Genomic DNA, 117,734 nt, shown 5'->3' on the forward strand with positions numbered 1-117,734 from the left:
AACACTGGGACCATACAGTCACTCTCACCTCCTTACTGCTGGCATTAACACTGGGACCATACAGTCACTCTCACCTCCTTACTGCTGGCATTAACACTGGGACCATACAGTCACTCTCACCTCCTTACTGCTGGCATTAACACTGGGACCAAACAGTCACTCTCCCTCTTTACTGCTGGCATTAACACTGGGACCATACAGTCACTCTCACCTCCTTACTGCTGGCATTAACACTGGGACCATACAGTCACTCTCACCTCCTTACTGCTGGCATTAACACTGGGACCATAGAGTCACTCTCCCTCCTTACTGCTGGCATTAACACTGGGAATATAGAGAGTCACTCTCCCTCTTTACTGCTGGCATTAACACTGGGACCATAGAGAGTCACTCTCCCTCCTTACTGCTGGCATTAACACTGGGACCATAGAGAGTCACTCTCCCTCCTTACTGCTGGCATTAACACTGGGACCATACAGTCACTCTCACCTCCTTACTGCTGGCATTAACACTGGGACCATACAGTCACTCTCACCTCCTTACTGCTGGCATTAACACTGGGACCATAGAGAGTCACTCTCCCTCCTTACTACTGGCATTAACACTGGGACCATACAGTCACTCTCCCTCCTTACTGCTGGCATTAACACTGGGACCATAGAGAGTCACTCTCCCTCCTTACTGCTGGCATTAACACTGGGACCATACAGTCACTCTCACCTCCTTACTGCTGGCATTAACACTGGGACCATACAGTCACTCTCACCTCCTTACTGCTGGCATTAACACTGGGACCATACAGTCACTCTCACCTCCTTACTGCTGGCATTAACACTGGGACCAAACAGTCACCCTCCCTCCTTACTGCTGGCATTAACACTGGGACCATAGAGAGTCACTCTCCCTCCTTACTGCTGGTATTAACACTGGGACCATACAGTCACTCTCCCTCCTTACTGCTGGCATTAACACTGGGACCATAGAGAGTCACTCTCCCTCCTTACTGCTTTCATTAACACTGGGACCATAGAGAGTACAGACAAAACTAGTATTGGCAGCCCAGAACCAAGTCTCACGTGAGAGCAGCCAGCTACTCAAGGTTTCGTCATCACAAGAGACTAATACAGACCATACAGGCCGATGCCAGACCCTCTCTCCTCTTTTCAAGCCTTGTCTCTCAGACCAAACAGGCCGAGGCCAGACCATTCTCTCCTCTTCCCAAGCCTCGTCCATCTCTGACATCAAAGCATCCGTAATCAGTCATGATAATTAATTCTCAGAAATTAATTTCCCAATGACACAAGCGGTTCTCGTCATGACATAGTGCCGTGACAACGAGAGCAGCCGTACGACTGATTTCTGCAGTCAATTTACCACTAATTAAGTAGGGGAGGATGTGTCATGGATCTCCTGTTAATATCAGGGTGTGTGTCTCTCTCTCTCTCTTCCCCTGCCAATCCTCTGCTGTTTTATTCTCCTACATTCACTGCGGTAACAAATTATCTAATTTCTTTTTAATTATGTCTGTCAATGTTCCTCAGTGTGATGTAGTTAGTTCATTTAATTGTCCTTCAAATTGTTCATACATTCATTCATGTACGTGAGTCGATGCTTCGTTTCTTATTCTGTCCTGAGCCATTGTTATGCTCTCTCTCTCTCTCCCCACCACTAGCCCACTCATCTTTCTCTCTACCACTGGCCCACTCATCTCTCTCTCTCGCTGTCTCACCTCCCCCATCCCTTCACTCTGTACGTAATCAGAAAGGAATTGCTCTGTGTAGAGCCCACTCAGAGATAGAGATAATTGGTGTCATTTAGTAAAGTTTAGGCAAGTACCAATGATTCAAGGTCTTTAATTGAATGCCAAGCTCTTTTACCTTGCCGGGGTTTATGTTAAAACGATGTACAAGTAAAAGTGCCACTCAAGCTTTGCCCACACAGAACACATTTTAGTGGTATTGTTATCAATGTGTGAGGCTCTCATTTCTTCTGGGCCAAAACCAAGGTCTCGATCCAATCAAGGAAAGTAGGGTTTTTATACATATCCAGAATAGTGTCTGGACAAAAATAATCTAAAGTACACAGAATCAAAATCGAATCTATGTCATGCAGTTTGACACAATCCTTCCTTGACTTTCACATGGTTTATTTCGCATGGAAGTGCTATTTATTTTTGCATTATGGACAATCTAGTGAAGTGAATTCTGCCCTGAATACTGCAGTTATCACAGCCTGTAGGAGAGAGAGGGGGAGGGGAGAGGGGAAGAAGATGAGACATGAAAATGACAAAATCAAGGAAGGGAGCTAGAGAAAGACAGAGATAGGGGTTTATACAGGCATGAACTATACAGCATTTTGGAGAGAGTTCTAGTGTGGGTTGTTGCTGTTCCAGGGAGTGAACTACACAGCAGTTCACACTATGTTCCACTGAATGTTTGATCGAACCACCTGTTCTCACTGTGACCAGTTCACACCTGTCATACAGTAAGTACACAGCACCTTTATCAGGTGCACCCTCTATTCATGTTTCCCTCCTCAGGCTGGTGGTTCCTGGTCCCCTGGCTGATTCCGTCTCCCACAACACCCCTCCACCTCCCTTGGACATCGAGGGGAGCCTATGCCGTCAGATCACTCCTGGACTCCCGACGGCGTGGGGGTCGGCTCCAGTACCTGGTGGACTGGGAAAGGTACGGTCCAGATGAGCGGTGTTGGGTTCCGGTGGACAACATTCTAGATCCCAACATCATCTGAGATTTCCACCTCATCAGAGATCTCACTTTCAGGGCCGTCTTCTTGGCCCGTATCGTCCTGCGGCTGGAGACGCGCGTCAGGACGTCGGGAGTCCAGTAGTGATCTAACGGTATAGGCGGGATGAGGTAGTATTCTGTAACGTAGATGCAGGGAGTCAGGAAGCAAGTGCAGCTAGTGAGTTTAATAATAACGAGCATGACGCAATACAAAACAAGAGAACCGTCTGACATGGAAACATAAACAATAGCACCCGATGACTGCTAACAAAAGAGTGCTATAGTGCTATGAAGGATAAGTAATCAAGGGAGTAATGAAATCTAGGTTTTACTGATGATGATGAGACGCAGGTGTGCGTAATGATGGTTGCCAGGTGTGCGTAAAGATGGGTTTCCAGGATTGGTGGTTAGTAGACCTGTGACGTCGAGCTCCCGGAGTGGGGGAGCTGATGTGGACGTGACAGTCACGTTCACTGTGCTATCAGAGTTATTGGAAATTCATAGTTCCAACTGCAAAGTTTCACTTGAACGACCCTCCAAGTTGGAATTACAAGTGGGAAAATTTGAGAAAATGTTGTTGCTCAAGTTGCCATGTGATGTTTCACCACTGACCTTTTAAAAGGTGACAACAAATCCATTTTAGACAACCTTATCAATATAGATAATGGGCCTCCCGAGTGGTGTAGTGGTCTAAGCCACTGTATCTCAGTACAAAAGGCATCACTGCAGTACCTAGTTTGAATCCAGGCTGCATCACATCTGGCTGGGTTTGGGAGTCCCATAGAGCAGTGCACCATTAGCCGTGGTAGGCTGTCATTGTAAATAACATTTTTTTCTTAATTCAGTTGCCTAGTTAAATAAAGTTGAACATATTGTCAATGTTAAGCAAGCTAGCTAACTTTGTTATTAGCAACGTCAGCTAGATTATCTAGCAAGCTAAATCTTATTGAAGAATTGTTGTTCTGACCAAAAAGCACATGAATGAAACAAAGTCATATAACCGACATCACAACTAGGAAATAGGAAGTTCTGGCGGGCATGTATATTTCATTAAATAACTAAAAACATATTTAGCTTTACTGCTTGCCTGTAGGGAAATAACACGTGTGGTGTCACGTTCCTGACCTTATTTCCTTGGTTTAGTCTTTGTTTAGTTGGTCAGGACGTGAGCTGGGTGGGTGTAGTCTATGTTTTGTGTTTCTATGTTGGGTTTGTTGTTAGGCCTAATATGGTTCTTAATCAGAGGCAAGTGTTTTGCATTGTCTCTGATTGGGAACCATATTAAGGTAGCCTGTTTGCACTGTTGGTTTGTGGGTGATTGTTTCCTGTCTTTGTGTTCTGCACCAGATAGGACTGTTTTCACATTTATTGTTTTGTAGCTTGTAGTGTTCACGTTATTATTCTTTATTAAACATGTTGAACACTAGCCGTGCTGCGTTTTGGTCCTCTCCTTCATCCCAGGAAGAAAACCGTTACATGTGGGAAGACCAAACCAGAGGTTAGCAATAGTAACCATAGACATACTGAACAGTACATACTACATACAGTATTGTTGGAAACCGTAGTGGGAGCAAGACAGGTTGTATAGGTTTAATTTCTCCTGACAGATTTGGGTACTGAGATGCAGTTTCTATAATATCCTACTGAATGCTAGCTAATATTTTCAGTTTGCTTTGGAAGAGGAGAATACTCTTAAGGATTCCACATATGTTATATATTGCTTTGACAACATCAAAATATAGTTTTTAAGCTGTTGATGGCTGTTGGATAGTAGCAGAGTGTCACAATGTTCGTCTGAGGAAGAAGGAGTAGACCAAAGCGCAGCGTGGTACGTGTTCATGATGTTTATTATCACCTGAACACTGAAATAAAAACAAGTGGAACAAAACGCAACAGTTCTGTCAGGCACTCCCACAAAACACAGGTGGGAAAAGGCTACCTAAGTATGGTTCTCAATCAGAGACAACGATAGACAGATGCCTCTGATTGAGAACCACACCCGGCCAAACACATAGAAATGGAAAACATAGAACAAAAACATAGAATGCCCATCCCAACAGCACGCCCTGACCAACCAAAATAGAGACATAAAAAAGATCTCTAAGGTCAGGGTGTGACACAGAGGAAAGATGTCAGGTAGGAGGAGGAGGAAATGTGAATATGGGTCACTGTAGCTGTCAGCCAATCAAGTCATTTCCACTGGGGAGAACCCTGTTGAGTGTCCTATTTATATTTTCTGCATAATCTCAGCACCAAATCTCACATGTGCTGATCTGATCCATCTTTTATTTTATTTTAACTAGGCAAGTCAGTTAAGAACAAATTCGTATTTACAATGACGGCCTACGTCAGACGACGCTGAGCCAATTGTGCGCCGCCCTATGAGACTCCCAATCACAGCTGGTTGTGATACAGCCTGGAGTCAAACCAGGATATCTGTAGTGACACCTCTAGCACAGAGATGCAGTTCCTTAGACTGCTGCACCACTCAGGAGGCATCATGGAGTACAGATGCAGTGCCTTAGACTGCTGCACCACTCAGGAGGCATCATGGAGTACAAATGCAGTGCCTTAGACTGCTGCACCACTCAGGAGGCATCATGGAGTACAGATGCAGTGCATTAGACTGCTGCACCACTCAGGAGCCATCATGGAGTACAGATGCAGTGCCTTAGACTGCTGCACCACTCAGGAGGCATCGTGGAGTACAAATGCAGTGCCTTAGACTGCTGCACCACTCAGGAGGCATCATGGAGTACAGATGCAGTGCATTAGACTGCTGCACCACTCAGGATCCATCATGGAGTACAGATGCAGTGCCTTAGACTGCTGCACCACTCAGGAGCCATCATCGAGTACATATGCAGTGCCTTAGACTGCTGCACCACTCAGGAGCCATCATGGAGTACAGATGCAGTGCCTTAGACTGCTGCACCACTCAGGAGCCATCATGGAGTACAGATGCAGTGCCTTAGACTGCTGCACCACTCAGGAGCCATCATGGAGTACAGATTAAATTAGCTGATGGAAATGAGCTATGTGGTATTGGTGTAATATTTATTGTGCGTTGCCCCTGGCAACCTAATTCATAAAATATTATGATATTGGTTGTCACTTCATATTCAGAAAATTATTTGTATGTGTGTATGTACATACGTGACACACTTGATAAAGATTAGCAATAATGCTGTATAAAACAAATAATTTAAATACTGAGCTGTATATTGTATGCAAAAGAAATGGTGTGATTATATTATTTTAAACTAATACAATTGCTTAGAGAAAGAGATCTTTTGTTTAACAAGTAATCTTTTTTTACGCAAAAAGGTAGAGGTCAAAATTATTGATGTCTCTAAAGATTCTTATGAATAAAGTAGTCAAAAGTTTAGTATTTGGTCTCATATTTCTAACACACAAATATCATCAAGCTTGTGACTCTACAAATTGTTGGATGCATGTGCAGTTTGATTTGGACGTGTTTTGTATTATGTTGTGCCCAATAGAAATGAATGGTAAGTAATGTATTGTGTCATTTTGGAGTCACTTTTATTGTAAATAAGAATAGAATATGTTTCTAAACACTTCTACCTTAAAGTTGATGCTACCATGGTTACGGGTAATCCTGAATGAATCGAGAGTAGTGATGAGTGAGAAAGTTACAGAGGGTCGAAGATCATACTGCCAAGACATGCTAACCTCCCCTGTTAAGGTAATGGTGAAAGGTTAGCATGTCTTAGCCTTGTTTAGACTCTTTCAGGAAGGGCAAATAGTCATGTGTCCACTTCCTCATTAATAAGAGTAATGGGAAAAGGAGAAGTTCTCCTGTCTGCCTGTGAGTCTGCCCATCCATCGATCTGTCTTTAGCCACTCAGCCTCTGTCTTTTATTGACAACTGCACAGCTACAGGTACATTTATCTCAGGTCAAGTCATGATTGGACTAACAAGATAGATAGATGGGTGTTGCAATCATAAATAAATAGCCTAATCAATACTCTTGATTAAGCCTATGTCATATTATACTTTCCATATTTACTGTAATAATTGACGGGCTAGAACACAAATGTGAAAAAACAACTGAATTGTTTAATAATTTGCCTTTATGGTCATAATTATTATAATTGTAATACATTATGATAAAAACAATCGGGGGAGGTGATTAACACTTGATACCCAGACTGCAGGGAAGGTCTCCCACCTTTTCGTCAAGAGAGGGACAACACATCACACAACGGCTCCTTTAAGAGAGAGAGAGAGAGAGAGAGAGAAGAGAGAGCAAAATAGAGAGAGGGCAGAGTGAGAAAGAGAAGAGAGAGAGAGAAGAGAGAGTTTGGTTTTCATTTTATTGGTAAGTGCGAGTCAGTTTGATAACGGTCTTTAAACTCAGAGGAGTGGTTGTGATTTTACTGTCTCATACTTCTGAATACCGGTTATGATGACAGCCGGTTTAACATATGACGCGCTGTCATGAGATTAACTAAAACGAGCACATCGGAGTCGGACCGAACCCAAAGAAGAGTCAACATCGTCTCGTGTGAATTCCAACTTGAATCATATTTTTTGCGGTTACATGTTACAGGTAGACACTTAAATTATATTTTCTGTTTTCATAATATATATATATATATTTTTTTACAAATTAGATACAACATGCTCATTATAAAACATTTCATAGGCTAATTGTCTCTCAGTTCAATTCATAGCCTCTGATCAAACTGGGCTCAAGTTCTTACTTATAGACTGATGTGATTGTACAATAACAAATGTTGTCGCTTTTTAAATAAGTACTTCTGAGATTTTTTTCAATTATTACTCAATTAGCCTATGCCAATTCATTTAGAGATTGAGCAACTCAAAACATTGAATGATTTAGTTTTCTACTAAATGTGTTTGTATTCCCCAGTAGCTCCAAACAGGTTATAAGATGAAAATTCAATTGTTGAATGAAATCAAGAAGAACATGTAGTGTAAATTGAGCCAATTACTTTTTCTAACAGAACATGTATTGATTCATATAGCATGTGTAGGTAAGATTAAATGGTAAATTGAATGTTGCCCAGCAGGAAGGTATCATTAATGGCTGTTTGTTCCACAGCAGGAAGGTATCATTAATGGCTGTTTGTTAGACAACAGGAAGATATCATTAATGACTGTTTGTTACACAGCAGGAAGGTATCATTAATGGCTGTTTGTTCCACAGCAGGAAGGTATCATTAATGGCTGTTTGTTAGACAGCAGGAAGGTACCATTAATGGCTGTTTGTTCCACAGCAGGAAGGTATCATTAATGGCTGTTTGTTCCACAGCAGGAAGGTATCATTAATGACTGTTTGTTACACAGCAGGAAGGTATCATTAATGGCTGTTTGTTCCACAGCAGGAAGGTATCATTAATGGCTGTTTGTTAGACAGCAGGAAGGTACCATTAATGGCTGTTTGTTCCACAGCAGGAAGGTATCATTAATGGCTGTTTGTTCCACAGCAGGAAGGTATCATTAATGACTGTTTGTTACACAGCAGGAAGGTACCATTAATGGCTGTTTGTTCCACAGCAGGAAGGTATCATTAATGGCTGTTTGTTCCACAGCAGGAAGGTATCATTAATGGCTGTTTGTTACACAGCAGGAAGGTATCATTAATGGCTGTTTGTTACACAGCAGGAAGGTATCATTAATGGCTGTTTGTTCCACAGCAGGAAGGTATCATTAATGGCTGTTTGTTCCACAGCAGGAAGGTATCATTAATGGATGTTTGTTCCACAGCAGGAAGGTATCATTAATGGCTGTTTGTTCCACAGCAGGAAGGTATCATTAATGGCTGTTTGTTCCACAGCAGGAAGGTATCATTAATGGCTGTTTGTTCCACAGCAGGAAGGTATCATTAATGGATGTTTGTTCCACAGCAGGAAGGTATCATTAATGGATGTTTGTTCCACAGCAGGAAGGTATCATTAATGGCTGTTTGTTGCCCAGCAGGAAGGTATCATTAATGGATGTTTGTTCCACAGCAGGAAGGTATCATTAATGGCTGTTTGTTCCACAGCAGGAAGATATCATTAATGGCTGTTTGTTCCACAGCAGGAAGGTATCATTAATGGCTGTTTGTTCCACAGCAGGAAGATATCATTAATGGCTGTTTGTTCCACAGCAGGAAGATATCATTAATGGATGTTTGTTCCACAGCAGGAAGGTATCATTAATGGATGTTTGTTCCACAGCAGGAAGGTATCATTAATGGCTGTTTGTTCCACAGCAGGAAGATATCATTAATGGCTGTTTGTTCCACAGCAGGAAGGTATCATTAATGGCTGTTTGTTCCACAGCAGGAAGATATCATTAATGGCTGTTTGTTCCACAGCAGGAAGATATCATTAATGGATGTTTGTTCCACAGCAGGAAGGTATCATTAATGGATGTTTGTTCCACAGCAGGAAGGTATCATTAATGGCTGTTTGTTCCACAGCAGGAAGGTATCATTAATGGCTGTTTGTTAGACAGCAGGAAAGTATCATTAATGGCTGTTTGTTCCACAGCAGGAAGGTATCATTAATGGCTGTTTGTTCCACAGCAGGAAGGTATCATTAATGGCTGTTTGTTCCACAGCAGGAAGGTATCATTAATGGCTGTTTGTTCCACAGCAGGAAGGTATCATTAATGGCTGTTTGTTAGACAGCGGGAAGGTATCATTAATGGCTGTTTGTTAGACAGCGGGAAGGTATCATTAATGGCTGTTTGTTCCACAGCGGGAAGGTATCATTAATAGCTGTTTGTTCCACAGCAGGAAGATATCATTAATGGCTGTTTGTTGCCCAGCAGGAAGGTATCATTAATGGCTGTTTGTTACACAGCAGGAAGGTATCATTAATAGCTGTTTGTTACACAGCAGGAACGTATCATTAATGGCTGTTTGTTACACAGCAGGAACGTATCATTAATGGCTGTTTGTTACACAGCAGGAAAATATCATTAATGGCTGTTTGTTACACAGCAGAACTGTGATTTGTGTCAGTCTCTCGTTTTTCTCCATTTACCTTTCTTTCTCTCTATCTCTCTATCTCTCTAAACTGCCCTGGGGAAATATATGTGATAAAAGCACTGGCTGGCCTGTCATCTCTCTCTCTCTCTGTCTTTCACACTCACTCTCTCTAAATGTTATTCCTGTGGAGTCCCCAAAATACAACAGTTGATTGTTTTCAAGTGTGTTTATTGGTGTGGTAGTTTCCTCTGGATTGCTGCTCTGTCTTCTAACTGTTATAATGGGTTTATATGGTAATAATGTACTGAAGCTCGTCTCTCTGTCTGTCAGGCAGATAGACAGACAGGCAGCACAGGAGACTCGCTCTGTGGACATTCTAGTGTGTGTGTGTGTGTGTGTGTGTGTGTGTGTGTGTGTGTGTGTGTGTGTGTGTGTGTGTGTGTGTGTGTGTGTGTGTGTGTGTGTGTGTCTAGCCACCGCTCAGATTGACAACAACCAGAACCGCAGGAGAGTAGTATTGTCAGTCACCTATGGAACCAGAATGTGGGTCAGTGTGGACTGTAAAATTGAAAACTTTCCCATATTTTCTGGTGGCCTGAAATGGGGGAAAATAGATAATTTTTCATGATTAGTATGATTTTGATTCTATAAATAATTTTATAAAGTGTATACTCTAATATCTCAAATATTTACTAAGAAATGCAATACAGCACATTTTAAACACATACTCAACTGAAATTTCAGCATTGATTCTTACCTTAACCAGATGACGAGAACTGTCACCATTTGGTAAGTAGGGCTTTATACTTTTCCTGGCTAAGGCACATACAGTATGTTGGTTCTTTCTTCGATAAACAGATGCTGTATTTTCTCCTCCTGTCAGAAGTTCGATTTTCCTTGTTGAGCCAGCAGATAGCCCCAACCCAGCTTGTAAACATCGCAGATATGATTTTTAAAATTTAACTATAAAAGTCAGTTAAGTACAAGTTCTTATTTACAATGACAGCCTAGTGGATTAACTGCCTGGTTCAGGGGCAGAACAACAGATGTTTACCATGTCAGCTCGGTGATTCAATCCACCAACCTTCCAGTTACTGGCCCAATGCTCTAACCACTAGGCTACCTGCCGCCCCTCATCATGGAAAATATTCCCCTGCAGTCGCTCATGTGATTCTGACTGAGGAGTCTTGCTATCATAGTTAATGCCTGAGCTAGCAGATATACAACCCAAGCTGTTTTCAATCATGAGCTTAACACACATATATATTTCTCCTGCAGTCATCCATCACATTCTGACTGAGGAGTCTAAGATAGTGTTGGTGTTTTACAGATAGTTTGTCTCCTTGCTGGACCAGCAGATTCTCACCAGGACTCATGGGTTTAATACATTATCTTATACTTTAACCCATCACATTCTTACTGAAGTTTCATTTTCCTTGCTGGGCCAGAACCAACTGAGGCCACGTCTCAACCATGGGATAAACAAACGAGGAATATTCTTCTGCAGTTATGAATCAGACGTTTCCTTGCTGGGCCAGTAGATACTTTACCCAGATTTTAACCAGGACTCGGACACGATTAATGTATACTTCTAGACAATCACCCACGTTTCAGAGGAGTCTAGCTACAGTATAGATTGCTTTCCTTGGCTGGGCAAGACAATACATGTACAGCCCAGACCAGGCTAGGCCTGATAATGGGATAACCACATTATACAGTCAGGTCCATCATTATTGATAAAGATAAGCAAAAAAAAGACTGTATAAAATAAATAATAAAAATCCTGAGATATATTGTATGCAACAATTCTTTTAAAAATTCTTTTATACTAATACATAAGGGTGAAACAATAATACAATAAGGGTGAAACTTATTGGCACCCCTGTTTTCAATAATTCAGGAGAAGAGGGATACCTTGTCAGGTCCGCTTTTAACACAACCCCTCTGAATCATTGAGGTGCAGGCGGCTGCCTTAATTGACGTCACCGGCACCCGGCACCCCTTGCTCAGTGGAAGAACAACATATTTACCTTGTCAGCACGGGGATTAAACGCAGCAACCTTTCGGTTACTGGCCCAACATTCCTACCCGCCAGGCTACCTGCTGCCCCTAACACCCTCCCCTTGTTCCCTTGTGAGGATAATGATTCTGAGCCTTTTTCAACAATGATTTTTGAGATTGGAGAACACATTGGGAGGGATCTTTCCAGATCCTTAATATCCTTTGTCTGCACGTATGCACTGCCCTTTTCAATTTAAACCAATTTAAAATGTTGATTTTGTGGTCAATAATTTTTGTTGTTGTTGTTGTGGATTTTGATTTGTGCTTGCCGTTATTGTCTTGCTAGAAGATCCACTTGTGGCCAGGTGTCAGCCTCCTGGCAGAGGCAACCAGGTTTTTGGATCAAATGTCCTGGTACTTCGTGAAGTTTATTATGATGCCTTTGACCTTAACAAGAGCCCCAGGACGAGTGGAAGCAGAGTAGCCCCATAAAATCACCACCATATTTTACCATAGGTATGAGGTACTTTTCTGGTATATGCTTCAACCACACACATGAAAATAGCTCTTTGGCCATGCACATCAGTGGTTGGTTTGAAACATAGTGATAGGCTATCTCCAATCCAGCTTAGTCCCCAGCTCAGTCCCCAGCTCAGTCCCCAGCTCAGTCCCCAGCTCAGTCCCCAGCTCAGTCCCCAGCTCAGTCCCCAGCCCAGGCCGTGCCTGTCTCTGTCCCTTCCAGCTGTGACAATAGATAGCTCCAACCCGACCTAACACATGTCATGGGGCTTCCGAGTGGCGCAGTGGTCTAAGGCACTGCATCTCAGTGCTATAGGCATTACTACAGACCCTGGTTTGATTTCAGGCTGTATCACAACCGGCTGTCACGCCCTGGCCTTTGTATTCTTTGTTTTCTTTATTATTTTAGTTAGGTCAGGGTGTGACATGGGGAATGTTTTGTGTTTTGTTGGTTTTGGGTGTTTCTATGGTAAAGGGGTTGTTGGGTGTAGTATATGGGTTTGTGTTGAGTACATGTGTCTAGCGTTGTCTATGTATGTTTAGTTGTCTAGGAGAGTCTATGGTTACCTGAATGAGTTCCCAATTAGAGACAGCTGATTTCGGTTGTCTCTGATTGGGAGCCTTATTTAGGGTAGCCATAGGCTTTCATTTGTTGTGAGTAGTTGTCTATGTGATACGTTTGTAGCCAGTGTGTGCACATCGTTGTTTAGCTTCACGATCGTTTTCTTGTTTTGTTTAGTGTTTAAGTGTTTTTGTTTCGTTTGCCTTCTTCGTTAAATAAAAAGGAGATGGCTTATTTTCCTAAAGCTGCGTTTTGGTCCGTCAATCCTCCACACGATCGTGACAGAACTACTCACCATTACAGGACCAAGCGGCATGGAAAGCGGCAACAGGACCTACCTACACAGGATTCGTGGACATGGGAGGAGATACTGGATGGTAAGGGGCCGTGGGCACAACCTGGAGAATATCGCCTTCCTCGTGAAGAGCTGGAGGCAGCTAAAGCCGAGAGGAGGCGATATGAGGAGGCAGCACGGAGACAAGGCTGGAAGCCCGTGAGTACAACCCAAAAATTTCTTGGGGGGGGCCTTAAAGGGAGTGTGGCGAAGTCAGGTAGGAAACCTGCGCCTACTCCCTGTACTTACCGTGGAGAGCGAGAGTACGGGCAGACACCGTGTTACGCAGTAGAGCGCACGGTGTCTCCTGTACACGTGCATAGCCCGGTTCGGTACATTTCAGCTCCACGTATCGGCCGGGCTAGACTGAGCGTTGAGCCGTATGTCATGAAGCCGGCCCAACGCATCTGGTCACCAGTGCGTCTCCTCGGGCCGGCGTACATGGCACCAGCCTTACGCATGGTGTCCCCGGTTCGCCTACATAGGCCGGTGCGGGTTATTCCACCTCCCCGCACTGGTCAGGCGACGGGGAGCATACAACCAGGTAAGGTTGGGCAGGCTCGGCGCTCAAGGGAGCCAGTACGCCTGCACGGTCCGGTATTTCCGGCGCCACCTCCCCGCCCCAACCCAGTACCACCAGTGCCTCCTCCACGCACTAGCTATATGGTGCGTGTCTCCAGCCCTTTACCACCAGTGCCTAAACCACGCACCAAGCCTCCTGTGTGTCCCCAGAGTCCTGTGCGTCCTGTTGCTGCTCCCCGCACTAGCCCTGAGATGCGTGTCCCCAGCCCGGTGCCACCAGTCCCGGCACCACGCACCAGGCCTACAGTGCGCCTCAGCCGGCAGGAGTCTGCCGTCTGCACAGCGATGCCTGAACTGCCCGTCTGCCAAGCGCCATCTGAGCCATCCGTCTCCCCAGCGCCATCTGAGCCATCCGTCTCCCCAGCGCCATCTGAGCCATCCGTCTCCCCAGCGCCGTCTGAGCCATCCGTCTGCCATGAGCCTGCAAAGCCGCCCGTCTGCCATGAGCCTGCAAAGCCGCCCGTCTGCCATGAGCCTACAGAGCCGTCCGCCAGACAGGAGCCGCTAGAGCCGTCCGCCAGACAGGAGCCGCTAGAGCCGCCCGCCAGACAGGATCTGCCAGAGCCGCCCGCCAGACAGGATCTGCCAGAGCCGCCCGCCAGACAGGATCTGCCAGAGCCGCCCGCCAGACAGGATCTGCCAGAGCCGCCCGCCAGACAGGATCTGCCAGAGCCGCCCGCCAGACAGGATCTGCCAGAGCCGCCAGCCAGACAGGATCTGCCAGAGCCGCCAACCAGACAGGATCTGCCAGAGCCGCCAGCCAGCCATGAGCAGCCAGATCAGTCAGCCAGCCATGAGCAGCCAGATCCGTCAGCCAGCCATGAGCAGCCAGATCCGTCAGCTAGCCATGAGCAGCCAGATCCGTCAGCTAGCCATGAGCAGCCAGATCCGTCAGCTAGCCATGAGCAGCCAGATCCGTCAGCTAGCCATGAGCAGCCAGATCCGTCAGCCAGCCATGAGCAGCCAGATCCGTCAGCCAGCCATGAGCAGCCAGATCCGTCAGCCAGCCATGAGCAGCCAGATCCGTCAGCCAGCCATGAGCAGCCAGATCCGTCAGCCAGCCATGAGCAGCCAGATCCGTCAGCCAGCCATGAGCAGCCAGATCCGTCAGCCAGCCATGAGCAGCCAGATCCGTCAGCCAGCCATGAGCAGCCAGATCCGTCAGCCAGCCATGAGCAGCCAGATCCGTCAGCCAGCCATGAGCAGCCAGATCCGTCAGCTAGCCATGAGCAGCCAGATCCGTCAGCTAGCCATGAGCAGCCAGATCCGTCAGCCAGCCATGAGCAGCCAGATCCGTCAGCCAGCCATGAGCAGCCAGATCCGTCAGCCAGCCATGAGCAGCCAGATCCGTCAGCTAGCCATGAGCAGCCAGATCCGTCAGCTAGCCATGAGCAGCCAGATCCGTCAGCTAGCCATGAGCAGCCAGATCCGTCAGCCAGCCATGAGCAGCCAGATCCGTCAGCCAGCCATGAGCAGCCAGATCCGTCAGCCAGCCATGAGCAGCCAGATCTGTCAGCCAGCCATGAGCAGCCAGATCCGTCAGCTAGCCATGAGCAGCCAGATCCGTCAGCCAGCCATGAGCAGCCAGATCCGTCAGCCAGCCATGGGCCGTCCCTCAGTCCGGAGCTGCAGTCCCTCAGCCTGGTGCTGCCCCTTATCCTGGTGCTGCCCCTTACCCTGGTACTGCCCCTTACCCTGGTACTGCCCCTTACCCTGGTACTGCCCCTTACCCTGGTACTGCCCCTTAGTCCGGAGCTGCCCCTTAGTCCGGAACTGGCCCTTAATGCAGTGGGGTTAATGTGGAGGGGGGTCATTTGGAGGAAGCTAAGGAGGCGGTTAGGGACTGTGGTGACGTGGGGACCACGACCAGAGCCGGAGCCGCCACCATGGATGGAAGCCCACCCAGACCCTCCCCTAGACTGTGTAATGGTGCGCCCGGAGTTCGCACCTTAAGGGGGGGTTATGTCACGCCCTGGCCTTTGTATTCTTTGTTTTCTTTATTATTTTAGTTAGGTCAGGGTGTGACATGGGGAATGTTTTGTGTTTTGTTGGTTTTGGGTGTTTCTATGGTAAAGGGGTTGTTGGGTGTAGTATATGGGTTTGTGTTGAGTACATGTGTCTAGCGTTGTCTATGTATGTTTAGTTGTCTAGGAGAGTCTATGGTTACCTGAATGAGTTCCCAATTAGAGACAGCTGATTTCGGTTGTCTCTGATTGGGAGCCTTATTTAGGGTAGCCATAGGCTTTCATTTGTTGTGAGTAGTTGTCTATGTGATACGTTTGTAGCCAGTGTGTGCACATCGTTTTTTAGCTTCACGATCGTTTTCTTGTTTTGTTTAGTGTTTAAGTGTTTTTGTTTCGTTTGCCTTCTTCGTTAAATAAAAAGGAGATGGCTTATTTTCCTAAAGCTGCGTTTTGGTCCGTCAATCCTCCACACGATCGTGACACCGGCTGTAATTGGGAGTCCCATAGGGCGACACAACCCATGCTCTGTGTCTCTTCCAGCTGTGTTCTTATTGACACGATGAGGGAGGATTGATGTGTTGGTCTGGTAAGGTGAATCAGCGGTGTTACTCAGACATCCATCCCATTGAGTCTCAAATGGCCCCCTATTTCCTGTATAGTGTACTAACCAGGGCCCTAGTCAACAGTAGTACACTACATAGGGAATATGGGGCCATTTGGGATGCAGACCTTAATGTCTCTGGCTACTATAAATACTGAGATGTATCCTCACTAACATGATTAAGGATGATCTGTGGGGAGATTGATAGAATAATAGATAAATGAGAGTAAATTACTGAAATGTCATTCTTGTCAGATGTGTGTGGGAGGGAGGGAGGTTGACTGGGCACAAACTGGTTAAATCAATGTTGTTTCAATGTAATATGTCAACGTATTGCAACATGGAATCTATTTGGAAAATAAAAGTCATACATTTGTACCGTTTTGACGGTAACATTTCATTCACAGGATTACGTCATCATAGTAACCCATTTTCATCATCTTGTATAAAAATCTTATATAAAATATGTTGAATTTGTACCTTTTGAAACAACGTCAGATCATCAATGTAATATCCACGATAAGAAAAAAACTATAGGCTGGGCAGCAACCTCCTACTGGATAGTTGTTCTATCTACAGGTATCTCTTCGGTCTCCCATCCTGGGTTTTAACCAAGCCCAGCCTAGCTATTTGTCCCTGACTACAACTTATGAGCTAGTGTGAGAATGATTGTTGAGAAATCTCCACTTAATAGATTCATTGTTGCTAAATAAGTCATTCCAAAGGGTAGGTTCAACAGATCAAATTAAAAGTAACCATACTTTATTTATTTAGGCCTACATAGCATTTTGGAAATCATCGACAGCTATTGTTTAAATTCAGCCCAGGATTCAACTACAAACAGAAGTTAGAATACACCTAGGGTTTGGTTGATTTCAAATGGAATCTACAAGTTAATAATAAATATTTGAGATTCACGTCTGTTGGATTCTGGATCCTCAAGAAATGCTGGCGGCCATAACAGAAGCCAAACTTGAGTTGGCTTGAGGGTGTGGTTTTATGTGGGTGTGTCCCTGCCACCACCAAGACACACCCATCTGTCAGAACCTTGCCCGCAGCTGTTTCCCCGTACTCAATCACAACAAACAATCCTCCTGCAGGTTGAGTTCAATAACTAGTCAAATGGCTACCCAGACTATTTGCACTGCCCCCCCCGCCCCCCCCCCCCACACCACTACCACTGTCTGTTGTTATCTATGCATAGTCACTTTAATTAACTCTACCTACATGTACATACTACCTCAACTAACCGGTGCCCCCGCACATTGACTCTGTACCAGCACCCCCCTGTATACAGTTGAAGTCGGAAGTTTACATACACTTAGGTTGGAATCATTAAAACTCGTTTTTCAACCACTCCACAAATTTCTTGTTAACAAACTATAGTTTTTGCAAGTCAGGTAGGACATTGTCACGCCCTGACCTTAGTTCCTTTTTTATGTCTCTATTTTGGTTTGGTCAGGGCGTGAGTTGGGGTGGGCATTCAATGTTTTGTGTTCTATGTTTTCTATTTCTGTGTGTTTGGCCGGGTGTGGTTCTCAATCAGAGGCAGCTGTCTATCGTTGTCTCTGAGAACCATACTTAGGTAGCCTTTTCCCACCTGTGTTTTGTGGGTAGTTGTTTTCTGTCTTTGTGTCTGTACCAGACAGGACTGTTTCGTTTCATTATCTTTGTTATTTTGTTTAGTGTTCTGTTTTTAATAAATTAACATGAACACTTACCACGCTGCGCTTTGGTCCGATGATTCCTCATCTTCAGACAAATAACGTTACAGACATATACTTTGTGCATGACAGTATAAGTAATTTTTCCAACAATTGTTTATAGACAGATTATTTTAATTCTAATTCACTGTATCACAATTCCAGAGGGTCAGAAGTTTACATACACTAGGTTGACTGTGCCTTTAAACAGCTTGGAAAATTCCAGAAAATGATGTCATGGCTTTAGAAGCTTCTGATAGGCTAATTGACATAATTTTAGTCAATTCGAGGTGTACCTGTGGATGTATTTCAAGGCCTACCTTCAAACCCAGTGCCTCTTTGCTTAACATCATGGGAAAATCAAAAGAAATCAGCCAAGACCTCTGAAAAAAAATTGTAGACCTCCACAAGTCTGGTTCATCCTTGGGAGCAATTTCCAAACGCCTGAAGGAACCACGTTCATCTGTACAAACAATAGTACGCAAGTCTAAACACCATGGGACCACGCAGCCGTCATACCGCTCAGGAAGTAGACGCGTTCTGTCTCCTAGAGATAAACGTACTTTGTGGCGAAAAGTGCAAATCAATCCCAGAACAACAGCAAAGAACCTTGTGAAGATGCTGAAGGAAACAGGTACAAAAGTATCTATAACCACAGTAAAACGAGTCCTATATCGACATAACCTGAAATGCCGCTTAGCAAGCAAAAAGCCACTGCTCCAAAACCACCATAAAAAAGCCAGACTACGGTTTGCAACTGCACATGGGGACAAAGATCGTACTTTTTGGAGAAATATCCTCTGGTCTGATGAAACAAAAATAGAACTGTTTGGCCAAAATGACCATCGTTATGTTTGGAGGAAAAAGGGGGAGGCTTGCAAGCCGTAGAACACCATCCCAACCGTGAAGCAGGGGGGTGGCAGCATCATGTTGTGGGGGTGCTTTGCTGCAAGAGGGACTGGTGCACTTCACAAAATAGATGGCATCATGAGGCAGGAAAATTATGTGGATATATTGAAGCAACATCTCAAGACATCAGTCAGGAAGTTAAAGCTTGGTCGCAAATGGGTCTTCCAAATGGACAATGACCCCAAGCATACTTCCAAAGTTGTGGCAAAATAGCGCAAAGACAACAAAGTTAAGGTATTGGAGTGGCCATCACAAAGCGCTGACCACAATCCTATAGAAAATTTGTGGGCAGAACTGAAAAAGCGTGTACGAGCAAGAAGGCCTACAAACCTGACTCAGTTACACCAGCTCTGCCAGGAGGAATGGGACAAAATTCACCCAACTTATTATGGGAAGCTTGTGGAAGGCTACCCGAAACATTTGACCCAAGTTAAACAATTTAAAGGCAATGCTACCAAATACTAATTGAGTGTATGTAAACTTTTGACCCACTAGGAATGTGATGAAAGAAATAAAAGCTGAAATAAATCATTCTCTCTACTATTATTCTGACATCTCACATTCTTAAAATAAAGTGGTGATCCTAACTGACCTACATTTTTTACTAGGATTAAATGTCAGGAACTGTCAAACTGAGTTTAAATGTATTTGGCTAAGGTGTATGAAAACTTCTGACTTCAACTGTATATTGTAATTTTTACTGCTGCTATTTAATTACTTGTTACTTTTATCTCTTATTCGTGTCTGTATTTTTAGAAACTGCATTGTTGGTTAGGGGCTCGTAAAGTAAGCATTTCACTGTAAGGTCGACACCTGTTGTATTCGGCGCATGTGACTAATAAAATGTGATTTAATTTGATGTATGGTGAGATGCTGGAGAAAGCCTTGAATAGGTCAGTAGCCTACAGAGCAATATGAAAAGAATGTAATTGATGAATTTATGTAGATGTTCTAAACTAAGTGTTTTGATCACTTTCAAATGTATTAACAGATCCATGTAGAATAAACAACCCTTTACATAATACCATAGAAGAAGTGTTCTGCTAATATAACAATGTTCAACTTTTCATTGTCGTTCCCAGACGATACAGAGACTGAGCCTGTCAGCATTTTGTCTGCTGGTAATGGGGGTACCTTATCAAACATGTCAGAGTGGTCATAACTTCCTGTGTGGTGGTAATGGGGCTACCTTATCAAACATGTCAGAGTGGTCATAACTTCCTGTGTGGTGGTAATGGGGCTACCTTATCAAACATGTCAGAGTGGTGTTACGGCTGTCGCTCTCCTCATCCTCGGATGAGGTGAGGAGAGAAGGATCTTCAGACCAAAACGCAGCATTTGGGAAATAAGCCATCTTTATTATAAATACGATGGCAACACGAAACGAAACAAAACACTTTCAAACTTACAAAATAAGAAAACGACGTAGACTGACCTAAACATGAGAACTTACATAAACACGAAGAACGCACGAATAGGAAACAGACTACATAAACCGAACAAACCGTATACAGCTCCGTATGGTGCAGACATAACACAAACACGGAAGACAATCACCCACAACGAACACTGTGACAACGCCTACCTAAATATGACTCTTAATTAGAGGAACGCCAAACACCTGCCTCTAATTAAGAGCCATACCAGGTAACCCAAAACCAACACAGAAACAGAAAACATAGAATGCCCACCCAACCTCACGTCCTGACCAACTAACACACATAACAACTAACATAAATAGGTCAGGAACGTGACATTACCCCCCCCACAAGGTGCGAACTCCGGACGCACCAGCACAAAGTCTAGGGGAGGGTCTGGGTGGGCATCTAACCACGGTGGTGGCTCAGGCTCCGGGCGCGTTTCCCACCCCACCATAATCCATCCTAGCTTCCTCCCTCCAAGAATGTCCACCCTCTTTTTTCCCCCACAAAATCCTCTTAATAACATACCTAATAAGGACAACACCGGGACAGAGAGATAAATCAAGACAGAGGGATAGATAAGAATATAGAGGTAGATCAAGATAGAGAGGGAGATCAGGATAGAGGGGCAACTCCGGACTGAAAGGCAGCTCCGGACAGAGAGACAGCTCTGGACTGATGGGCAGTTCTGGGTATCTAGCCTTTTCAGGCTGAAGGGCAGCTCATGGCTGACTGACGGCTCTCGACGCTCATGGCAGGCTGACGGCTCTCGACGCTCATGGCAGGCTGACGGCTCTCGACGCTCATGGCAGGCTGACGGCTCTCGACGCTCATGGCAGGCTGACGGCTCTCGACGCTCATGGCAGGCTGACGGCTCTCGACGCTCATGGCTCTCTGACGGCTCTCGACGCTCATGGCTCTCTGACGGCTCTGGCTGCTCATGGCTCTCTGACGGCTCTGGCTGCTCATGGCTCTCTGACGGCTCTGGCTGCTCATGGCTCGCTGGCGGCTCTGGCTGCTCATGGCTCGCTGGCGGCTCTGGCTGCTCATGGCTCGCTGGCGGCTCTGGCAGATCCTGTCTGGTTGGCGGCTCTGGCAGATCCTGTCTGGTTGGCGGCTCTGGCAGATCCTGTCTGGTTGGCGGCTCTGGCAGATCCTGTCTGGTTGGCGGCTCTGGCAGATCCTGTCTGGCTGACGGCTCTAGCGGCTCCTGTCTGGCTGACGGCTCTAGCGGCTCCTGTCTGGCGGATGGCTCTGTAGGCTCATGGCAGACGGGCGGCTTTGCAGGCTCATGGCAGACGGGCGGCTTTGCAGGCTCCTGGCAGACGGATGGCTCAGACGGCGCTGGGGAGACGGATGGCTCAGATGGCGCTGGGGAGACGGATGGCTCAGATGGCGCTGGGGAGACGGATGGCTCAGATGGCGCTGGGGAGACGGATGGCTCTGGCCGGATACGGTGCACTGTAGACCTGGTGCGTGGTGCCGGAACTGGAGGCACCGTGCTAATGATAAGCACCTTCCTACTAGTGCGGGGAGCAGGGACAGGGCACACTGTATTCTCAAAGCCCACTCTATAACTGATGCGTGGTACCGGCACTGGTGACGCCGGGCTGAGGACAAGCACATCAGGATTAGTAGGGGGAGAAGATACAGTTTGTACAGGGCTCTGGAGACGCACTGGTAGCTTAGTGCGTGGTGCCGGAACTGGAGGCACCGGGCTAGATACACGCACTACAGGGAGAGTGCGTGGAGGAGGAACAGGGCTCAGGATACGCACTGGTAGCCTAGTGCGTAGTGTAGACACTGTAGGTACTAGGCTGGGGCGGGGAGGTGGTGCCGGAAATACCGGACCGTGGAGGCGTACTGGCACTCTTGAGCATTGAGCCTGCCCAACCTTACCTGGTTGAATACTCCCGGTTGCCCGACCAGTGCGGGGAGGTGGAATAACCCGCACCGGGCTATGTAGGCGAACCGGAGAAACCATGCGTAAGGCAGGTGCCATGTATGCCGGCCCGAGGAGACGCACTGGAGACCAGACGCGTTGAGCCGGCCTCATGACACCTGGCTCAATACCCAATCTAGCCCTCCCAGTGCGGGGAGGTGGAATAACCCGCACTGGGCTATGCACTCGTACAGGAGACACCGTGCGCTCTACTGCGTAACACGGCGCCTGCCCGTACTCCCGCTCTCCACGGTAAGCCTGGGAAGTGGGCGCAGGTCTCCTACCTGCCCTTGGCCCACTACCTCCTAGCCCCCCCCCAAGAAATTTTTGGGAATTACTTACGGGCTTTTCGGGCTTCCGTGCCAGACGCGTTCCCTCATAGCTCCGGTTCCTCTCTCCGGTAGCCTCTGCACTCCCCAGTGCCTCCAGCTGCTCCCATGGCTTTTCGGGCTTCCAGCCACGTCTCCTTGCTGCCTCCTTAAACCACCGCTCCTGGGCTTTAGCTGCCTCCCTCTCTTCCTGAGAACGGCGATTTTCTCCTGCCTTAGCCCAGGGACCTTCTCCATTCATTATCTGCTCCCATGTCCAGAAATCCTTGTTTTTCTCCTGTCCCTTACTCCGTTTATTTTTCCCTTGCCGCTTGGTCTTAGCGTGGTGGGTGATTCTGTAACGGCTGGTGCTCTCCTCAACCTCGGATGAGGTGAGGAGAGAAGGATCTTCAGACCAAAACGCAGCATTTGGGAAATAAGCCATCTTTATTATAAATACGATGGCAACACGAAACGAAACAAAACACTTTCAAACTTACAAAATAAGAAAACGACGTAGACTGACCTAAACATGAGAACTTACATAAACACGAAGAACGCACGAATAGGAAACAGACTACATAAACCGAACAAACCGTATACAGCTCCGTATGGTGCAGACATAACACAAACACGGAAGACAATCACCCACAACGAACACTGTGACAACGCCTACCTAAATATGACTCTTAATTAGAGGAACGCCAAACACCTGCCTCTAATTAAGAGCCATACCAGGTAACCCAAAACCAACACAGAAACAGAAAACATAGAATGCCCACCCAACCTCACGTCCTGACCAACTAACACACATAACAACTAACATAAATAGGTCAGGAACGTGACAAGTGGTCATAACTTCCTGTCTGGTGGTAATGGGGCTACCTTGGTAACATGTCAGAGTGGTCATAACTTCCTGTGTGGTCGTAATGGGGCTACCTTGGTAACATGTCAGAGTGGTCATAACTTCCTGTCTGGTGGTAATGGGGCTACCTTGGTAACATGTCAGAGTGGTCATAACTTCCTGTCTGGTGGTAATGGGGCTACCTTATCAAACATGTCAGAGTGGTCATAACTTCCTGTGTGGTGGTAATGGGGCTACCTTATCAAACATGTCAGAGTGGTCATAACTTCCTGTGTGGTGGTAATGGGGCTACCTTATCAAACATGTCAGTGTGGTCATAACTTCCTGTGTGGTGGTAATGGGGCTACCTTATCAAACATGTCAGAGTGGTCATAACTTCCTGTGTGGTGGTAATGGGGCTACCTTATCAAACATGTCAGAGTGGTCATAACTTCCTGTGTGGTGGTAATGGGGCTACCTTATCAAACATGTCAGAGTGGTCATAACTTCCTGTCTGGTGGTAATGGGGCTACCTTGGTAACATGTCAGAGTTGTCATAACTTCCTGTCTGGTGGTAATGGGGCTACCTTGGTAACATGTCAGAGTGGTCATAACTTCCTGTCTGGTGGTAATGGGGCTACCTTGGTAACATGTCAGAGTGGTCATAACTTCCTGTGTGGTGGTAATGGGGCTACCTTATCAAACATGTCAGAGTGGTCATAACTTCCTGTCTGGTGGTAATGGGGCTACCTTATCAAACATGTCAGTGTGGTCATAACTTCCTGTGTGGTGGTAATGGGGCTACCTTATCAAACATGTCAGAGTGGTCATAACTTCCTGTGTGGTGGTAATGGGGCTACCTTATCAAACATGTCAGAGTGGTCATAACTTCCTGTCTGGTGGTAATGGGGCTACCTTATCAAACATGTCAGTGTGGTCATAACTTCCTGTGTGGTGGTAATGGGGCTACCTTATCAAACATGTCAGAGTGGTCATAACTTCCTGTCTGGTGGTAATGGGGCTACCTTATCAAACATGTCAGAGTGGTCATAACTTCCTGTCTGGTGGTAATGGGGCTACCTTGGTAACATGTCAGAGTGGTCATAACTTCCTGTCTGGTGGTAATGGGGCTACCATGGTAACATGTCAGAGTGGTCATAACTTCCTGTCTGCTGGTAATGGGGCTACCTTATCAAACATGTCAGAGTGGTCATAACTTCCTGTCTGGTGGTAATGGGGCTACCATGGTAACATGTCAGAGTGGTCATAACTTCCTGTCTGGTGGTAATGGGGCTACCATGGTAACATGTCAGAGTGGTCATAACTTCCTGTCTGGTGGTAATGGGGCTACCTTGGTAACATGTCAGAGTGGTCATAACTTCCTGTCTGCTGGTAATGGGGCTACCATGGTAACATGTCAGAGTGGTCATAACTTCCTGTCTGCTGGTAATGGGGCTACCATGGTAACATATCAGAGTGGTCATAACTTCCTGTGTGGTGGTAATGGGGCTACCTTATCAAACATGTCAGAGTGGTCATAACTTCCTGTCTGGTGGTAATGGGGCTACCATGGTAACATATCAGAGTGGTCATAACTTCCTGTGTGGTGGTAATGGGGCTACCATGGTAACATGTCAGAGTGGTCATAACTTCCTGTCTGCTGGTAATGATGGGCTACCATGGTAACATATCAGAGTGGTCATAACTTCCTGTGTGGTGGTAATGGGGGTACCTTATCAAACATGTCAGAGTGGTCATAACTTCCTGTGTGGTGGTAATGGGGCTACCTTATCAAACATGTCAGAGTGGTCATAACTTCCTGTCTGCTGGTAATGGGGCTACCTTATCAAACATGTCAGAGTGGTCATAACTTCCTGTGTGGTGTCCCGTATACAACAGGAGTTCCCTGATCCTGGTGCAGAATACACAGGGTTTCTCCCTCCCCCCCAAAAAGACAATACAAGTAAACGTTGTGTTGAGTAACATTTTAATGCAGAGTGCCAGGTCTCTCTCCATTCAGAGACATCAGTATCAAGCCAGTCTGTCAGAGTGCCAGGTCTCTCTCCATTCAGAGACATCAGTATCTGGCCTGTCTGTCAGAGTGCCAGGTCTCTCTCCATTCAGAGACATCAGTATCAGACCTGTCTATCAGAGTGACAGGTCACTCTTCATTCAGAGACATCAGTATCAAGCCTGTCTGTCAGTCTGGACTTCATCCCATCATCTTGCAAGTTTCCATGTTCTGGCTCCATACATGTTACACACAGTCACTGTTCTAAGACCAATGGCAGTTAGGATAGGTGATATCTGACAAACAAACATATACTATGTTGAAGTTTGAACAGGTCAAACTAAACCTACCTAATTCTGGTCTCCCCATCGACAACTGTTGGTGAGCAGGCAAGAGGTGAGGCTGGAGGTAAGGTCTTTGCCAACGTCTCATTGATGGGCATAGCAGCGTAGATCAGCTCCTGGCATTGTCATGCTGAAACAAGAAAGGGCCTTCCCAAAACTGTTGCTACAAAGTTGGAAGCACAGAATCGTCCAGAATGCCATTGTATGCTGTAGCGTTAAGATTTCCCTTCACTGGAACTAAGGGGTCTAGCCCGAACCATGAAAATCAGCCCCAGACCATTATTCCTCCTCCACCAAACTTTACAGTTGGCACTATGCATTGGGACAGGTAGCGTTCTCCTGGCATCCGCCAAACTCAGATTCGTCTGTCCGACTGCCAGATGGTGAAGCGTGATCTTAGGCTTGGATGTTTGGCAATGGAAAACCATTTCATGAAGCTCCCTACAAACTGTTCTTGTGCTGACGTTGCTTACAGAGGCAGTTTGGAACTTGGTAGTGAGTGTTGCAACCAAGCTCTACGAGCTTCAGCACTCGGCGGTCCTTTTCTGTGAGCTTGTGTGGCCTACCACTTCACGGATGAGCCATTGTTGCTCCTAGACGTTTTCCACTTCAAAACAGCACTTACAGTTGACCAGGGCAGCTCTAGCAGGGCATACATTTGATGAACTGACTTGTTGGAAAGGTGGCATCTCATGACGGTGCAATGCTTAAAGTCACTGATCATTTCAGTATGGGCCATCCTACTGCCAATGTTTGTTTTTGGAGATTACATGGCTGTGTGCTCAATTTTATACTACACCTCTCAGCAGGTAGCCTAGTGGTTAGAGCATTGGTCCAGTAACTGAAAAGTTGCTAGATCAAATCCCAGACCTAACAAGGTTAAATAAATATGTTGTTCTCCCCCTAAACAAAGCAGTTAACCCACTGTTTCTAGGCTGTCATTGTAAATAAGAATTTGTTCTTAACTGACTTGCCTAGTTAATTAAAGGTTAACTAAACACGGGTGTGGTTGAAATAGCCAAATCCACATACTTTTGGCCATGTAGTGTACTTCCTCATCTTATGAGGTGGTGTTAACTGGGAGGCCCTGTGACAGTGTGATACAATAGGCAGGCAAGTGTTAAATACATTTTTTTTTTATAAAGAAAGTGACAAAGATTTTTGATAATAACTCTTCTACTTGTATCTGCTTGGCTGGGTAATTAACCTAATAGTTTATCAAATTGGGTATTTTTTATACAACTTTTCACATAACACACATTACTGTTGTTGATGAAGCCGTCTGTGTTATCAGGACAGCAACTCGGGTCAAGCTAATTTTAGGTTGCCACTAGTTACCACAGCCTCAAAGTCATACACTCCATCTTTCTACAATTTCTCTTCTTAAAAAGTGATTTTAAACCTAACCCTAACTTTAACCACACTGCCTAACCCTAACCTTAAATTAAGACCAAAAAGTGAACAACAAAAATGCATGCATTTTTACAATATAGACAGATTGGATTAGTTCATTTTATTAGTCAGACTCAGACATGAGTTAGCTATAGCTGCATCCATTGTTTAGTTTTGCCCTAGAGTAGACAATACAGAATAACGTTATATGAGCTACAAACTAACTTGCAAATCTAACTTATAGGCTTCATTATTAGCTTCATTCATCAACTTCATTATTAGCTGTTCTGTAGCTAGCAAGCCTGGCTCTCTAGCATTTTGAAATGATAATGTTACATAACCAGCAGTATGTAGTCAATACACAATAAAGTTGTATGAGCTACAACGTTAGCTTTGCTAACGTTAGCTAAAACATTAGCCAGCCTGCCTGGCTATCTAACTTTAGCTATTCTGCCTCGCTTTATGAAAAGATAGCTTCCTAACTTTTACCACAGGTTATTATATTCCAAGGTAGCGTTACTGGTGCACACTTGGGGACCGACGAACTCCAACCACCTATTCCGCATACTAGGGTCCTTTGGCAGGGCATGGCTGTGGAGGCATGGTCAATCCGTATAGGGCAGGGGTGTCAAAGTCAAATGGACGGAGGGCCAAATAAAAAATTTAGCTACAAGCCGAGGGCCGGACTGTTCGAATGTTCATTGAAAATTTTTTAAATGACGCATATAGTCTAGTGAACCTAATTGAACCTACTGAAAACCTAACAAATATATTCCAATATGATCAGATAAATAAAGCAATATTTTCTTATGGCTCTGTCAGTAATCTTTAATTTTCAACAGACACAAAAGACAAATTTCCTTTATATAAAAATCCCCATAACATGAACATTAAATGAAAGAAACCGGTATTCAAGGCACCATCAGTAGCCTACATTTTCTATTTTAGCAAAAGTGGGCTAAATTTACTTCAAAGAAAAAAACAATACTAGCAATTTTCTATCATCCACTCAACTGAAATATTTTTAAAATATAATTGGATTGAAATACAATAAAATAAAGTGCAAAAATCTATTAATCAAAAACAACACTTTGTTTAAGGAGAAGTAACATGCAGTGAAAACAAATATTAAACTTTAACTTTTAAACTTGAACTGAGTAAAAACTCTAAATATGTGATTGCACAGTAATGTTCACTTGTTTGAGGTTGAGGGTGATACTTGGTGGTGTCCCATCTTTTCCACAAGTTCATCAATGTTCGGGGTAAGGCTCTGAGCTGAGGAAATCCTCAGAATTGAGTGGAGGTGTTCAGCAGTAAGTCGACTTCTGTGTGATGTTTTGTTCAGGTTCATCAAAGAAAACAGTTGTTCACACAGGTATGTGCTGCCAAACATAGACAACGTTTGAGCAGCCTGGATGCACAGCTGGGGCATTGTGTCGGGGAGGAAACGGGCGAACTCCGCAGCACCCACTGCCGCATATTTTGCCCTCAGTGCATCATTGCATTGGAGGTCAATCAACTCCATTTGGAGGTTTGGTGGTGAGCTTTCCACGTCAACAGCAAATGGGTTACCGAGCAGTTCCAACCTGCTTTTTTGTGCTTCAAAGTCAGCAAATCGGCGTCGAAAGTCAGCGGCAAGCATACCTATTTTATCAGCCAACTGTGCGCTCGGGAACGCACTGGTAGAGAGCTTCTCTTTCATGGTCTGGCAGCTGGGAAAGTGGCTCAAATTTTCTTTCCGCATCTGCGTCTCCCACAGAGTCAGTTTGGTTTTAAATGCCTTCACTGTACTGTACATATCAGAGATGACATGATCCCGACCCTGCAGCTGCAAGTTCATTGCATTCAGATGACTCGTAATGTCACACAGAAAAGACATTTCACACAGAAACATTTCGTCTCGGAGTTGTGTTGTGTCTTTCCCTTTGCTGTCCAAGAACAGACAAATCTCCTCACGAAGCTCGAAACATCTTTGAAGCACCTTTCCCTGGCTTAGCCATCGCACCTCTGTGTGATAAAGCAAATCACCATGCTCCGTTTCTAACTCCGTCAGAAATGCCTTGAACTGGCGGTGATTCAAACCTTTGGCTCTGATAAAGTTAACTGTGCGCGTGATGATGCTCATTACATGCTCCATTTTCAAGGCTTTACCGCACAACGCTTCCTGGTGTATGATACAATGATAAGCTGTCAGCTCACCTGTCGCGTTTTCCTCTTGCATCTTTTCCCGTATCTTCGCCACCAGTCCGCTCCTGTGTCCACACATCGCAGGTGCTCCGTCGGTTGTCAAACCCACAAGTTTTTCCCAAGGCAGCTCCATCTCATTTACACATCTTGACACCTCTTCATACAAATCATGCCCCGTAGTTGTGCCATGCATAGGACGTAAAGCCAAAAACTCCTCTGTCACGCTTAGGCTGGAGTCCACTCCGCGGATGAAAATTGACAACTGGGCAATGTCAGAAATGTCGGTGCTCTCATCCACAGCCAAGGAATATGCAATGAAATCTTTTCCCTTTTTCACAAGCTGCTCTTTTAGATTGATGGACAACTGGTCTACTCTCTCGGCAATGGTGTTTCTGCTCAGACTCACATTTAAAAAGAGTTGCCTTTTTTCTGGGCAAACTTCGTCACAAACTTTAATCATGCAGTTTTTGATGAAATCCCCCTCCGTAAATGGCCGGGCTGATTTAGCGATCTCTTCTGCCAAAATAAAACTGGCCTTGACAGCAGCCTGGCCTTGTGATTTGGCTTTTTTGAACAGAGCCTGTCGAGATTTGAGGCCTCGTTTTAATTCCTCTGCCTTTTGTAGCCTTTGTTCCATGTCCATATTCTTGTTTTTGTCCGCGTGTTTCGTTTCATAATGTCGTCTCAGATTATACTCTTTCAGTACCGCCACACTTTCTCCACACAGAAGACACACAGGTTTTCCAGCTACCTCCGTGAACATATACTCCGACTCCCACCTTGTTTGAAACCCCCGGTTCTCAGTGTCCACCTTCCGTTTTGCCATTTTTGATGGGTATCTGAAAGTTAATTTTACTGTGATGCTGACGACTGCTGTGCCAATAAATATTGAAATGAAGCAGCCTACTGCTCGGTGCGTCACCGTTGCATTGTGGGAAATGTAGTATTGGTGCGTGTAAAAGATCTGCGGGCTGCCGGCTTGCTGCGGTCTGCGGGCCGGTTCTAATAATAAATCAAGATCATCCCAGGGGCCGTAAAAAACCTTCTCGCGGGCCGGATGTGGCCCGCGGGCCTTGACTCTGACATATGTGGTATAGGGGTTTTCAGTCTACTGGTCTTTGTGGGTGTTGAAACAACGAAGCCCTATTCAACGAAGGGAAGCGAAGTCGGCGGAGGAACGATTTGCACGTGGAACTTGGTAAAAGGAGGCATGATTTGTGCTAGTGTATAATAGGTGGCTAGTTATTGAATAATATCTCCTTCATAACAATGAGGCACATCCAGTAATGTCCTGTCCTTCATCACACCCTCTCTATGTGCCTTTGGTAGCTAGTAGTGACTGTTTGTGACAAGGAGGATTTTTCAGATGAACGGGCTTAATCAGTTTTTTCGTTTTTCGTTTTTATTCCTCCCCGTTATTGTCCTGAACCTTAATCGCCTCTCTCTCGCTCTCTATCTCTTTCTTTCTTTTTCCTTCTTTCTTTCCTTTCTTTCCTTCTTTCTTTCTTTCTTTCTTTCGTTCTGGAATCTGCAGTAGTGGGAAACAGTGCCATTGAACGCCACACCTCCATTGTTATTGTTTTTGTTGCCGAGCTGAGGAGCATCGTGCAGCATGGTAAAAAAATACTGTACATATTGTGCTCTTCTATAAAACAGTGTTCATTGTTTGCAGTAACTTCTTTTGTTTTTCTAATATTTCAGATGTGGCTGTTTCACCATTTTGGAATCCAGCTTTAAATTGTTATGTTCTAAGTCCTAAGGTCTTAATTGACCTAAGGGTCGATATGTTATAACCATATAGCATGTTAGACCCTTGGGTCTTCATGCACCTAAGGTCTTAATAACCTGAGGGTTGAATCATTGCCATAACAAAGCCAATTGTTATTTCCCTGGACAGCAGTTACAGGACATTGATATCTAGCTCCTGTTTTTTCCTAGGGATGGTCTTTCAGTGTCATTTCCCTTCTCCAACCGTGGATGTGGGTGTACATGTACTGTGAGTCGTTTTCCTGTGGAGGTTCTTTCTGTGTGTTCCACTCACTGTGGCTGTGTTCTGTGTTGTTTCCCTTCTCCACACGTGGATATATTCTATAGTCTGTTCTCATCCCGTTTTCTGTTCTGTTCCATCAGGCTCAGCTGGCCCTGTCGTCTCCCTCTGCATCTGGGGTGGGTCTGAGGCTATGGTGCCCCAGCGGAAGGACTGGATGTCATGGTGGTGCACCGGGGAGAGGGATTGAGATTACTAGGAGAGAGGGTTCACAGGGGAAATGGATGGGGACAGGGGAGTGGAAAGAGAGAGGGCTGGAGCCGAGCCTTGGGAAAAGGCTGGGACCGAGCCTGGGTCGAGGCCTGCAGAGAGAGTTTGGAAGCTGGCTGTTCACCCTGCCTTTCCTGCTCCTTCTCCTCCTCCCCCCGGTGTTCCCCCAGTGCCCTGACAGCTGCCACTGTGTGTGGGAGAGCAGCATGGTGCTATGTACGGACGCTGGGCTCCGTGAGTTCCCCCAGGGCCTTCCTCCGGACACCGTCACACTACACCTGGAGAGAAACTACATCCGCTCGCTCCCCGAGGGAGCTTTCAGGCAAGGAAGATAACAGTTGTGTTTTAATAGGATTTTTTATCCACCCTGCTCCGTTATTGTCTTTTATTAATTCATTAATTCGTTCATTACAATTCAAATCTGGCTCCCAGTTCGTCTTTAGTTCTGGGTAATTATGATGTTTCTGACACTTCCTCATACTATATACCTTCAGGGAGCTGACCCACCTGAGGGAGCTGTATCTCTCCCACAACCACATCGACACCCTCTCCTCCGGGGCCCTGCGACACCTGAGCTCAGAGCTCCGTCTCCTGGACCTCTCCCACAACCTGTTACGCCAGGCCAGCCGGGACGAGTTTGGTTCCACGCGGGCCAAGACGCGCCTCTACAACAACCCGTGGCACTGCGACTGTACCCTGCAGGAGCTGATGGAGACGTTAAATCTAGAGCCGGAGACGGTCAACGGGATCGTGTGTGAGAGCTCTGTGAGGAGCGCCGGGGAGGGGAGTCGCTGGGAGGATCCAGGAGGGACAGCGGAGCACTCCGGTCAACCCCTGGTTAAGCTGCTTAACTCTGGGGTGAACTTCTGTAGTCTCCAGAGGAAGACAACGGATGTAGCCATGCTGGTGACCATGTTCGTGTGGTTCTTCATGGTCATTGTTTATGTGGTCTACTACGTGAGACAGAACCAGGCTGAGACCAGAAGACATCTGGAGTATCTGAAGAGTTTGCCCAGTCCGAGGAAAACACTCACGGAGACAGACACGATAAGCACTGGTCTCTGAACTATTTATTTATTGCCCTCATTTAACAAGGTAAGTTATTGAGAACACATTATTTTTAACAAAAACAACCCGACCAAGAGAAGGCCCAAGAGAAGGCCTAAGACGAGGCCCAAGAGAAGGCCTAAGACAAGGCCCAAGAGAAGGCCTAAGACGAGGCCCAAGAGAAGGCCTAAGACGAGGCCCAAGAGAAGGCCTAAGAGAAGGCCCAAGAGAAGGTCCAAGATAAGGCCTAAGAGACTGCCTAAGAGAAGGCCTAAGAGAAGTCCCAAGAGAAATCCCAAGAGAAGTCCCGACATAAGGCCTAAGAGACTGCCTAAGAGAAGGCCTAAGAGAAGTCCCAAGAGAAATCCCAAGAGAAGTCCCGACATAAGGCCTAAGAGAAGGCCCAAGAGAAGGTCCTAGATAAGGCCTAAGAGACTGCCTAAGAGAAGGCCCAACAGAAGGCCTAAGAGAAGGCCTAAGAGAAGGCATAAGAGAAGGCCTAAGAGAAGGCCTAAGAGAAGGCCAAAGAGAAGGCCTAAGAGACAGCCCAAGAGAAGGCTCAACATAAGGCCTATGAGAAGGCCTAAGAGACTGCCTAAGTGAAGGCCTAAGAGAAGTCCCAAGAGAAGGCCCAAGAGAAGGCCTAAGAGAAGGCTCAACAGAAGGCCCAAGAGACTGCCTAAGAGAAGGCCCAACACAAGGCCCAAGAGAAGGCCCAAGAGAAAGCCTACGGGAAGGCCCAACAGAAGGCCTAAGAGAAGGCCAAAGAGAAGGCCTAAGAGACAGCCCAAGAGAAGGCTCGACATAAGGCCTATGAGAAGGCCTAAGAGACTGCCTAAGAGAAGGCCCAAGAGAAGGCCCAACATAAGGCCTAAGAGAAGGCCCAAGAGAAGGCCTAAGAGAAGGCTCAACAGAAGGCCTAAAGAAAGCCCAACATAAGGCCTAAGAGAAGGCTCAACATAAGGCCTATGAGAAGTCATAAGAGACAGCTCAAGAGACGGCCCAAGAGAAGGCCCAAGAGAAGGCCCAAGAGAAGGCCCAAGAGAAGGCGCAAGAGAAGGCGCAAGAGAAAGCCCAAGAGAAAGCCCAAGAGAAGGCGTAAGAGAAAGCCCAAGAGAAGACGCAAGAGAAGGCCCAAGAGAAGGCCCAAGAGAAGGCCCAAGAGAAGGCGTAAGAGAAGGCGTAAGAGAAGGCGTAAGAGAAGGCCCAAGAGACTGCATTCGGTTGCAACAATTTAGGGCTTCTGTCGGTGGAGAAATTCTGCTTCTGTCTCTGTATTGGATTGGAGATGGTTGTACTTACAATTGTTAATATAAAATGGACTCTCTAGAACAACTCTGACTTGAATGAAATAATTACAACATCTTATTTCTGTAACTACTGTCTCACTGAACCCAAAAATATAAACGCAACATCCAACAATGTTTAACATTTCACAGTTCATAGAAGGAAATCAGTCAATTTCAAGAAATAAATTAGCCCCTAATCTATGGATTTCACATGACTGGTGGGGACAGATACCGTAAAAAAAAGTTAGGGGCATGGATCAGAAAACCTGTCAGTATCTGGTGCGACCACCATTTGCCTCATGCAGCATGACATATCTCCTTCCTATAGAGTTGATTAGGCTGATGATTGTGACCTGTAGATTGTCGTCCTACTCCTCTTCTATGTCTGTACGAAGTTGCTGGATATTGGCGGGAACTGGAACACGCTGTTGTACATGTTGATCCAGAGCATCCCAAACGTGATCAATGGGTGACATGTCAGCTGAGTATACAGGCCATGGAAGAACTGGGACATTTTCAGCTTCCAGGAATTGTGTACAGATCCTTGAGACATGGGGCCGTGCATTATCATGCTGAACCATGAGGTGATGGCGGCGGATGAATGGCACTACAATGTTATTATTATGCCTACCCATACCATACCGCCACCATGGGGCACTCTGTTCACAATGTTGTTATCAGCAAACTGCTCGCCCACAGGACGCCATACAAGTTGTCTGCCATCTACCCGGTACAGATGAAAGCAGGATTCATCCATGAAGAGAACACTTCTCCAGCGTGCCAGTGACCATCGAAGGTGAGCATTTTCCCACTGAAGTCGGTTACGACTCCAAAACTGCAGTCATGTCAAGACCCTGGTGAAAATGACAAGCGTGCGGATGAGCTTCCCTGAAACGGTTTATGACAGTTTGTGCAGAAATTCTTTAGTTGTCTTAGAAGATTTCCCAGGTGAAGAAGCTTTTTGTGCGTATGGAAATAAGCTTTTGTGCGAATGGAACATTTCTGGGATCTTTTATTTCACATCATGAAACATGGGACCAACACTTCACATGTCACGTTTCTATTTTTGTTCAGTATACTTTCCAATACTTGAAATATATTTTTCATTTATTTTTTACAAATTACAAAAAAACACAGCTTTAACAGTGTCCAAATGGAGAGAAAGACACAAAGAAGAAAGAAGGAGCGAAATAGCGAATCGATTAAAAAAATGTCAATATTTATTGGCATCTTTCATCGTCAAATACTGGTGGCATTCATATTCCGTTAGACTGTTAACAGGGAAAACAGACCTTGCCCTAATTAATTTTGAACGGCAGATAGCAGATCCTTACAAACCAGAAGCCTAATCAGAGGGTCTGTTGGTACTCTATCCATCAGGTTCGAAGGGTATGTGATGTTGATTCATATTCTGGATCATTAGAACTAGCTATTCTACTCCAGGCTTTGAAGGGCAGTGAAGGCCGTTTTAACCCTCAAGCTACAAGGTCACTGAGTCTCAACCAGCTAGTCATCTATATTCTCAATCCCCACAACATTGGTTACTTTGTGCTGTTCTAAATTTACCCTGGCTCTACGAAGTGGGTGGCAAATCAGTTTCTGGTCATCAAGTACGCAGCAAGCAATGATTTCTAAATTGGCCGAGTGGGAGAGAGTAGAGTATGACGGCAGGGTATCAGCTGGCTCGGAAGCAGAGAGTAGAGTATGACTGCAGGGTATCAGCTGTCTCGGAAGCAGAAAAATTAAATTAAGACCCGATTTAGAGTGGTTTAATAATTAACATGATCTTTGTCAAAAATTATCAGACGAATGAAACAAAAATGGTTTTTCAGAACATCTCGTTTTCTGTGGATCCTACATTGTAAAGGGACACTTTGTGATTTTGACTTTGTCTACTACCCCAAAGTCAGATGAACTCGTGGATACCATTATTATCTCTGTGTGAAGTTTGAAGGAAGTTGATTAACTAGTGCTAGTGTAAATGCTAACTAGCGTTAGCGCAATGACTGGAAGCCTATGGGTATCTGCTAGCATGCTAATAGATACCCATAGACTTCCAGTCATTGCTAGTAGATACCCATAGACTTCCAGTCATTGCGCTAACGTTAGCTAGCATTGGCTCACTAAACTACCTCTAACTTCCTTCATACTGGATGAAGAGACTGAAAAATGGTATCCACAAGTTCAATTGACTCTGTGGAAGTCAAGGGCCTCATTGCCAAATCCTGAAGTATCCTTTTAAAGTAATGGTCCCATATTTTTCTCCTGGAATTTCGAATTGTGACTGAAGTGAGTTTACGAGACAGTTGTCTTTGTGCACAGCGAGAGCAGGCCAATGTGACATGTGATGTAATAAGGCAAGTTTTTAGCCTCTCAAAGTTAGACATTCCTGTACCATATTGTTGTTATAGCGATCAGAATAGGATGTTAAGTGTGTCATGAACAAACTTAAGTACATGTTCACCAGCCCATCTGTAATGAGTTTCCTGTGAATATCAAAACATGATCGATATTTCTGTATTCCATTTGTCTCAGACACTGTGTTTGTCTCAGACAACATGTTTATTGCGAAACCCTATATTACTTTGTATTGCATGTGTGTATCGCTGTGGTGTTCAGAGTTCCATTCTAGTACAGGTTGTGGTGTTCATTGTTCCATTGTAGTACAGGTTCTGGTGTTCAGACTTCCATTCTAGTACATGTTGTGGTGTTCAGAGTTCCATTGTAGTACATGTTGTGGTGTTCTGAGTTCCATTCTAGTGCAGGTTGTGGTGTTCAGAGTTCCATTCTAGTACATGTTGTGGTGTTCAGAGTTCCATTCTAGTACAGGTTGTGGTGTTCTGAGTTCCATTCTAGTACATGTTGTGGTGTTCAGACTTCCATTCTAGTACATGTTGTGGTGTTCAGAGTTCCATTCTAGTACAGGTTGTTATGTTCATTGTTCCATTGTAGTACAGGTTGTGGTGTTCAGAGTTCCATTCTAGTACATGTTGTGGTGTTCAGAGTTCCATTCTAGTACAGGTTGTGGTGTTCATTGTTCCATTCTAGTACAGGTTGTGGTGTTCATTGTTACATTCTAGTACAGGTTGTGGTCTTCTGAGTTCCATTCTAGTACATGTTGTGGTGTTCAGAGTTCCATTGTAGTACATGTTATGGTGTTCAGAGTTCCATTCTAGTACAGGTTGTGGTGTTCAGAGTTCCATTCTAGTACAGGTTGTGGTGTTCAGAGTTCCATTCTAGTACAGGTTGTTATGTTCATTGTTCCATTGTAGTACAGGTTGTGGTGTTCAGAGTTCCATTGTAGTACAGGTTATGGTGTTCAGAGTTCCATTCTAGTACAGGTTGTGGTGTTCAGAGTTCCATTCTAGTACAGGTTGTGGTGTTCAGAGTTCCCTTCTAGTACAGGTTGTGGTGTTCAGAGTTCCCTTCTAGTACAGGTTGTGGTGTTCAGAGTTCCCTTCTAGTACAGGTTGTGGTGTTCAGAGTTCCCTTCTAGTACAGGTTGTGGTGTTCAGAGTTCCATTCTAGTACATGTTGTGGTGTTCAGAGTTCCATTCTAGTACAGGTTGTGGTGTTCATTGTTCCATTCCAGTACAGGTTGTGGTGTTCATTGTTACATTCTAGTACAGGTTGTGGTCTTCTGAGTTCCATTCTAGTACATGTTGTGGTGTTCAGAGTTCCATTGTAGTACATGTTATGGTGTTCAGAGTTCCATTCTAGTACAGGTTGTGGTGTTCAGAGTTCCCTTCTAGTACAGGTTGTGGTGTTCAGAGTTCCCTTCTAGTACAGGTTGTGGTGTTCAGAGTTCCATTGTAGTACAGGTTATGGTGTTCAGAGTTCCATTCTAGTACAGGTTGTGGTGTTCAGAGTTCCATTCTAGTACAGGTTGTGGTGTTCAGAGTTCCCTTCTAGTACAGGTTGTGGTGTTCAGAGTTCCCTTCTAGTACAGGTTGTGGTGTTCAGAGTTCCCTTCTAGTACAGGTTGTGGTGTTCAGAGTTCCCTTCTAGTACAGGTTGTGGTGTTCAGAGTTCCCTTCTAGTACAGGTTGTGGTGTTCAGAGTTCCCTTCTAGTACAGGTTGTGGTGTTCAGAGTTCCCTTCTAGTACAGGTTGTGGTGTTCAGAGTTCCCTTCTAGTACAGGTTGTGGTGTTCAGAGTTCCCTTCTAGTACAGGTTGTGGGGAAACTATGCATGGTCAAAACAAACTGTGAAAATTAACTAAGAAAATATATATTCATTTTGTGATAATTGAACAAATGACAAAACCTGTTCCTTTAAATGATAGCAGTGCTCGTTTAATTGACACCCCTTATCCTTTAACCGATAGCACTGTCCCTTTAAATCAGGGGTGGGAAACTTTTGGCTCAAGGGCCACACTGAGATTTCAAAATTCAACGGAGGGCCACATAGATTTTTTTTTAGCAATTTGTTTGTCAAAAAAAATGTGTGGCCCAGAAAAATGGCAGTTATTTTAAAATATATAGGCCCATTATAATTTGTATAAATACATAGGTCCATTGTAATTTATATAAATATAACGTTTCATTATAATTTATATAAATATATAGGTCCATTATAATTTATGTAACTATATATAGGTCCATTATAATTTATATAAATATATAGGTCCATTATAATTTATATAAATATATAGTTTCACTATAATTTATATAAATATATAGGTCCATTATAATTTATGTAACTATATATAAGTCCATTATAATTTATGTAACCATATATAGGTCCATTATAATTTATATAAATATATAGGTCCATTGTAATTTATGTAACTATATACAGTATATCACAAAAGTGAGTACACCCCTCACATTTTTGTAAATATTTGAGTATATCTTTTCATGTGACAACACTGAAGAAATGACACTTTGCTACAATGTAAAGTAGTGAGTGTACAGCTTGTATAACAGTGTAAATTTGCTGTCCCCTCAAAATAACTCAACACACAGCCATTAATGTCTAAACTGCTGGCAACAAAAGTGAGTACACCCCTAAGTGAAAATGTCCAAATTGGGCCCAATTAGCCATTTTCCCTCCCCGGTGTCATGTGACTCGTTAGTGTTACAAGGTCTCAGGTGTGAATGGGGAGCAGGTATGTTAAATTTGGTTTCATCGCTCTCACACTCCCTCATACTGACTGGTCACTGGAAGTTCAACATGGCACCTCATGGCAAAGAACTCTCTGAGGATCTGAAAAAAATAATTGTTGCTCTACATAAAGATGGCCTGGGCTATAAGAAGATTGCCAAGACCCTGAAACTGAGCTGCAGCACGGTGGCCAAGACCATACAGCGGTTTAACTGGACAGGTTCCACTCAGAACAGGCCTCGCCATGGTCGACCAAAGAAGTTGAGTGCACGTGCTCAGCGTCATATCCAGAGGTTGTCTTTGGGGAATAGACGTATGAGTGCTGCCAGCATTGCTGCAGAGGTTGAAGGGGTGGGGGGTCAGCCTGTCAGTGCTCAGACCATACGCCGTACACTGCATCAAATTGGTCTGCATGGCTGTCGTCCCAGAAGGAAGCCTCTTCTAAAGATGATGCAAAGAAATCCCGCAAACAGTTTGCTGAAGACAAACAGACAAAGGACATAGATTACTGGAACCATGTCCTGTGGTCTGATGAGACCAAGATAAACTTATTTGGTTCAGATGGTGTCAAGCGTGTGTGGCGGCAACCAGGTGAGGAGTACAAAGACAAGTGTGTCTTGCCTACAGTCAAGCATGGTGGTGGGAGTGTCATGGTCTGGGGCTGCATGAGTGCTGCCGGCACTGGGGAGCTACAGTTCATTGAGGGAACCATGAATGCCAACATGTACTGTGACATACTGAAGCAGAGCATGATCCCCTCCCTTCGGAGACTGGGCCGCAGGGCAGTATTCCAACATGATAACGACCCCAAACACACCTCCAAGACGACCACTGCCTTGCTAAAGAAGCTGAGGGTAAAGGTGAAGGACTGGCCAAGCATGTCTCCAGACCTAAACCCTATTGAGCATCTGTGAGGCATCCTCAAATGGAAGGTGGAGGAGTGCAAGGTCTCTAACATCCACCAGCTCCGTGATGTTGTCATGGAGGAGTGGAAGAGGACTCCAGTGGCAACCTGTGAAGCTCTGGTGAACTCCATGCCCAAGAGGGTTAAGGCAGTGCTGGAAAATGATGGTGGCCACACAAAATATTGACACTTTGGGCCCAATTTCGACATTTTCACTTAGGGGTGTACTCACTTTTGTTGCCAGCAGTTTAGACATTAATGGCTGTGTGTTGAGTTATTTTGAGGGGACAGCAAATTTACACTGTTATACAAGCTGTACACTCACTACTTTACATTGTAGCAAAGTGTCATTTCTTCAGTGTTGTCACATGAAAAGATATACTCAAATATTTACAAAAATGTGAGGGGTGTACTCACTTTTGTGATATACTGTATAGGTCCATTATAAATTTTATAAATATATAGTTCCATTATAATTTATATAAATATATAGTTCCATTATGATTTATTCAAATATATAGCTCCATTATAATTTATTTAAATATATAAGTCCATTATAATTTATATACATATATAAGTCCATTATAATTTATATAAATATATAGTTCCGTTATGATTTATTTAAATATACAGGCCCATTATAATGTATATAAATATACAGGCCCATTATAATTTATATAAATGTATAGGTCCATTATGATTTTTTTTAAATATACAGGCCCATTATAATTTGTATAAATACTTAGGTCCATTGTAATTTATATAAATATATAGTTTCATTATATTTTTTATATAAATATATAGGTCCATTGTAATGTATGTAACTATATATAAGTCCATTATAATTTATGTAACCATATATAGGTCCATTATAATTTATATAAATATATAGGTCCATTGTAATTTATGTAACTATATATAGGTCCATTATAAATTTTATAAATATATAGTTCCATTATAATTTATATAAATATATAGGTCCATTATAATTTATATAAATATATAGGTCCATTATAATTTATATAAATATATAGGTCCATTATAATTTATATAAATATATCGGTCCATTATGATTTATTTAAATATATAGTTCCATTATAATTTATATAAATGATGGAACTATATGTTCCATAATAATTTTTACATGCTTTCTGTCTGGTTTTTAGACGTTCAACTGTGGCCTGGAGTGTTTATTGTTTTACCCAAAAGAATAATTGACTCAAACCACCTGCGGGCTGTAGTTTTCTCACTCCTGCCTTTCACGATAACCCTGCTCCTTTAATTCATATCACTGTACTATCATTAACTGTTCTGTAACTGTTTTGTGTCACAGGCTACAATGCATGTAGACCACAACCTGAGTGACAAAACCGATTCTGTGGAAATGTCAATAACCCAAACACAAGAACCAAGCATGCCTACTTTTGTGTCATTTTTACAAAGATGTTTTATTTGTGATGTATTTTTGTTGATTTGTTTACCTGTTGTTCTTTATGTCAATAATGATTAAAACAAAGATTATATCATAGATTTGGAAACCAATACATTAAATATTAAATTAACTTTAAAACCAAGTTTAGGAAAGAAAATATATAAAAAATGAAACAAACGTGGCTCTGTGTTGTGAAGAGAAATGCTTCTACCTTTTATTGCTACGGTGAAAGGTGAAAGGTGAAAAGTCAGGAAAGAAAAGGAAATAAAAAGTACAGGATGACATAATAAACCCATACAGTTACTGATTATTGTGGTTGGCAATGTTTCCCATTCCTACTCTATCTACCATGCTTAAAAACGATCTGAAAATATTGCAAAACTATTTTACACATACAAAATAGTACATGATATGAACTTTCCACTTCCTCACAAATTTTTGCCTTTTCTCTCCAACAAATAAAACAAAAATAAAATGGCGGCTCACCATCATCCACCTCTCCACTGTCTCTCCTTGTGTGTTCTGACCGCATCCCACCCCTCGATATGCATTTAGCCCAAACACACAGACCAAGGCAGAGTGCATACAGGACACAGGATCAAGATTTGGTATTGCTTCTATATCTGGGAACATAATAGCAACAGAAAAGGTTTTAATCATACTTTCAGGGTACAGAAAAAAGACCTTCCCAGATGCACACTTTTCTCTGGAGCAATATGGGGATGAATAACAATCAAACCCCCCCCCCCAAAAATAAAATAAAAAAAGCGACTTCAGTCTGTTACTTGTTTTTTCTTTTATTTCCAATTTACATGAATCAAAACTGTAACAAAACAAAATCATGATCATCATATTTAATAATAATAATAATAGTAATGCTATCATTATTAACAATAGTACTATTATTATTATTAATAATACAAAATATACACACCCTCAAAAATAAAAGCACCCTCTGCCCTGGTCGTAGGTGGTTTTCCTCTGTGTGTAAAGGAGGTCTGGATTGTCTAGTAGTGATATCACTGTGAGAAAGAACTCACTCAAGTCTAACAGCCCTGCCCATTTCCTGTTCCTAGGGGGGCATGGCCTGTTCCTACGGGGCGTGGCCAGGGCCAAGGTACTTCCTGCCAGGGTAGAGGGTATTTCCTGTGTGAGGGGACAGTGGGGGCATATGGGACAAAGTGGAGTGGGATAGGTCAAGGGTTAAAGGCACCTTATGGTGGTCTTCTCACAACATGGGGTCTCATGCACCAAAGATATGATCACCCAAGCAGGATTTGTAAACTTGGATAACTTTGCTTAGTTGTTTCTTTCTTTTTTAGCGTGAGGTAGCTTATAATATAATTAAAACAAAACAAAAAAAGTTTAGATCTGAGATTGAAATCCCGAATTGAACATGTCTCTTACAAAAATGATAGACATGGTTTATTGGGCAGCCAATGAGGGGGGTTTAGGTCGGGGGGAAGGGGCAGCGACATTTACCACTCTGAAAACAAATCTCAGCGTGAAATGTACTCTCTGAAAACTGTAGATATATGTATACACACAGATATACATATATACACATTATAAACATGTCACTAATACATCAGTATCTGGTTGTTAAAGAATACAGACTGGTTTTACAGCAATAGCACCATTTCACTATATTATAATACACAGTAACTTCCTGATACACACTGGGGCAGAGGTTGGAACTAGGAACACCTGCACCTATCACACTGCTCCATTTTTGGTTTGGATTTGAAATAATGTTTGGGGTGAGAAGGTATGGAATAGGAGAAAGAAAAGAGGAGATTGGGGAGGTGAGGAACTGATAGATTATGTATGTTGTTGTGCGTGGGGCCTTTTTACAGGGTAACACACTCAGTCCTAACACACCTGGGACCTACACCTGAACAATAAATAAATAACACCAACTCGGCTTTCTTTCTGTCATGCTCTGACATGCTCCCCTTTTCTCTCCTTCTCCTCTTCCTTTGTTCCTTCTTGTTAGTGGGGAGGTGCTCCCAGGCTGGGGGGTGGAGTGGATGGGGGAATGGAGGGAGGGGTTGACGGAGGGAGACTGGAAGTCGATGAAATCACAGATGAATATTGCCGGTGCCATTCAGTGCAGATATCCTAGTTGGAAAAATCACTTTTAACTTAAAAAAAAAAAAGTGACTTGATCTTTCTCTTTTCTCTCTTTCATTCATTTTGCTAGAAGTGTGTGTTCCTCTCTCTCTCTGTCTCTCTCTCTCTCCCTCTCTCATCTTTTATGGGTTTTTTTCTCAGCTTTTCCTTTTTCATTCCTTTGTCTTTACAAGAAGCAGACTGCACCAACGTCGACTCCAAACTCTTGGTCCGCTCCTCCAATATCCATGGGAGCAATGTCCACGATGGGCAGCCGGCTGGTCTTCTGGGATCTGTAGTCAATCACTGTCTTGCCCCATGCTCCAGTGTGTTTCTGGGGACAGAGAGGCAGAGATGATATTGTTAGAGGACAGAGATGATATTGTTAGAGGACAGAGATGATATTGATAGAGGACAGAGATGATGTTGTTAGAGGACAGAGATGATATTGTTAGAGGACAGAGATGATATTGATAGAGGACAGAGATGATATTGTTAGAGGACAGAGATGATATTGTTAGAGGACAGAGATGATATTGATAGAGGACAGAGATGATATTGTTAGAGGACAGAGATGATATTGTTAGAGGACAGAGGTGATATTGTTAGAGGACAGAGATGATATTATTAGAGGACATGGCTGATATTGTTAGAGGACAGAGATGATATTGTTAGAGGACAGAGATGATATTGTTAGAGGACCGAGATGATATTGTTAGAGGACAGAGATGATATTGTTAGAGGACAGGGCTGATATTGTTAGAGGACAGGGCTGATATTGTTAGAGGACAGAGATGATATTGTTAGAGGACAGAGATGATATTGTTAGAGGACAGAGATGATATTGTTAGAGGACATGGCTGATATTGTTAGAGGACAGAGATGATATTGTTAGAGGACAGAGATGATATTGTTAGAGGACAGAGATGATATTGTTAGAGGACAGGGCTGATATTGTTAGAGGACAGAGATGATATTGATAGAGGACAGAGATGATATTGTTAGAGGACATGGCTGATATTGTTAGAGGACAGAGATGATATTGTTAGAGGACAGAGATGATATTGTTAGAGGACAGAGATGATATTGTTAGAGGACAGGGCTGATATTGTTAGAGGACAGGGCTGATATTGTTAGAGGACAGAGATGATATTGTTAGAGGACAGGGCTGATATTGTTAGAGGACAGAGATGATATTGTTAGAGGACAGAGATGATATTGTTAGAGGACAGAGATGATATTGTTAGAGGACAGAGATGATATTGTTAGAGGACAGGGCTGATATTGTTAGAGGACAGAGATGATATTGATAGAGGACAGAGATGATATTGTTAGAGGACAGAGATGATATTGTTAGAGGACAGAGATGATATTGTTAGAGGACAGAGATGATATTGTTAGAGGACAGAGATGATATTGTTAGAGGACAGAGATGATATTGTTAGAGGACAGAGGTGATATTGTTAGAGGACAGAGATGATATTGTTAGAGGACAGAGATGATATTGTTAGAGGACAGAAGTGATATTGTTAGAGGACAGAGATGATATTGTTAGAGGACAGAGATGATATTGTTAGAGGACAGAGGTGATATTGTTAGAGGACAGAGATGATATTGTTAGAGGACATGGCTGATATTGTTAGAGGACAGAGATGATATTGATAGAGGACAGAGATGATATTGTTAGAGGACAGAGATGATATTGTTAGAGGACAGAGATGATATTGATAGAGGACAGAGATGATATTGTTACAGGACAGCAGACACTGAATGGACGTGTTTGTGACTGTATGGGTCTGCCACACCAAATTTACAGCATTCACTGCCTCAAGAATTAACCCCACGAGACTGCAATGTTGAAGGAGTTTGTGTGTATGTGTGTGTGTATGTACGTGTGTGTGTGTGTATATGTATGTGTGTATGTACGTGTGTGTGTGTGTGTGTGTGTGTGTGTGTGTGTGTATCTATGTATGTGTGTATGGTGTGTGTGTGTGTGTGTGTTTTTGTCCTCTCACCGTGCAGCCGTCCTGCATGACGGTGTACGTGAAGCGGCTGTTTCCCTCGGCCCTGATCTCCACATCGTTGGAGCCTTGGAGCAGCACGGCCTTCTTCAGGTTGCCCGTGGCCCCGTCCATGTAAGCCACACTGTTCTTGCAGTGGTAGGTGAGGTTCTGGCTAGCCTCGGTGGATAGCAGCCGCAGGAAGGTCATCTGGATGCTGGCCGTGTTGGCAGCCAGGCTGTCATCGCCATAGCTGAACTGTAGAGGGCAGCGGAGAGAGAGGAGGGGAGACAGGAAGGTTAAATCCAGTACAATGATGTAGAATTATAACATGTCTATAGTTAAAACTAGTGAGAGAGGAGGGGGAGACAGGGAGGTTAGGATCAATGTGATAATTATATACTGTATGATGTCTGGTTAAAACTACAACCAAAAATGTAGCAAACTTCTTCTGACTGGTGGCATCAATTGAGAATTAAAAAAGGCAGATATGTGTAAGATTCAACCCTTTAAATTCACTGCCAGTTTTTTAAAAACTTGCCTAAGGGCAGAGATTGAATCTGAGACTAAAGAGGGAATTTGTATTTTGTATTCATTATGATCAAAATCATATAATGAGGATAGAAGAGGGATTGAATGGTGACTCACGTGGAATCCTCCGTTCATGGTCTCCCCGAACCAGACGTGTTTGGCAGCCTTGCTCTTGCTGGACCACCAGTTCTTCTTGGGGATGCTGGCGGGCTTGGGGTAGACGCAGGACTCTCCAGTCTCCATGTTACAGTAGACCTTGATGGCATCTATGGTGCAGCCCTGGTTAGGGTCGATCCAGTACTCTCCTGCAGACAGACGGAGGAGACAGGTCACATTCAATCCGTAATACTTCCTATGTAACTATAATATACCTGGTCATATTTATTTTGTCTTTTGAACACTATAGAACCTTCCAGATTTCCTCATGAGCACAGAGTTTTTCCCGATCTATTCAGTAAGGGTAGGAGTTTAACCCCACCACATCACCTGACCATACCAGGAGAAACTTTAGGACCCCAAGTTTTTCCTGGTCAAGTCATGTTGGTCTATAAAACTCTTGTCCCCTAACAAAGAGGCAATATTCGCTCCTATCCCGTCACTCACCACTCTTCCAGTCAGGGTGGCACAGCTTCAGGTCTCTGCAAGTACGTGCAGGGTTCTTCTTGGAGCCCTCGGGGGAGCGGATGTTTTCGATCTGGTTGTTGAGAGACTTGAGCGTGGCGTCCACCTCGGCGTCGTGCGTCCTCAGGTTTCCGGAGGCCTGGTCGGCCCTCATGTACCTCAGGGGATCGGGGGATTTCTCAGGCTGAGACAGGCCAGCGAAGGCAGACATGTCGATACCAGGGCCGGGAGGACCAGGCGGACCAGGGGGTCCGGAGTTTCCAGGGGGACCCTGCGATACACAGATAGAAAGATAGAATACTTAAATTGATTGAAGATATTGGAAAAAGAAGATGCTAGACTACGAGGTACAGGTGATGTATTGCTACCAGCGCAGTGACATAGGTATTACAGAGGAGGAAAAACACAGAGCAAAGAGGAGTTCAAGTACAGGTAACATCAAGTGTTCATTTGGCTGGCTGCCATCTCTAATGGCACCCTGCTCCCCAGGGCATTACTTTGACCAGAGCAAAGGGAGCACACTGTATTGGAAATAGGGTGTCATTTAAGATTGGCACCAAGTCACCCACTACTCTGTGAACTTTTGATGATCCTTAAGATATAGTAAATTGGGAGATGAGAACGATACTCACAGAGGGACCAGTCTCTCCAGAGCGACCACGGGGTCCGGGAGGTCCGATGGGGCCGGGCATACCGTTGGATCCATCCTTTCCAGAGGGACCAACTGGTCCGGGGGGTCCCTAAACAGAACACGCGCAAGGATTCAGATTTACTCTTACTGTACACTACAGCTCTGCCTGCCATGCTCTTTGGTTGACAATGAATAAGACAGGTACCTCTCAAAGCCCTGTGTTAAACGTTTTACTGCTTTTGTCTACACTCACTCTTGATCCACTTGGTCCGGCAGGTCCAGATGCACCCTGGTCTCCAGCTTGACCCTGTGGTGAGACACAGGTCAGACAATGTCTAGGATATACACAACTTCAGATAAAGGGTACAATGACATTTTTAGTGTATAGAGAGAATTTGAGGTACTGGAAGATTAGTTGTGCAGGAAGATTAGGGGGTAATGGAAGATTAGGGGTGCAGGAAGATTAGGGGGTACAGGGAGATTAGGGGGTAATGGAAGATTAGTGGTACATGCAGATTAGGGGGTACAGGAAGATTAGGGGTACAGGGAGATTAGGGGGTGCAGGAAGATTAGGGTACAGGAAGATTAGGGGGTAATGGAAGATTAGGGGTACAGTAAGATTAGGGGGTACAGGAAAATTAGGGTACAGGAAGATTAGGGGGTACAGGAAGATTAGGGGGTAATGGAAGATTAGGGGTACAGGAAAATTAGGGGTAATGGAAGATTAGGGGTACAGTAAGATTAGGGGGTACAGGAAGATTAGGGGGTACAGGAAGATTAGGGGTGCAGGAAGATTAGGGGGTACAGGAAGATTAGGGGTACAGGAAGATTAGGGGGTGCAGGAAGGTTAGGGGGTGCAGGAAGATTAGGGGTACTGGAAGATTAGGGGTACAGGAAGATTAGGGGTACAGGAAGATTAGGGGGTAATGGAAGATTAGGGGTGCAGGAAGATCAGGGGTACTGGAAGATTAGGGGTGCAGGAAGATCAGGGGTACTGGAAGATTAGGGGTGCAGGGAGATTAGGGGATAATGGAAGATTAGGGGTACAGGGAGATTAGGGGCTAATGAAAGATTAGGGGTACAGAAAGATTAGGGGTACAGGCAGATTAGGGGGTGCAGGAAGATTATGGGTACTGGAAGATTAGGTGTGCAGGAAGATTAGGGGTATAGGACGATTAGGGGGTACAGGAAGATTATGGGTACAGGTAGATTAGGGGGTAATGGAAGATTAGGGGTACAGGAAAATTAGGGGTACAGGCAGATTAGGGGGTAATGGAAGATTAGGGGTACAGTAAGATTAGGGGGTACAGGAAGATTAGGGTGCAGGAAGATTAGGGGGTACAGGAAGATTAGGGGTACAGGAAGATTAGGGGGTGCAGGAAGATTAGGGGTACTGGAAGATTAGGGGTGCAGGAAGATCAGGGGTACTGGAAGATTAGGGGTGCAGGGAGATTAGGGGGTAATGGAAGATTAGGGGTACAGGGAGATTAGGGTCTAATGGAAGATTAGGGGTAAAGGAAGATTAGGGGTACAGGCAGATTAGGGGGTGCAGGAAGATTAGGGGTACTGGAAGATTAGGGGTGCAGGAAGATTAGGGGTGCAGGAAGATTAGGTGGTGCAGGAAGATTAGGGGTACAGGGAGATTAGGGGGTAATGGAAGATTAGGGGTACAGGGAGATTAGGGGGTAATGGAAGATTAGGGGTACAGGAAGATTAGTGGTACAGGCAGATTAGGGGATACAGGAAGATTAGGGGTACAGGGAGATTAGGGGGTAATGGAAGATTAGGGGTACAGGAAGATTAGGGGGTGCAGGAAGATTAGGGGCGCAGGAAGATTAAGGGTGCAGGAAGATTAGGGGGTACAGGAAGAGTAGGCATACAGGGAGATTAGGGTGTACAGCAAGATTAGGGGTACAGGGAGATTTGGGGGGGGGGGGGGGTACTTACGGGAGGTCCGGGCAGACCCTGCAGACCAGTGAATCCTCTGTGTCCCTTCTGTCCTCTCTCACCACCCTCTCCAGCCTCACCCTTGTCTCCACGGGGTCCTTGGGGTCCAGCCATTCCTCTGGCTCCAGCAGGCCCGGCAGGTCCAGCTGGTCCTTGAGCTCCCTAGAGAACAGCCAAGAGACGGACACAGGGTTAGAACGGGTTGCCATACAGTAGTATCTGAGTGAACTCAATTACATGTCCGTTATATCAAAGAAAGTATACATACATTAATATGCAAGTGGACATATCCAGTATATCCTGGAAATAGAAATGGACTGAAAAACTCAACTTCATGTCCTGGTGTCCTGTATTATAGGGGTTCTACGGGGTGTAAACGGTGGTGCCATGGGGATGTTGAGGGGTGTTATAGGGGTTCTACGGGGTGTAAACAGGGGTTCCATGGGGATGTTGAGGGGTGTTATAGGGGTTCTACGGGGTGTAAACAGGGGTTCCATGGGGATGTTGAGGGGTGTTATAGGGGTTCTACGGGGTGTAAACGGTGGTGCCATGGGGATGTTGAGGGGTGTTATAGGGGTTCTACGGGGTGTAAACAGGGGTTCCATGGGGCTGTTGAGGGGTGTTATAGGGGTTCTACGGGGTGTAAACAGGGGTTCCATGGGGATGCCACCCGCCTCCCGGGTGGCGCAGTGGTCTAGGGCACTGCATCGCAGTGCTATCTGCGCCACCAGAGTCTCTGGGTTCGCGCCCAGGCTGGGCTGGTTTCGCGCCCAGGCTCTGTCGCAGCCGGCCGCAACCGGGAGGTCCGTGGGGCGACGCACAATTGGCATAGCGTCGTCCGGGTTAGGGAGGGTTTGGCCGGTAGGGATATCCTTGTCTCAGTATGTAAAAATGTAATAAAATGTATGCACTCTACTGTAAGTCGCTCTGGATAAGAGTGTCTGCTAAATGACTAAAATGTAAATGTAAAAATGATGTTGAGGTGTGTTATAGGGGTTCTACGGGGTGTAAACAGGGGTTCCATGGGGATGTTGAGGGGTGTTATAGGGTGTATACTCACAGCCTCTCCCCTGTCTCCCTGCTTGCCGGTGGGGCCGACAGGGCCGGGGGCACCATTAGCTCCTGAGGCGCCAGGAGCACCAGCAGGACCGGTGTTACCACGGTCACCCTTGATTCCAGTGGCTCCATCTCTACCAGGGGGTCCATCAGAACCAGCGTTGCCCTGAGAGACAATTACACATTGTTTAATATCAGAAGCGTCAAACGCATAATTAGTGATCCACTTAATCATGACAATGAGTTAACGTACTATATTGCAGGTATAGAGTTGACAATGAGAGGCCATATTGGGGACACTGTGCTGCACTGAATGGCACACTATTCCCTATATAGTGCACAACATTTGACCAGAGCCCTATGTGGACCCTGTTCCAAAGTAGTGCACTATAGAAGAAATAGGATGCCATTTCAGACACAACCCATGTTATGGGACAGACACTGACCTCTCTACCGGGCTCTCCAGCGGGTCCAGTCAGTCCAGGGGGCCCCACAGGGCCAGGGGGCCCACGGTCTCCGCTTCCACCAGGAGATCCTTGTTTACCAGGCTCACCCTGGGGAGATGGACACAGGCTAGTTGGAGGACCACCGGTAGGGGTTGACACTCATCTAATCAATAGTCATATTTTCACTGATCATTTTCTTTGAATATCCATCTATCCATTCTTATTTGAAATTGGGTGGGGTGGGTACAAGGCAATTGACTGTACAATATTATTTTGTCATGAATAAATAAATGGGTGTCAAGTCGCCGTTAGCAACCCATCATCTACTGTATAATAATTAATCAATCATTTATTAATTAATCAATGTGTAAATTGATTCTAACTAATCTAATAGAATGTGCATGTGACTTACAGAGGGTCCTGGCAGGCCAGGGAAACCTCTCTCTCCACGCTGTCCTGGAAGACCAACAATACCACGCTGTCCAGCCAGACCTGAAGGACCTGAAGGACCATCGGGACCCTGGGAGGAGGAAGAGAGGAGGAGAAGAGGAGAGGAGGAAAACAGGAGGAGAGGAGGAAGACAGGAGGAGAGGAGGAAGACATGAGGAGAGGAGGAGAAGAGGAGAGGAGGAAGACAGGAGGAGAGGAGGAAGACATGAGGAGAGGAGGAGAAGAGGAGAGGAGGAAGACAGGAGAGGAGGAAGACATGAGGAGAGGAGGAGAAGAGGAGAGGAGGCAGACAGGAGAGGAGGAAGACAGGAGGAGAGGAGGAAGACAGGAAGAGAGGAGGAGAAGACGAGAGGAGGAAGACAGGAAGAGAGGAGGAGAAGACGAGAGGAGGAAGACAGGAGGAGAGGAGGAAGACAGGAAGAGAGGAGGAGAGGAGGAAGACAGGAGGAGAGGAGGAGAGGATGAAGACAGGAGGAGAGGAGGAAGACAGGAGGAAGACAGGAGGAGAGGAGGAAGACAGGAAGAGAGGAGGAGAAGAGGAGAGGAGGAAGACAGGAGGAGAGGAGGAGAAGAGGAGAGGAGGAAGACAGGAGAGGAGGAAGACAGGAAGAGAGGAGGAGAAGAGGAGAGGAGGAAGACAGGAGGAGAGGATGAAGACAGGAAGAGAGGAGGAAGACATGAGGAGAGGAGGAAGACATGAAGAGAGGAGGAGAAGAGGAGAGGAGGAAGACAGGAGGAGAGGAGGAAGACATGAGGAGAGGAGGAAGACAGGAAGAGAGGAGGAGAAGAGGAGAGGAGGAAGACAGGAGGAGAGGAGGAGAGGAGGAAGACAGGAGAGGAGGAAGACATGAGGAGAGGAGGAGAAGAGGAGAGGAGGAAGACAGGAGGAGAGGAGGAAGACATGAGGAGAGGAGGAAGACAGGAGGAGAGGAGGAGAGGAGGAAGACAGGAGAGGAGGAAGACAGGAGAGGGGGAAGACATGAGAAGAGGAGAGGAGGAAGACAGGAGGAGAGGAGGAAGACATGAGAAGAGGAGGAAGACAGGAAGAGAGGAGGAGAAGAGGAGAGGAGGAAGACAGGAGGAGAGGAGAAAGACAGGAGGAGAGGAGGAAGACAGGAGGAGAGGAGGAAGACAGGAAGAGAGGAGGAGAAGAGGAGAGGAGGAAGACAGGAAGAGAGGAGGAAGACATGAGAGGAGGAAGACATGAGGAGAGGAGGAGGACAGGAGAGGAGGAGGAAGACAGGAGGAGAGGAGGAAGACAGGAAGAGAGGAGGAAGACAGGAGAGGAGGAAGACATGAGGAGAGGAGGAAGACAGGAGGAGAGGAGGAAGACAGGAGGAGAGGAGGAAGAGAAGGGGACAGTGTGTTATTATCAAGAATCTCAACAAAAAAAACGATAAAAATGTTTTTTTCCTGAAAAGCAAGAAAAAGTATTTTGTGTGCACTGCATCCTACTCTCCTCCACTTATGTGATTCAGACCAGAGAGGAACATCGTGTCTTATGTCTGTTCTCTCTGCTTGCCTATCTCACTTCAGTAACTCTCAGCTGTCAGTTCAGTGCTACTCAGGGGGAAATTGTAGGGTGTGTAAGTGCAAAATAAAAGCCTTGGCCTCTCTGCCATCATGTCTCTGTCCAGGGGAAGCCTAAAGGTGCTATTAAGGTCCCGGCTGACAGCAGTGTGGTTAGTCTGGTTATTGGGTCAGTGATGAACACACACTTACAGCTATGTGTTATGATGGGGATGAGGGAGTAGTGTTGTTGTCCGTTATAACGGGCCTTTCTTTCATTCCCTGGACTAATGTCCATGCCCGTGGGTTGGAAGTAAACAAGAGAGACTTTTTGGGAAATAAAGCCAGTCTGGTTTTATAACTGCAACACTTCAGATGTATTTCAGTGTTAACTTGGGTGATGAGGCTGTGCGGAGGCTTTGTCTGTAACATCACAATCTGTGGGAGTGCAGTGGACTAAATCACTTTTAAATGTTGAATAAAACATAACGCCTGCAGGACCTTTAATTGAGGATGGTTTTGATGAAAGGTGAACTTACTGGGGACAGATCATTCAGCTTGTATTACCCCCTTTTGCTTAGTGTGGTGCTGGGCTGAATGAGAGTTATCAAGCCGTCCACTACGCCCCGGCTTGGTGCTTGGAGGACGGTACTGTAGTGATAAACAGGTGAACTTACAGAGGGACCATCCTCTCCAGCATCTCCCTTCTCTCCAGGGGCTCCAGCGGCTCCACGCAGCCCAGCGTCTCCCTGCCTGCCTGGGGGTCCACCGTCTCCACGCACTCCCTTAGGACCATCTTTACCAGCAGGGCCAGAGGGACCAGCAGCACCAGGGTTACCCTACAGAGACACACATCAATCAATCAATCAATACATTCATCAACCAATCCATACGTCTGTAAATCAATCAACCAATCAACACTCAATCAATGAAACATCAATCAACCAGACAATAACCAATCAACCAATCATAAAAACACAAAATAAAAGACAGACAGACAGGCAGAGAGGAGACAGACAGAGACAGGAGCAGGTCAATACTCTGTAGAATAACAACCATTCAGACTGAAACTGCCCACAGACAGACAAGAGCAGGTCACAACCATTCAGACTGAAACTGCCCACAGACAGACAAGAGCAGGTCACAACCATTCAGACTGAAACTGCCCACAGACAGACAAGAGCAGGTCACAACCATTCAGACTGAAACTGCCCACAGACAGACAAGAGCAGGTCACAACCATTCAGACTGAAACTGCCCACAGACAGACAAGAGCAGGTCACAACCATTCAGACTGAAACTGCCCACAGACAGACAAGAGCAGGTCACAACCATTCAGACTGAAACTGCCCACAGACAGACAAGAGCAGGTCACAACCATTCAGACTGAAACTGCCCACAGACAGACAAGAGCAGGTCACAACCATTCAGACTGAAACTGCCCACAGACAGACAAGAGCAGGTAACAACCATTCAGACTGAAACTACCCACAGACAGACAAGAGCAGGTCACAACCATTCAGACTGAAACACACTATAGTGCTGATGAATGATTCTGTGCCCGTCTGGTTATAGATCAAAAGGTCAGTACTCATTTCACCTTCTGAATGACCATAAAAGTCAGAAATTTAAAAGCATTACACCTGCTTGTACTGAAATATATCAGGAAACAATTGGAAAAACCTGGAATTACGTAAAAGAGCTCATTCATTTTGGAAAATATTAACCGACACTGTTAGACCCACATTAAAACAATTCATTTTCTATTCCAGTCAAATCCAACACTTTTTACTAAATAAACAGTGTAACGAATCAGTATGATTTATTCTTCGATGCTCAGGTAGGGTGACAGAAGATGTGAGTGTTTGAATTGTATTGCTGACAGGTGGTTGTACTTACATTGGGACCAGGGGGCCCGACTCTGCCGGCAGCTCCAGGGAAACCAGTGGCACCCTGTTAGAGAGAGAGAGAGAGAGAGAGAGAGAGAGAGAGAGAGAGAGAGAGAGAGACAGAGAGAGAGAGAGAGAGAGAGAGAGAGAGAAAGACAGAGACAGAGAGAAAGACAGAGACAGAGAGAGATTGTTGATGAAAATGGAAACATTAGAAATAGAGCAGAAATTAAATATACAATGTGAGATGTGTATAAGATATGAGATGTGTATGAGATGTGAGATGTGTATGAGATGTGAGATGTGTATGAGATGTGAGATGTGTATGAGATGTGAGATGTGTATGAGATGTGAGATGTGTATGAGATGTGTATGAGATGTGAGATGTGAGATGTGTATGAGATGTGAGATGTATATGAGATGTGAATGATATGTGTATGAGATGTGAGATGTATATGAGATGTGAGATGTGTATGAGATGTGAGATGTGTATGAGATGTGAGATGTGTACGAGATATGAGATGTGAGATGTGTATGAGATGTGAGATGTGTATGAGATGTGTACGAGATGTGTATGAGATGTGAGATGTGTATGAGATGTGTATGAGATGTGAGATGTGTATGAGATGTGTATGAGATGTGAGATGTGAGATGTGTATGATATGTGAGATGTGTATGAGATGTGAGATGCACATGAGATGTGAGATGTGTATGAGATGTGAGATGTATATGAGACGTGAGATGTGTATGAGATGTGAGATGTGTATGAGATGTGTATGAGATGTGAGATGTGTACTTACAGAGGGTCCCTGAGCACCGCGAGCACCTTTAGGTCCAGAAACGCCAGTAGGTCCCTGAAATGAAGGAAATTGATAGTCAGTTTTATGAAGAAATGTGAAGCAAGTAACTCCCTTTGAATATTTCGTTAACAAAATAACTACTCTCTATATTTTTTTGAAACGTTATTGAAACGTACGGAAGGTCCAGGAGCTCCGGAGGGTCCCTGGGGTCCGGGTGCACCAGCGTCTCCCTTCTGTCCACCCTCTCCCTGCTCTCCCTTGACTCCGGGCTGACCATCAGATCCCTGGGGTGGGACACGGGGGAAAAGACTGCTCAGACAGCTGTTTGCTTCAACTTACAACAAGCAGCTGGAGTTGGTCCTGGGCTGTTGACGGTAGCACTGATAGCGAGAGAAAGTGCACGGACAGTACTGTCCTTGGAGTGGTACTTACAGGAGGCCCAGCGAAGCCAGCAGGCCCGGGAGGTCCAGTCTCACCCCTGTCACCCTGTTAGGAGAGAAGAGGACAGAGAGGTCAAGTTGAGCATCAACGACTTCCCTTGATATTTCCTTGTTCAAACAAGCATCATGTACTGTATCAAGTTCTGTGTTCACTTCATTGTTGATTCTGAGAGGTGGAGAGCATTTAAAGGAAACAGCATTGCGAGTGAAAGTAATTCTCGCCTCTGGATCAATACAGTAGCCTAGAGATGGCAGTAATCAGATGGCAGTAATCAGACGGCAGTAATCAGATGGCATTAATCAGATGGCAATAATCAGATGGCAGTAATCAGATGGCAGTAATCAGATGGCAGTAATCAGACGGCAGTAATCAGACGGCAGTAATCAGACGGCAGTAATCAGACGGCAGTAATCAGACGGCAATAATCAGATGGCAGTAATCAGATGGCAGTAATCAGATGGCAGTAATCAGATGGCAGTAATCACATAGCAGTAATCAGATGGCAGTAATCAGATAGCAGTAATCAGATAGCAGTAATCAGATGGCAGTAATCAGATGGCAGTATTCAGGTAGCTTCGGAAAAGGGAAAACATAGGAAAAACATTTCTTATGTAAGTACTATCTTATCCTAACTTGTGTATGTGTGTGTGTGTGTGTGTGTGTGTGTGTGTGTGTGTGTGTGTGTGTGTGTGTGTGTGTGTGTGTGTGTGTGGTGTGTGTGTGTGGTGTGTGTGTCTGTGGTACTTACAGGAGCACCTCGGGCACCAGCAGCACCGGAAGGTCCAGAGGGACCAGATTCACCCTATAGGAGGAAACACAGAGGTCAGAGGTCAGTCACAGAGGTCAATCATACATCATACAGATATCATACCTTATATGGACTGTTTAATAATACCTAGGAGATACAGCAACCTCATTACAGGTGATATGGCTGTATGTGTATTTTTCTGATTTATCTAATACAAACATTTATTTAATCAATTAACCAATTAACTAGTATACAAGTTAAAAGATAAACACACACCTTCTCTCCATTGGGACCAGCTGGGCCAGGAGGACCAATTGGACCAGTCAAACCCTAGACCATATAGAGAAAGAGAGGGAATAGAATGTTAACAAAGAGAAGGTTCGGTATAGCTCTCCTTCTGCTGTTAATGTCCATGAACTATTTAACATGTGAGTGTATACATGATTGCTGAACGAATATTTAAATATGTTGAATGTTAAACAGTAGAGTGTTGACATCTTCAATGTGTTGGATATTAAATGGTAGAGTGGTTGACGTTACAAATGTCTTGATTATTAAACGGTAGAGTGGTTGACGTTACAAATGTCTTGATTATTAAACGGTAGAGTGGTTGACGTTACAAATGTCTTGATTATTAAACGTTAGAGTGGTTGACGTTACAAATGTCTTGATTATTAAACGGTAGAGTGGTTGACGTTAAAAGGCTGGGGGATATTACATGGTAGAGTGTTTGACGTTAAAAGGCTGGGGGATATTACATGGTAGAGTGTTTGACGTTAAAAGGCTGGGGGATATTACATGGTAGAGTGTTTGACGTTAAAAGGCTGGGGGATATTAAATGGTAGAGTGGTTGACGTTATAAGGCTGGGGGATATAGTGGATGATGATGATGATGATGATGATGATGATGATGATGGTCACTCACTCTTGAACCGTCTTTGCCAGAAGCACCCTCAGGTCCCTTCTCTCCGTTGTCACCCTGTGGGACACAAATACAGTTATATTGGACTACATTATGATTAAAGGCATAGGGTAGGTTAACACATTATGAAATCACAACATCAATGAGAACGCACTGTAAATAGACCTACATCACGTGTAGCCACTCCACATCATTACTGCTGTGCTGCGTTGCTTTCCTCCAGTGGATCTTGTTGCAAAGTTCATGGCTAGTGATCCCTTTCATGGCTTAGTACAATTACCATGACTATGACTTTAACTAATATTAGGATGCTTCTTTCAAGTGCCACTCACTCTGTCTCCCTTAGGTCCGGGGATGCCTGAGGCTCCTCTCTCTCCGGGCATACCTTGCAGACCGGGGGGCCCCTGGGCACCCGATGCACCACCTGGTCCGATCGCGCCCTACAACACAAGACATACAACTACTATCAGCTACAGCTACTGTCAGCAAATGAATACAGAACTAATAGCAACTCAGCAACTGGTAGAGGTTTTGATGGAAAACAACAGTAACAGCCTGTAGAATAGAACAGAATAGAATAGAACAGAATAGAACAGAACAGAACTGAAGAGAACTGAAGAGATCTGAATCTGAATAAGAACTCTAGGCAGAGTTCCTCTCTCCAGTGTCTGTATTCTTTTGCCCATCTTAATCTTTTATTTTAATTGGCCAGTCTGAGATATGGCGTTTTCTTTGCAACTCTGACTAGTCACCTCTTCACTGTTGATGTTGAGACTGGTGTTTTGCGGGTACAATTTAATGAAGCTGCCAGTTGAGGACTTGTAAAGGCATCTGTTTCTCAAACTAGACACTCTAATGTACTTGTCCTCTTGCTCAGTCCTCTTGTGCACCGGGGCCTCCCACTCCTCTTTCTATTCTGGTTAGAGACAGTTTGCTCTGTTCTGTGAAGGGAGTAGTACACAGCATTGTACGATATCTTTAGTTTCTTGATAATTTCTCGCATGGAATAGCCTTCATTTCTCAGAACAAGAATAGGCCGATGAGTTTCAGAAGAAATGCTCCAGATACTCAACTAGTCTAGAGAAGGCCCGTTTTATTGCTTTTTTAATCAGAACAACAGTTTTCAGCTGTGCTAACATAATTGCAAAAGGGTTTTCTAATGATCATTTAGCCTTTTATAATAATAAACTTGGATTAGCTAACACAACGTGCCATTGGAACACATGAGTGCTGGTTGCTGATAATGGGCCTCTGTACGCCTATGTAGATATTCCATTAAAAAAAAGCTGTTTCCAGCTACAACAGTAATTTACAACATTAACAATGTCTACACTGTATTTCTGATCAAATGTGATTTTCCTTCAAAAACAAGGACATTTCTAAGTGACCCCAAACTTTTGAACGGTAGTGTAGGTGAACATAGAAGGCAAAACATTGCTGATAGAAACACATTTCTATTGGATAGAACGTGTAATAGTCTTTAAAAAATCCTTCAGCCACATCAAGACACAGCTCCTGTACAGTCTCTGAAATGATTTCTAACTTTATCTGAAATGATTTCTAACAGTATCTGAAATGATTTCTAACTTTATCTGAAATGATTTCTAACAGTATCTGAAATGATTTCTAACTTTATCTGAAATGATTTCTAACAGTATCTGAACTCAGGTCTGAGCTGTTTATAGAGTTTACGTTGTTGTTATTTGTCTCCCTCTTCTGTATTACGCTGACTTTGCCGTCTGGTAGCTCATTCTCATAAACGTTCTCTAAGCTTGTTCTCGGCCAATTTGCCAAATGTTCCTGCTGCGCTTAGCTCGAAGAGGAATGCTGTGTTTGTTCTTTCCTGCTGGCACTGCTGCCTCTCTGAAACGCCAGTTACATTCATCTGTCTGTTCATCCCTCCCCCTCCTCCCCCTCCTCTCCCTCCCCCTCCTCCCCCTCCACCCTCCTATCATTAGCTTTAATCCCAGCCTCTATCTATCATTTCCTCCTTGGCTGACAGTCAGAGGGGTTCTGAACTAAAATGGCCCGGAAGGCAAGCAGGCAGGTTCTTTCACCCCCTAGTCTCCTCAAATCTGCCCGAAGTCTGTTCCACTCATTACCAGTATTGAGAATGAAAAGTTGCATTGAGCCGTGGTTGACGGACAACGGAAATATCTGTGAATGTGGCACGTTTCCTTTAATATGATGACCGTAAATCCCTTCTTCTATGTAGCGAAAAGGCTGTGTAGAATTTTCCCTTGGTGGTAACGAGATGGTATAGCTGGCATGCTTTAATCAGATACTGTGCAGGATCAGGATGGGACTGTGCATTATGGCAATGAGCCCCTCTCATATCTCAAAGACTATATGTTTTTCTGTGGGATATGGTGGAACCAAACAAGTGTCCTGACTCTCTGTGGTGACTAAAGATCCCATGGCACTTATCGTAAGAATAGGGGTGTTAACCCCGGTGTCCTGGTTAAATTCCCAATCTGGCCCTCATACCATCATGGCCACCTAATCATCCCCAGCTTCCAATTGCTCACTCATTCAAATCCCCCCCTCCCCTCTCCCTGTAACTATTCCCCATGCTGTTGCTGTAAATGACAATGTGTTCTCAGTCAACTAACCTGGTAACATAAGGTTAAAACATTTTTTACAAAAAAAATTATATTGTAATTTTGGCCACCGGCCAACTGAGCTAGTAGACCGGAAATTCTACTAGCTGCAAATTCTATTAATTGCAATTTCTACTAATTGCAAATTCTACTAGCTGCAAATTATACTCGCTGCAAATTCTACTAACTGCAAATTCTGCTAACTGCAAATTCTACAAATTGCAAATTCTACTAACTGCAAATTCTACTAGCTGCAAATTATACTCGCTGCAAATTCTACTAACTGCAAATTCTGCTAACTGCAAATTCTACTAATTGCAAATTCTACTAACTGCAAATTCTACTAGCTGCAAATTATACTCGCTGCAAATTCTACTAACTGCAAATTCTGCTAACTGCAAATTCTACTAGCTGCAAATTATACTCGCTGCAAATTCTACTAACTGCAAATTCTGCAAACTGCAAATTCTACTAATTGCAAATTCTACTAACTGCAAATTCTATTAACTGCAAATTCTACTAATTGCAAATTCTACTAACTGCAAATTCTACTAACTGCAAAGTCTACTAACTGCAAATTCTACTAATTGCAAATTCTACTCGCTGCAAATTCTACTAGTTGCAAATTCTACTCGCTTCATTTAGGTATATCAGAAGACTAAGTTCTCTACAGTAGTGTGTTTGTCTCACCTTAGGTCCGTCAGTTCCAGGAGTTCCAGGAAGACCACGGGGTCCCTGCAGCCCCTGAGGCCCAGCACCTCCTCTCTCTCCTGGGAAACCACGCTCACCCTACACGGAGACAGGGATGGATGGTTAGCATTATTATCCTCCATAACTCCATAAGTGGAGTTAGCTATATGAACATGGTAGGTATGGAGATGATGGTGGAGGACATCAAACTCACTCTTGGTCCAGTGGCACCAGCAGCTCCACCCTCTCCTGGAACTCCCATGTCACCTGGCTTGCCACCCTCACCAGGGGGTCCGGGAGGTCCGGGCAGACCCTGTTGAAAGGAAGCAAAACAACCAATCAATCAATCAATCACGTGGCTGTCGTTACTACTTGCGAAGTGTATAGTTGACTGAATTGTCAATGTGATTGTACAAATGTAGTGTATAATGGCTGCATTTACACAGGCAGCCTAATTTTTATATTTTTCCACTAATGTCTTTTTGACCAATCAGATCAGCTCAATTGCCAAAAATTGGGCAAAAGATCAGAATTGCACTGCCTGTGCAAACACAGACTAATATGTTATAGGAGCGTGCAGTGCCAAAAAGACAGGTATTCAATGAATGCAGAGAGACAGACAGACAGACAGACAGACAGACAGACAGGTACACAGTGAAGGCAGATTGACAGACAGTCAGGTACACAGTGAATGCAGAGTGACAGACAGACAGGTACACAGTGAATGCAGAGTGACAGACAGACAGGTACACAGTGAATGCAGAGTGACAGACAGACAGGTACACAGTGAATGCAGAGTGACAGACAGACAGACAGGTACACAGTGAAGGCAGATTGACAGACAGACAGGTACACAGTGAATGCAGACAGACAGACAGACAGACAGACAGACAGACAGACAGACAGACAGACAGTGAATGCAGAGTGACATACAGACAGACAGACAGACAGACAAACAGACAGACAGTGAATGCAGAGAGACAGACAGACAGGTACACAGTGAATGCAGACAGACAGACAGGTACACAGTGAATGCAGACAGACAGACAGACAGACAGACAGTGAATGCAGAGAGAGAGAGAGGTACACAGTGAATGCAGAGAGACACACAGACAGGTACACAGTGAATGCAGAGAGAGAGAGGTGTACATCTACTGACCTGGAAGCCAGAAGGTCCAGGTTGTCCTTGCTCTCCTCTCTCTCCAGCAGGGCCCTGTGGTAAAGGAAGGCTTAACAGTGAGCGTTATTCATTGACCTGTCAAAGTCACTGCTAATTCAGAGGCTTTCCTCATTTGGCCTAGACCAGGCTGCATGTAACTGGTTTAAAAATTACTTGACAAATAGAACTCAATGTGTGTCTACTGTTACATCAGGTTTCCTGGATATTACGAAAGGTGTCCCGCAGAGGTCGATTCTGGGTCCTGTACTTTTTACTGTTTACATTGTGAATATCGACTTGTCTGTAAAACATTTTTACCTGCACTTGTATGCCGATGATACTGTTGTGTATGCTATTGTCCCAATGGTTGACCAGGCTCCATTTGAACCACAGTCTGCCTTCATTGTATTACAGAAAAACTTTGACCTGAACTTAGTATTGAATGCAGGTAAAACTAAATATATCCTATTATTCAGTCAACATTTCTATCGGTTCTAGACTATGGCGACATCGTCTCTATGAACTCAGCTGCCAATTCGTTAAAGCCGTTAGATGCAGTTTATCATAGTGCACTGCGCTTTATTACAGGCAACAGGTTTAGTACTCATCACTGCATTCTCTACCAGCAAGTTGGTTGGCCCTCTTTGATGTCACGTATGTTGATACATGACTATGTTTTCATTTATAAAGCCTTTTAAAAAAGACCCGCTGGACCTAACGTCTTTACTAAACTTTAGACATACGAGTTACCACACCAGGTCTCAGGGATGGATAACTCTGGGAATTCCTCTGGTCTCCACCGAGTTGGGTAAATCAGCTTTTACTTTTCTTGCAGCTTCTTTGAGGAACAATCTTCAAAATGTTCTTCAATGTGATGTTCTGCTGCCTCTTGGGTAATTCAGACAGCTGATTGAGGACCTTATTACTGATGAATGTGATGTTCTGGTGCCTCTTGGGTAATTCAGACAGCTGATTTAGGACCTTATTACTGATGAATGTGATGTTCTGGTGCCTCTTGGGTAATTCAGACAGCTGATTGAGGACCTTATTACTGATGAATGTGATGTTCTGGTGCCTCTTGAGTAATTCAGACAGCTGATTGAGGACCTTATTACTGATGAATGTGATGTTCTGGTGCCTCTTGGGTAATTCAGACAGCTGATTTAGGACCTTATTACTGATGAATGTGATGTTCTGGTGCCTCTTGGGTAATTCAGACAGCTGATTTAGGACCTTATTACTGATGAATGTGATGTTCTGGTGCCTCTTGGGTAATTCAGACAGCTGATTGAGGACCTTATTACTGATGAATGTGATGTTCTGGTGCCTCTTGGGTAATTCAGACAGCTGATTGAGGACCTTATTACTGATGAATGTGATGTTCTGGTGCCTCTTGGGTAATTCAGACAGCTGATTGAGGACCTTATTACTGATGAATGTGATGTTCTGGTGCCTCTTGGGTAATTCAGACAGCTGATTTAGGACCTTATTACTGATGAATGTGATGTTCTGGTGCCTCTTGGGTAATTCAGACAGCTGATTTAGGACCTTATTACTGATGAATGTGATGTTCTGGTGCCTCTTGGGTAATTCAGACAGCTGATTGAGGACCTTATTACTGATGAATGTGATGTTCTGGTGCCTCTTGGGTAATTCAGACAGCTGATTGAGGACCTTATTACTGATGAATGTGATGTTCTGGTGCCTCTTGGGTAATTCAGACTGCTGATTGAGGACCGTATTACTGATGAATGTGATGTTCTGGTGCCTCTTGGGTAATTCAGACAGCTGATTGAGGACCTTATTACTGATGAATGTGATGTTCTGGTGCCTCTTGGGTAATTCAGACAGCTGATTGAGGACTTTATTACTGATGAATGTGATGTTCTGGTGCCTCTTGGGTAATTCAGACAGCTGATTGAGGACTTTATTACTGATGAATGTGATGTTCTGGTGCCTCTTGGGTAATTCAGACAGCTGATTGAGGACCTTATTACTGATGAATGTGATGTTCTGGTGCCTCTTGGGTAATTCAGACAGCTGATTGAGGACTTTATTACTGATGAATGTGATGTTCTGGTGCCTCTTGGGTAATTCAGACAGCTGATTGAGGACTTTATTACTGATGAATGTGATGTTCTGGTGCCTCTTGGGTAATTCAGACAGCTGATTGAGGACCTTATTACTGATGAATGTGATGTTCTGGTGCCTCTTGGGTAATTCAGACAGCTGATTGAGGACCTTATTACTGATGAATGTGATGTTCTGGTGCCTCTTGGGTAATTCAGACAGCTGATTGAGGACCTTATTACTGATGAATGTGATGTTCTGGTGCCTCTTGGGTAATTCAGACAGCTGATTGAGGACCTTATTACTGATGAATGTGATGTTCTGGTGCCTCTTGGGTAATTCAGACAGCTGATTGAGGACCTTATTACTGATGAATGTGATGTTCTGGTGCCTCTTGGGTAATTCAGACAGCTGATTGAGGACCTCATTACTGATGAATGTTTTTTATGACCGTGTTTTTCTTTCGGTTTGCATTTTGTATTTATATTGATGTTTGTGTTTTCTGTCATTTCTGTAATTCAGGGCTCATCTGTAGAATAGACTTTGGTCTCAGTATGACTCCCTGATAAAATAAAGGTTAAATAGAATTATAGCAAACCAAGGCGTTGGGCTGCCGTTAAAAAAACAAATTATGCCTTCAAACTCAATCGACACAATCTTACCATCTTACAACCACAATGAAACTTGAATCAGAAAGGTAGCAGTGAATTGACAACGATACTAGTTGAACACATTGGAGGATATCCAGCCTGGGTTTGGTGGAGTTATCAGGTCATTTTTAGAGAGTACATTGAGAAAGGTGGATAAGATCAGTGAGACAGACGTGACGGCAGCAGAGTGTGATTGGAGAGATAGAGATACTCACAGCAGGGCCAGGGGGTCCAGCAGCTCCGGTCTCACCATCCTTACCAGGAAGACCCTATAGGGAGAGAGAGAGAAAAAAGAGAGAAGGTAGAGAAAGAGAGATAGAGAGAGAGTTAGAGGCCATGGGAGCCAGATGAAGACTGATAGATGTAATTACTACACGGCAACAGAGTAGGGATAAACTGAGTATATGGAATGGTTTCCTAACAACGTCTTTAAAGTGTTTTCTGCACATTTGAAATGGCATATATTATCATCAAAATGAAGGTAGCAGGCTAATTATGATTTGTAACTGTGTTTGGTTTAATCTTAGTGGATTTTTTTCTAGTCGGGCATAAGGTATGTTTACCCCGCCATATTTCAAATGGCTCTACTGAAAAGGCTGTCTGTCTGGGTGAGATAAATGACTTACTCTCAGACCTGGCGCACCGAGCAATCCTTTCTCTCCGCCCTTGCCAGGTTCGCCCTAGTCAGAAAACACACACACCAGTCAGCCACCAATGATGTCCAGATGTACGGTTGATTAGACAGACACTCTGTCCATGTAGATATGTAATCTCCATATGTACATCATCCAACACACCCAATCAACCAAATCAATCAATCAAACAGTCACACTCACGTTGGCTCCCTTGGGTCCGGGGAATCCCATCACGCCAGGCTGACCGCGGGCTCCCATAGGGCCAGGAGGTCCGGGGCGACCGTCCTCACCAGAAGAACCCTACAGAGGGGAAACAGGAGGGTCAGTCAATCAATCAATCAATCAATCAATCAATCAATTATGCAAAATAAAAATGACAAGTTATGCACCTGAGGGGGTTTCTACACTGTCAGAGTCAATGATATACCCTATCAGTCATCTAGTGTCTAAATAAATTATTGGTCAGAGTCCTGTGAACACGCTGATTCATCTAGTGTCTATATAAATCAGTGGTCAGAGTCCTGTGAACACGCTGATTCATCTAGTGTCTATATAAATCAGTGGTCAGAGTCCTGTGAACATGCTGATTCATCTAGTGTCTATATAAATCAGTGGTCAGAGTCCTGTGAACATGCTGATTCATCTAGTGTCTATATAAATCAGTGGTCAGAGTCCTGTGAACACGCTGATTCATCTAGTGTCTATATAAATCAGTGGTCAGAGTCCTGTGAACATGCTGATTCATCTAGTGTCTATATAAATCAGTGGTCAGAGTCCTGTGAACATGCTGATTCATCTAGTGTCTATATAAATCAGTGGTCAGAGTCCTGTGAACATGCTGATTCATCTAGTGTCTATATAAATCAGTGGTCAGAGTCCTGTGAACATGCTGATTCATCTAGTGTCTATATAAATCAGTGGTCAGAGTCCTGTGAACATGCTGATTCATCTAGTGTCTATATAAATCAGTGGCCAGAGTCCTGTGAACATGCTGATTCATCTAGTGAGCAAATTCATGTTTATTCATTTTCATTTAAATACCTTTAAAAAATTTTTTTATAGTTGTTGTAAAAAACAGACAACAAGCGTACTTACACCGGGTCCAACTTTTCCTTGAGGACCTGCATCACCGGGACGACCAGTAAGACCCTGCAAGAACACAGAGACACACACACATCACGGTATACTGTACAGTATGTGAGTTAAATCTACAGTGATCATTGTCTTGGCTTCGTAGTGTAGCCATTACCCTTACCAGAGCCTATATGTCTAATTTAGTAGCCTACGTACAACATTATTATGCGAGTCAAAATGACAAAGGTAATGTATTGGCTCCATTACTCAGCCATAGTTTGGAGAACTATTCCATCTTACCAGAGCATTTATACATACTACTGTTACAGATGCTAGAGAGATGTTATAGTTGAACTTACTCTTGCACCAGGAAGACCGGGCTCGCCAGGGCGACCAGGGTCACCGCCGGCTCCCTTAGGGCCAGACACGCCTCCAACTCCACGCTCGCCAGGGGCTCCCTGGATTAGGAGAGAAAATGTGTGTTTACTCAATGGAGACGATCAATCAATAAATCAATCAACCCATCAATCAATCAGCCAATCAATCAATCAGCCAATCAACCCATCAATCAATCAGCCCATCAATCAATCAACTCATCAATCAATCAACCAATCAACTCATCAATCAATCAGCCAATCAACCCATCAATCAACCCATCAATCAATCAACACATCAATCAATCAACACATCAATCAATCAACCCATCAATCAATCGATCAAGACCTATCTCCACAGCCACGTCATATGAGGCTACAGTAGTACCTGTAATGTATTAGGAGGCTAAATGAACTGAAGACGCTCTGAGGGGAGTGTCTGACAGTGTGAAGCACTGAAATGTAAAGCCTGTCTGTTTGTTCCTATCACAAGCCTCAACAGATCATTACAGACATCTGTGTTCCTCTTTATCTTTTTGTGTCAGGGGGTAAGATAATTCACATCCTATTGGCATCAATGCTTGACTAAGTGAACATTTGACTTGAGTGGAAGTTAGGATTCACCCCTATCATGGGAAAGATTCGCTCCATCTGTCTCCACAATCACTTCACATGAGGTACCCTGGGCAAACACCCTCAGGCGGCAGGTAGCCTGGAGGGTAGGAGCATTGGGCCAGTAACACAATGCAACCCTGACCACCTCCTGAAGTTGTCAGCCAAATCTGAACACAATCAGAACAGGTCTTTTCAATGCAATCTTCATATTCTGATAGCAGAAGTCACATGTAAGTGTTAAGTGTAGGCATGACCTAATTGGGGCTCTGTCTTTCATTCTTTCTCACTTCTCATTTTCTCTGTGATGCCTGGCTGTTCCAATATCGATGCGCTCCTAACAGAATATTCAGTCAGATTGGATAGTAATTGCCTGAAGGATTCCAATAAATTATTGTGTTCAGAAAACGATGATGGAATGTCTTCACTACTACTCTAGTACAGAAGGGCATGTTCACACCAACACTTGGCTGTAGATATATAGATACATATAGTATATTACCCATGATCCTGTGGTGTTGAAATGTACAGATATGTCATTGCCGACCTGATGTCATAATAACCCAGAACCAATCTTGCGTGGTTAACGTTTATGTTAACAATCCATCACTCAAGAGACTGTTGCTGACACAGTTCTGCCAGTATTAGTGTAACCTATTCAGTTGATCTGAACGTATACTTCCTGTTAATTTCCTGTACCATAGCACTTCGTTTCCCCTCCTTTAACGATAAGCCCCTCCCTTGAGACCATATTGTCATGGTGACACTCACCTTGGGACCAGCCAGACCATCCTGACCTGGGAAACCACGGTTACCGGGGGCGCCCTAAACAAAGACAACAACAACAACAGGGTTCATGGTTAGAAGAAGAAGAAAACAAATCAACATTTAACGCTGGGAGCGAGACTACAGTGTGTGATAAATGTAAAGTGACATGGGCAGCCCTTTCTGTGACAGCCCTCTCTGGGACAGCCCTCTCTGGGACAGCCCTCTCTGTGACAGCCCTCTCTGGGACAGCCCTCTCTGGGACAGCCCTCTCTGGGACAGCCCTCTCTGTGACAGTCCTCTCTGGGACAGCCCTCTCTGGGACAGCCCTCTCTGGGACAGCCCTCTCTGGGACAGCCCTCTCTGTGACAGCCCTCTCTAGGACAGCCCTCTCTAGGACAGCCCTCTCTGGGACAGCCCTCTCTGGGACAGCCCTCTCTGTGACAGCCCTCTCTGGGACAGCCCTCTCTGGGACAGCCTTCTCTGGGACAGCCCTCTCTGGGACAGCCCTCTCTGGGGGGACAGCCCTCTCTGTGACAGCCCTCTCTGTGACAGCCCTCTTTGGGACAGCCCTCTCTGGGACAGCCCTCTCTGGGACAGCCCTCTCTGTGACAGCCCTCTCTGGGACAGCCCTCTCTGGGACAGCCCTCTTTGGGACAGCCCTCTTTGGAACAGCCCTCTCTGTGACAGCCCTCTCTGGGACAGCCCTCTCTGGGACAGCCTTCTCTGGGACAGCCCTCTCTGGGGGGACAGCCCTCTCTTTGACAGCCCTCTCTGTGACAGCCCTCTTTGGGACAGTCCTCTCTGTGACAGCCCTCTCTGGGACAGCCCTCTCTGGGACAGCCCTCTCTGGGACAGCCCTCTTTGGGACAGCCCTCTTTGGAACAGCCCTCTCTGGGACAGCCCTCTCTGGGACAGCCTTCTCTGGGACAGCCCTCTCTTGGACAGCCCTCTCTGTGACAGCCCTCTCTGTTCTGTGACAGCCCTCTCTGGAACAGCCCTTTCTGGGACAGCCCTCTCTGGGACAGCCCTCTCTGGGACAGCCCACTGGGAGTGTAGCCGTCCATTTCATTTCCTCCTTTTTATGTACAGGAAACACATTGTGCCTCAACAGTGGTTGGAATGATAGGTAGCCTTGTATGCCGACGGGGTGGCAAGATGGGTGTCATGAGTGGTACTCACTCTCTCTCCGGGAGGTCCGAGAGGTCCAGCTGCGCCGGGCTCTCCTCTGGGTCCCCTCTTCCCCTCCTCTCCTGCAGGGCCAAGGGCTCCTTGGGGACCCGCGGGTCCCTACACAAACACAACAGGATGTTAGTAATCACATGTAATATCCATCATCCAAAAATAGATTTAGATTTAGAAATAGATTTCACTAAGAAGGGAGAAAAACTGTTCAAGTATTTGCTGATTTTAAGTTCTGTTGTGTTATCATTTGCTTCCAGAAAGTATTTACCAAGCCGTAGACATCTTACTTAACTAATGATAACACAACATAACTTCACCTAACATCAGCAGACATCTTACTTAACTAATGATAACACAACATAACTTCACCTAACATCAGCAGACATCTTACTTAACTAATGATAACACAACATAACTTCACCTAACATCAGCAGACATCTTACTTAACTAATGATAACACAACATAACTTCACCTAACATCAGCAGACATCTTACTTAACTAATGATAACACAACATAACTTCACCTAACATCAGCAGACATCTTACTGAACTAATGATAACACAACATAACTTCACCTAACATCAGCAGACATCTTACTGAACTAATGATAACACAACAGAACTTCACCTAACATCAGCAGACATCTTACTGAACTAATGATAACACAACATAACTTCACCTAACATCAGCAGACATCTTACTTAACTAATGATAACACAACATAACTTCACCTAACATCAGCAGACATCTTACTTAACTAATGATAACACAACAAAACTTCACCTAACATCAGCAGACATCTTACTTAACTAATGATAACACAACATAACTTCACCTAACATCAGCAGACATCTTACTGAACTAATGATAACACAACACAACTTCACCTAACATCAGCAGACATCTTACTGAACTAATGATAACACAACAGAACTTCACCTAACATCAGCAAACATCTTAACGAAGCAAAGTTGTCTCTCAATCTTTGGGGTGTTTCTCATTTTTTATAATAAATGCTGAGGATAAATATGCATTCTTTACTTTATTTTAGAAACTACCATAACATGTTTAAAATTATGTTGCTTGCCTGGTCCTTAGTAGGTCTAATGTTAGATTGTTGAGAGGTAACAAACCAACAGGGCCCCCTTGTGGCTTAGTTGCAAACTCTGTTACAATCTGGAAGCAATCTGGGATGTTCTCCATTCTGTCTAGGAGTTTCATGGGGCATTATAAACTCTTGGACATTATCCAGTATTTTGAGGGATTACTTAGCTATCGGAGACTGAAAGACAGAGAGGAGGAAGAGAGAAAGAGAGAGAGAGAGAGCCTTGACTACGTACAACCTCAGTGAGCATAGCCTTGCTATTGAGAAAGGCCGCCGTAGGCAGACCTGGCTCTCAAGAGAAGACAGGCTATGTGCACACTGCCCACAAAATGAGGTGGAAACTGAGCTGCACTTCCTAACCTCCTGCCAAATGTATTACCATATTAGAGACACATATTTCCCTCAGATTACACAACAAATCCATATCTATATCCACAGTGTGCCATCACAGCAGCAAGATGTGTGACCTGTTGCCACAAGAAAAGGGCAACCAGTGAAGAACAAACACCATTGTAAATACAACCCATATTTATGTTTATTTATTTTCCCTTTCGTAATTGAACTATTTGCACATCACTGCAACACTGTATATAGACATAATATGACATTTGAAATGTCTTTATTCTTTTGGAACTTGTGTGAGTGTAATATTTACTGTTCACTCTTATTGTTTATTTAATAATACTCACAATCTCTCCTTTGGGTCCAGCCTCACCCTTGAAACCTGGGATACCAGGGTCACCCTAGAGAGAAAGACAAAAAAGACACGGGTCATTATTACAGACCTTCAACATTCTTAAGTCTTTTGACAATGAAGTCAGATTACAACCATTTCCTCCATTGGAGTTGTATATTACTAGCCTTTGAAATGCAAACTGAATCACGCTACATTACAATATATTATTATATTACAGATACCTCGTATCATCCCTGACATTCATTATACATTACAACAGTTTAGACGTACAGATGTTCCCTTTGGTCCGAGAGGCCCAGTGGCTCCCTGGGGTCCTGGAGGGCCACGGGGTCCGGGGAAGCCAGGCGCACCAGCGATACCAGGAGCACCCTATAGTAGAGCGACAGATAGGACATTGGTCAATATCAATCACGTACCAATCAATCATCACGCTGAAATGATCATGTGTGATAGTGGAAGAGAACACTAAGCATTCAATCAACACCGTGATACTGAGATCTGAAAAGAAGAAGCAGTGATATGTTTACTGTAGCTTGTAGATCAATGAGGAAAAAAATCTACAACTTTATCTAAGGAGTTTTCTGGACCTATGTCTTCAATGTAAAGTGAGTTAGTGGGTGGAACAGGTGGGAGAGGTCCTGAAGTTACAGACACGCCTGGACATCCTGTACCAAGCACGAACTGCAGTCTGCTTGACTATTATGTAAGGGATAGGTGTGTGTGTGTGTGTGTGTGTGTGTGTGTGTGTGTGTGTGTGTGTGTGTGTGTGTGTGTGTGTGTGTGTGTGTGTGTGTGTGTGTGTGTGTGTGTGTGTGTGTGTGTGTGTGTGTGTGTGTGTGTGTGTGTGTGTGTGTGTGTGTGTGTGTGCATGTCTGGCCCCAGGTCTGGTCTACTCAGCCATAACTAACTCAAAGCAACATACATCACACCTGACTGATTCTCATCTAAATGATTTTAATGGCTTCTTGATTGTGTTTCAGGGAAAGTTAAGACCAAGAGCTTGTCCTAACCACATCACCTGACCAGATAAATAGAACAACTCCTGGTTAGGGCACACGAAAAAGGAAATGCAAAAACTACTGACTCACAGTAATGGAGATGAGATCCACAATCTTTTTTTTTCAGGGTCAAAGGTGGGTTTCATAATGTGGGAGTGACTAAATATTTGTATTTATTTAACTAGGCAAGTCAGTTAAGAACAAATTCTTATTTACAATGACGGCCTACCCCGGCCAAAACCTAAACCGGACAACGCTAGGCCAATTGTGCGCCGCCCTATGGGACTCCCAATCACGGCTGGATGTGCTACAGCCAGTGCCTTAGACCACTGCTCCACTCGGGAGCTATTTCTCTTTAGTTTTCAGACTGAACTAGTGGACTAGGCTAGTCACAAGCATTTACATTTAGTTTGGAAATAATCTCTGTAACACTTCACTTTTAGCCTGCAGGTGCATTATAATGCTTTATAACTGGTAATAGTAATATATGAGACTTTATAATGTCTTATAATAAGGCTTACATTTTGTAGATTTCATATAGTGTATGAAAACTCAGGGCCATCTCTGGTTATCAAATCAAATCAAATCAAGTTGATCTTATATAGCCCTTCGTACATCAGTTAATATCTTGAAGTGCTGTACAGAAACCCAGCCTAAAACCCCAAACAGCAAGCAATGCAGGTGTAGAAGCACGTTATCTCTGTAGATATCCTAGTGGTTTATATATGACCTCCATTCGTCTTCCATATTCCAGCTAGAAGCACTGACAGATGCCACACATTATTCAACTCTAATAAAAACGTACTTCAGGCATAACATTTTATTAGACTTAATTGGAGATGACCCTCAAACCCTGCCCGTACTGTGGACATGGACTGTCTTTAGTTCCGCTGATAGAGGTCTGTAGGCATAGTGGTCGAACAGCACTGTAGGACTATAAGATACAGAGACAGAGGACAGAGGACAGAGGAAGGGAGGGAGACAGGAGATGAGGAGAGGTTGTCTGGTATACTCACAGCTGATCCTTTAGCTCCACCAATACCATCAGTTCCAGGGTTACCCTGTAGGGAAGAACAGACTAGTTAGAATGATCATTACATCCTTGTATATAGCCATTTTTTTCATCTTACATCATAAGCCTATGACAAGGACACAGAGTGTTTCCTGTTCAAGTCACATTATTAGGGAAAAATGCAGGTCCCTAGTCATATGACTTGGACCACTGACACAGAGGGGACACTGTTTTTCTGGACACTGTCATACTGGGACACTGTTTTACGGGGACACTGTTTTGTGGGGACACGGATTTCTTGGGACACTCACAGAAGCGCCGGCGGGTCCGGGAGATCCGGGGGTTCCTGACTCTCCACGTGATCCCTGGGCGCCCTCAGGTCCACGAGCACCGGTGGGGCCAGCTTCTCCCTGGAGAGGGTCAATCAAACAAACAATCAATCAATCAATGAATTCAATCGATCAATCAATCAAGCAATCGATCAATAATCTATTGAAGTGTACTGTTTTCATATTATCGTAAAGAGCCTAAAAATACAGAAACTATGTGCAAACTAAACTAGGTGCCGATTTGGTTTAGATGGTTAAGCATTTATTGTCAAATAAACACCTCCATAAGAATTAAAGTGTTGAAATCTTGTTAAATAAAGTTACACGTGTTTATTCTTAATTGAATTTAGTAAAAGCCCAAATAGGTCAATATTAATATTAAGAATGTATGAAGTCAAACTACTTTTACTGGAAGACAAATTCAATTAAGAATAAAATATTGTCAGCATTTGGAGAGAAAAATGAGAAATCCTACTTATGACTCAATTAAATTAACCTTAGCTTTCAAATAACAGTAATTTAATAACGGGCAGTAGCCAGATCCAAGTGTATAATGGTTTCCAGGTCTACTGGTCTAATAAAATAGAATGAGGAGAGTTATCCTGACTCACTCAAGTATTATTGTCAAACAAGGCTATACCCCCTTACTACAGACCACAGCCAATCATTGCACTGCATAGTGAGGTCATAGCCTTTGGGAAACTGGGTGAATGAAATTCCTAACTGTCGTTGCTATGGTGTTCTATACAACATGACATGATATATACTGTATGTGTTTATAAGGGTGGTGGAGATGTCGGCACTTTCCCTCCCTGATATCCTAGTGCACATAGGCTGCATATGGGGACACATGGAAACATGTAATACGCCTTTCCTTTATACATTATTTATTTATTTTTACCTTTATTTAACCAGGTAGGCTAGTTGAGAACAAGTTCTCATTTACAACTGCGACCTGGCAGTTCATGTATATAGCCTACTGTGTATAGTTGAGTCATTAAAACAAATACATATATTAGAAATAGATAGATTTGGGTCTATTGAATGTTAAGGTTCAGGGTTTGGCCTTGTGTTTTAGGCTATTATCCTGCTGATAGGTGAATTTGTCATCTTCCACTATCTGTTGGAAAGCAGACTAAACCAGGATTTCCTCTAGGATTTTGCCCGTGCGTATCTTTATTCCGTTTACTTTTATCCTAAAAACTTTCTAGTCCTTGACAAGCATACCCATAACAAGACGCAGTAGTACTCAGAGATGTGTTGTGCTGGATTTGCCCCAAATATAATGCAAACATAATGAAGACAAAAAGTTAGTTTCTTTGCAACATTCTTTGCAGTATTACTTTAGTGCAGGGGTATTCAACTCTTACCCTACGAGGTCCGGGTATTCAACTCTTACCCTACGAGGTCCGGGTATTCAACTCTTACCCTACGAGGTCCGGGTATTCAACTCTTACCCTACGAGGTCCGGCTATTCAACTCTTACCCTACGAGGTCCGGGTATTCAACTCTTACCCTACGAGGTCCGGGTACTCAACTCTTACCCTACGAGGTCCGGGTACTCAACTCTTACCCTACGAAGTCCGGAGCCTGCTGGTTTTCTGTTCTACCTGATAATTAATTAAACACACCTGGTGTCCCAGGTCTAAATCAGTCCCTGATTAGAGGAGAACAATTTAAAAATGCAGTGGAACTGGCTTCAAGGTCCAGAGTTGAGTTTGAGGACTTTAGTGTGTTGTTGATCCATGCTCAGGTTTCTCCTATCACAGCCATTAAACTGTGTAACTGTTTAAAAATGACTAATTCACCATGCTCAAAGGGATATTCAGTTTTGGCTTTTTTTTATACCAATATACCAATCTGTGCCCTTCTCTGCGAGGCATTGGAAAACCTCCCTGGTCTTTGTGGTTGGAAAAGTTCTTGAAATTCACTACTCGACTGAGGGACCGTACAGATAATTCTATGTGTGGGGTCCCCAGAACAGTGTGTCTGAAGCTGAATCTTTAAAAGATGTTCCGTGACTGGGAGACTGAGAGGGACAACAGAGGAAAGTGAAACCAGCAGTAAAGCACGGGGACTTCACACACACACACACACACACACACACACACACACACACACACACACACACACACACACACACACACACACACACACACACACACACACACACACACACACACACACACACACACACACACACACACACACACACACACACACACACACACACACACACACACACACACACACACAGTCTGGCCTGTCGGCTCACCGTTCAGAAGGAATCAGTCTTTAGCAAGTAGAGAGAAGGAAATAAAACAAACCACCTCCCAACCCCCCTCTCTCAGATGGAGGAAAATAGGTTTTAGTTTCAGAGCACTTTTCTAACGCTGCCTTCTCCGGTTTGACCTCTTTCACCCTTTCTTCAGCTTACGTTTAAAAAAAAAGAAGATATTTCTGAACTGAACTCCACCATTTTCTCTCTAGAACCTTTTACACGAACAGTACACAATGTACAGTAGCATCTTAGTTTGTACCCATCCTTATACTCTAAAATAATGTATTTGTACAAAATAATCCTTCATTGACATACCCCTGGGTTAATATGACTAAGTCACAAAACCGGAACTTTCCAGACACAGAGATAAAAGGACAGTGACATACCTTAGAACCTGGAGAGCCGGGGAAGCCTGGAGCACCAGATGGACCAACTGGGCCCTACAGAGAGAGAAAGAGAGAGGAGAGAGTGGAGGGGAGGGGGGGGGGGGGGGGGGGGGGAGGAAAGAGGGCCAAGAAAGGAGTGAGTCAACAAACACTACTGCCACAGTGAGGGCATTCAGGTGTATTGCAGCAACACTTAGATTTCTGCTGAAATACAGTATATAGTGAAATTAAATAATGAATAAAACTACATTGCAATAATACTTACAGGAGGACCAGCAGGGCCGGGCAGACCGTCATTACCACGAGCACCCTAGACAGGAGAAAGACAAGATACTGTCACCACACATCAGAGAACCAGCTCCATAAGGCATATTGTCAAGTACTGATCACTGGAATGACACTACATTATTCTTCAGAGACAGAAAGTTCTAGACAGGTTGTAGATATAGTTCTAGACATCGTTCTAGTATGAGTTCTAGACATGGTTCTAGTATGAGTTCTAGACATGGTTCTAGTATGAGATCTAGACATGGTTCTAGTATGAGTTCTAGACATGGTTCTTGTATTAGTAATATTATGAGTTCTAGACATGGTTCTAGTATGAGTTCTAGTATGAGTTCTAGACATGGTTCTAGTATGAGTTCTAGATATGGTTCTAGTATGAGTTCTAGACATGGTTCTAGTATGAGTTCTAGTATGAGTTCTAGACATGGTTCTAGTATGAGTTCTCGTATGAGTTCTAGACATGGTTCTAGTATGAATTCTAGACATGGTTCTAGTATGAGTTCTAGACATGGTTCTAGTATGAGTTCTAGACATGGTTCTAGTATGAATTCTAGACATGGTTCTAGTATGAGTTCTAGTATGAGTTCTAGACATGGTTCTAGTATGAGTTCTAGACATGGTTCTAGTATGTGTTCTAGTATGAGTTCTAGACATGGTTCTAGTATGAGTTCAAGACAGGGAGTTCTAGTATGAGTTCTAGACATGGTTCTAGAATGAGTTGTAGTATGAGTTCAAGACAGGGCACTGTAATGAGTGGCCAGGGAAAAGTACTTACAGCAGCTCCAGAGGGACCGGGGCGACCTCTCTCACCGGGCAGACCACGTGGTCCCTTTATAGAGGGAGAGAGAACGAGAGGTGCAGAGGTTACAATCACAAACAGTCAACAGTATCACATATAGTATTTCTACTCTACTCTACTACATCCACTACATATGATGTCACATTGTAATGTGTCTGACAGGTATCAGTTATCTGACAGGTATCAGTTATCTGACAGGTATCAGTTGTCTGACAGGTATCAGTTATCTGACAGGTATCAGTTATCTGACAGGTATCAGTTATCTGACAGGTATGTGTCTGACAGGTATCAGTTATCTGACAGGTATGTGTCTGACAGGTATCAGTTATCTGACAGGTATCAGTTGTCTGACAGGTATCAGTTATCTGACAGGTATCAGTTATCTGACAGGTATCAGTTATCTGACAGGTATCAGTTATCTGACAGGTATCAGTTGTCTGACAGGTATCAGTTATCTGACAGGTATCAGTTATCCATCTGTGCTCACCATGGGTCCGGGAGCGCCATTCTCACCGGGCGCACCAGACTCTCCCTAGAACAGAGAAGAGTCATTCAATTAGTAGGAGGAGACGGAGAGAAAAGGAGGAGGGGTTTGTGTTTTAGAGGTGGTCAGAATGGTAGGTAAACAGGCATCACAACATGACAGACAAAAAAGGCAAAGAAGGATATCAGTGAGATTAGAATGACTTGAGAGAGATAGAGGATGCTGATGTTGAGTCTTTCCTACCTTAGAACCAGCAGCTCCACCCTCTCCCTTGAGTCCATCAAGACCTGGATAACCCTGGAAATAAGAGATACAGACAATATCATGAGTACAGGACTGGGAATCAAGTCTTTACTGTCACATTGACTGGGCAATGCAGTTGCTCACAGCAGTATAACAATGACAAACATACACGTTCACTAAAAGCAGGTAAACAGGAAAGAACACATTTGAAGATGACATATTATATATTGTCACTACTATGACGTCACTTACTCTATGCCCTTTGATTCCAGGCAGACCGGGAGTTCCTGGGAATCCACGAGCTCCCTGTTGTAGAGAAGAGAAAAAAAGAGAAAGAGGAGAGATATGAGAGAATGGAATGGTTATTCAGTTCTTCTCCAGATCTGCTTTCCTGCTCTGGTCTAGTCTGGTTTGGAGCCAGACATATTATGATCAAGGGGCAGAAGGCCAGAGAGACAGATGACATGAGGGAAGATTTAGTAGAGACAGCTCTTCCTCTTCTGTCTGACTGAATCATCTTGGAGAGCCTTCTAACTGGTCTGTATCTGACTGAATCATCTTGGAGAGTCTTCTAACTGGTCTGTATCTGACTGAATCATCTTAGAGAGTCTTCTAACTGGTCTGTATCTGACTGAATCATCTTGGAGAGCCTTCTAACTGGTCTGTATCTGACTGAATCATCTTAGAGAGTCTTCTAACTGGACTGTATCTGACTGAATCATCTTGGAGAGTCTTCTAACAGGACTGTATCTGACTGAATCATCTTAGAGAGTCTTCTAACTGGACTGTATCTGACTGAATCATCTTAGAGCGTCTTCTAGCTGGACGTATACTTCTCTTGTCTGCTTGAATGGTCATCACATCAAATCAAATCAAATTGTATTAGTCACATGCACCGAATACAACAGGTGAAATGCTTACTTAGAGTCCCTAAACAACAATGCAGTTTAAATGATGTACAGCTGTAATAACTAAGTCAGCATGAATAGGAAGTGAGATAAATTGAGCGTAGATAAATGAACATATAAATGAATAGATAGTGAAGAGATAATGAAACTATACCTGAGGACCAGAAGGTCCACGATCACCACCTTTGCCGGGTTTGCCAGCGTCACCCTTTAGCAGAGAGAAAGAGACAGAGAGGAAGAGACATAGAGGAAGAGACATAGAGGAAGGGACAGGGAGAAAGAGACAGAGAGGATGAGACAGAGAGGAAGAGACAGAGGAAGAGACAGAGGAAGAGACAGAGAGAAAGAGACAGAGAGGAAGAGACAGAGAGGAAGAGAGAGAGGGGAGGGAGAAGAGGGCTATTAGATCAGTTAGTTGTCTGTGATGTAAATAAAATAAAAATAAAAAACATTACATGTATAGTAAAAACGAAATATAGATCAATAAAATTAAATAAAAATGTTTTGATCATTCACAATTTATTGTTACGATAATATTTTTTTACAAGCCACACACTTGAAATAGACATTTCAGATTGAAATTCAATTAGCACAGTGCCTCCTGATGGTCACTGATAAATTACTAGTGGGCCAGTCAGCTGCCACCCAGTGGCTGAATGGCGGATCTGCAGTTTCAATATTTATTTTTCACTTGTTTCAATCAAATCAAATCAAATGTTATGGTCACACACACATGGTTAACAGATGTTAATTGGAGTGTAGCGAATTGCTTGTGCTTCTAGTTCAAACAGTGCAGTAATATCTAACAAGTAATCTAACAATTCCCAACAACTGCCTAATACACACAAATCTAAATTGGTGAATGAGAATATGTACATATAAATATATGGATGAGCGATGGCCAAGTGACATTGGCAAGGTGCAGTAGATGGTATAAATACAGTATACACGTGATAAGAGTAATGTAAGATATATAAACATTATTAAATAGTTTCTAATCATCTCTATCATATGATGATAGTGGGAATGATATACAGTACAGACAGACCACTGGGGATGATATACAGTACAGACAGACTCCTGGGGAGAAACCACTGGGTACAGACCACTGGGGACAGACTACTGGGGAGAAACCACTGGGGACAGACCACTGGGTACAGACCACTGGGTACAGACCACTGGGGACAGACCACTGGGTATAGACCACTGGGTACAGACCACTGGGTACAGACCACTGGGGACAGACTACTGGGGAGAAACCACTGGGGACAGACCACTGGGGACAGACCACTGGGTACAGACCACTGGGGACAGACCACTGGGTACAGACCACTGGGTACAGACCACTGGGGACAGACCACTGGGGAGAGACCACTGGGTACAGACTACTGGGTACAGACCACTGGGGAGAGACCACTGGGTACAGACTACTGGGTACAGACCACTGGGTACAGACCACTGGGGAGAAACCACTGGGTACAGACCACTGGGTACAGACCACTGGGTACAGACCACTGGGTACAGACCACTGGGGACAGACCACTGGGGACAGACCACTGGGTACAGACCACTGGGTACAGACCACTGGGGACAGACCACTGGGGACAGACCACTGGGGAGAGTTCTGATTATAATATTCATATTATGACCATTTATCATCATGATCAAATGATAGAGTTTGTACATGTGGCTGTTAGAGGTGTGACAATATTGGTGTGGGAGTAGTGTAGACAGGCACAATATGGGCAATAGTGATTGGCTCACACATTAACTTTACATGAGGAGTGATTGGCCAGATGGACTGTAGAAAAACCAATGGGGGTAGGTAACTGTGAGGGAACAGCATGATGAAGGCCAGGAGATTTACCTGACCCTGTAACATCATCACCAAGAAAAACTCCTGGCCCTAGTTATGAGGACATTTCTATGTGAGGGGGAATTATTTAGGACAGTATGAACAGTGAATGATTTTCACTTCATTGTATTTTTGTATTGCTATTTTATTGGGTTAAACGTACTGTCAACATTCTACCAATCGACAACAGTCAGTATGGATGGGTGGAGGGGAGATCAATAGAAACAGTGTGGATGGGTGGAGGGGAGATCAATGGAAACAGTATGGATGGGTGGAGGGGAGATCAATGGAAACAGTGTGGATGGGTGGAGGGGAGATCAATGGAAACAGTGTGGATGGGTGGAGGGGAGATCAATGGAAACAGTGTGGATGGGTGGAGGGGAGATCAATGGAAACAGTATGGATGGGTGGAGGGGAGATCAATGGAAACAGTATGGATGGGTGGAGGGGAGATCAATGGAAACAGTATGGATGGGTGGAGGGGAGATCAATGGAAACAGTGTGGATGGGTGGAGGGGAGATCAATGGAAACAGTATGGATGGATGGAGGGGAGATCAATGGAAACAGTATGGATGGGTGGAGGGGAGATCAATGGAAACAGTGTGGATGGGTGGAGGGGAGATCAATGGAAACAGTATGGATGGGTGGAGGGGAGATCAATGGAAACAGTATGGATGGGTGGAGGGGAGATCAATGGAAACAGTATGGATGGGTGGAGGGGAGATCAATGGAAACAGTATGGATGGGTGGAGGGGAGATCAATGGAAACAGTATGGATGGGTGGAGGGGAGATCAATGGAAACAGTGTAGATGGATGGAGGGGAGATCAATGGAAACAGTATGGATGGGTGGAGGGGAGATCAATGGAAACAGTGTGGATGGGTGGAGGGGAGATCAATGGAAACAGTGAGGATGGGTGGAGGGGAGATCAATGGAAACAGTGTGGATGGGTGGAGGGGAGATCAATGGAAACAGTGTGGATGGGTGGAGGGGAGATCAATGGAAACAGTATGGATGGGTGGAGGGGAGATCAATGGAAACAGTATGGATGGGTGGAGGGGAGATCAATGGAAACAGTGTGGATGGGTGGAGGGGAGATCAATGGAAACAGTAAGGATGGGTGGAGGGGAGATCAATGGAAACAGTATGGATGGGTGGAGGGGAGATCAATGGAAACAGTGAGGATGGGTGGAGGGGAGATCAATGGAAACAGTGTGGATGGGTGGAGGGGAGATCAATGGAAACAGTGTGGATGGGTGGAGGGGAGATCAATGGAAACAGTATGGATGGGTGGAGGGGAGATCAATGGAAACAGTATGGATGGGTGGAGGGGAGATCAATGGAAACAGTGTGGATGGGTGGAGGGGAGATCAATGGAAACAGTATGGATGGGTGGAGGGGAGATCAATGGAAACAGTATGGATGGGTGGAGGGGAGATCAATGGAAACAGTGTGGATGGGTGGAGGGGAGATCAATGGAAACAGTATGGATGGGTGGAGGGAGATCAATGGAAACAGTATGGATGGGTGGGGGAGATCAATGGAAACAGTATGGATGGGTGGAGGGGAGATCAATGGAAACAGTATGGATGGGTGGAGGGGAGATCAATGGAAACAGTGTGGATGGGTGGAGGGGAGATCAATGGAAACAGTATGGATGGGTGGAGGGGAGATCAATGGAAACAGTGTGGATGGGTGGAGGGGAGATCAATGGAAACAGTATGGATGGGTGGAGGGGAGATCAATGGAAACAGTATGGATGGGTGGAGGGGAGATCAATGGAAACAGTGTGTGTCATGTCATTTTGGCTCTGCTTTCTTTGACACTTGTGTTAGTCTCCTGCATCAGACACATCCTCAATAGCCTGCGGAGGTTACAGTTGTGTGTGTGTGTGATAGTGAAAGTGGCAGTAGTTCTACTTACGTCATCTCCCGGTTTACCAGAGGGTCCAGGTGGACCACGGGGACCCAACGGGCCCTGTCAAAAGAGAACAGAGACAGTTAGTCAGATAGACAGACCATGAGGCCCTGTCAGAAGAGAAGAGAGAAGACAGTTAGTCAGATAGACAGACCATGAGGCCCTGTCAGAAGAGAAGAGAGAAGACAGTTAGTCAGATAGACAGACCATGAGGCCCTGTCAGAAGAGAAGAGAGAAGAAAGTTAGTCAGATAGACAGACCATGAGGCCCTGTCAGGAGGGAAGAGAACAGAGAAGACAGTCAGATAGATAGACCATGAGGCCCTGTCAGGAGGGAAGAGAACAGAGAAGACAGTTAGTCAGATAGACAGACTATGAGGCCCTGTCAGGAGGGAAGAGAACAGAGAAGACAGTTAGTCAGATAGACAGACCATGAGGCCTTGTCAGGAGGGAAGAGAACAGAGAAGACAGTTAGTTAGATAGACAGACCATGAGGCCCTGTCAGGAGGGAAGAGAACAGAGAAGACAGTCAGATAGACAGACCATGAGGCCCTGTCAGGAGGGAAGAGAACAGAGAAGACAGTTAGTCAGATAGACAGACCATGAGGCCCTGTCAGGAGGGAAGAGAAGAGAGAAGACAGTCAGATAGACAGACCATGAGGCCTTGTCAGGAGGGAAGAGAACAGAGAAGACAGTTAGTTAGATAGACAGACCATGAGGCCCTGTCAGGAGGGGAGAGAACAGAGAAGACAGTTAGTCAGATAGACAGACCATGAGGCCTTGTCAGGAGGGAAGAGAACAGAGAAGACAGTTAGTTAGATAGACAGACCATGAGGCCCTGTCAGGAGGGAAGAGAACAGAGAAGACAGTCAGATAGACAGACCATGAGGCCTTGTCAGGAGGGAAGAGAACAGAGAAGACAGTTAGTCAGATAGACAGACCATGAGGCCCTGTCAGGAGGGAAGAGAACAGAGAAGACAGTTAGTTAGATAGACAGACCATGAGGCCCTGTCAGGAGGGAAGAGAACAGAGAAGACAGTTAGTCAGATAGACAGACCATGAGGCCTTGTCAGGAGGGAAGAGAACAGAGAAGACAGTTAGTTAGATAGACAGACCATGAGGCCCTGTCAGGAGGGAAGAGAACAGAGAAGACAGTCAGATAGACAGACCATGAGGCCTTGTCAGGAGGGAAGAGAACAGAGAAGACAGTTAGTCAGATAGACAGACCATGAGGCCCTGTCAGGAGGGAAGAGAAGAGAGAAGACAGTCAGATAGACAGACCATGAGGCACTGTCATGAGGGAAGAGAACAGAGAAGACAGTCAGATAGACAGACCATGCCCTGTCAGGAGGGAAGAGAACAGAGAAGACAGTCAGATAGACAGACCATGAGGCCCTGTCAGGAGGACCTAAACCAATAGAGGGCAGCACTGTAGAGGTCATACACGTTATACACCACAGTGACAGGGTAGACGGAGTGTGTGTGTGCGTAAACGTGTGCGTGTGTGTGTCTGTGTGTGTGTGTGTGTTTGTGTGTGTGTGTCGTAAAGGCATTTCCCTCTCTAATTAACAAGCACCCCTGGCTGAGAACGTCCTCATGACAGCCACTCTCAGGTAACTCTGGGTCTTCCTTTCATGTGGTCGGTCTAGTTTCATCATAGCGCTTGATGGTTTTTGCTACTGCACTTAAAGAAACGTTCAAAGTTCTGGAAATGTTCCAGATTGACTGACCTTCATGTCTTAAAGTAATGATGGACTGAAAAGAAACAGAACCGTGAACCTATATATCCTGGTGGATGATGACTAGCTTACATGACAGAACATGTCAACAATGTCAATAGCAACACTTTACTGGGGTGAAGTCCTCCCCTGCTAAACTGTCACTCTGTCAACTGACAGGTGATATGAAACTAATGGCATGTAACTTTTAACGCTCTTTTGTTTACTACATGATTCCATATGTGTTATTTCATAGTTTTGATGTCCTCACTATTATTCTACATTGTAGAAAATAGTAAAAAAAATAAAGAAAAACCCTGGAATGAGTAGGTGTGTCCAAACTTTCGACTGGTACTGTACTGTATATATAAAAAATAATTGTCCACAGATAATGTTAATTATGATTTGGATTACAGAAAAGGTTTGTTTTATTGATACATACAAGCTGACAGATAGACAGGGTAGTGAGCTTCCTGTCACACTAATATGAATCATGACGGGAAGTGCTTTGAAGTGGTTAATATTATTGTGATTCGCTTATCTTGCCAGGGTTATCTTAAGTTATGCCAGGACAGAGCATAACAGTGGAGGCAAGTTAATTGACAATGTATGGCTAAAAACAAGAGAATGTTACAGTAAACTGCAATGTTTTTTTTCTTCCAGTTGTTTCACCTTTTCTGGCAACATTATGGACTCTTTCTATGGGTAGACGCTTTATGGGACGCTCTATGGGAAGACTGCAGAATCAACAGACTTGCCAGGTAGATTAGGTTGAAGGAATACTTCAATATCCTCTGAGTGTATTGGCCAGCTGTTTCTTGGCCAAAGCTTCGGTACTAGGGTTGTTTTTTGGGGACGTGTGTGTGTGTTCCGTGTGTGTGTGCGTGTGCGTGTGCGTGTGCGTGTGTGTGTGTGTGTGTGTGTGTGTTTATGGGAACTGATGTGATTCATTCTGGCCTGCCAACAACAGACCCAGCAGGTCTGATTCTAATTGCAGGTAATGATGTATTAAACAGTGGACTCAAGGTTGGAGGTGAAAGGAGAAGGAGCGTGTGTCTGTCTGTCTGTCTGTCTGTCTGTCTGTCTGTCTGTCTGTCTGTCTGTCGCTCCATGTCTGTCTGTCTGTTGCTCCATGTCAGTCTGTCTGACTCCCTGTCCCCTTGTCTCCCTGTCGCCCATGTCTCCCTGTCTCCCTCCCTCCCTGTCTGTCTGTCTGTCTGTCGCTCCGTGTCCATCTGTGTGTCGCTCCATGTCTGTCTGTCTGTTTCCCTGTCTGTCTGTCTGATCAGGCATCAGGCTTCTGTGTATCTGCTCTCAGCAGGAGGTTAACACAGTGGTGGTGGCTCTCATAATGCCCTCACATCACCTAGGAGTGTGTGTGTGTGTGTGTGTGTGTGTGTGTGTGTGTGTGTGTGTGTGTGTGTGTGTGTGTGTGTGTGTGTGTGTGTGTGTGTGTGTGTGTGTGTGTGTGTGTGTGTGTGTGTGTGTGTGTGTGTGTGTGCGCGCCTCTGTCGGTCCCTTTCAGTCGCTAACCCTGCACTGTTAGAAAAAAGGGTTCCGAAAGCGTTATTCGCCTGTCCCCATAGGAGAACCCTTTTTGGTTCCAGGTAGAACCATTTTTGGTTCCAGGTAGAACTTTTTTGGGTTCCATGTAGAACCCTCTATGGAAAGGGTTTAACATGGAACCAATAAAGGTTCTACTTGGAACCAAAAGGGTTCCACCTGGAACCAAAAAGTGCTCTTCAATAGGTTATCCTATGGGGACTGCTGAATCATCTTTTTAGGATCTAGATAGCACTGTTTTTTTTAAAGCATGAAACACACCGAGAATTTGAAACACACCGAGAATGTCACTGCCGATAGACTGCCAATGTACTTATCACAGTGGGAGTTGTTTATTTATTAGGATGTTTCTCCGTACATCCACGGATGAGCCAGTCACACTTTATATGCAATGTAGGCTATGGGATGGTAGCTATCTAAGTGCACACAACACTAAATACTTCCTCCAAGCTAGCAAACCACAGTAGCTAGTACTGACATTATAAAAAATGCACAGTGGATTAGCCAGTTTCCATGAAACAGCTACCTGTGCTAGCTGCCGATTTAATGCAGTGTCCTTAGCTAGCTAGCTATGTTGTGCTAGCTAGCATATATGCTAACGTTAACTAGCTAGCTAAACATTTGGCTATGGGCTGGCACTGGCAGTATGGGGTTATGGAGAGTGGATTATGGAGAGTGAATTGGGAGTGGGGTGGCAGGTAGCCTAGTGGTTAGAGCGTTGGACCAGTAACCGAAAGGTTGCTAGATCAAATCTCCGAGCTGACAAGGTAAAGATCTGTCATTCTGCCCCTGAACAAGGCAGTTAACCCACTGTTCCTAGGCTGTCATTGTAAATAAGAATTTGTTGTTAACTGACTTGCCTAGTTAAATAATTACATTTACATTTAAGTCATTTAGCGGACGCTCTTATCCAGATAATAATAATAAGATAATAATAACAAATAATGGTAAAAAATTAAGCTGTTTCTTTGTCATATTGCTAAGTAGTTATCAAGCTGTGGCCATCTGGATTGTATCGACAAGTGATTTCTACAACAATAGTAACATTAGCGCAGCTAGCTACGAATAGACCATAAGCAATACGCACAGGTTATGCATTACCAAACAACGCTACTGCCACCTTCTGGTTTGGAGTATTTTAACACGGCTGAGTGGCTGACGACTTCCAAGGTCTTTGCTGTGTGAACACAAACATTTTAAAATCCTACCGGTGTGTCTGAGCTATAAGAGTGTGGATACTGGAGAAGAGCAGAAGATTAACACAACGTTGTTAAAAATTATTTTCCAATCGTTTTCGTTCTGAACAGGACCATAATTTATTCCATTTCCGTTCAACTGTTCCCACCAGCTAAATATGGTTCTGAACAGGTTTTTACATTATTGCGACATTAAATTACCAATCAGTGTGGATAGAGCATCTTGCTATGGAATGGGTAAGCGATTTAATATATTTAGGAAAGTCATTAACAGCTAATTATATTTCGCCGTAACAGTATGGTTTAATCATAATGAAAAGACAAACATACACACTGTGCTGACAGTCACAATGTAGGGCGGGAGATGCAACTGACATAATAAGGCGAGGAGGAAAGAGCATGAATGAAGCATGCCATGCCACCTCCCGGGTGGCGCAGTGGTCTAGGGCACTGCATCGCAGTGCTAGCTGCGCCACCAGAGTCTCTGGGTTCGCGCCTAGGCTGGGCTGGATTCGCGCCCAGGCTCTGTCGCAGCCGGCCGCAACCGGGAGGTCCGTGGGGCGACGCACAATTGGCATAGCGTCGTCCGGGTTAGGGAGGGTTTGGCCGGTAGGGATATCCTTGTCTCAGTATGTAAAAAAATGTATGCACTCTACTGTAAGTCGCTCTGGATAAGAGCGTCTGCTAAATGACTAAAATGTAAAAAAAAAAAAAAAAAAATGTAAAAATGTTGTAAGCGCTGGGCATCTTGTTATCACATGCATTATCTGACTTAGGCCCACAGAATTATACCTACAGAGGAAGGGCATCTATGGATGAACTTTGAATGTCTTTGAACGCAGTGGCGGCTTGCACATTAGGGCGTTAAGGGCGGCACCCCACTTGTGATTGGTCCCATTGTTTTGGGGGAGGTCCCAAAAAAAGAAAAATGTTTGGTAAAAAAGTATATATATATAACACAATTCATGGAATGTGTAAATGTATATAGCCAACCACTAGCTTTCTAGCTAGTTAGCTCCCATACCACTTTCAAGTCTTTTTAAACTAATGTCTGACTAACTCAGAAATATGAAGTAATTTCAGAATGAAAGTTACCTGGCTAGCGCATCATGCTTTGTGACGTTATGTTAGCTAGCTTTCCCCAGTTAGATCATGCTTTGTGACATTATGTTAGCTAGCTATCCCCAGTTAGATAATGCTTTGTGACGTTATGTTAGCTAGCTATCCCCAGTTAGATAATGCTTTGTGACATTATGTTAGCTAGCTATCTCCATTTAGATAATGCTTTGTGACATTATGTTAGCTAGCTATCCCCATTTAGATAATGCTTTGTGATGTTATGTTAGCTAGCTATCCCCAGTTAGATAATGCTTTGTGACATTATGTTAGCTAGCTATCCCCAGTTAGATAATGCTTTGTGACATTATGTTAGCTAGCTATCCCCAGTTAGATAATGCTTTGTGACATTATGTTAGCTAGCTATCCCCAGTTAGATCATGTTTTGTGACATTATGTTAGCTAGCTATCCCCAGTTAGATAATGCTTTGTGACATTATGTTAGCTAGCTATCCCCAGTTAGATAATGCTTTGTGACATTATGTTAGCTAGCTATCCCCAGTTAGATAATGCTTTGGGATATTATGTTAGCTAGCTATCACCAGTTAGATAATGCTTTGTGACGTTATGTTAGCTAGCTATCCCCAGTTAGATAATGTGTTTTCACTTAGTCAGTAGTTTCTAATTTCTTCCGAGTGGCGCAGCGGTCTAAGGCACTGCATCGTAGTGCTAGAGGCATCACTACAGACCTGGGTTTGATCCCGGGATGTATCACAAACAGCCGAGATCGGGAGTCCCATAGGGCAGCGCACAATTGGCCCAGCGTCGTCCCGGGTTAGGGGAGGGTTTGGTCCGCGTAGGCTATCATTTTAAATAAGAATTTGTTCTTAACAAACTTGCCTAGTTAAACATAGATTAAATCAAATGATTGTATTCTCCCTGGTGCACTCGTTCATTAGTATATAGTATAATCTAATCTGTTCAAAACAGTGGCAGCATATGCAGCACTGGTCATTTGGATTTTGACATGCACAAGTGAAATAGGTGTATTTACGTTGTTGTTTAAAAATGCACAGGTTGATTTATATATCTTCTCAAAGAAACTAGCGGTTTGAAAACTTAGCATCATAATTCTGTCATGCTGTTTTGTTGACAACAACCACCTCACGCCAGGGTGTTCAGCCAATCAGCGGAGAGTTGGTTTAACGTTGTACCAGAGCAACAAGCTAACAAGCTTCTGTGTGCAGAGTAGCACTATAACTAAAAACACATCTTACCTTTTTGTAGTTAATAAATCCAATGTGAAACGTGATAACTATCGCATCATTAACTAGCATTGAAAAAGTAAATCCATTCTTTTCTCCCTAATATCTGAATTACATTTGTAATGTCATCAGTAGGATACAGTAACATAGGCCACAGTAACCTAGGCTACAGTAACCTAGGCTACAGTAACCTAGGCTTCAGAGGGGAGGGGTAGGTAGCCTACATGCACACCCACTGGAAAAGATTTCTAGCTGGCAGGCGGAAGCTGGAATAATGCTGAGTTCATGTGCTAGTAGGAACTCTGAAATGTTAGACTTGCTAACTGGTTGTAGTTATACACGTGCCGCAGTTCAACCAGTTAGCAAGTCAAACATTTTGGAGTTTCCTAATTCCCAATGGCACGTGAATGCGGCATAAGTCTCAGAGTGAGGGCATTGCATGTTGTGATTTTTCTGTGAATGGAAAAAAATGCTTGGAACGTAAAAGAACGTTCCATTGCTTTTAAAAGAACGTTTATATTCCGGAACAGTATAGATCACTTTTGTTTTTCGGTTCGGGTTCTATTTCTCAAATAATTTAGTTATTTTCAGGTTTTTGGTTCTGTTCCTTGAACTGGTTCCAACCCTAGGTTAGCCCTCAATATGTCCTCATAGCTTACAGTTTCCGTGCGTGTGTATATTTGTTTGTTTGTGTGTGTGTGTGTCTGCTTTAGTGTGTGTGTATGAGGAAGAGGAAGTTGAAAATGCCCTCACACTGTGGGTAACTATTATGGGATACTTACAGCTGATCCGGGCTCTCCAGCCTCTCCGGGGTTGCCTTGGAAACCTTGTGGGCCCTGTGATAGAAGAGAATAGAGAGGGCAGATTAGAGACGTCTGTGAAGTGAACCTGATGACCTTAGATGGCTATTGGTCTTTTAATAACGTGTAATATTCCCTTTGATTTCTTAGCTGATATTCCTGTAAGGCTACATGAGATTTAAAATATACACTGTTGTTTTTGATAAACCTATAAGTATGGTAAAAGTACAACAATAACTGAGTACAAAAAAAAAAAAAGTATGAACGTATGTACTTGTAAGTCGCTCTGGATAAGAGCGTCTGCTAAATGACTTAAATGTAAATGATCTATGATGGGCTCACTAGTTTAGAATTGCTCAAGAGTAAGTTTGAGTAGAGATAGCATGTGATATCCTCTACTATGTGTATGCTATCTTCTTACTCAGCTAACTCCAAATACCCCAGTAATATCAAATCACACCAAACACGAGTGTTCTCCTATTCCCCTCCAGGGGCCATGTCTCTACCAAGACGAGGGTGTGGGGGGGGGGGGGGGGGGGCAGTGGTTCCCCAAATCATGGGCTTCATGCTCAGTCATGTCCCCTGGCTGGCTGGCTGGCAATACCTTCCACTTGAACGACTTTAGAGAGGTAGGAGAGGAGCTGAGCTGAGGGGCTGTGGGTGGAGGGCTTAGGAACATACATGGGTTCAAATAGGATTTGATCTCTTTCAAGTACTTTAGCTACGATTGCCTGGAGCAATAGGACTAATAGAATAGTCGCAAAACTGTAATCCCCATCCATCTGGCTCTCCAGGCAGACTCAAGCAAATGTTTACAGTATTTGAAACACTTTGAATACTATTTGAACCCAGTTCTTGCGTTGCTGAGGGGAATGGCCCACCGAGCTCTATGAAAGGTATATTGTCAGGTGCTGCGCTGCATGTCTGTCTGTATGTCTGTCTGTCTGTCTGTCTGCGGTAGGATAAACCCCTGCAGCTTGCAGCTGGGACACGAAGGTATTCAATGCCATCTTCCTCCTCTGGAAGGGAATGCAGCGCAGGAACAAATAAACCTACAGTGTGTGGAATAATGTCTTGTCTGTGTTCTACACCTGCATTGCTTGCTGTTTGGGGTTTTAGGCTGGGTTTCTGTACAGCACTTTGTGACATCGGCTGATGTAAGAAGGGATTTATAAATAAATGTGATTGATTTGATTGATTGCTATGCAGTAACCATAACCATTCTGCTGTGTGCAGTAACCATAGTAACCCTATCTAAAGTCTACTCTGTGTTTACGTTATGCTATAGACTCTCTGTATTAGTTTCCCGTCATGTATTCATTCACTGTTTGATTCATGCCTTCATCTATACATATTCAGCATGAAGAGAACTAGACTACTGACTAATAATTCAACTCAGTACAAAACTTTGTGTTCTGAGGGAACACTATGGGACAAACTACTGTGAAGAACCACAGTCATATCATAATGTACCAGTAGACTGTATATCTGTATATGATTATATATTTATATATGGCTCTGGGCTGAACTAAAGGTGGTTGTGAGCATCTACATTAAGAGCATCTACAGTACCCAGTGTTGTATAAGGTTATAACTTTCAGGGCTTGTAGCCGGGAGTGTGTAGCCTGGAGGCTTGTAGCCGGGAGTGTGTAGCCGGGAGTGTGTGTATGTGTTTATTTGCAGGTACTTACAGGAGCTCCAGAGGGGCCAGGAGGCCCTCGAGGACCCATAGGGCCCTGGGGGAGAAAGAGAGACAGACGAGACGTTAGATAATAACAACATAATCACAACCTCAACCAACCTTCAAACAACTCAACGTTAAAAAATATGTTAGTTTCTCATTTTCATAATGAACTTTGACATATTTCAGAATGGAGGGGGAAGAGGTAGACGTGTGCTTTCCCACTTGAACTTCTCTCTTCTCTTGTGTTAGAAAACATATTATTGGCTTCTTCCCCCAGCAACACAAACTCATTATCCTGCTTCCCGTCTGCCTCCTGCCTGCCTGCCTGCCTCCCGCCTGCCTCCTGTCTGCTACCTGCCTCCTGCCTGTCTCCTGTCTGCCTCCTGTCTGCCTCCTAACTGTCTCCTGCCTGCCTCCTGTCTGCCTCCTGCCTGTCAGAACCATACATCGTTTTGGAATTCCACATTCAGACTCTTTCTCTCTTTTTCTACCTCTCTCTTTCTCTGCCTCTCTTTCTCTCCCTCTCTTTCTCCCTCTTTCTCTCTCCCTCTGTTTTCTCTTTCTTTTGCTCTCCCTCTCTGTTTTCTCTCTTTCGTTCTCTCTCTTTCTCTCTCCCTCTCTCTTTCTCTCTCTATCCCCCCCCCCCCTCTCTCTCTGTAGTTCAGAGGTCAGGGCCAGAAGTGTTGTACTCTGAATTGGAGGCTTGAGCCCTACGGTAGCCACCTTGTTTCTTCATTAATAAGATCATAAAAGCAGTGGGTGAAATCCTCAACGTAATCCTTGCGCTGCTCACTGATCTAACGTTAATCTCCTCCGGTTTATAAAGACTTGTCTTGTCAGCAGGTGTAATACTCTTGTCAGCTCAACGTCATCGTGCATCGTCACTCAGAGCTCAGAGAGACGTTTCACATTCTATACAGGTGATGAGCCAAATCTGTCACACGGAGAAAATCATTACATGACCAAAGACAAGACGAAGAGAAAATGTACCTGATCTGGAGTTTAGTGAGAATGTCGAGGGCTTGCATCTGAAATCACACGCTATTCCCTACATAGTGTACTAATTATGGCCAGAGATCTATGGGTACTGGGCAAAAGCAGTGCACTAAGTAGGGGAGAAGTAGTCCACTATAAAGGGAATAGGGTGGCATTTCAGTCGCATCCTAGACTTTCTCTCTAAGAAAAACGAAGACGTTAAAATAATAAAACACATGATTTCCACTCCTCCACTCATGAAAGGGCACTTGGACAACAGTAAGACAACCTTTTATGCTCTCTATAACACAGTATTCATAGTGTTGGTGTTTAGACTGATTATAGTGGAGAAATGCAAGGCAGCAGCCAAAGCAAACGTCCCTGAGGCAGCACGGAGCAGTTACTGACAGGAAGGGAATGAAAGTCATCTTTTCAGCAGGGCGCACCGAGGACAAATCCACCGCCGCAACGGACTAGCGGCTTATCAATGGTGCTCTATGTCCATTCGTAGGCGGAGTGTGGGTGAATGTTTGGATTCTGTGTGTGTGTGTGTTTGGGGACTGTATGTGTGTGTGTTTGGGTGGTGTGGCCACTGCCTCTCAGTGAAGACGCTGTGTTAGGGACCAGTGGGTGTAGGTAGAGACGTTGGGGCTTGACTCTCAGTGAAGACGCTGTGTTAGGGACCAGGGGGTGTAGGTAGAGACGTAGGGGGTTGACTCTCAGTGAAGACGCTGTGTTAGGGACCAGTGGGTGTAGGTAGAGACGTAGGGGGTTGACTCTCAGTGAAGACGCTGTGTTAGGGACCAGGGGGTGTAGGTAGAGACGTAGGGGGTTGACTCTCAGTGAAGACGCTGTGTTAGGGACCAGGGGGTGTAGTTAGAGACGTAGGGGTTTGACTCTCAGTGAAGACGCTGTGTTAGGGACCAGGGGGTGTAGGTAGAGACGTTGGGGCTTGACTCTCAGTGAAGACGCTGTGTTAGGGACCAGGGGGTGTAGGTAGAGACGTAGGGGGTTGACTCTCAGTGAAGACGCTGTGTTAGGGACCAGTGGGTGTAGGTAGAGACGTAGGGGGTTGACTCTCAGTGAAGACGCTGTGTTAGGGACCAGGGGGTGTAGGTAGAGACGTAGGGGGTTGACTCTCAGTGAAGACGCTGTGTTAGGGACCAGGGGGTGTAGGTAGAGACGTAGGGGGTTGACTCTCAGTGAAGACGCTGTGTTAGGGACCAGGGGGTGTAGGTAGAGACGTAGGGGATTGACTCTCAGTGAAGACGCTGTGTTAGGGACCAGGGGGTGTAGGTAGAGACGTAGGGGGTTGACTCTCAGTGAAGACGCTGTGTTAGGGACCAGGGGGTGTAGGTAGAGACGTAGGGGATTGACTCTCAGTGAAGACGCTGTGTTAGGGACCAGGGGGTGTAGGTAGAGACGTAGGGGATTGACTCTCAGTGAAGACGCTGTGTTAGGGACCAGGGGGTGTAGGTAGAGACGTAGGGGGTTGACTCTCAGTGAAGACGCTGTGTTAGGGACCAGGGGGTGTAGGTAGAGACGTAGGGGGTTGACTCTCAGTGAAGACGCTGTGTTAGGGACCAGGGGGTGTAGGTAGAGACGTAGGGGGTTGACTCTCAGTGAAGATACTGTGTTAGGGACCAGTGGGTGTAGTTAGAGACGTAGGGGTTTGACTCTCAGTGAAGACGCTGTGTTAGGGACCAGGGGGTGTAGGTAGAGACGTAGGGGGTTGACTCTCAGTGAAGACGCTGTGTTAGGGACCAGGGGGTGTAGGTAGAGACGTAGGGGGTTGACTCTCAGTGAAGACGCTGTGTTAGGGACCAGGGGGTGTAGGTAGAGACGTAGGGGATTGACTCTCAGTGAAGACGCTGTGTTAGGGACCAGGGGGTGTAGGTAGAGACGTAGGGGGTTGACTCTCAGTGAAGACGCTGTGTTAGGGACCAGGGGGTGTAGGTAGAGATGTAGAGGGTTGACTCTCAGTGAAGACGCTGTGTTAGGGACCAGGGGGTGTAGGTAGAGACGTAGGGGGTTGACTCTCAGTGAAGACGCTGTGTTAGGGACCAGTGGGTGTAGGTAGAGACGTTGGGGGTTGACTCTCAGTGAAGATGCTGTGTTAGGGACCAGGGGGTGTAGGTAGAGACTTAGGGGGTTGACTCTCAGTGAAGACGCTGTGTTAGGGACCAGGGGGTGTAGGTAGAGACGTTGGGGCTTGACTCTCAGTGAAGACGCTGTGTTAGGGACCAGGGGGTGTAGGTAGAGACGTAGGGGGTTGACTCTCAGTGAAGACGCTGTGTTAGGGACCAGGGGGTGTAGGTAGAGACGTAGGGGGTTGACTCTCAGTGAAGACGCTGTGTTAGGGACCAGGGGGTGTAGGTAGAGACGTAGGGGGTTGACTCTCAGTGAAGACGCTGTGTTAGGGACCAGGGGGTGTAGGTAGAGACGTAGGGGGTTGACTCTCAGTGAAGACGCTGTGTTAGGGACCAGGGGGTGTAGGTAGAGACGTAGGGGGTTGACTCTCAGTGAAGACGCTGTGTTAGGGACCAGGGGGTGTAGGTAGAGACGTAGGGGGTTGACTCTCAGTGAAGACGCTGTGTTAGGGACCAGGGGGTGTAGGTAGAGACGTAGGGGGTTGACTCTCAGTGAAGACGCTGTGTTAGGGACCAGGGGGTGTAGGTAGAGACGTAGGGGGTTGACTCTCAGTGAAGACGCTGTGTTAGGGACCAGGGGGTGTAGGTAGAGACGTAGGGGGTTGACGCTCAGTGAAGAGTCATCCCCACCTCCCCTCTCCACAGGTCTCTCATGGGGTACAATCCACAGTGGTGACTGGGTCTCAGACTTCAGCTCCACCAGCCGAGCGCTGCTTGGTGGGTTTGCAAACCAAAATAGCTCCTAGTGAGTGTGCTCTTCTTTTCCCTCTGGCTGAGAGACTGGAGGTGATGCCAGCTGGATGTGATGCCAGCTGGATCTGATGCCAGCTGGATGTGATGCCAGCTGGATGTGATGCCAGCTGGAGGTCATTCCAGCTGGATGTGATGCCAGATGGATGTGATGCAAGATGGATGTGATGCCAGATGCCAGCCAGCTCGTTGGAGTTTCAGTAAGCTCAAAAAAATGTACTAATGAAGACCAAGTCTGTTTGCACCAAACTAAACCCTGGTATACTCCATAGGAGGGTGTTGGCCCAAACCAAACCCTGGATGCTCCATAGGAGGGTGTTAAGTCACTCTGATACCCATTCACCTAAGCATTAGTCAGAGCAGACCAGAGGTGACATTCTTGCATTTGTTTTGCATCCCACAGGAGAACCTATAGAACCTGGGAAACGATACTACTCCGAAGCCGATAGGAGAAGACTGGTAAAATGTCGCCAGGATTAGAGTGTTATGATGTTTTTCGTAATCTCTCTCACCATTGGTCCTTGCATCACACCCATCTGTGCTCCGCCAGCCTTCTCGTCAAATCCTCCAGCCATCTGAGCAGCAAAGTTCTGTTGGAAGACAAATGGCATCCATAAGACACTGTAATATGACCACAAACATATTTGAACACTCTCGTCATAACAGTATAATATCTGTCATGGTAGTCTACTCTCAGACCGCACAGCATGACTAAACAGCATGACTAAACAGCATGACTAAACAGAATCAGTGTGTCTCTGTCTATGTGACAGCAGTAGATGGTAGAGGGGATGGATACCAGATCAACAACAGTAGATGGTAGAGGGGATGGATACCAGATCAACAGCAGTAGATGATAGAGGGGATGGATACCAGATCAACAACAGTAGAGGGTAGAGGGGATGGATACCAGATCAACAGTAGATGGTAGAGGGGATGGATACCAGATCAACAACAGTAGATGGTAGAGGGGATGGATACCAGATCAACAGTAGATGGTAGAGGGGATGGATACCAGATCAACAACAGTAGATGGTAGAGGCGTTGGATACCAGATCAACAGCAGTAGATGATAGAGGTGATGGATACCAGATCAACAGCAGTAGATGATAGAGGTGATGGATACCAGATCAACAGTAGATGGTAGAGGGGATGGATACCAGATCAACAGTAGATTGTAGAGGTGATGGATACCAGATCAACAGCAGTAGATGGTAGAGGGGATGGATACCAGTTCAACAGTAGATGGTAGAAGGGATGGATACCAGATCAACAGTAGATGGTAGAGGGGATGGATACCAGATCAACAGTAGATGGTAGAGGGGATGGATACCAGATCAACAGTAGATGGTAGAGGGGATGGATACCAGATCAACAGCAGTAGATGATAGAGGGGATGGATACCAGATCAACAGTAGATGGTAGAAGGGATGGATACCAGATCAACAGTAGATGGTAGAGGGGATGGATACCAGATCAACAGTAGATGGTAGAGGGGATGGATACCAGATCAACAGTAGATGGTAGAGGGGATGGATACCAGATCAACAGTAGATGGTAGAGGGGATGGATACCAGATCAACAGTAGATGGTAGTGGGGATGGATACCAGATCAACAACAGTAGATGGTAGAGGGGATGGATACCAGATCAACAGCAGTAGATGGTAGAGGGGATGGATACCAGATCAACAACAGTAGATGGTAGAGGGGATGGATACCAGATCAACAGTAGATGGTAGAGGGGATGGATACCAGATCAACAGTAGATGGTAGAGGGGATGGATACCAGATCAACAGTAGATGGTAGAAGGGATGGATACCAGATCAACAGTAGATGGTAGAGGGGATGGATACCAGATCAACAGTAGATGGTAGAGGGGATGGATACCAGATCAACAGTAGATGGTAGAAGGGATGGATACCAGATCAACAGTAGATGGTAGAGGGGATGGATACCAGATCAACAGTAGATGGTAGAGGGGATGGATACCAGATCAACAGCAGTAGATGATAGAGGGGATGGATACCAGATCAACAGTAGATGGTAGAAGGGATGGATACCAGATCAACAGTAGATGGTAGAGGGGATGGATACCAGATCAACAGTAGATGGTAGAGGGGATGGATACCAGATCAACAGTAGATGGTAGAGGGGATGGATACCAGATCAACAGTAGATGGTAGAGGGGATGGATACCAGATCAACAGTAGATGGTAGTGGGGATGGATACCAGATCAACAACAGTAGATGGTAGAGGGGATGGATACCAGATCAACAGTAGATGGTAGAGGGGATGGATACCAGATCAACAGTAGATGGTAGAGGGGATGGATACCAGATCAACAGTAGATGGTAGAAGGGATGGATACCAGATCAACAGTAGATGGTAGAGGGGATGGATACCAGATCAACAGCAGATGGTAGAGGGGATGGATACCAGATCAACAGTAGATGGTAGAAGGGATGGATACCAGATCAACAGTAGATGGTAGAGGGGATGGATACCAGATCAACAGTAGATGGTAGAAGGGATGGATACCAGATCAACAGTAGATGGTAGAGGGGATGGATACCAGATCAACAACAGTAGATGGTAGAGGGGATGGATACCAGATCAACAACAGTAGATGGTAGAAGGGATGGATACCAGATCAACAGTAGATGGTAGAGGGGATGGATACCAGATCAACAGCAGATGGTAGAGGGGATGGATACCAGATCAACAGCAGTAGATGGTAGAGGGGATGGATACCAGATCAACAGTAGATGGTAGAGGGGATGGATACCAGATCAACAACAGTAGATGGTAGAAGGGATGGATACCAGATCAACAGCAGTAGATGGTAGAGGGGATGGATACCAGATCAACAGTAGATGGTAGAGGAGATGGATACCAGATCAACAGTAGATGGTAGAAGGGATGGATACCAGATCAACAGTAGATGGTAGAGGGGATGGATACCAGATCAACAACAGTAGATGGTAGAGGGGATGGATACCAGATCAACAGTAGATGGTAGAGGGGATGGATACCAGATCAACAGTAGATGGTAGAGGGGATGGATACCAGATCAACAGTAGATGGTAGAAGGGATGGATACCAGATCAACAGTAGATGGTAGAGGGGATGGATACCAGATCAACAGCAGATGGTAGAGGGGATGGATACCAGATCAACAGTAGATGGTAGAAGGGATGGATACCAGATCAACAGTAGATGGTAGAAGGGATGGATACCAGATCAACAGTAGATGGTAGAAGGGATGGATACCAGATCAACAGTAGATGGTAGAGGGGATGGATACCAGATCAACAGCAGATGGTAGAGGGGATGGATACCAGATCAACAGCAGTAGATGGTAGAGGGGATGGATACCAGATCAACAGTAGATGGTAGAGGGGATGGATACCAGATCAACAACAGTAGATGGTAGAAGGGATGGATACCAGATCAACAACAGTAGATGGTAGAGGGGATGGATACCAGATCAACAGCAGTAGATGGTAGAGGGGATGGATACCAGATCAACAGTAGATGGTAGAGGAGATGGATACCAGATCAACAGTAGATGGTAGAAGGGATGGATACCAGATCAACAGTAGATGGTAGAGGGGATGGATACCAGATCAACAGTAGATGGTAGAGGGGATGGATACCAGATCAACAGTAGATGGTAGAGGGGATGGATACCAGATCAACAGCAGATGGTAGAGGGGATGGATACCAGATCAACAGTAGATGGTAGAAGGGATGGATACCAGATCAACAGTAGATGGTAGAGGGGATGGATACCAGATCAACAGTAGATGGTAGAGGGGATGGATACCAGATCAACAGCAGATGGTAGAGGGGATGGATACCAGATCAACAACAGTAGATGGTAGAGGGGATGGATACCAGATCAACAGCAGTAGATGGTAGAGGGGATGGATACCAGATCAACAGCAGTAGATGGTAGAGGGGATGGATACCAGATCAACAGTAGATGGTAGAGGGGATGGATACCAGATCAACAGCAGATGGTAGAGGGGATGGATACCAGATCAACAGTAGATGGTAGAGGGGATGGATACCAGATCAACAGTAGATGGTAGAGGGGATGGATACCAGATCAACAGTAGATGGTAGAGGGGATGGATACCAGATCAACAACAGTAGATGGTAGAGGGGATGGATACCAGATCAACAGTAGATGGTAGAGGGGATGGATACCAGATCAACAACAGTAGATGGTAGAGGGGATGGATACCAGATCAACAACAGTAGATGGTAGAGGGGATGGATACCAGATCAACAGTAGATGGTAGAGGGGATGGATACCAGATCAACAACAGTAGATGGTAGAGGGGATGGATACCAGATCAACAGCAGTAAATGGTAGAGGGGATGGATACCAGATCAACAGTAGATGGTAGAGGGGATGGATACCAGATCAACAGTAGATGGTAGAGGGGATGGATACCAGATCAACAGTAGATGGTAGAGGGGATGGATACCAGATCAACAGTAGATGGTAGTGGGGATGGATACCAGATCAACAGTAGATGGTAGAGGGGATGGATACCAGATCAACAACAGTAGATGGTAGAGGGGATGGATACCAGATCAACAGTAGATGGTAGAGGGGATGGATACCAGATCAACAGTAGATGGTAGAGGGGATGGATACCAGATCAACAACAGTAGATGGTAGAGGGGATGGATACCAGATCAACAGTAGATGGTAGAGGGGATGGATACCAGATCAACAGTAGATGGTAGAGGGGATGGATACCAGATCAACAACAGTAGAGGGTAGAGGGGATGGATACCAGATCAACAGTAGATGGTAGAAGGGATGGATACCAGATCAACAGTAGATGGTAGAGGGGATGGATACCAGATCAACAGTAGATGGTAGAGGGGATGGATACCAGATCAACAGTAGATGGTAGAGGGGATGGATACCAGATCAACAGTAGATGGTAGAGGGGATGGATACCAGATCAACAGTAGATGGTAGAAGGGATGGATACCAGATCAACAGTAGATGGTAGAGGGGATGGATACCAGATCAACAACAGTAGATGGTAGAGGGGATGGATACCAGATCAACAGTAGATGGTAGAGGGGATGGATACCAGATCAACAACAGTAGAGGGTAGAGGGGATGGATACCAGATCAACAACAGTAGAGACAGGGAGGGGTGTACAATAACTATTTTCATCTTTCTCCTTCACCAAATATCTCCTTGTGTTTTCTTCAAAGCCCCTCCTCTCTTCTCTCCTCTCCTCCCCTTCCCTCCTTCCTCTCCTCCCCTCTTCTCCCCTTCCCCAAATCTATCATGCTACCTCCTGTCTAGCCACCTCCCTCTTTCTCTCCCTCCTTCCTCCCCTCTTCTCTCACCAGGAATGAAAAGCATTCCACCGTGTCTCTCTCTATCCCACCATTCTACACTATACCGCCGTTTCTTTGCCTAGGTCTTCTGTGCAAAACATCTCACAATATTTCACCCTTTCTCTATCACAACCTTTCAGTATTACACCCTTTCACTATTACGCCCTTTCAATATTACACCATTTCACTATTACGCCCTTTCAATATTACACCATTTCACTATTACACCCTTTCACTATTACGCCCTTTCAATATTACACCATTTCACTATTACGCCCTTTCAATATTACACCATTTCACTATTACACCCTTTCACTATTACGCCCTTTCAATATTACACCATTTCACTATTACGCCCTTTCACTATTACGCCCTTTCAATATTACACCATTTCACTATTACACCCTTTCACTATTACGCCCTTTCAATATTACACCATTTCACTATTACACCCTTTCACTATTACGCCCTTTCAATATTACACCATTTCACTATTACGCCCTTTCAATATTACACCATTTCACTATTACACCCTTTCAATAGTACACCATTTCACTATTACACCTTTTCACTGTTACAACTTTCACTAATACACCCTTTCACTATCACACCCTTCCACTATTACACCCTTTCACTTCCCATGTTCAACCACAAAGTCTTTATTGATAGAATTAGCTAGCCCACTCCTTGTCATTTTGAGATACACCTCCATGATCCATAAAAGAGGAAAGCACGTCCATTTTGCTCTCTGCATGTGCTTTCCCTTTTACACATTGATATATTTTGGGACTATAGCACCACAAACTGCTATTTCAGATTTTTCTGCAGAGATACTTACTCCTCCAAGGCCGGGAGGTCCGTTAGGTCCTGAGGGTCCGGGGGGGCCGGGGTTACCAGGGGTACCAGGCTCGCCATCTCTGCCACGGGGCCCGGGACTGCCCTGAGACGGGAGACAGAGAGAGGAGTTAGATTAATAATTCCTCAAGTACATACGAATAAATTGGGAGTAGAAATAGCATGTCATCTCAATCGGGTATCTTCCTCGAAAGCTTTTATATTTCTTTCAAATTCTATCCCAAATGGACAATAAAAATACTGAACTTTGAACGCTGTCACTTCAACATCAAATAAATCAATTTCCTTGGCAGTCACAGTATAAATAAGTTGATTGACAGGGGGAAGATTAAATATAATACAATCCCACAAAAATTGTAAAGAAAAAAAAAAGTGTGGTAATCCTATACTTCAGATGAAAATGTCAAGTCAGGGACATGAAACTGCCCATCAGCAATGTGAGACAATAATCATGTCCATTGACAGTTGTCTTAGAGAGGTACAGTAGGTGCCATTTTGTTTTCCATATTTCCAGATATGTAGGTGCTGCTACTCTGCACAGTGTAGTCCCATGCCATCCCCATGCCATCAGCTAAAACTACAATCACCAGAAGAGAAAGGACAATCTAGGCTAAATGTACTTTACTGAGAAAAAGTCTGAATATAGGATAAAGTCCAGAAGAATTCATATGCAGTGGATCAGATTCTGATCACTTAGGACACTGCAGTAATTATTTGGGCAACTGTTTTCCAACTATCCCACTCGGCAACTGAGCACCAATTTGTACCGTTATTCATTCAAAATAAATCCATAAAATTTTTTAAAAAAGTACAATTCAAAAAAATTTGAGAAAAAAAATCCAGAAATCCAGCATGTAAACAGCCTCTATTCCATGATGCAGCCTGCGGCATGTTACTACCTGGAATACATGATTACAACCTGGCCAGGTAGATATTGGATATTGTTACAGCAACCTAATACCAACTGTGTCCTTTCCAAACACTTCCTGATAACTCCATGAAATGAAGGGTTGGCCAACATTTCCCTCAGTCAACGGATGATGTCAACCAGCCCGTTGCTGTGAGTCATTGATGTTTGACTTTGCGAGTTACAGACAGTTCATGTCAAAGCGTGTGATTGTTATGTCTATGTACTTAAAGTTGTATTAAAACTCAATAGTAGAATCTAAACTGGTATGTTACTTTAATCACCGTAATCCGTAGTCCCAATAATAGGTGTTATGGAGATGAGATGTAGCTCATTCAACAACAAGAGGAAAAAGTTGGCAGGTAAAAATGTTTGGAAGCACACGTCTGGGAAACCCAGCATACCACACTGCATGCTCTGACAAATGATCCTTCAAGGAATGTGTTCACAACACTGTGTGCGTTCATTCCTCTTTAATTTCGGTGCAAACAAAGACTTCATTGTAAATGTTTCTATAGTAGCAGGTACAAAATAATAATACAAAAATGCCAAATTGGAAAAGCAAATTGTAGACTGAAAATGTGAATAAAAACAGTAATTGTAAAAGTTAAAAAAAAATCTCCATTATCAAATATGAAAACATGCTGGACCTGAGGACAATGTATCCATTGTTATAACCAGGGTTGGGGTCAATTCCATTCCAAATTCATAAAAAAAAAATAAAAAAAAATGATGTTCCAGTCAATTTAGAAAGTAAAACCAATTCCAATTCCACATCTGGCACTTGTTGCTAAACACTACCTGTTCACCTGGCCAGAGACTATTAGCTAAACTTGCCAGATTCACAGAGATCAGGTGCATTCCCCTGTCAAATAAATCTACCAGAGTTATGTAAGTAAAATCATTGGCGGCATAAATACGGTGCACATGCCACTCAGAGCCAACCATTTTAGCCAACAGAGCAAGAGACAAGTCTGTCACTATGTGAGCAGCAGTTGGCGTGACGTCACCAATGGCGTGATGTCACCAATGTACTCCAGCAAACATGCTACGGGCCAGTTTCACATCCACTACAGACACAACAATGAACCAACGGGCCAGTTTCACATCCACTACAGACACAACAACAACCAACGGGCCAGTTTCACATCCACTACAGACACCACAATGAACCAACGGGCCAGTTTCACATCCACTACAGACACCACAATGAACCAACAAGCCAGTTTCACATCCACTACAGACACAACAACAACCAACGAGACACTAAATAAAACCAAAGCCTGGTGCCAAACACAAGACTAAATAAAACCAAAGCCTGGTGCCAAACACAAGACTAAATGAAACCAAAGCCTGGTGCCAAACACAAGACTAAATGAAACCAAAGCTTGTGGCAAACACAAGACTAAATGAAACCAAAGCCTGGTGCCAAACACAAGACTAAATGAAACCAAAGCCTGGTGCCAAACACAAGACTAAATGAAACCAAAGCCTGGTGCCAAACACAAGACTAAATGAAACCAAAGCCTGGTGCCAAACACAAGACTAAATGAAACCAAAGCCTGGTGCCAAACACAAGACTAAATGAAAGCAAAGCCTGGTGCCAAACACAAGACTAAATAAAACCAAAGCTTGTGGCAAACACAAGACTAAATGAAACCAAAGCCTGGTGCCAAACACAAGACTAAATAAAACCAAAGCCTGGTGCCAAACACAAGACTAAATGAAACCAAAGCCTGGTGCCAAACACAAGACTAAATGAAACCAAAGCCTGGTGCCAAACACAAGACTAAATAAAACCAAAGCCTGGTGCCAAACACAAGACTAAATGAAACCAAAGCTTGTGGCAAACACAAGACTAAATGAAACCAAAACACAAAATCTCTCATTAAAACTATTCTATTAAATGAGAACCTGAAGGAACAACCTCCTTCACTGTGACAGACAGACATTTAGCCTCATAGCCTGGTTCCTCTCTAGGTTTCTTTCTAGGTTCTGGCCTTTCTAGGGAGTTTTTCCGAGCCACCGTGCTTCTACACTTGCATTGCTTGTTGTTTGGGGTTTTAGGCTGGGATTCTATACAGCACTTTGAGATATCAGCTGATGTAAGAAGGGCTTTATAAATAAAAATGATTTGAACATTTGAAATAAATAAATTTGATTTGACATACAGACATACGCAAGGTCTTCATAATCAGAACATTTTCCGAGAAGACTCTCATTAGACAACAGCCTGAACACATCAACTCTAACAGCACTGTGTGACAAATCTTTCTTCTTAATCAGAACATCTCTTGTCATAAATCTCCCTTTCAGACAACCTCAAGAATACATATTCATAATCTACGTACCGGCAAAAAATTATGCACAAACACAGATTTAAACATCACGGAAGCCTGGCCTGGAGCTGTGACTGGGGCTGAGGCCATGATGTTGACATACTATTGGTGTTTAACACAGATTACCACAATGATCCAAGTCATTACAGCCTCTCTCCCCATGCTAACAACACTGATTTATTACACACGTGATTGGCTGTGGGTTGGACCGTTGGTTCCCTGACAGCCACAGGTTTACGGCTTCACACACCCACAAACACACAAACACACAAACACACACACACACACACACACACACACACACACACACACACACACACACACACACACACACACACACACACACACACACACACACACACACACACACACACACACACACACACACACACACACACACACCAGAGGAGGCTGGTGGGGGGAGCTATAGAAGGACTGGCTCATTGTAATGTTTGGAATGGAATCAATGGAATGGTACCAAACATGTCAAACACATGGAAACTATGTGTTTGACTCCGTTCCATTCATTCCATTCCAGACACTACTATGAGCCAGTCCTTCTATAGCTCCTCCCACCAGCCTCATCTGACACACACACACACACACCTCCTCTTCGTCTTCATCTCACACATCTGCTAAACAACCCAGACCACAGACACGGCCTAATGGAAACTACACATGACAGCACTGAGCTGGATCTGCTTTGCTCCTCCAATGACAGCCTGCTGCCTCCAACGCTGCTGCTCCTGCTGAGACCAGCAATGAGACCAGCAGCTCCTCCTTACCAGAGCATTCTCTATCTACCAGACCAATAGGAAGAGTTTAGACACTGAATTATGCATTGTTTAGTCTTAGAGAGAGAGAGAAACAGATAAACAGAGAGAGACAGAGAAGAGAGAGAGAGAGACACAGAGTGAGAGAGACACTGAGTGAGAGAGAAACAGATAGATGGAATGGCATGGAATGGATATCCTGCTATAAAACTCACCTTATCGCCTTTGTCTCCTCTGTCTCCGCGTGGTCCCTGCTCTCCTGAGGGGCCCTGAGGATGGAGGAGAGACTAGTGAGTATCCAGGTACATCCAAACACTAGATGTGCACCCTATTGTCTATGTCTACCTATTACATGGGGGTAATTCACACCGAATACTTGGGGGAAATTCACACCTATTACATGTGGGAAATTCACACCTATTACATGGTGGAAATTCACACCTGTTACATGTGGGAAATTCACACCTATTACATGTGGGAAATTCAGACCTATTACATGTGGGAAATTCACACCTATTACATGAGGGAAATTCACACCTATTACATGTGGGAAATTCACACCTATTACATGGGGGAAATTCACACCTATTACATGGGAGAAATTCACACCTATTACATGTGGGAAATTCACACCTATTACATGGGGGAAATTCACACCTATTACATGTGGGAAATTCACACCTATTACATGTGGGAAATTCACACCTAATACATGGGGGAAACTCACACCTAATACATGCGGGAAATTCACACCTATTACATGGGGGAAATTCAACCTATTACATGTGGGAAATTCACACCTAATACATGGGGGAAACTCACACCTATTACATGCGGGAAACTCACACCTATTACATGCGGGAAATTCACACCTATTACATGGGGGAAATTCAACCTATTACATGTGGGAAATTCACACCTAATACATGGGGGAAACTCACACCTAATACATGGGGGAAACTCACACCTATTACATGGGGGAAACTCACACCTAATACATGCGGGAAATTCACACCTATTACATGGGGGAAATTCAACCTATTACATGGGGGAAATTCACACCTAATACATGGGTGAAACTCACACCTATTACATGCGGGAAATTCACACCTATTACATGGGGGAAATTCAACCTATTACATGTGGGAAATTCACACCTAATACATGGGGGAAACTCACACCTATTACATGGGGGAAACTCACACCTATTACATGGGGGAAACTCACACCTAATACATGCGGGAAATTCACACCTAATACATGGGGGAAACTCACACCTATTACATGGGGGAAACTCACACCTATTACATGGGGGAAACTCACACCTAATACATGCGGGAAATTCACACCTAATACATGGGGGAAACTCACACCTATTACATGGGGGAAACTCACACCTAATACATGCGGGAAATTCACACCTATTACATGGGGGAAATTCAACCTATTACATGGGGGAAATTCACACCAAATACATGGGGGAAACTCACACCTATTACATGCGGGAAATTCACACCTATTACATGGGGGAAATTCAACCTATTACATGTGGGAAATTCACACCTAATACATGGGGGAAATTGTTGAAATGCTTTACATACCATAGGGCCTCCAGGTCCTCTTGGTCCTACGACCTGAGGAAGAGGAAAGAGAAAAATGAAGTGTCAACAACGTTTTACGACCGCAAAAAAAGTGTGTGTTGATTGAAGTTAGATGATGAGTTTATGGATTGTTGTCAAAAAATGTACGTCTCAGTGTACAAATGTAGTCTACAACAATTTCCTGGGATGACTAAAATAGAGAGAGAGAGAGAGAGAGAGAGAGAGAGAGAGAGAGAGAGAGAGAGAGAGAGAGAGAGAGAGAGAGAGACAGAGAGAGACAGAGAGAGACAGAGAGAGCGAGACAGAGAGCGAGACAGAGAGCGAGACAGAGACAAACTCTGAGTCATTAATATGTCTCTAAGAGGGAATGAAGGACAGATTTGTTGTGTTTGGCTTTCTGCCTTCTGAGTGGGCTAGCACTAATATGGCCAGGCCTAATAAACAGAAAATTAAAAAAATTATAATAGTGTTTTATTGTCACATAGGTGCAGTGAAATGCATTGCTAACCCAACCAAGCCTGACTATTAACTATGACCGAAATATGGTCCAGCCCTAACCAAGCCTGACTATTAACTATGACCGAAATATGGGCCAGCCCTATCCAAGCCTGACTATTAACCATGACCGAAATATGGTCCAGCCCTAACCAAGCCTAACAGACTGTGGGTTTAGCTTACCCTGGCCTAATTACATAGACCACTTACCGTTTTAGGAGTTAATTTGATATTGCATGTATTGCATGAAAGGTGCTGAACAAATGTTTCTGATTGTTTTCATTATCATTAATAGACTGAAAAGCATTCCTGGACCTGACCTCTGTAATTACCAGAACAATCCACTTTCAGAGCAGGGAGAATTATGCAATCATCAGCCATGGTCATTTATAGTGTATTCTCACATTGGCACTAATACTGCACACTCATGGCGCATGCCTCAAGTAATACAGGCAGACACAAAATACTAACACTATTAATCCACGTAGGCCTAATGTAGTGACGCAACTGATTTCCTCAACCATTAAATAGGTGGGAAAAGAGAGACACAGAGGGGCTGCCAGCAAATGAAATAAAGACCTGCTATTAAGACATCAGACAGCAGCGCTGGTAAAGTGTTTTCAGAGATCAGACTTACATCGGTGATATCTCCTGGTTCCCCCTTCTGACCCTGTTGGGAAAGAAAGACAAGAAACAACAATATGAGTGATTCTTCAGGAATGGAAAAGTGATAATACCTTCTTTCATTCCTGTCATCTACCCTTTTTTCTATCCTCTATGGTGCACTGGTACGAGCTGCAAGCAAGTCATTCCTATAGAGCACTGGTACGAGCTAGGAGCAAGTGATTCCTATAGATGACAACACAAAGCTCTAGTCAACAAAAGAGTTAGGAAAAAGATCACAAAAAACATTCTTAGCTTGGAATCCAAACTGAATATTGCTCTGTTTCTTCACTAACTGAAACATAGCAAAACAGATATTCCGTGATATTAAGTGTGGATGCCAGGCCTACTCAAAATAGACATGCATGTGCTTCTCAGTGGTGTAAAGTAATTAAGTAAAAATACTTTAAAGCACTACTTAATTTTGGGGGGGTATCTGTACTTTAATTTACTATTTATATTTTTGACTACTTTTACTTTTACTTCACTACATTCCTAAAGAAAATAATGTACTTTTTACTCCATACATTTTCTCTGACACCCAAAAGTACCCGTTACATTTTGAATGCTTAGCAGGACAGGAAAATGGTCCAATTCACACACTTATCAAGAGAACATCCCTGGTCATCCCTACTGCCTCTGATCTGGCAGACTCAATAAACACAAAGGCTTCATTTGTAAATGATGTCTGAGTGTTGGAGTTTGCTCCTGGCTATCCGTAAATAAAAAAACAAGAAAATTGTACCTTCTGGTTTGCATAATATAAAGAATTTGAAATGATTTATACTTTTACTTTTCACACTTAAGTATATTTTAGCAATTACATTTACTTTTGATATTTAAGTATATTTAAAACCAAATACTTTAAGACTTTTCTCAAGTAGTATTATACTGGATGACTCACTTTTACTTGAGTCATTTTCTATTAAGGTATCTTCACTTTTACTCAAGTATGACAATTGGGTACTTTTCCCACCACTACTGCTTCTGTGTATGAGGCTGGAGAAGACAATGTTATTAACTGTCTGTCTTCTGCGCACATCAAAGTATCACAATCATCTATCAAAACACAGAGGTGAGTCCAGCTTTGGTATTAGTCGCCCTCATCACCCACACACACACACACACACACACACTCACGCACGCACACACACACACACACACACACACACACACACACACACACACACACACACACACACACACACACACACACACACACACACACACACACACACACACACACACACACACACACACACACACACACACACACACACACACACACACACACAAACCCAACATTGTCTCACCTTAGCTCCCGGGGCCCCTGTTGTTACGAAGGAAGAGGGGGATGAAAGGAGAGAGAGATAGAGAGATGGATGGATGTTAAAATAATGCTGGAGACATAACCCACTAGGCCTGTCCTCCCTCACTGCCAGTCAGACAGACAGACTACAGGGAACCAGTATTGTTTCATAACCTCAACTATTGAATTATACGTGTGCATCCCAAATGGTACCCTATTCCCATAGGGCTCCGGTCAAAAGTAGTGCACTATATAGGGATCGGGGTGCCATTTGGGTCGCAAGGAAGGGAATAGCGTTGGCAGACCACCACCAAATCACAGTGTAGATACCCATAGAACCAAAGAACCCATGAGGATTCAGACAACGTGTTGGTTGAAGCACCATCTCAGGAGGTAAAAGCAGGGGACAGAAGCAAAGCAGGGGGAGGGAGGGAGGGAGGGAGGGAGGGAGGGAGGAAGGAAGGGAAGAATGAGTAATATAGAGCAAGATAATAATAAAGTGTAGTTTCCTTGCCATAAGTTACTTAGCCATAAGTTACCTTGCCATAAGTGACTTAGCCACACGTTACATTGACATAAGTTACTTAGCCATAAGTTACCTTGACATAAGTGACTTAGCCCTAAGTTACCTTGACATAAGTTACCTTGACATAAGTGACTTAGCCATAAGTTACATGGCTAGTGTTAGCACCTTTCTGCAGTAAATGCTTACAGTATGTCAAAAATACAGTACTTAAATACAGTACAGTTGGAAAGGTAATAGCAGAAGTTAACTTGCCTTTTAGTCTGTTGATATTAAAATGAATGACTCAAAGCCCTTAATATCATATTGTATCAAGTAAAATAAAGCATCAATCATTATGTATCATGTTTAAAGCATAATAAAGCTTGTATAAAATTGCATTTTTCTTCAGACGACACTTCTGATTTCAAAGATGCTCTTCAAATGCATTTGATGACAAAACTTTGAATGCTCAGTTCAGATCAAAAAAGCTGAGACGAATGCAAATGATGGCCACATCTCTTTTCAATTCCATCTCACAACAGGCCCCTTATTGTTAGGGTATTAACCCAGGATGTGAACCCTGCCAGTCTCTAGATGCAGCAGAATTAATGCTATTGTTTTCCCAGAGGGTTATAGCCCTGCTCCACCTACCATAGACCCTCTCACTTCTCTCTCTCTCTCTCTTCTCCTCTCTCTCCTCTCTCTCTCTCCTTTCTCTCCTCTCACCTCTCTCATTCCCCTCTTTTGTCTCTCCCCCCTCCCCTCTCTCTCCCCTCCTCTCTCTTTCTCTCCCTCTAACCACCTTTCATAGACCATATCGCTCTCTCACTGCCTCTCTTACTCCTCCTCTCTCTGTCAAATCATATTAGTTGGATTCTGCGTGGAGAGAGAGTCTGCAGCAGTAGTCAGTATGCTAGGCCATGTCTGTTAAAGTGCGGTATTTCTGTAATGACTCCCACATGTCTTCGTGATACTGGGGATGGTAGTCTCGCTGAAGTAATATCCAAACAAGATGAGGCCTAAGGTGAGCTGAACCAACTGTGGAAAAATAACATTGAATCTTTAAAATAAATCATACAGAAGTGTCATTCTGATTTTGTTATTATAGTTTTTTTTCTTCATTTGTTTTTAGGACAAGAACAGCATATATGGTCAGATGATGACATTCTAAGTCATAGCAACAGGTCGAGGTACAGGTCTACAGTAATAGCCATCCTTAGAAGATGCCGTCTTATTTCTTATGCTGTTTTTCTCCCAAAAGTAACAATATGAATTCCACAGACAGACAGTAATTTATTTATGTGTGATAAATAAATAAATAAATTACGACCACTTGGGGGAGCTTCCCCGTCCCGCACGCAGATGGGGCAACACTCTCCGAATGGGATCTCGGGTTTGGGGCAGTCTTTAATCTCCTCGCAGATTATTTCGTCACACAGGACAGTTCCCGTGTCGCACACACAAATACGACACGGCTCTGGTTTCCATACGTCCTTGTCACTATAGCGCTGTCCGTCCTGCATACAGCTGCCTAGGTCCTCTGTGAGTGTGTGTGTGTGTGTGTGTGTGTGTGTGTGTGTGTGTGTGTGTGTGTGTGTGTGTGTGTGTGTGTGTGTGTGTGTGTGTGTGTGTGTGTGTGTGTGTGTGTGTGTGTGTGTGTGTGTGTGTGTGTGTGTGTGTGTGTGTGGTAGGAAGAGAGACAATAATGCATCACTCATCAATCACCCAAGCACCTAGGGATAAAATGTGAGTTAATCAAATTGTACTTGTCACCTTACCGTGAAATGCTTACTTACAAGCTCTTAACAAACAATGCAGTTCAAGAAATAGAGTTAGTGGCTTTACATTACACAACAGCATGTATAACAGACAACAGACTGAACAAGACCAAAAACAGAGAAAATCCATTATTTAAAACAATTTGCACCTTTACTTGTTTGTAGAACCACCATGTTCCAGGTAAACGTCATCACTTTTAAAAACATCAGTTGATTCAAAGGCACATAGACACATTCACCTTTAGGTCCATCATCAACCACTAAGGGGCAGCACCAACTCACAAAACAGCTGGAGTGCTCCACTTCCCTGCTGTGACATCTTTCTTCAAGAACGTCCTGGGAAGTGTCTCAATCTTTTTGGATCAGTGGACCATGTCTCGCGCCTGAACCTCTCCCCTCTAATTTACTATTTAAGGTAAATATAACTGATAATATCCTACACAGACTAAGACATCGAAAACACAGGCCTAGACTACTGCACATGAAAACCCAATTTCATTCCCTCATGTAAAAGTTATAGGCGGAAATGATGTTCTCACCTGAAGCGATGAGTGACAACGTTCTCACCTACACTCAGAAAAAAGGGTTCCAAAAGGGTTCTTTGCCTGTCCCCACAGGAGAACCCTTTTTGGTTGCAGGTACAGTAGAACCCTTTATGGTTCCATGTAGAACCCTCTTGGAGGCCAATCAGGCCATTCCATTAGGTATGGAGTGTACTGTATTTACAGTAGATATGTTTTACCTTTAAAGGCGTGGGGCCTGGTCAGCTCTTGGTAACCCAATGGACCTGAGTAGGCCATGAATGAGGCTATTTCTTAAAGGGACAGAGAGGGCAATTCACAAGCTACTGCCTTGTACAAACAAAACACAGGGCCCTTTTAACACCCATCTGGAAGCCATAACTGCCTCGTCAGATGCCAGTTCAAACACGCCAGGGAATGGAGAAAGGACAGCTTTCATTCACATACCTGTTGGCCTACGTGCTATTGTTTTCTAAGAGGTCAATTCATATCTCCTCAATTGTGCATCACAGGCTCAAATGTAAGGCCTATTGAAGCTCTGATTAATCAAAATGTTCAATATCTGTAGAAAAACATTTCAATAAAGTATCTATTATATTCTAGTCTGTTCTATTATTTTCTAATTTGTTATAGTTGGCCTTAATGAATGCATGGGACAAGTGGTAATCATAAACTACGGTCCTTTATTGAAAACATACGGATAGGCCTAATCTGTGCTGCACTCTTCATGTGTTGGCTACAGGCAACTGTTTCCCCTGGGAAGAGAGAAATGGAGGATGACCCATGTTAAAGTGAATACGGGTGTGTGGCAGAGGAGGATATTGGAGTTAAAGGAATTCGACACAAATAAATATATATTTTGGTATTTGTTTCATTAGTCCATTGTTGATACAGTGCCAAAATGTTTTGCATCATTTTGGGACTGTATCAACAATGGACTAATGAATCAAATACCAAAAGATTGTTTTTGGGGTGGAGTTTTTCATTTTAACGGTGCTTCCCAGCTGAATTAGTTCATTGGAACTTGCTGGTGGAGTATAGAATACCTCCATAGCCATCCAAACCTCCATATGCCTATCCTTCATGGCATGGGGATATAGGTAGGTCTGCGTCTCAAATGGCATTCTAGTCCTTATTTAAGGTACTACTTTTGACCAGGACCCAACACCCTATTGACTATTTCCTGCACTACGTTTGACCACTAAATAGGGAACAGTGTGCAACCCAACATTGATATCCCTCCTCACTCTGCTCAGCTCTCTCCACATAGGCCTATCATTCCATGGCCAGGGACTGAGAGGTGAAGGTAGAGGTTTGACCTCCTCCACCTTGCAGTGACTTGATGCCAAACCAGGTACTTGGAGCTACTGCTCCCATTTGAGCCTGTTAGTCTTGCGGACTCTAGCCGCTCTGACCTCTTTAGGACTTCCTAGCACGTCCAAGTCAGACGTTTTTCCTCCAGTAGCTCTCTCTCTCCCCCCCTCTCCCCCTCTCTCTCCCCCCTCTCCCTCTCTCTCTCTCCCTATATCTCCCTCTCTCTCTCTGTCCCCCTCTCTCCCCCTCTCTCTCTCTCCCTCTCTCAGCAGAACAACAACTTGCATTATATTCCAGGCGTCTCAGTCTTCTCCGAGAGGTTAACTTGACTGTCTCATGTTTTTTAGGGGCCAACACATTTTTCCTTTTCTCTTTCTATATTTTTCAAACCCCTACCATATCCTCTCTGATTCAGAGGGGTTGGGTTAAATGCAGAAGACACATTTCAGTTGAATGCATTCAGCTGTACAACTGACTAGGTATCCCCCTTTCCCCCTCTCCTCTCTGCTACTCTACTATTGTCATTTTGTTGCCTTATTTCGTCTGAGCTCTTACGCATGAAACAATGCGCCTTAGCTGAAAAATACTAACAAACCTTCTCTCTCTTTAATAATATTGTTTTCCAGTAGTCCTCATTCCAGACTATCGTTCGTTCTCCCTCTTAATGTCACTGCCGCTGACTGGGTAATGCCTCGATCAAAATCTGCTGAAATACATTTTGTACATGTATATGATGTCATAAGGTGAATGCACCAATTTGTAAGTCGCTCTGGATAAGAGCGTCTGCTAAATGACTTAAATGTAAATGTATATGCGCGAATTGAATGTGAGATTGGGCTGCTAGATCACACCGATTGTGTGTTTTGGATTTATCCAATGTATGCATCAAATTGTATCCGTAGACTTGACAGAAATAGTAGTAAAATGTGAATGTCGAACTTTTGTTGCAGACATATCTAGTAAAAATGTTGTTTTAGATAATAAAAAATACAAAAAACAGCAGAACGTATTACTGAGTATTTATGCCTGGCCCAGTCGGTCTGATCGAGGCGTTAATCTAGGAACCAGATGGAAACACTAAAATCATATGGATGGACCATCATTCCTGGCCTCCATCCACCATCATACACTCTCAACTGCCCCCATAAATAGCCGATACAGTTTTTAGGGATGAAATCATAATTTCAAATTGTTACATTTAATCGATTGAATTTATTGCAAAGCCAGACAAGTCCCAATATTGCTTCGTCAATGTGGCCAATGTTATAGGGAGGGATTCAAGTGGGGTTTCAAGTGGCATAGAATCACGATTTCAGAATATCAGGGCCTTGTGTACGGGTATGGGTATTTTATGATGAGGCTGGTTGGGATATTCGTATAATATTTCGCAGGTTTTGGCATAGAAAGATATTCGCTATAGTCCACCATTCCGCTTCAACACGCCTGGATTCGCCTTGGTGCTCCCTGAGAGCAAAGGAATGTTAACGCGTTTTCACCCAAAGGCCTTTGAGCCTGAGCACCTTTGCTTCGTTTCAAAATGAACGAAGTTGGTGTCAAATAAAAAAAATAATCTGTGTCAAAGCGCTTTTGGAATGTCTCCAAAGTACCCGCAGGTGTCCGGTCCAGCAGCAGCGCAACTCGTGAGAGGAGACGGGGTGGGGGATAACTCGTCAGAGTTCACGGCTCGATATATGTGGCATATAGTGGAATTTCCGTACAACTTTTCTGTTTTTGCAATCACTCTCGTACTGAATTGAGAGCGTACAATCAGTGACACGTTTTAGAGTCTCCAATAACCCAGAGTCTTAGACAGCACATTATTCATTCATATCACCTTATTGCACATGGACCAACAAAATGAAAACTGTCAGTAACTCAAGATTGAGTCCATCACTTTTACGCAAATCATTGAAATTCTATTGATCTCTGATATTGAATATTGGTTAAAATAGTAATTATGCTCCAAAAACACCTTTCCTTTATCCATCCACCTTTCGTGGCGCGGTGGAATGGGAATAATTGCGCATACCCCATGCTTAACCGTGAATATACAGATCCTACAACTACATCGCCTCAAGCAGAAAAACAATTAACAACAATTACAAATAAAATAAATATCCTATTTACAATGGACAAGTATCCCAAATATATGTGACTTATTGCCAGGGATTTACGAAACTTTCCTCACAAGTAAAGTCATAAAAGTTCTCAAAAGTTGCATTTGACATTCTGTTTCAGTTAATTTAGCATTTCAATAAATTCCACTAACTTTCTTTCAAATCAATCTTATAGAGAAAAAAAACTGCCACTTACGGTCTTCTTCCTGACATTTGACAACGGCTAATAGAACAACTTGGATTGCTACAAGTAGCAGTACAGTCCTCGAATCCACAAAGCTGAACATGTCTAAATATTAGACATGCAGTGCCTTTGGGGAAGAAGCAGATGAAGGGACGAAGTTGGCGGACGGAGACTTCTCTCTCTTTTTTTTGTGTTTCAAGTTACAGAGTCGAACCATACATTCAACCACCTTCCAAAAAAACGATGAGGAAGCCAGACCCAGACCCCTGCAGAAACGTAGTACCGGCCCGCGTCAGATCAGGCACTGCAGTTTTATGTGTCCGTTGCCTTCAATGAATCTTTGTATATTCCCAAATATCAGTCCAGCCCCTTACCCCCAGTCAAGCTGTAATCCGAGCCCCCTTCCCTCCCATTCTGTCTGTCCTGAAGTTCTATTCTTCCACCCGGCTCAGACCCCTCCTTCTTCCATGTGCTACTGAAAAGGGGTACCCAAAAAGTGAGGAAAAAAATCTATCCAACTTGTCTGGCTCCCCTCCCCCCCCCCACAGTTTCGCTATAGGCCTACGCTGAAAGGTGCTCGCTGTTCAGTGTGATGCACAGATTTAGCCGAATATCCCGCCCCCCCCCCCACACACACACACAACAGTGTGTCCTAGTGAGGGTGTAGCTGACGGAATTATTTCAGGACCTTGTGCTGTTACGAGCAGCGAGCTCCATAAATGCCTCAAATTCTTTCCCATTTTCGAAATCGAACCGGTTCTCATGATGGAACATTTTGCACGTGTCACCTGCCAATACATGTAATAGGTCTACCTACACATCAGGCTTGGAAATAGATTTTCTTCACATTTATTTGTTTATTGAAGTCAACCTAATTAATGTCAATAGCAGAGTATGACTTTATGTCAAGTAAATCCGAGTTTTGACACTGGACATAGTAATTCACTTGATTCATCCTCATTAATCCACTATTTAACCCCCTTTCATGTTTTAAAACGTTTAATCAGTGATGTGATTGTGACAGGTGTGCTTCGTTTCCATGGATTCTGTTGACATGACTACATGTTAAAATATGACATCAAAATAATGCTTTCATTAAGCAACTTGTGTGTATAGTTATCAATCTTCCTCACAGTATCACCATGGGTAATGGGCATGTAGGCCTTTCATGGATGTTTAACTAAGTAACTACTTAAAAGTTGTTCAGATATTAACCATAACATTTCTCTACCACATTTAAT

At 44.3% G+C, this 117,734-nt stretch overlaps 3 protein-coding genes across 4 annotated transcripts; 2 read left to right on the forward strand and 1 right to left on the reverse strand.

Annotated features, from left to right (window-relative positions):
- The first annotated feature begins 7,126 nt into the window (after positions 1 to 7,126).
- LOC129815732 (leucine-rich repeat-containing protein 3-like) lies at positions 7,127 to 32,973 on the forward strand. Its single transcript, XM_055869800.1, has 3 exons — positions 7,127 to 7,324; positions 31,473 to 31,921; positions 32,094 to 32,973. The coding sequence occupies exons 1-3, from the start codon at positions 7,316 to 7,318 to the stop codon at positions 32,662 to 32,664; spliced, it is 1,029 nt and encodes a 342-aa protein (XP_055725775.1). The 5' UTR covers positions 7,127 to 7,315; the 3' UTR covers positions 32,665 to 32,973.
- Positions 32,974 to 33,252: 279 nt separating this feature from the next.
- On the forward strand, positions 33,253 to 34,235 carry LOC129816055 (protein TonB-like; the record flags this gene model as incomplete). Its single annotated transcript, XM_055870232.1, has 2 exons — positions 33,253 to 33,574; positions 33,636 to 34,235. Coding segments are annotated over 2 exons (435 nt in total), but the record flags the coding sequence as incomplete, so codon positions are not given.
- A 7,325-nt stretch (positions 34,236 to 41,560) lies between these two features.
- Positions 41,561 to 116,843, reverse strand: LOC129815733 (collagen alpha-1(II) chain). Of its 2 annotated transcripts, XM_055869801.1 has the most exons (51): positions 116,506 to 116,843; positions 111,910 to 112,119; positions 110,079 to 110,095; positions 108,740 to 108,772; positions 107,608 to 107,640; positions 106,222 to 106,275; positions 101,971 to 102,072; positions 96,265 to 96,342; positions 91,885 to 91,929; positions 90,176 to 90,229; positions 82,603 to 82,656; positions 78,978 to 79,031; positions 78,168 to 78,221; positions 77,916 to 77,969; positions 77,676 to 77,720; positions 77,165 to 77,218; positions 76,370 to 76,414; positions 76,105 to 76,158; positions 73,420 to 73,518; positions 73,113 to 73,157; positions 71,369 to 71,467; positions 71,091 to 71,144; positions 69,292 to 69,399; positions 68,116 to 68,169; positions 66,718 to 66,816; positions 66,380 to 66,433; positions 65,486 to 65,584; positions 65,276 to 65,329; positions 64,865 to 64,918; positions 61,930 to 61,983; positions 60,985 to 61,083; positions 60,771 to 60,869; positions 57,813 to 57,920; positions 57,484 to 57,537; positions 56,835 to 56,888; positions 56,559 to 56,612; positions 55,802 to 55,855; positions 55,546 to 55,653; positions 55,370 to 55,423; positions 54,580 to 54,633; positions 53,358 to 53,519; positions 51,134 to 51,241; positions 50,722 to 50,829; positions 50,280 to 50,441; positions 49,220 to 49,381; positions 47,526 to 47,579; positions 47,274 to 47,381; positions 46,624 to 46,912; positions 46,138 to 46,325; positions 45,505 to 45,747; positions 41,561 to 43,823 (listed from the first exon to the last, which is right to left on the reverse strand). In XM_055869801.1, the coding sequence occupies exons 1-51, from the start codon at positions 116,594 to 116,596 to the stop codon at positions 43,677 to 43,679; spliced, it is 4,473 nt and encodes a 1,490-aa protein (XP_055725776.1). In that variant the 5' UTR covers positions 116,597 to 116,843; the 3' UTR covers positions 41,561 to 43,676. The 2 variants fall into 2 exon arrangements, with proteins under 2 accessions (XP_055725776.1, XP_055725777.1); XM_055869802.1 differs by lacking the exon at positions 111,910 to 112,119.
- Positions 116,844 to 117,734: the final 891 nt, after the last annotated feature.

This window comes from Salvelinus fontinalis, chromosome 18 (genome assembly GCF_029448725.1).
Source record: "Salvelinus fontinalis isolate EN_2023a chromosome 18, ASM2944872v1, whole genome shotgun sequence".
In the NCBI taxonomy this organism is placed as follows: Eukaryota; Metazoa; Chordata; class Actinopteri; order Salmoniformes; family Salmonidae; genus Salvelinus; species Salvelinus fontinalis.

What these genes read in the sequence shown, in the direction of transcription:
- LOC129815733 (XM_055869801.1), bottom strand. Translation starts at nt 116,596, where the DNA reads ATGTTCAGCTTTGTGGATTCGAGGACTGTACTGCTACTTGTAGCAATC. An exon ending in CAAATGTCAGGAAGAAGACC is followed by an intron (nt 112,120 to 116,505) that starts GTAAGTGGCAGT and finishes ACACACTCACAG; the next exon opens with AGGACCTAGGCAGCTGTATG. An exon ending in AGGGAGACAGGGGAGAGGCT is followed by an intron (nt 49,382 to 50,279) that starts GTGAGTATACAC and finishes GCTGTTCTCTAG; the next exon opens with GGAGCTCAAGGACCAGCTGG.
- LOC129815732 (XM_055869800.1), top strand. An exon ending in CTCCCCGAGGGAGCTTTCAG is followed by an intron (nt 31,922 to 32,093) that starts GCAAGGAAGATA and finishes ATATACCTTCAG; the next exon opens with GGAGCTGACCCACCTGAGGG.